This window comes from Symphodus melops (genome assembly GCF_947650265.1).
Source record: "Symphodus melops genome assembly, chromosome: 3".
Lineage (NCBI taxonomy): Eukaryota > Metazoa > Chordata > Actinopteri > Labriformes > Labridae > Symphodus > Symphodus melops.
The window spans coordinates 7,309,514-7,453,692 of NC_136693.1; the positions used below are offsets into that span (position 1 = coordinate 7,309,514).

Sequence of the window (144,179 nt, forward strand, 5' to 3'; positions counted from 1 at the left end):
TTCATGTTAATTAATTGTTTTAATTGTTTCCCCTTCAGAAACAGGAAATGATCAAAGTTAATGCAGCCGAGCTCTTGCCATGCTGTGTGTCTCTCTAATGGGAGAGAGAAAACAGTACGAGCCACTTCCCTACTCTGTGAATTATTCAGTCCCACCTCGGGCCATTGTCTATTGATGTTCCTACAGACTTCCCCAATGCACTGCTGACAATCCTGACACTCGCCACATCTAACAGCCCCCCTCAATCATCACTCTCTTATCATGTGTCTGCTTTAATATTCATACCAAACCAAAGACGGTTTTGCAGTGATAATTTGATATTCTGTCCCAGATGTTCCAGTGATTAGCAAACTGTGGATGGAACTAACAATCATTCTTCGGAGGATAATGCATCGGTGTTTCTCCATCACTGCACAGTAACAGATACGGCCACTGGCTAAACACATGTTCTATTTAAATATTCAAAAAGAAAAAGAGAGGCTGAGAAAATCTTTTAACATTTTAATGATGTGCTGCCCGTTCTTATTGCCCCAAAGCACTGACAGACAAACTACTGACACTCAGCTTTAGGTGTTTTTCCATTTGATTCCTAGAGCTTATTCACCAGCCCCTTTCACTTTGAATTTATGTGAGGGGATGTATGTGTACCCAAACAACAAAATTCACCCGGTTTTATTTTTGGAACTTTTTCCTGAAAGTAAAAATTCCTCAAGACGTTGGACAGATGTGAATTGTGAACGCAGCAGGAATTACCTTAGAAAATTCCTCTTGAGTGAGTACTCTTTTCTGCTCCATAGTATGCGCTTCTTCACTCAGTCACAAATAACAGGTATCATTGCTATGAAGCCAAATCCAGTCATTAGAATTCTCTCCAGATCGGTAACTGTGATTGGCTCTTCTACGAGGCCTGTTCAGAGCATTTGCTTAATGTTCACCAGCAGTCCAATGTGTCTGTGCTGCTTAGTACAAACATAACATTTGGCCTGTCATCTACTTCCCATTCCCTTCACAGCCTGCTAAACTAAACAGCTCACCAGCTCGAAATTGTCAAACACAAACTGGTTGGTTCTCCAGTTAAAAAGGCCAGACTGGGGCTAAGTCTGTGAGTGTGCGCGTTAGTCATACTGTTAGCATCTTTATTACCTAACAGGCCAGAGCCTCACTGAGGCTGAGCAGCTGTGTTTCAGGATGTCTCTCTGCAGGTGCAATGCCCACACACACCACGAACAGGAAATTACAGCTTCACCTGGGCCAGCACTCACCTGTGCTCCATCCTGACTCAGCCCATGCTGCCCTGTGGGAGGGAAACCCTCCACAACAGTTCTGGCACAAACACCTCTCCTTTCTCTCACTTTCCAGTTGTTCTCACTGTCTATTTTCCTGTTGGAGCTTTTCTTAGCATCCCTTTTTTTTTTCCCCACCGTTTAACCAACAGATCAAGGTCTCAACAGGCCTCCTTCCTTTGTCAGAGTCAGCACTTATAATGTTTGAACAAAAACACACCCTCACACACACTGCACACATAGCATTCAGGTATTTGTGGATGTGATATATAGATAACCTTGGAGCTGTGAGGAGTCCACACCTCTCAGTATGAAAGCAGAAGATGCCAACTTCTTTAGTCTGCCTTCTAAAGTTGACCTTTCAGTCTGCGAAAAAGAGAGACAAGATAAAGTTCCCAGAGGACAATAGACAACTTTAAGCCCAGCTAAATAAAATATCATTATTTTTTCTCAAAAAAGTGTGACTTCTTGCAACTTAGGACACTTAACAAAGTAGACGAGAATTTTTTTCCCCTCTGTATCCTATAATCTATATTATTCATATTCAAAATGTGATATCTTTATATACCTTTAATACATGTGCTGTTTTGCTGAATATCTGTAATTTTCTCTTTTTTTTTGTCACAGCTGTGCTTACATTTAGTACAACAACAGCAGGACCCTGAATGAGATAATGTTTTTTTTTTTTTTACAACAGTTCTCCAAGTGACACATTGTGCTAAACAGTGAAAAGCAACAGCAGTTTGTTTTTAAATGAATTATTCACATAGCTCTGCTAAAAAGTCAACAATATGAACCTCTTTGTGCATGTCTTTATTCAGACCAGTAACTTTGTATTTGGTACATTTATTTGTAGTTTTCCATTTACCCTGCGACAAGTAAAATAAGGGTCAGCTGACATGCTTAGATTTCCCTCGTGATTGATCAGTATTGAAAAAAAAAAAGCACACTTGCTGTAAAATAAAGAAAGGACCTTGAGAACACTAGAGTCACAGTGATATGTACAGTTAAAAGTCACAAGGCTGTTGCACTCTAGATTAGCACTCACTGAACAACTCCTCTCCAAGGAAGAGGAACCCTGATTGAGGTGTTCAAGCAACAGAAAAAAAGATAAAATCCAAGCTACAGACACTGGAGTCTAGATTGAACACAAAGCAAACTACTTGTGTTGTTCAAACAAAGCGCCGCCCTTCTCTTTGACATCAGGCAGTGCAGAAGGTTTTGTTCAGTAAAGTAGAAGTTGAAACAAACAAGATTTAGTTTTTATAATTCATAAAGCAGACACTTCTATCCAAAACAACATATATCAAAGAGTAAGTAAAGAGCACCAAGGATCTGGAAACGGAGGAGAAGAGTCTCGATAGAGGCTTAAGACCCTGTTAAGTTAAATAACTGGGTTAATCAGGGAGAACAAATACATTATTACCCTTTGAGGAGTTTAGTTTCCATTTAACACAAATAAAACAATTTGGTTGATAGTTCAAAGGTCAAGGGCCCTCAAGACACATTTTCAATCTTCAACACTAAGCCTTTTATTTCTATTTTGCATGAGCTTACATCAGGTAAACAATGGGCTTCATCCTGTCACCGTTTTACTTCTGTATGTTTGATAAGACTTGCCAATAAAGCAGCTAGACCTGAATGTTATCAGTAAGATGTTGCACTTTTGACCTAGATGCAAACTTGTAACTGAGGCAGGTATTCTGAGATGCCTAAGAGAGAAGATAAGAGCATCTTTTAAATCACTGGGGAGTTTAAACAGCTTTTTTTTCCAGAAATACATCCTTGCAGCTCCATATCTAAGGTTGAATAAGATTTTTTTTACATACACCACCTGCAGCTCCTTGGTTGGAGAAACTGCTCCAAGTGTATGGCTGTTCATGTTAATGACGTTTACTAATTAACTTGAGTGGGCCGTAACTGCACAGTGTCACTGAAAGTTTGCTTCTCTTTCAAGATTGGCCTTTTGTACTTTTATAGAACTGTATGAATGTTCACATTGCATGATCAAACAGTTAGCAGAAACACAAAGGGGTGGTACATACCATTGTGTTCCGCTTATTCACAATGTCAAAAAAAAAAAAAAAAAAGTCCAATAATCCATGGGGAAGGTTTATAGATAGAAGATGAAAGGAGGCATAAAGTCATTCAGAATACAGTCTGTGAGGGAGAAGAACTGTTCTTTTCTAACTTTTCTTCAAATCGGTGAACATAGTCTTTGAGAGAAGTTAAGTTCTTCTCTCCAAACCTTCACCTCAGAGGTTAGGTTTGTTTAAATGTAGCTTTCTCTCCATACAGAAAAAAACATGTTGTGTGACCTCAAGTTGCTAAGTAATAAAAGCTTATTTGTCTCCTTGGAAAAAGTCACTGTGGAGTAGACTTATTTTGCTTTTTATTGCTTCTTATTAATGCTTAAAATAATTTAAAATGTTGAGGTAATGATTAGTGCTTTCATACATTGGGTTTGTGGCAAAACCTTTGAAAATTCCAATGTAGCAGGAATGCTTAGCTGAATAATGAGACTTCTTTTTTTACCATAAACAAGGCAGACATGGCCAAGAAAAGTTACTACGCTATATTCATGATATGTACAGTATGTATGAGAGCTAACAGAATCACCTTTTTTTCTTCATAACACACACTCTTCACTGAGTGCGTTTAATGGATTGAGCTACAGTTCACGTCTGAAGGCTGCCAAGGATGAGCTCTAACAGTCTGTCAGCGACCTTTCTTGGCTTCACGTCTGATCAAAGCCTCTACTCAGCAGAGCTCGCTGCTGCAGGTCCCAACCCTCTGTCCCTCTCACTTGATGTGCAGGAGAACAAAGACAGGCTGGAGAAGGACAGACAGAGGAGAGGAGGAGGGAGAAGAAAGTGAGACGAGAGAGGGAGAGAACAGGGAGGAGGCCATGCTGAGAGGTCATGTTTGATGAGAACTCTGGATCTCCTGCAGATAGACAAAGAAAGAGAGAGAGAGAGGGCAGCTCGACTCAGCCAAAACAAAATCGTGATGGAGGTGTGTAGAGGACAAAAGAAGAGGCAGAAGTGTTTGGAAGACTGAGGAGGAGGAAGAAAAGGAGGAGGTAGGGAGGGAAAAGACAGGAGGAGCACCCGTCAGTCAGGAAGAGCAGCTCCAATTAAGATTGGCCGCCAGATAAACAGATGTGTGTTTGTGTGTGTGTGTTACTGTTTGATATTGAGTGAGGGATGAGTCATTGAAGGGGTCAACTTTGCAATGCGTGCATGTTTAGTACATGTGTATAATGTCTCTCTCATGTGGACATTTTTCAGAACCATCAACCCGTCTGTCACTTTCAGCCGATTTCTAACTGCTGCAAAACAAATTCACACAGCACCGTCCAGCTGACTGAAACAGCATCTGCTTCAACAGTCAAGTACCAAAAAGTGAAAGCTGTTTTTGCAATATTACCAACACTCTATGAAGGTTAATTATGTGTATAACTTTGCTATGTAACAGGTCAGTCCTGGAATATAAACTGTGTGTGTGTGTGCGTGTGTGTGTGTGTGTGTGTGTGTGTGTGTGTGTGTGTGTGTGTGTGTGTGTGTGTGCGTGTGTGTTTATCAGGCATGCTGTAATCCCATTCACTGCCAGCCACCCAGAATGTCCCATCAACCTTGGTTGCCATGATAGTCACCATGGCGGCAGTGTCAGATGGATCTGGTGAACATGGCAGATGTTAGTATACTCTACATCCACAGACAGAGTGGATGTAAAGCTGATCCACTGTTCATTTTAGGTCAGTGGGATGATGATGAAGCACTACGCCTGCATGTGAGTGAGTAGGAATGATAGAATGGGTTCAAAGAATGAAGAATTGTACTGCTTCTCCTCCTCTGTTGCCACTGGATACAGATAATCTTTCAGCCTCATGCAAGGACAGCGGGGCAGAGTGACAACACCCCCACTGTGGCTCCATCCCTCCCTCCATGTCTATTGTTGTCTCTGTCCTTGTCTGTCTTTGTCGGTCAGTCTGTCTGCTTTCCTGTCACTAAGAATAACCAGTAAACAACAGGTGACCTGCTTAGAACCGAGATAACGAGATAACAAGAATTATTTCTCAGAGATGATAAATAAGTCAATAAAAGAAACAAGACACTATATTTGGCCTGTATTTCAAATCACAAGTGTAGCACCGGAAAAATTGTACAATTAATGTGGTTTAGGAAAAACAGATTGAATCATTATAAGAGTATTAGTATTTTTTGTTTTGACCAGAGCAGCTACAAGCTTTTCTGTGACAAATCTGGCATCCTAAACCACATCTGCTCTTTGTCATAATTGTTTTTAAAGAAGGGGGAAATATACATTCAGTTGTCATGTTTTTAGGTCAACTGACACAGAAACACAAACCGTATGAGTCTATCGACATAATTAGCCACTGTATCATGGGTACATCTCGTAATAAGGTCAAGAAGTGGAGCTACGAATACACATTGTACTGTGTCTTAGTACAGTAAAGGCTCTATGTGTGCATTGTCCTGATCTTGCTAAGGGACAGGGATCTAATTGATGCCTCGATACGAGCTACAAAAGCAAACATGACCAACAGCAAGACGATTGATTATGAATATAAAGTTAATTTAATGTCTGTGAATGAATCTGTGGGATAGGTGTCAAATGAGGTGATTAACATAATGCAGACAAAATAGCACACACACAGTGAGTGATGTGTTTGACTGTTAAAAGACAGGTGGATAACCTCTTTCATCAGAAAACACTGCTAACAGATGAAGAGGACAAAATCAGCAGAGTGTACAACGTGATATGTACAACGCTGTCCACAGGGGGCGCCAACACACGCCAAAAGTTCCTCACAAGAGCTCTAAGGCAGAAAACTTCAAGGCAAAGAATCTACCAGGGGAAATACGAGTTTGTGTTTGACAACATGAAAAGGAAAGCGCTGCCACTGTTATGAGAACGTCCATCTGCGCTCAGTATGTTGTTCATTAAAAACTACTATCCCCACAGTGCCTTGAGAGCCTATTATTCATCGTGCATGACATTCTCAGAGGCAAAATCTTAAGACCAGCACATCTTGGGAAGTTGGCGTAGTAATAAAGCAGTAAATCACATCACATCCACCTGCTAAATGCAAGCAGATTGCACAAAGTCATCCTGATGCTTCAAACTATCTCTTCATTAATAAATAAATACTCTACATGTTCTTTGCCATGACAGTTTTAGCATCAGCGAACCCCCCTTTAGAAGACAAACAGGTTAAAGCTTTGACAGGAGACAGGTGTATGATGACCCCGTTCAAATTGTAACAACATTAATGGTAAAAAGGAGGTAAAGCTACAATTTAAACTGTTTTTTGAGCTGAGTCACCTTAAATTGGGTTATTTTATGAACAAAAACAAGGTTTAGGATTATTTGACTACATGAATGTACACATTGCTGTTAAATGCTACTGATGTGCTGTTTGTAGTTTCTACTTGTTATAGCTGCTATTTGTTTAGTAAAACTTCTAAAACATGTTTTGTCTTGGCCAGAGACTTCCATTAGATAAGAAGAGTATTTTGTATATTTTGTATGTTTTTGGGATATCTAAAATGCAAAGTGTTTCCTACACCAAATGCGTCTCAGCTTTTTCCAATATTTCTGACATATTGAAATATCTTTTTCCTCGTCTTCTTCAGCCATCATCAGCATGACAAGTCTCATTAGTGACTCAGCGTGTCACATTTCCTCCCCTCTGTGCTGGATTTCACACAGTCCGGATCATTTTAACTTTCCTCTCCTGCAACTTTACAGTAAATTCATCCTTCTTGTCCTCCATGCTTCTGTCTGCCCTCTTTCCATCTCTGGAGCTCTCAAAAAGGTCATTTTCTCAATTCTTCAAGGCTCATTGGTCCCAGAAAAGAATCTGTTCTCACTGCCCACCAGTCTGGGACCTCAAAGACCTGTGAGGATAGAGGCTTGTGTAACTTTATTCCCTTTTTATTGACTGGAGGAATGAAGAACAAAGACATGGATCAGACTTTCCTTCCTTGACTATTGTGGACAACAACTGAATGCAATATTAGGTTAAATATTTTTCACAGCGGGTTCCCTGCCTGCTGAAGTTTGTGCTATGAAAGATTAATGAGCATTAAAAATACACGCCATAACAGGGAAACCCGTCTGAAGCTCAACAGCATACTACGTTAATCATTTAGAAATAATAAATTATATGCAAGAGTTAATATGAATACAGATGTGTAAAGCAGAGCCCTAACAAAGCGCCCAGTTAATTGAATTAGCACCGACAGTCTCAGTGGAAACGTGCTGCGCCAGCATTAAGGTTCCACTGTTGCGGAGCAGAGCAGCAGTAAGAGTAAACAGTCAGCCCGTGGGGAGGAATATATCGTCATGTTCCTCCTTTTGGGAGGATGGAGCAGTAAGAAAAAGGGCTGGGCTGTGACTCCTCTCTGGGACAACATCCCATCGCTATTCATACTCTTAACAAGCACCTTTCCAGCAGAAACACTCGTCTCATCACACCCTTTATCTCACCCCACGTCTCTTTTTCCTATTGGGAGTTCCTGTTCCCGTCAACAAAAGCTACATTTCCACTGCTAGAACTTTTATCAGAGACAAGGGACCTTTACAGCAACTAAGTGCATTTCCAACATGTTGTAACATGGCTAGTACAGGTGGAGAATCTCGAGGCAGGTAGACATTAGCAGAAGTCCCAGGATAGCTTGTTAGCTTTGTTGACCATGCAAAGCCAGGTCTCTCCGCGGTACTATATGCAATGGTCATACATAATCAGGAAACAGAGATACCAACTTGTTTCTAAAGTCGAGAGTCCCATCCCGCTCTAACAGACATACAAGATAGCTGGCATACGCAAACTCTCTCTCACAAACTCAAAACATAACAGAGGCACCACCTTGTGGTACAACAACAATATTCTGACTGTTCCGATGCGGTAAGAGCACCACAAAACAAAGGCCGGCTGAGTGTTGGAACGTGGTGGTTGTCTCTGGCTGACTAATCAGATTGGTTAGTTTGAAACTAGCATCTGCAAAGTCATTGTCATTAAACATACTTTCTGACTCCACAAAACCTTTCCTAGCAAGGGAAACAAATGTGATTCAAATTTGCACTTCTCTCCAGTAAAGTTTAAGCAATTATTTTGAATGCACTGTGCTCCTCAGGATCTACTAATTAACCACTGCAAGTCACTACACACCCATTGGTTCATTACTATTCAATTGAAAGTGAAATGATGTCAGGAGCCATGTTTGCGTACACAGAAATGAAATCTTTTGTGGACGGGGCTCAACTGGTTGCAGAAAGTTAGCCAGCGATTTTAAATGAACTGGTGAAGGGGCTTTATGAAGACCCCTTGTTACCTATATAACATGTTTCTTTGCCGATTGCTTATCGATTGTAAGACTTCATCAATGCCTTTCGGCACATTAACATTACTCTCTCTGAGTGACGTGTTGACTGTTTTCAGATGAGAAAAGTCATTCTATAAGAGGACATCACAGTATACATATTATGATATGCAAATTCATGTTGAATAATTCATTTAAATCTTCAGGATTATTAATACGTATATGTAATAGAATACTTCATATCAGCTCATACTGACCTTAAGAGGCAGAAAAAGTCATAAATCTGTTTCTTATGGTTGTAATGCAGCTACAAAGTCCAATTACATTTTTGAAACCACCTCTAGTTAAAATGACACAGGAGCTAGAGACTTGTGTCAAAACTAAATCAGACACTAAAAGTCACTTAAGCACATTTGTGCCTGTAGCTGCACTGCAGACAGTCATAAAAATTATAAAAGTAAGGCTGTTCACAGAGGTTTCATCGAGGAGAAACAGTGTTTTTGTTGTTATTGTACAGCAGTGTTGCATAAATAGATGTTGTAAAGAAGTGGAGCAGATGAGGGAAAGCAGAGTAATGATGCCAGAGAGGCAGAATGCCAGTGTTTGAGCAGGTGGAAAAGTCCATTTTATTGTGAATGAAAGGCCAACATGTTGGCACTGGCACTTTCCAAGCCTCAGACCGCATCCTGCTTCACCGCTCCACCCTCCAACAGGCCATGCCTCTCTCACATCAGCTTCTGCTCACACCTCTCTCTCTCGGCTGTGTTAGCCATTCACACTTAGCCTGTGAAATCACACTCTCTTCACAGGGGCTCCCCAACATGCAACACTCTCTCCCTCTATCTCGCTGCTCCTCTGTCTCTTTGAATTGTAATTGAGCAATGAATCCATCATTATTTCTTTCGCCTGTAGCAAACAGATGGGGCACCGTCACTCTCTCCATTTTCATTGCCCTCATACATCTAACCCTGGCTCTGGCATTGCACCATCAATCTACCTGTAAGGCACGACCCCCCCCCCCCCCCCTTCCTTCACCTGATTTAACAAAGTCACATATCAAATGTTTTCATTGGGTCTATCCAATTCTTAAAGTCCATGACAGACCCTTTCTGTCTATCTTCTCACAAGCTGATCTCTCCCTTCCAACCTGAAAGGAAAAAACGCAACCATGATTGGGTTGATCCAAGTGTTTAATGAAGAGCAGGTCTGCTCCAAACAACACCACCCTGGTGAATTCAATCATCTAGAATACTGACACCCTTCAGTGGGCAAGCCACCTTTTTCTGTATACTCAAAGTTCGAAAGCACACGTAACAACATCTCTTCCATTGTTGTGGATCATGTAAAGTCTGCCCACAGAAACCCTTACAAGCTGCAGAGGCAGATATAGTGAGCTTAACCATATTTACTGCTGACTAATATATTTTTTTATGTCTTGCAGAGTTTATTGGATGTCATCGCTGTCATTGGTATTTGCATTGAAGTTTTAAAGTACAAACTAAAACACGGTGAAATGTAACTCGATTTCATAACAGTCTCTGCAGCTCTCAGAACATTCTGAATGTGAAAATAGAAAGATGACTGCTTTGATAACTGTGCGTGTGTGTGTGCGCGCACACGTGTTTGTGTACGTGTATGTGTGCACTTGTGTGTGGTTTGTGTTGTGACCTGTGATCTGTTTGTGTGACATTGGGACAGCCTGGAGTGATACATTGTGACAACAAACCTGAACGGGGTAAACCCTGGCTCATGCTACACTTTTCTATCAAGTCGTTTGACAATCAGGACAGTTGGTTTAAATCCTACACACACACACACACACACACACACACACACACACACACACACACACACACACACAAAACTTTATTGACAGCATGAAAAAAATGAAAATGCTGAACTACGACACTGGACTACGAACTTCCAACCATTAAATCAACAAGTACTCAATTTGAGTATTTGATGCAGAAACTGAGAAAACATTTGGGGAGAATATCTAATCAACCTCCTCCACACTTGGTACGGCAGTGTAGCCGGTGTCGCTGGGACTGAGGGGGTTGCTGTGCAGCACGGCGCTGTGTGGCACAGAGTTGTGTTGTGTTGTGCTGCGCTGTGAGGGATAATGATCCGTGGCTGTGTAAGCTATTAGTGAGTAAGTGGTTATGTTGGAGCCCCTGTATCCCTGACGCCTGCTGTCACTTTGATAAATATGCATCACACAGATGCCCTGCATGCAACAGCTCTCTGCTGCAGTTAGAGGTGCCATTTAGTTTATTATGTTCTTCAGAACTTATCTACCCAGCATAAATATTTTGTGTATTTGAAGTTTGAAATGTAACTCCAAAGTGAAACTAGTATCCCTTGGGTTTGTGTTTGTCTGCTCGATAGGCGCTTGTACATTGTGGTTACAGCTTGCAGTACGGGGAGTAGCAGGAGCAGGGCCCAGAAGGCAGCAAACCACGTGATTAAAAAGCCTCACAAAGTAAAAATGACGGCACTGGCTCTGACATGCACATCCGCTGACAGCAAGAGAAGCCCGGTTTGTGTGTGTTTTTCCCCTCAGTGTGCTGAATTCACCCGTGACTCCTTTCAAAAGCTGATTTGTTTGGGTCACCTCAGTAAACCTCCTCAGACATTCGTGGAAGGCTTGTTGCAACGCTGTCTTTTTAAAGTCTGCTTACTTTCACCTCATTTCACACCAGTATGAGATGGGCCACTATAAAAGAGCTCAGTTCATGCTCCACTGAGTAGCCTTTCTTAAAAAGAATACATTTATACATGCACTCTCCGATCTCCCTTTTATGTTGGCCGAGTAGCCAGTCCTCACAACCATATGCTGGCCTTTCCTCCTTCACAGTGTTTGTATGGAAGGACAATCGGGATCAAGCAAACATATATATTCATTCATGGTGAGTATTTGTTTTTACCCAGGGTGCCTCTGTCCCACGTGAAGACTCAAAGCTGTGATTCGCACATGGAGTGGAGATGCGTCAGCTCTTTGTCTGCGTGAAAGGTTTCAGAAAAAGAGGCTTTTTCATGGTCTGAGTCTGCTGTGAATTGAGCTTTTACATCCTGCTCAACTCTTTTGCAAGTGAATTAGATCCAGCTCCATTATTCCGTGAATTCCCTGGGGTCAGACAGACACGGACAATTGTATTTTCCATTTTCGCTGCTTTGCTTCTTCCTTTGCTTAACTATGAGCATTGGTTTGTTATTTGTAGCAGTCTTCTAAATATGTTTATGTAACGTCTAACAGTACGAGCTGAGCTCTTTTTTTAATCCTGTTGTCATTGAAGTGAGGGAAAGTAGGATATTCTGAAGAAAATCTAGTTGCTTCACCAGCAAAAATGTAATCTTTATAATTTGGTGTTGATTTGTTTTGATGATCACACTAAATTGTGCCCTCTAAGATTTGTGATTAGGCCATAAATTGTGCTCAAGTTTGGGTGCATTCTAGTGTGATTATTTGTGTGCTTGCTACCAGGCATATTTAGACAAGTGAAACAAAAGTAGACAAAACAATTGCAGCAGAGTCTTAAAGGAAAGGCCTGGAACTTCTTCAATTATGCTACTAGGTTAATCCTAAACCCAGCTCTAGTCTACATTACTGAACCCACGAGCAGGTTCCAAGGCACGGCTCACACTGGAAACAGTCTGGCATTAAGCCTTCCTGGCTCGCTGTGGCTCCCCCAGTTAGGCCTGCCTGTGCATCCAAGGGACTGTACTGAGAGAGACGAGATACCAGCTCTGTTTGCTGGACAGAGCCAAAAATCAGTGTTTTGTCTCTGTGCGAGTGTGAGCAGGAAGACGGGCCTCTTATTATTTTACTAATCTCAGGATTAGGAAAAGCAGCTTTGGGCCCTCTTCTCGTCCTCCCTAATCAGCTTCAGTGTGTTCAACAAATTTGATCTGTAACTGCTCTTTCCTCTTTTGCATCGCTGCAGACAAAATAACAGTCTTACTAAACAAGAGTTGAGATTTGAGAAAAATGTTCTCGACATACGACAGAGGTACATAGATTAAAACAACAAAGCAGTGTGGACACGTCTTTGATTGCATGACCTGTTTTGGAATCATCGTCATCACCTAAATGAGTATAATCACCAACCTCTTTGTTCAGTTAAGCTCATAATCACTTTCAATAGACCTGCAGCATCAAGGAGCTCATCTGGACTTGTGAGCAACAGGATTGGAAAAGACGAGGTCTGATCTCTGCCAAATCACTAAAATGTTCCTCATGAACTTTTATGTACCCTTGGCAGCATCAACCGTCTGAACACATTGACATCCCACACATTTATACTTCATGTTTTATCGATTTTTCTTCCAGCTGATCATAGAAGTCATAGAGGATCTGAATAATACAACATCTTAGATCCGTGCTGGCCAATATATCGTGTTTGCCTTGAGTGGTATTACTCACAGTCCTTAAAATCAGAGGACATATTTCTATGTGTTCAGAGTGTGCATGTGAGATATGCAGCAAGCTTTTCCTGCAGGCTTTGTTCAGCTCAGCATTGCCTCCTTTTCTTGGAAATAGGATTTTGATCTTTTGCATTCAGACTGATTATAGTTCACTTGGTGCTCACTCCCTGGCACCCAAACTTTGACAAGACGCAGCGAGAAGGTGTTGGAGAATGTGTACATATGCTTGTATGTGTGTGTGCCTACCACAGCCAGGATCCCTGGGGCTTGCAGATGGTAGTGAAACATGCCAGCAATACACACACGCACTCACACACCTCCGGAGCCAACCTGGAGTCGGGGCCCCATATCCTGGAGGTGCAGGCTGCCAGGTTACAGCTCTCTTGGACAGTGAGGTGTTCCAAGATGCCCGGCCTCCTTCCTGATCTCCATAGACCCTCTTCAAACTGAGATGAGGCTTTTTGTTTCTTTACAACGAAGGCAAATTACACACAAAGCATGCTAACTGAAAGTACCCTGAGAGAGACAGTGAGGTTGGACAACTTGCTGTTTTTAAACCACTTTTTTTTCCAGTAAATTAAAATTCAACCCTACACATTAAGATTTGTACTGTAAATGCTCCCTATTATCAATGATTATGAATTAAACCAGTTATTAGTATAATTAATGTATACTATGTTATGTTACAATGATATACAGAGGTTTTAAAAAGTTTACCATTGACTGAGTCTGTCCAATTTCTTTGGACAGCCATTTGCTACTTTAGGTAACAACATGCAAGAATTTTAGGTTTTTGTTATCACTTTCTCAACAAAATTATTTCAACCATCACCAAAAATGTAGTTGATGCCTAAAATATTTATGGTTAACTTTCAGTGACCCTCCAAAAATACTTTTACTTTTTTTTTTTTTCAACATCTAACTGTCGAGGATTTCACATCGATAGATATATGTTCTTATGTTGATGTACATCTCCAGGTGCATTACAAGCGTGAGATACATCGGACATATGACACTCTGTACATACACAACAATAAACACACACACAGACAGCTGTTAATTCCAGTTGGTAAGTGCTGTGTAAAATGAAGTAAGGGTCACTATGAAATATTTATTCCCAGAGGTGATGCAAAGGGGAAAAACAGTGCTGAAAAAATATTAATGGAAGCAGGGCGAGCACTCGAGTCCAGTGTGCTCATTGTCTGTGTGACAGACCTGACTTCTAACTGACCCCAGCGTCCTCCGCTCACCGCCATCAGGAGTGAAAAAGGCGGCACAGACTAACATGACTCCAGATTGACGCTAACAGGGCAACCTGCCTGCGAGAGAGAGACAGAATGCTTAACACTGCCAGCGATGACAGAGTGTTACACCTTGCCTGATGTGTGCATGCAAACAAGTAAACATTGGTAAATATACAGTAGACCGAGTTGTAATCACCCAATCAAACGCTGGCACACACTCAAACAAAAGCCAACGAACCCTGAAGATGCCCTCCAGCTGCTATTCCAAGCCTCACACAGTGAGGGATGTATGTGCCATTCTCAGGGTCACTGTGTTTTAGCTAAAGGACCGTCTTGGTGTATAGACGCTACAGGCCAACGGGACATTCTGGAAAGTCTTCACATTTGGATTGGAGGGTGACGATTGAGAGGTGAGAGGTTTGGAAATGCTAAGTAACATACAATTCATACTCAGGGCTAATTCATTAATTGGAGAATAAGCCAGTCTGCCGTATTTCTTGCTGAAAGTGATTCTGTAGTCTCAGCCGACTGGACTTATAAACTGATGTACGACAAACCAGGTACAGAGACTGACACTGGAAACATCTAACACGTTTCTCAAGTTTTAGTTTTAGTTGAAAAAAAAGAAATGTATGGGATGGATCAGCTTAATAAGCTTATAGCAAGCCACGTTATTTGTCCAATATTTTTATTTTATGTTTATAGCAACAACAACACAAATGTCACAACAGACATTTGAAAGCTTTGGAAGCTTCCACTTTTTTTTGTTACCAGTCTACATTTGCTGGGAAGTTTAATGTCGAGCCTAATAGGGGTTGCCTCACTGTTGAAGCAAGCCTCAGGTGGGCACTCAATGAACTGCTGTTTTTTTAACACTTCCACTTTGGGGCTTGTGTATTTCTGGCTCAGCAGTAAGCAGTCCCTAAGGCTGAAGGCTGAGTAGCCTACAGTACTGACACATCTCCTGGTTTGACCCTGCCTCCGCAACTAACAGAAGCAACAAGATGGAGGAGAGACTGGGAATAAAACTGGTTCAAGCATCACTGGTCAACAATGCGCTCTGAGAAGTTGTTCTTCTTCATTCATCCTCTCCATCTGTAATCCAACGTCTTTAACTCTTCCCCTGTTCACTCCCGTGACACTTCCTCTGTCCAGCTCTCTGCATTTTTGTTTTTTATGAGGAAAACAAAAGCGAATGAACTAGAAAAAAAAAAGTAGGGCGAAGCGCTAACCCAACTGCTTAGCCAGGCATTCCTTATTTCTTTGGCTTTTAATGCTGGCTGTTATAAAATATGCATGGCATGGCATGGAGGGGAGCTACTTAAGGTGGACTACTTTATGTGGCTACAGTTTGTATTGCTGTAGTGTGTGCATATGTGCGCGTGTGTTTGTGTGCGTGTGCTTGTGTGTGTGTGTCTGTGTGCGTGTGCTTGTGTGCGTGTGTGTGCGTGTGTGTAGCACAGAGTGCAGATAATGGAGTCCACTTAAATGAGCCAGAGAGCAGGACAATCTCCCTGGTGCCCTTGTGGACATCTTTTTGTCTCCATTTACATATTCTGCAGCAGACGAGAAGAGGAAGTGCAGCTCCCATAGGAAGCAGATCTGTGGTATTATGAGGTCACCTAGGATGCATAATACATGTAGAGTTATACAGTGTATCATGATTGTCCATTTGTTTGTGCATCAAATACATAAAATACACATTAGCTGATGTGTTCATGAGATCAAACCACAGTTTAAGTCACTACGACGCAGCACAACAATAAATTGAATGATAGTCTTCTTGACCGATGGTTTCAATAGACATGAGTTTACATGAGAAACTAATAACTCAACAAATTCTCTCATGTATCGAGTTCGACACAGAGTAAATATTAACTGTCAGATTTGATTGTTAAAGACGGTTTCTTCCATAGTTATTTTTGACTCGCTATGATAAACCTCAGACTCATATCAATCCTTTGAGACGCTGACAGACTTACCGAGCATTATGGTTTACTGCTGAGCTATGACAAACCATTATTTTCTTAATCCAGTCTAAGTCTTCTTCACATTCAAAGTTATCATCTCATCGGTTTTATAACATGGTGTATTGTATGACTCATCTCTTTTAAATTAAACTGCCCCGCACTCAAATCCTCTCACAAAGGTTCCAGTATTGTAATTAAAAGAGTTTTTATTTGCAGCGTTCGAGAGGTGACTGACATTTACTCAACAAAAGAATTGAACACATTACCATACCATAATGATCATCGTAAGAGCTGATTAATTTGTTTACTGGACACCCACCTTCTTGCAGAGGAGAGAAGAAAACTAGTATGACTGGCACGTCTACATCGGAAATATGAAGGGTTATGTACAGTGCTGTTTCTTGGCCAGTAAGTAGCTACCACAAATCATGTTATCTTTACAGTGAAAATTAACACATTCACAAACAATCTCAGAATCCAATCTTTTAAGCGATAAATATATCTGTGATAAAATTAGCCGATACTGATGGTCACTGGATTTGCTAATATCGACCGATGTTATCAGTTGTCGGATAAATCAGTCGGGCTCTACAGAGGTCTGGCAAGTTTTTTTTGCAGCTGCATGCAGAAACACAAACCCCTACATTTTTCACCTGGACTTTTCCTGCCAGCCCACTTTTAAAAGGTCCCTGTAAAGTTGGAGCAAGCCGATGTGAGACAATTTCCCATTAGACAGCAAGAGAGGCATCCACGTAATGATGCCGTTTTATTCTTTTTTCTGCTCCCCAGTGTCTTCTCTATCTTGAATTTGTTGTTTCTGGGAATACGTCCAATTACACGTAGCATAGATGGAAAGCTCGAGATTCAGGGCCCTGTTGAGAAGGTAGTAGCAGGCATCTTTCGTTGGCAGAGCATCGTAGGTGTTTTGTCATCCTTATAAACAGTTTGAAATTAACAAGAATAGCAGGGGGTAGAATGAACAAAAGGCTTCGATAAGCTTTTTCTCATTATCATTATTGTTATTATTATCATTATTATTCATTTTTAATTATTATGTCATCAGGGATACAATGACTGCTGAATTTAGGGCACTACAGGGAATGAAGATTTCAGTCAAAATCAGTCAAATCTTTAACGAATCAGTGGCATTATCAATTCAGTCACTCTCAAGACTTCAGAATGACACATCCAATTCTAAGCTGCTGCAATGATGCACTCTGTCTGCCATTTTAAGTTCACTCACTCGGCCCATCAAACCTAGTCGCACCTCAGTGGGGGAATTAATTGGGTACAGTGTAACACAAAGTTGGAGCTGTACTGTCCTGCCTTCAGCCAACCTGCTGCTTCACATATCAAAAGAAGCTAATCAAAAAGAGATTCCTCTTGTGTTTTAGAAACTGACTGAATTAATGTTTTCTACTCTCATCTTAAGCCCACTGCTGTTAATGGTCACACACACTCACTTATATATGCCGTCCAGTCATCTGTCTACCTGCTGGGCTGCTTTGTTATCCTCTGACTTACCTGTAATGTGTTCAGACATAGTACCAGAGGGAAGGTAGCCTAGGCCTGCATTACAATGAACTACAACTTTACCCCTGAGGTAATGCTGAAATGTGGAGTTGGGATGTGGGTGTGTGGATATGTGATGGTCTTAAAAAGATTTTATAGTATTAAGTGTTTCTTACTTGTGTCTTTGAGGTTTAAGCTCACATATTAGAAGACTGTATGATGATCAGACAAGAAAATCATGAAGAAAGTTTTCATTTCATCTGGAAAAAATGCTGTGATGTTCACTTTATATATTTTTGCTCTATTTAAATTTGGTAAATTCTGCAGGTTTGAAGAAACTAAAGACCTTCAGAGGTTTTTCAGGAACATATAATCAAAAGCTTGTACCGTTATGGCTGCATTCATCCTTTTATGTTCAATGCAAATCAAAGCAATGAGCCATTATTGCTGTTATTTGTCAGTAAAAACTAAACAGTTTCCTCATTTTAAAGTCAGCTGGAGATGCCTCTAGCCATGATAAGCATCTCATTGCTCCTGGCATATTGCAAATGACACATCTGCTTTTATTAAAGTTCTCAAATCTACTGGCGCTGCTAATAATGCCATGCCTTTCTTATGGCAATTCTTAGCTACATTAATTGAAAACCTGACCTTTAAGTTGTTGAATAAGCAAACGTTAAAGATAGACGGAGTAAAAATAAGTAGTTTGAGTTTCTCCGATTTGCCGTTTGGCGTCTGCAGCTCCACTGAGTGAAGCATGTCTGACAGGCACTTCCTGGCAGCTGGCTAATAGCGTCATCAGTGTCAATGTAAATGATCAGGCCATCTGAGGCAAAACCAGCTCTTTCAGCTGTGTACAGAATGACAACATCCCTCACTATGAGCCCCAGAGGACAGACGTAACCCTGATTACATTTCTGCTGTGGATACTGTATAACCGTAGAGCTGCAGGAAACAAACAGAATCATTCTCTTAACACTGCACTCAAATGAGCAGGTTTGTTTTCATGACCCTGTTCAAGAGATGCTTTAAATCTGAAACACAGTATGGTTAGGCGCATGTTTCTGCCAGACCCATATACACATGCTGCCAAAAATACAGATAGTCAGGCTTACACATCAAACCATGAACACACACAATCTCCCACACACCTACATGCCAACAGCCATGCGTTCTGGCAGGCTGATGTGAGCTAGTGGCAATGATTGAAACATGCCTTTTTAAGCTGGAGGCCTGCGATATGGCTCTATCTGCATGGTCTACACAGCCACACTCGGCTCACAACCCCCATTTTAATGAACCATACTCCCCGAACAAACACAGCTCCACTGAGCCACACACCCACCCCAGCATCCCGTGCACAAGTCAGACAGAATTCTTCTTCGCTCATCCAAACCTCTGTTGTCTTAACTCTCTCTGCCCCTGTCTCCCCTCCTCTCCAATCCTGTTCACCCTGCACACCCTTTTGGCCCCAGGAGCTCCCCATGGCTCCCACTGCACTAGAAATAGCCCCCGGCCTCAGATCCTGAGGGACGATTATTCTAAAAGAAAACAGCATCACCTCTCTGATCAGGCCTCCAGTATCTTCTACTCCTAGCCGCTCCGCTCCTTTATCTCTCACGCTGAAAATAAACAGATGCTGGCAAACCCCTAAGGGAAGAGCGCTGTGGTCACATAGAATGGAAATAAGCCCAGCAGAGGGAGTAGACGAGTCCAGTAGGTATTCACAAAGATGCTCTAAAGCTGTCAGGCCATAAAACAGACACACACACGTACTCTTCTTTGCTGATGACACCCTGCTATTGCTGTGTTGTCTGCTTCAAGGATCAATGGACAACGCTGCTTTCCAGAAATGTCTTTTCACTCACTGCTACATTTTCTGTCCTCTTTACAGTCACTTCCTCCACTTCACTTCTTTGCTTGTATAACATCGCAGAGTCACTAAGGGCATGTGTGTGAGAGATAAAGAACAAGCAGGAGTGTGGGACTGTCAGTCATGCTTTGAGAACCAATGGCAGGGTGGAAATGTTGTGACCTGCTCCTTTGAAAATAAAAACAGGCCAGAAGATGTAGGGATCTCCAGGGATAGAAACAGCTCTGACACAGAAGGTCCTGTGGGCTGTCACCAGTGTCACAAAGCAGAAAAGCAAACATACTAAGAGGTACGATGGGATGACAGTGTGAGGTGAAAGAAGACACGCTGAGGCACAACAGAACTCATAAATGTACATGACCTGGTCACACTGGGCAGGCAGGTAAATGTCCCTGTCATTGTCGATGCCCGCAGGGTTGCTAGCAAGAGGAAGATACAGAGAGGATAAGAAAATATACAGATCGGAGGGTAACAGGTCACGGTAATTGAGAAACACAAACAGGAAACGTCAGAAGAAAAATGCCATATTATTGCCTTGTCCACCCACACAACATAAATCCCCCTGTGACAAGATGTAAAACTTACAAGTTTAAAAGGGAATTTGATTGGCAGGTGAAATACTTCAAGCGAGGGAATTCATCAGTGGATTCTGCAAAGTGTGTCCATGAATGTGTGTGCGTGTGCGTGTGTGTGTGTGTGTGACAAGCAGCTGTTTGTCTGATAGAAAAATATGAAGAAAAGCTCATTTTTTTGCAGCATAAACAGTGGAATATAAATCACTACTGAGATACTGATGGAGTGGCTGAAATGAAGACTGAAACCCTGTGTGTGTGTGTGTGTGTGTGTGTGTGTGTGTGTGTGTGTGTGTGTCCTTTTGTTTGGGTGTGTGGTTGTCTAGGTAAGACAAGCTGTCAGTGTGCGTGCGTGTGTGTGATTGAAAAAAACAGCAGAGACTTGCAGTGAGACATGCTGAGACTGTGGTCTGAGAGAATAACTGCATCTCTTTATTTGTGTGTGTGTGTGTGTGTGTGTGTGTGTGTGTGTGTGTGTATGTGTGTGTGTGTGTGTGTTTTGTACTCTTCTTACCATCATCACTTTCATTCCCCACTCCTTCTCCTCGACAGCACATTGATCCACCAGCGTCCCTCTCGCCCCACTCCATCTAGTTATAAAGCAGACAATTGGGCATGAGGAGAAAGGGCAGACTGCTTGTTGTTCGAGGAGGGACACCGCTGGTACACCTGTGCTTTGACTGTTATTTTGATCAGTACAACTGTTATGTGCGCTGCAGCTTTGCAAACTTTTTTTAAGCCTCTGTGCTGATGGCTCCTCATTTTTAAAAACTTAACACAGAAAGCAAAGCTGTACTATAACTTTACACATGCTAATCAACTGCTTGAAATTCACACATAGACGTGAAATGTGTGCTCACAATTACAGGAGGAGGTACAGATGTATGGTGGGAGGAATAGAGGAGATAAGTCAGGGAGAGGACGCATGGAGACAAGAAAAAAACTACATTATTAAACTGTTAGTGCACAATATGTACATAAAAAATGTGTGTGATTACGTGACATTGAGCAGAATTTATCTCTTCAACCACTCAATCTGTTTTCATTTATTAACGTCAAATCTCCACAAAGTTATTTCAAGACACTGCGGTTGCACGATTCTTGATAAATCTTGACACACACACACACACACACACACACACAGGCTTGTCCTGTCCCACCATATGCTGTAGCTTTTTTGTGCATGTGTTTTTGACAATTTCAATTAGCAGTACGTTCCACTCGAAAAGTTCCACTCAGTATTCTGTTATCACATCAGGGGATCCACGTATGAGGAGTCTTAACGATAATGATGTGTTTAAAAAAAAAAGTAGCATGGAGGGAGAGTCATTATTATGGAAACAATTGCTCAAATAGCTCTGTATTAATTCTTGTCATGGTGAATAACCTTCATAGAATTGAAGCTGTAACCGAAGAACCTTTCACTTTTCACTTTTTCACCTTTTGGAGTCCTGTTGGTCAAGTCTCATCAAAATTGATTTAACAGAAAATCTGTAGCAAGTAATTAATTGTACACTTAAATGATAAGGTAAAAAAAAGAACCAGATAAATATCTTCTTTTGAATAACAGGGAGAAAATGGTTTTAAAAAAGACTTTCTATCAGATACTGAAGAGAACAAGAACCAATGTTCTCTATGAGCTAACAGTTTGACGGCCTGATATTGCTGCCATTGTTCAAACATTTACTTTTTTTGTGTATATTACATGATAAACAATTTTCTCTATAATGATAATTCAGTTGTGTTTGTGGGTGACAGAAAATGTGTTTTAATTTAAAAAAATTAATAAAAAAGAATCACAGACAAAAATGTGATGAGAAAAAAAAGAAGGATGAAATGATCCAGTTTAATACAAAAAGCTGTACTATTTAATCTCAGTACCTACACTTGATTTAGCAAATGGTTTGAAGTGCGAGCGCCCTGCATACCATCTGACAAGCTATACGCAAAGAGAGCAGGCCTGGGGAAACAAGGTAAAGTGTAAAAATGATTTGTTTCATCTTCTCATTTATAATTCCTTGAATCTGATTTATTTTACCGCTCTGTATCTCTTTCTATATGCATCTCTGTCTCTCATCTTCAGCACACGCTTACTTTTCTCCCTCCTCAGATCTACTCCTCTGCCTCAAACTATGTGAGAAAATGAAGAGAAAGTGGTCCAGGAAAAGACAGGAAACAGTCAAAGAGGGGCTGTGAAACAGACGAGGATAATTAAAGTAACCAGATGGCACTCCCCAACTAACAGTCCAAATTATCAGTAATAAGGGAGGTTTGGGATCAGAGCAGAGAGCAGCGAAATCTCACTCCAATAGCTATGCTCGCTGCAGGTAAGAAGCCTAACAGCTCCTGATTAGAGCAGAATTGGTTCTAACGAAGCAGGCAGCCATCTTTAACCAATCATGTGTCAGAGGTTAACGAGCCATATGTCACTGGAACCCAGACGAAGCCGTTCCAACGGTGTCAATAACATTAACCTCTCAGCTGTCTTTAACTCTGTCCGTCGCACACAGACGACGTTTCTCAGTGATTTGTAAGAAAACACTACTTCTGTAAGATAGCTATGGTTTAAGAGTCAAAACTCAAAACATCTTCGAGGTTTATCCTGTTACTCCTCGTCACTCTGACTGATTTTGTAGAGGAGAAAAGCTTTTTTTTTTTTTTTTCCCAGATAACAGACACATTTCTGTCTTTATGCAGTAACAAAACAAATGCCATTCTCCAACACTGTGTTTTATCAAAGTAAGCAAAGATGAATGAAAACTATCTGCAAGATGTCTTTCCTCTGGGGGGTAAACAAGACAATGTTGTTGTTTTTTTTATTTTTTTAATATTCAATCTTTTTTTATTAAAGACAAAAAGAGAGTGCAATGCTGCAGCATAAAGCACTTATTTTGCCTTCAAAACATTTTCAGTAAACGTTGACACTCTGGATTGATATAAAGTAAAGCATCACTGTCATCTCCTCTCTGCTGACTTAGCTCCTGTCCTTAAATTGTTTAACTTGAGCTGTGTGAGTATGATACTCCAGTTCAGGGGTCATCAACTGCATTTGTACCAGCTTTTATCTTTACAGACACTGTGGGGCCGGACTTTAAAATATGCATGGATATAAGCCTGACAGCTGTCAAGCCTGATGTGTGTCAGAGAGCACATGTCATTTCTCCCACTAAACTAATGCAAGTATTTTAACCTTGTGGTTTTCTTTGTATGTTTATTGCTTAATCACCTGAGATGATTTATATTCTGGGGGCCAGATGGGAAGTTATGAGGGGCCAGATGTGGCTCACTGTGAACAGTGGTCTAGATAAAGTTACATGGCTTTTTGGTAGAAACAAAAGGAAAGGAATACAACAATAAACACAGGGTATCCAAGCAAGAGGCAGGAGAAGAGTTCATCTCTGTCCGGTTTTTACCCGTTGACCAGAAATTGAGATGCACACCCAAACAATAGGGACGCTAAATCACAAAACAACAATTGTAGCATATAGTTGCTCACAAACCAACAATCAAGAACACATTTGTCCGTTTTCAAAGTTTAAAATCATCATTTCTTTCTGCCCCTGACCTCACTTTGCTGCACCTGCATGCCAGGTCAATAGATTGATTTTGACTGTATAATTCATGCATTGATGGAACAGCGATATCCGTGTGGAGACTCTCAGTGGTCGTAGGATTTCATTGTGGGCTGCCACACCTGGCACAAAGCCAGTGCTCAGAGACCCACACACGTGCAGGAGGACACAGATATTTGACGCTGCCTTACACTGGTTTCACGTCTAAAACATACCTCACCGCAGGAGATGACCAACGAGGTCTCACACAGAGAACAAGTGTATCATAGTTCATCCAGATGGAATAAATAAGAAACAGGAATCTAAATTCAAACGCCTTTCAACATCATGGAAGTTTACCACATTTCATATACTTTAAATCAGTTCACTACCTAAAACAATAAACAGTTTGGCAAAGTAGATGTGTCCAAACATTAGGTACTGATATCTATGTCAAATGTTTTTCCAACTTTCCAACAAAAGACCTGAGGGTTATCAACACAAAGAAATAAGCTGCTAGCACACTACACCTCAGCATGCATCTCGAAGATTAAAGAGGACATCATCGAATCCACCAACAGAGGAGTGCACCGCTTTTAGCAAGCAAAAGGTAATTCATGAGGCATTTTATAGTGGAGCCAAACAGAAAGCGAAAGTTTTGTTATTTTGCACTGTCGTGTGTTTAATTCTCAAAAGGCGCTGCTGTTGAATATGTATTCCAATTAACAAAGTTTCTCATCTTCTCTGTAACTTTGTTGTTTGGGTCAAACGCAGGCCTCGGTGACTCAGGGGGACAGGAGGGGCCGGGCCTGAGGTATCAAAGCAAAACAGAGCTATTGATGCTGCAATTCCCAATGATAGCCAACATTGAGTGATCGGTGTCACATCGCTCTAATGCAAACTTTAATTTAAAGTTCAGCTTTCATTTTTAATTCTTCTAATAGTTGTGTGTTCCTTTATCTCCACATGCTGTTTTGCTCACATTTTAACGGTGCACTGTACAGCCAAAAGAGGATCTCCAAATGTAATTGAAGACATTTTCAAAAAACTGAGCAAAAATACAGAAAAGACACAGAATGATGGAGCCTTGGGGCGCTGATAGCTGAGTGGTTGATTCGCCCGCCCATGTATGGAGGCCATAGTCCGCAGAGCAGACGCCTAGGTTTGAATCTAACCTCTTTCCCTGATTTCTGACTGTATCCACTGTCAGCTCTACAGTAAAGGCAAAAAAAGGCCGGAAATAAATCTTTTTAAAAAAAAGCAGGATGGAGACTTAAATCAATGTCCCTTTCTTCATTTAACCTGGAAAGACACTTGTCGAGATTAAAAATCTCTTTTTCAAGAATGTGATGGCCAAGACATGCAGCAGCACAATCAACAGAGTTTCACACAAACTTCTAATCTAACACCACCATTTGTAGATCTGCTCATGTTGTCATCTGAATAACATCAAAAGTAATTATCAACTGTATAAACAAACCTGCTGTGCCACGATTGTAACCACACAAACCTATTAAATGACAAATACATCAATTACTTAATGAGTACGTCAAAATGTAATATCCATGTTGCCAATGTTTCTTTGACTATTTGTTTTTCCTCCTCCTACCCACAGAGCACTACCCATTTATAGCAGCTAAAGAATAGTAAGAAGTTCTGAGATCTCATTAGAAATTATATCCACTTTGCTAATAGCATCAGGGCATTGACCTTGAAGTAACATTACCATTTCCATTAACATTATGCAACATTATTCTGCAACTGGAATGTAAATCCATTATCTATATTTATCTTGTTTTTCCTCTTTTTTATTGAACAAAATGCAAATGTATGTTGCCTGTTTGACAGATTCCCCCTGTGGTTAATGCAGAATAACTCTCTCCAGCTGTTTCTATATCAGGGAGACACCGGTACCAGTTAAATCAACTGCTTTAAATTCTCTGTGTCTCAGGCAATTAATGTTAGAGTTCTGCACAGAGCAGCTGTTCCTCAGTGCTGTAAGCCATCTTGCTATTTGTGTATGTTGATGTACAGTTCCATAATGAAGAGAAAAGTAAAAGTAGAACAGCAGCAATTGCCACACAATGCACTGCACAGGAATGACAGTGTGAGTTCATTCACCTTTGCTTTGTCTTTGTCACTGAATTCACCTCTGCTGTGTTGACATGACAAGTATATACTTCTACATAGAAGTATATACTTGACCGTTCATGTGACTATGTAGACTGACTTCATCGATTTTTTTTTTCGACCATTTTTTTGCTCCTCTTACTGACTGCTGACATTGATAACCAGCATTTATCTACACAGTGCACGCTCTCCTTATGGGATACACACTTCCATGCACAACTCTACATGTGCGCACCAGGACATACACACACGCTGGACTTGGCAGATTGCCATGTAGGCTAATTGTGTGGCATCTGACAAGGTCTCAAACCATTGAGCTTTAATCATGATGAAATGATGTTTGCCCCAGCAACTGGAGGTAAAGCTGCTTTTCCCCCACAGATCCGTCCATAGTGCTGATTCAGCAGACCTGGACGGACGGTTAATTGGGGGATTGACTGCGGCTGTTTCGAATAAAGGGTATTTTGAATCTGAGCTGTACTGCCACAGATTTTGAGGTCAGCGATTGGCTCAATTTAACCGTGCAATTAACGATGTACCTTCACACAGTTTGTAATAACGTCCTTGCCCACATTTGGTTTGTAATGATGCAATTTATTTTAATGGAAAGGGGACATAACTGCAAAGCCAACAGGTTTTCCACATGGGCAGCCGGATGAGCAAAGGCTTGAGTACTTATTCCCTGGAAACATGATAATTATCTGGGTGCTTTTCAATAATTAAGCTTAGCCACCAAGCCTTAAAACATTTGGTTTGTCTTAGTTTGTCATCTGGAAGAAACATTTATGAGGGACAAATTTAATATTTTATAATGTTATATCCTTTATATGATTTTTGTTAATGTAGCTTAATTCTTAAAACTAATGTTAAATGTTGAAGTGTTTCTGCCAACCTCAATAGCTTAGGTTAGCATTCTAGCATGCTACAATAGCTAATTTGACCAAAACAAAATATACTGCTGAGGACGAATAGTTCAGTTTTGCAGATATTATGTCAATGCAAAAGTAACTAGAAATGGACACATTCATATTTTGATCTGGACATGTCCTGCCAAGTCGATCGAGCATTTCTTACTCAAACTCAAATGCATCGTGTTGTGCAATCAAGGAGAAGTAATGGACCCATGAATGTTCGAAGAGTTATTTTCTACAGATGAAAATGTTAAATGTTAAAAAAGGGAAATCCTTCACTTACTTTATGGTAAAGACACAGGTTTTGTGCACAACATTTTTTCTTGCTAAACATCACTTGCCCTAGAGCAACCAATGACGAGCCGTTGAAGTGGACCAAATTCTTCTCTTCCAGACATTTGACTTTTCTATCACCCAGCCAGACTGTGTGTGCTTTTCCACATTTAACTGCTGCAAGTGAGGCACTTCTGACACGACATGCAGCTCCCCAAAAGTGATGCCAAAAACCTTTAGGGAGCGCTGGATTTGAAATGCAGCACATTTATTTTCCATGGGGAAGCATGCTAAAACATCACTATAGCTGTTGACTGTGTTTATTTAATTTTGGGCAGCCAAAAGCATGATCAGGATTCATTTTTGAACAATGTGTTTAACATTGAGGACTCATTATTGTTACTGAACATATTTATAATTTGGGGTTAAATATCTTGCACAAGGCCACTTAAACATGGAGAGCTGAAGAAGATGAACTAGCAGACGACTGCTCTACTGTACATCCTGCTACATTATCAGAATAAGCTCAGCATCATTAAGTTATAACAAGTCAGTTTAGTGAAACAAGACAAACCAGTACCTCCTTAAATCAAGTCAAGTGAAACCTATACTTCATGTTTCTTGCATATCAAGTGAAATACCCTCTTGGTCTTAATCTAAATCATTACATAAAATGTGTGTATTTTCAAGATAATGTAAATACTTCCTAATGTAATGCAACTTTCTCAGAGCAGTGAGAAATGAGTCCCCTTCTGTTGTATCACAAAAAATCCCATTGGTGTTCTCTGTATTTTAAAGATTCTTTTTTCGGTGCTGATGAAGATGAAGAGAACCCAACAGACAGACGACATTTCTGCAGCAGAGAGCGAGGACGAGTGGCCTTTACCGGACTCCAATTGTCTAGCCTGGAACACATGAAAACCTTGTAAATGTCAGGAGTTTTTGAAGAACGTCAGAAGCTACATTTCACTCCTCTTTATTCCACTATTTTCCTCCACTCTTTGCTTTCATCGCCTCCCTCTCCTCCGATGCCTGTCTCTCCTAGATAATGTCAGTGCCTGCAGGGTAAGTAGCATGGTATGATCCCACCCCCCTCAATCTATGCCTGCACACTTTCTTTCTTCTTCATTTCTCTCCTCTACACCTTGTTCCTCTGATCTGCTCCCTCTCTCCCCCAGTCTCTCTCTTCCCCTCTCTCTCTCTGTCAGAATTTAGAGGGGGATAAAAATCACTAAGCTCTGAATTATCTGGCTCTGCTAAAGGTCGCAGTCCTAATCATCCTGGATGATTGTGAACGGAACCAGCAGCAGTCATTAGCAGCACTCTGTCTGGAAGGGAACCAAAAAAAGGATGACAAGAACATAGTTTGAGCTTCAGATCAAATAGACAGCTAGACAGACTGATGAACAGGCGAGAATAGGAAATACAAAATTTTAACTACACTTAAAAAGATGTATCGTAATGCAGTGTACAGTTGTCTAATCTCTATTTGTCTTGTAAATAGTAGCTACAGAGGAGACGGTTGGCATAGACTCATGATGAGCAATGAAACACAGTGCTATATCACCACAATAAAAAACATGGAGGGGGGAGATGTCGTCAATAAAACAATGTGTGGGACACAATAACCCAAAGGGCGTCAAAAACATCTCACCGCTTTCAACAAACATACAAAACAACAATAAAAAAACATGACAAGCAAAGACATGACTGCAAGGATAACACAAAATGAATTACAGCCCATACCCGCCTGGTGAAAAATACTCTAACAACAACAGGATGTATAAAATATCAGGGGAAATACAATACCGTTCAACAGAACTAACACTGTGAAGAAAAGAAGAGATGATGTGTTGTAACATAGGTTGTGTTTGTCTGTATGAGAGAGAAAGATAAGAGTCTACAAAATAGTCCCTGTGCAAATGTTTTGTACACCCATTAAAGACTTAACAAGACGACTGATGAAGGAGGGGTCACAGCAAGCACACAGCCCGGTGTGGCAGTCAGGGGAAGTTGGATGCCAAGAAAAATAGCAATAGTGGAAAGCGCCGACAAGAATACATGAAACAAATGTAAACAGAAAGAGGCTTGAATTTCCCTGGTGTGTGGCTCAGTCGTTTAAATATATCTGTGTTCCTACAAAACATCAGAATAACTATGGCTGGGTCAAGGGATTAAGAGCGAGGTGAGACTGACCAATCAACTTCAAGGTAAGCGTTGGGTTTTTGGATGGATAACAAAATGAAAATGAACCGGTTTAAAAACTCACTCCGGGTGTTGCTGAAACAGCACTTTCACATGAATCCAATGGAAGTAGACTTTGACCTCATAAAGTGAATCAGTTCATCTTTGAGGCTGAGTCGACACATAGTTGCCAAACTTGAAAACATTCCCTGAAGTCATTCCTTTGGCTTTGAAAAGAAAGGAATGAAATAATGGCAAGAAATGGTTTTACGTTGTTAATACCAATCAATTAGTCCTTCCAGACATTGTGTGAGAATGAGACTTAGGAGCCATTCACAAGTAACAGAGACATTTTTCTACGTTTTGGCTTCTCGTTCACATGAAAACGCAGATTAACGGCATCAAAAACGAAGCTTCTGAAAACCTCCGACCAAAGTGAAGATTTGCAAATTCTCTGTTTATGCGTTTGCATGTGGACGTCAATAGCCGGGGGTTTGCGTTTCGAAACGTAACTGCCTGCGACAAAATATGTTCTTACGTCACATATGCGACCTGTGTTTACATTCGGAAACAGTATGGATGCCCTTACGACGGTTTTGGCGCTTTTTTTGTCCAGGTGCTTTTTTCTTGTTTGTTTTTACAAGCCCAGATACTGCTCCATGTTCGAGAACACAGGCAAAGGACGACGTTAAGGACGATTTTTTAAAATTTGTTTTGTGGAAGTGACGTCGAGAGACGGAAGCTTACTCTGATTGGATAGGGTTTGGGGAACTACTGCCACCTAAAAGTCTGGCATGCTTATGAATGTGCTTAAAGAAGCACTTCTTTGGTTACGTGTGGATGTTGTTTTTTCTAAAAACAAGGTCATGTGTACGTATGTATTTTTTCCAGACAGAGGGGGCAGGATATTCGTTTATACAAAAACCTGGTTATGTGTGGACAAAGCTTTATTTCGCACAAGCTCTTGAGTTGTAGCCAAAACACTCTCTGAGAGGTCACTATAGTCTTGAAATGTTGACCATCATCAGTGTGTCAGTGTGATATTTTTAAAGAAAATACGTCTACATTTTAACAAGACGATAAAGGACAAAGACAGATTTGTAAGTCCACAATTGACAAAAATGCCATCAAGTTTTAACAACTAAGATATCACCATGACGAACAACAAAACTGAATCCGTAAAGAGCTAACAATGGAAAGGTGACATTTGCTGTCAAAGATTTGTGAGGGTTTTATAAGAAAAAAATGCATTCAATATATTCAGGCCTACAGGATACACACAGTTCATTTTTTTTCTCTTAGAAATAGTACCTATAAACAAACCTGTGTTTGCTTACAGGACAACTCCACAGGGTACATTTAAGTTTCATGTCCTACATACTACAGCAGCACCTCAGAGAGAGGACTGACTTTGCAAACACAAAGTGCAGACCACAAACAGAAGGCATCAAAGTGGTCTACAAAAAGCCCTGAACCATTTTAGAGGAGACAGTAGTTCATACCTAACCAGCAGAGCTTTTTGCTCAGCGCTGACTGACTTCCCATCAGCTCAGTGGCAGATGATCCCACTTTCACCGGTCTATCATTCAGTCAGCTCTCCATCGCCTCTTTGCTCCCACTCTCTTCCTGATAGCTCTCTGTCAACCCTCTGATGTTATCTATTGCTCCAGCTAGCTATCATGCCATCAGCCTTGCAGCATATCTTCCACCTACTCCTCCCCCCGCACCTCTCTCTCTCTCTCTCTCTCTCTCTCTCTCTCTCTCTCTCTCTCTCTCTCTCTCTCTCTCTCTCTCTCTCTCTCTCTCTCTCTCTCTCTCTCTCTCTCTCTCTCTCTCTCTCTCTCTCTCTCTCTCTCTCTCTCTCTCTCTCTCTCTCTCCTGTTGTATGTGGATCGATGAGTTACTGCTGTGTGAATGTCAGGCTGTCTGACAGAGGACACACTGGCTACAGGAGAGACGCCAGGGGACAAGTGCTGACTACATGTCCCCTACAACATCAGCACGATGGTGGTGGTGTTGAGTGCGCACGGAGGTATCTTTTCTGTGTACGTGTGTGTCTGATGAGAGGAGACCATTGATTCCCAGCAGTCACTTTCACTCTGCAGGTGGAGCGAGGCAGGTAAAGGTCACGGGAGAGTCAGCACAGATACAGCATTTATGTGAGGCAACAAAGGCCATTCACAGCAGAAACAATGAAGCAGACACTCTGCAAATCACCTCACAAGAAGACATTGAATCGTATTGCTCTCTCAAGGTGTCTCTTAGTGTGTGTGTGTGTGTGTGTGTGTGTGTGTGCTGTAAATGCTCACAGGAGCACCATGTACAGCACAGTTACACACTAAAATCACCCTGTAGAGAAACTGGTTTCCCATTTGTGTCTCTTTACCCCACTATCTGTGCCCCCCTCCATATCAGCAAGCACAGAATAATGAACATCCCAGTTCTATCACCTCTACTGACTCAAACACACAGACTCCATCACCTGAGTGCCGAAGAGCCACTGCAAGAGGAGAAATGTCATTTCGACTTTCTGTGCGTGTAATCCAAGCTGAAATACCATTAACTCTTCTCAGAATCACCCTCACATCCTTTACTGTGTTTATGGAGGGCAAAGGAGATAGTTAAACATAAATAGGTTAGGTTCAGCATGGATTTCCAATGTTTATTCCCATAAAAATAAATAGGAAGGTAAATATTAGTGATATTATAGGCACTGCAAACATGAAAGATGCACACATACGGTACTTAAAAGTGAAGGCTTTCCTCTAAAAGTCACCAACCTCAATTATCAGTTAAACATCCGACTTGCATTTTAACGGACAAATTACCTTAGTTTTTTTTTTTTTTTTAGTTTTTTTTTTAGCTCTGTGTCAATTGTTACACAGCAGGAAACTCTTTCTGACAATTCGTCAGTGGTAAGGCTGTCATGTAGGCTGCTGTTTGCTTGTGTTCTGCTCTTTGGCCTGTTTTATCCCTCTGTGCAAGATCTTTACCACAAAAACTGACATGGTGATTATAACTTGTAAAATCTAGTTTAGTTTAGTTAAGATCTTTTTTTTTTTTTTTTTAAAGGAGACAGAAAAAAAAGTAGGCTCATATGAATAAGCAATGATTGACATCATACAAAAGAAGCTCTCAAATAGTTTTTTATACAAAAAAGAAGTGGGAAGAAGTAAAAACATATGTAATCTCACCCTTCTCCATTAATTCACATCTTTTTGTTATTAATGTAAGACTGTGTCATAAAAAGCTTTCTTCCTCCAAGGCTCATAGACATTTCAGGGACTGCGGGCGAGCTGAAGCTAACTTTAGCTAAATAGCTAAGGGTATAGCCAATGCTAAAGTTAAACTCAAACATGATAGACAAGAGTTTTACCTGACACCATTTTTTTTATATAAAAACACAAGAAACTTGTGCCCTGGTGAAAGGAAAAGATAAGCGCTCAGTGAAGAAAGTGCGTATCCCAATTATGCCCACACCGATGTTACATAACTTCCCTCGTCGCATTAGTTTGCCACCAAAAAACAAAAGAGCCTCTTTTTCTGTGAGCTGTAGTGACAATTCATCTGATTAAATTCCTAATTAAGTAAGACCCTATCTACAGGACATCTGTGACTATAACAGAAGATTACAACGATATTACATAAAATGTCTACAAATTATCGGTGTATTTTTTGTAGTCTTTGCATTTGTTTAAAGGTGAACCAAAAAAATTGTCATAAGAAAAAGACATGCAACGTGTTTGTGAAGATTGCATTTTACTCCTTTTGCTTTTGCATTTGAGTGCTGACATCCCTGTGTCTCGTTGCCTTCTCCCTTTTTCTCTCCACCTTTACTTTAATCAACACACACACTCACACAACTTGAAGTCACCAAAGGTCAGTCTCTTTAATCTCTCCTGACACAACCGTTATTGGATTCTCCTCTGCACTTCTAATGAATATGGATACACAAACACACATAAGCGAGTTTGTGTACATGTAGATACACAAATAACACACACACACACCCACACACACACACACACACATTAGCTCACCTCCTATTTTTATCTGTTGACACCACCCACAGTTCATGCAGATGTCTCTTGTTCCTATTACCCATAGGACTTGCAGGCCATCAAAGCAGAAAAATGTGTCCTCCCTGATACTGTAATTCTGCAGCTGAAATGTTTTATCAAGAGAAATAGCTTTCTCAGTCAGATGTGAGGTCGTGATAGCTTTAATTTCACACATGTGTGGGCTCAACGGATGGGAGCGTGGTGGTGTGCACCACCGAGAATATCTAATGTATTTGTTTCATCCCTAAGAGCAGAGTGGATCCCTCATAGTCTCTCCAATGAGTCACCACGGTCACAATGTCGACATCATGGGAAACTCTGAGTAAGCTGAGTCCTGTTGTTTAAAATGCTTCCTTTTTTGTGTTGACACGCAAGTGTACACAATGTTGTGAGGATACACAACGGTAATGGTTTGAAAGCTTGTTTGTTTACATTTTTCTGAGAAATGAACTTTTTTTGGTTATGCAAACAATGACTGTTTACCGTGCTTTAGATAACAGGAATGAAAATATGACCGTTTTTATACCATCACAGCAAATCTACAGCAGGAGTTTTTATCTGGATGATTTGACGTACAAACCAAAGACTCCAGTTTGAAGCCCACCTCCATCCAACAGTCAGCATTAGTTATTTATAAAGCTGAGGTATTATCTTCCCTTAACCTATCAGGATTAGTCAGTAATGGCCCAAAATTTACCATAACAAGTAAACAGGCTGTGACGCCATCAGCCTGGTTAGCAGCTTCGTCATGTTGTAGTAAAGTACAGAGGTGCTTTGAGCAGAATGCTTCCAATGTTGGCATGCTGACATGACCATAATGACAATGGCAGCATGCTTATATTAGCAGGTGTGTTTACCATGTTCACCTTTCTAATTTAGCATGTCAAATATGATCCAGTGCATACAGCTCTGTGGTATCCGCATTTGCCTGCAGAGCTGTCAATCATCGCCTTTTATACTGTTTTATGTCATTAAATAACTAATTCTAAAAAATCGCTGACAAAGGGATGAACACAAAATAACGTAATTGTAACTTGATTTGATTTTATAGTCTGATGCATGTTCTTTGAGCAAATAGGAGGCAGGGTTTATGTGGTATACTGCAGCCAGTCAGCAGGGGGAGCTCTAAATCTATTTTCTTTAATTGAGGTAAAGTATTCTTTATACCACAGGTGTCAAACTCCAGTCCTCGAGGGCCGGCTTCCTCAGACTTTTAGATGTCTCCTTGCTCTAACACACCTGCTTTAAAACAATGTGTTGTCATCAAGCTCTTCAGAAGCCTGATAACGAGTCACTCATTGGATTCAGCTTCAGCAGGGAGACATCTAACAGTCTGAGGAAGCCGGCACTCCAGGACTGGAGTTTGACACCCCTGTTTTATACAGTCTACGGTTGGAAGCGTCAATATCTGTGATACATTTTCATACAGTCTGTCCTGTACCTCTTTAAATACTCCAGTCTGGGCCAAAATGTCCCCAAAGACAGACTTTAATGAATGAATAACATGAGTCCCTTTGGAAGTTACTTCAACAACCTGTACTTTCATTGTGTCACAGGACTGTAAAACAAAAGGTACTTTAAGTTTAAAATATAAACTACAGAGATTCAACGTGCAGAAAACAGTTTCTCTTCTTTGAGGCCAGAATTAATTATTCTTGGATGTTCTCCAACACTGCAAGCTTACAGACAACACAAGGTTGTTCTGGGGGATGCAACATTAAAAACCCAAGCTGGCAGTCTTCAACTGTCCTCAAGCTATAATGGCATGATGAAACACCAGCCAATGCCAACCAGTGAGACAGTTACTTCATAATTTAATATCCTGCAGGAAGTAGCCAGCCATCTATATTGAACTGCTGTCCAAATAATGGATATCATATGAGATTTGAATAAGGTGTTCCAAGATGGTGCCCCATTCATACCATTGGATAATAATGTCGAGAGCCATAATGCATTCACATTAGCACCACTCTCAGGCTGACTGCCAGAAAGAATGAGAAACGCAGAAAAAAATATGTTCATAACCCCAGTTCTGCGAGAGCCAATCATTCTAAATTGTATGTGATACACAGTTTGTTTTACAGATTTTTCTTTTGTAAAGGGTATGTCAGACAAATATCTGAGCCACATGATATGCAGTTACAGTGTGGATAGTGTGTTACAGTGTGGATAACTCGTTGCACAGACCACTCTCATGGAGAGGACAAAATTAGTAAAGATAAAAGGTATACAGCTTAGTCCACAGGGGTCACATAAATCAACACCAAATGTTCCTCCCAGGATCTTTAGATTTCCTATAAACAATGTTACTGGATTACAGTATAATAATTAATGCCATTATACCCCGATTTTGTAAGTTACAATGTGTCAGCACCTGAAACCAAATCTTGATGACCATCAGAGTGCTATGTCCTCAATCTCAGAGCACATTGTAAAGTGAAGCTGCCCAAAATAACATTTTAATTTGCTCTCAAAGGGCGCCATTGATTGCAGCAGCAGGTACAACTGGAAAATTATAGGATGGTACCAATTATATTTTTCTTTCTGCCTCTGAGGCTCTTTCTTTCCACAGTGAGTCATGATGGTGTTTCCTAATGAGGTTTGGCTATTTAGAAACCTCCCATTTACCCTGTAAATTATAGCGAGCTAAAATTAAACCTCTGCTTCGTCAGCCCCATTTTCAGACATCCAGGCGGATAAATGATTTAGTTTGCTGCTTATGCCATATCATGTGTTATTTATGAACTAATAAGAAGGCCTTTTTATAGTGTTCCACTGACCACACAGAATCACATTGCCTACAGCTTTGTTAACATGTTTAACAACTCAAACGAGTTTACAAAGCAGAGGCTAACGATACATGTTTGTATGCATTCAAGTAAAAAAGAAAGGGAGATAAAGAGCTATCATGCCCTGTGCTCCAAAGTAGCTGACCCCAGACGTGCCTGTGCGTATACAATGTTTGAATATTTGAGAAGGATAACTCATATGTTCCACTTGGGCAGCTGTTGAGACGCAGAAGAAAAGAAAGGAAAGAGTGTGATTTCTCTATTTCTTTCGTTCTTCCCTTTAGTGCATCTACATGGGGACGTGCATGGCTACACACAAGTGGGAGTAAATACGACGATCTAGGCAACAGAAGAAAGAGGCCTGTCTCTGTCTAAGATTACCAGGATAAAAAAAAACTAATACATATAAAGTCTGTGTCAAAACAAATCTCTGTTTGATAACTTAAACTGCATTTTTATGGGAATATTCCAAAACAAAATCTCTTTTGGAAAAAAGTTTTTTTTGTTGTTTTTTTCTGCCTTGTAAAAGCTCGTCCCAGATGTAGTGGCAAGAAATTACATTTTGGCAAAAACTGCAGTCTGATAGTTTGCAATTGAATATGACTGAATTTGAATTGCTGAGTGTGAGTAAAGGATAATAATATATAAGTTCAACTTCTCCATACTGTGTACACCACATGAAACATTAACAGTGATGTTCAGTTGATATTTCCGTCTGTATTTTCTCTGCCTATTTTAACTATTTCTGATGATATCGTTCCTGCTGCTGTCTGTTATACTCCTCACACACCAGGCCCTTTTTGTCTCCAACTTCTGACTACGTCAGATTTTAAACTTCTGCTGGGTCGCTGTTTTTTTTAGCGAGGGCCGGAAGGGGTCGCAGGTCAACAGAAAATGTGTTGAAGTAACTAATTGGAGTGTGTGTGAGCATGTGTGTTGGGAGCCTGTGAAATCAAAAGGTTAGAAGGGAAAATAATTGAGGTGATGGCAGAGGTGACAGCAGGCTCCGTTACATTCTGGGTTTTCTCACCGAGCACATCATTTGTTTAAACCAAGACATTCATGATAATAAACTGCTGTTAAATAAACCCGGACCAATCTCAAGACATAGTGTAATAAATGAAACGACTTTGACCTGACCCGGACTTATTAAAGAGTATAGTGACCTCCTCCAGTTTATCTTTGAGTCTCCTTGAAAAGTGGCTCGATTTTATGTTGCATTTTGGTAACGTGTGCCAGTATAAAGAGAGCACTTTCAAAGGTTTAATTCTGTAATGCAGGTTTGTCTCACTCAACTTATTTAAACAATTGACGAAATAAAAGTACAACAAAAAACAATCATAACATTCGCAATAATCAAACAATCATAAGAATAAAACGTTTTTCATTTTAAGATACTTTAACGCTGAAAGGATGTAACAATACCTTTCCAAACATGCGGCGTACATTCGTGTTTGGGTCTCACGTGACTGATAGCTTTGAATTATTGACTAAATTCTGTCTTTTAAATAGCTTTCTGTGTTTCAATGCCAGAAACACACGCTGGATTATTTAGACATGTTCCATTCTATAAGATATTATCAGTGTCACTTTATATTATGAATATCATTTATAAGAAATGATTCTAAATGTTATAGCATCAATAGCCGTGTTAAATGCAGAGACTGTGCTTGTAGAGAAAATTACAACCTTGGATTATTGCTGTGTAATGTCTGGACAACATCTGCTATTTCTATTAACAGTCTCCAACTTGTAAATGGTTTACATTCTAATGTTGGTTTCAATTCTTACAATTTTTCTAAGAGGCTGATTTTTGGGCGCTGTGACCCTGACTTACTCTGTTCGAGCAGATAAGAAATCAGCTACCACAAAAACGGACTGTTTCCTAACCTTTGAATATCCTGCAGTCATCATTTATCTAGCAGGCAGCAGCTCATGGTGTATTTAAGCATGTCTAATGCACAAAGTTGTAAATTCTCTACAAGGCACTCTGCTCTGCTGCCAGCACTAGTCTTTAAAATTACCAGATGGTTTAGATAAGGGGGAAAACACAATAAAACACTTCACCGACACTTGGCTGATAGCCTCCTGCAAGGTGAACGTGTGTGTGTGTGTGTGTGTGTGTGTGTTTGAATATACTCTCACACTAAGTGCATGAATTCACAGGTGAGTGTGGTTATGTTGGGATAACAGATAAAGAGGAACAAGAGAACAGATAGTAAGGTAGGAAAAGGAGCAGGTAGGATTTTGTCTTTAGACGTCTCACACACACACACACACACACACACACACACACACACACACACACACACACACACACACACACACACACACACACACACACACACACACACACACACACACACACACACACACACACACACACACACACACTTTATTAAAACGCATTTTGTGCTTAAAAACAAAACGGCTAATGCCAAATCCTTTTAAATCTGGATTAGTCAGTGCTTTGTTTCCAGCACCATGGTAAGCCACAGATGACACAGGTTGTGTCCATTAGGTTAAAAAAAAAAAACAGGAATTTGCTGAAATCGAGCAACTTATTGTCCATTAAACGAAATATTTCAGCATTGATGTATAAGCAATCTGACAGTGAGAGTTAATCTATATCCATTTTGTTTCAGTGTTACAGCACTGATATTGCATGTTGAAGCAGGTTTTTGTTCCAGACTTTAATGTTTTACTCACTTTGGCATGTCAAGGTCAAAACAAAAAAAGTGCTTAAAATGCTCAATTGAAGATGTCACAAATGTTAAAACCTAAAGAAACCAACTAAAAAGAAAATGTTCTTTCTTCCTCGATAAATGCAAAAAACAGCAATGACAGCAAAGTGAGAGCTGACATCACATTTAAACATCAATTGCTCTTGAGGCGAGAAAGATGAACTTATCTTAACTTTTAGCACTTATGGTTACCTTGACCAAATTTGCTCGACTCATGAGTGTCTGAGGTGAGTTTGTTTTTTCTCAAAGTGAAAAATTCACCGTGTAAAGAAGATTTTGAAAAGAGCTCATACAAACCTGGAGGCTTTAAATGCTTAATATTGATTACAAACGCTCAATTTCATGCATAATTTACAAGCTGTGTGGGTGTTTATGAAAACAAAAGGGAACATTTGAGATTTTGCACTGCAGCAAGTGTAATTGATGTTTTCGATTTCTTCTGACAAAAGCAACCATGAAACAACAGCTCCATCAATTCAAACCATTTGAAATTTGCATAACTTACTTTGCCAAAAGGGCAGACCCCCAGAATTTACTGACTTGGGAGTAAATAGCCCAAAAAGGCTTCTTTTTCCTTTTTGTTTTTCACTCCTCTTCATGATCAAAAACAAACTGCCATTGCTGCTGCCCACTCATTTAGCATTTAGCCATGGGAATTTACAGGTCATCGATAAAAAATCACAAAATGTCAACTATGAGATACGTAGCTTCAGGATAAGTGGAAATTAACTCAAATCAGCAAAAGGTCTTTCTGATAGGAAAATTTATTTTAAAAAGAATCTTCCGTGAATGTCAAGACCCTAAGGCTGTCATTTGACATGATCAAAATTATCAGAAATATCAAACAGCACACACATCCGAACAGCTAAGTACTGCTGGACAAAAATGTATATCCAAAGACTGAGAAAGACAAAGTACGTCAGTGAAGTTTAAATGCCCCATATTCTGCCCCTTTTGGGGTTCATATATCTAATTTATGTGCCTGCTAAAGTACGTTCACAATTGCTAATATTTAAAAAGAAAAGTCTGTTGTCATGTACTGCCGCTCCATGGAGGCTCTCTCATCTGCCTGTATTTTTAACACTCAAAATCCCCCATGAAGAACCCCTTTTACCATATTGGGAATGCTATAGCCAGTCCGAGAGGAGCTTGTGCTTGCTACAACTAGCCAATGGGCTTGGGTCAGTGGCGTCTTTGTCTCGTGACATCACAACACAAATTTTCAATGAGGGTGCGGCTACTGCTACTGCTAACAGGAGGACGTATAGGAAAAGTCGTGTTTCCGCAGACTTTTAATGTTTGCAAATACAAGTGCCTAAAAATGCACAAGACACCTGGACAACACACTAAAGAGTATAAAACCAGAAAAAGCATAATATGGGACCTTTAAGAGCTTCTGGTAATAGAGTGAAAACTCCAAACTAGTTGTCCCGTATTACATCATTATATTCTCTTGGCTGCAATCACAGCTGCAATAATAAATTGTTTTACCCCTTTGTTCTTTCACAAAAACACAATGACATGGCAGCAACGGTACATGCAGAAACCAGCTGATGTTTTTGGTTTTGACTCCTATTGGAGGCTTAAGGATGCTCAGGCACCGGATGTTAAGGAGGCACCTCTCAGGCCCTTCTCGTCTAATCACAAACATAACAGGAAACCTTCGGTTTCACCTCAAGCTGTCAGTCTGGCACTCCAAGCCCCAATTGAGTCTCCTTTATTTCGAAGAGAGAGCTACTACCCATCCTTTCCAAAGCAATTTCCACTGTGTCCATTTTATAGGAAACCTTGCTAACATGCCTGTCATGTCATGCTGTTCCAGCAGGCCTGCTTTGAATGCTGCACTCTCAAAGCCATGGTCAGGATCGACTGCTCTTAACCCTGAGTTAATATTCCATGAGGGGAAAAAATCTGACTCAAGCTGGGTGCTCCCAAAGCACACTAACCTTGCTCAGGTGCAGGACTCATAGAGAATTATTTAGGATGTGAATAGAAAGGGCGAACAGTGAGTGAGTGAGTGAGTGAGGGAGGAGGAGCAGAGATAGTACCTCTGCTCTTTGTTGTGCTTTTATTGCCAAGCTGTGGTCAGATATTGCATCATGTGTTTTCTCTGGAGTGTAATCATTTTATATTAAGTTCAGCCAGTGTCAACGGAAGAGCGTTAAACTTTGGGACTAATTTGGTTCTCGTATACAGCGTATATTGTACAATCCCCTTAGGACCTTATATACTGGTGGTTTATCGACAATCAGCTTACTCTGTTTTATTCATTGTCTGAGGAAATGCTTGTTTTGTTGGATGGTCTAGGTAATTTCCAGTACTGCTCCCCTTGAATGAAACATAGCATGGTGATGATAAGGCTGCAAAAAACACGCTGATGTCCTCTACATTCCCCCAGCTCTCCCACAACATCATTTCATCTCCTTATCACACACAATTAGTGCACAATATAAGCACAGGAATATACAGTAAGTTCATACACACAGAACCACACACACACACACACACACAACACTGCTCAAACATCAAATCAATAAAGCCCATCTGTGGATGATTAACAGTGCAAGAAAGCACATTTGTTTTTCGCCTGGTTGGCCTTTTTTTTTTTTTATCTGGATGTGTTCCTCTGGTCCACACAGACCTCACTGACTTTCATGAAAAGTAATTCCTGCGTGCCAAATGCTGTTATACACAGATGTATGAGTATCAGATCGAGGCTGTCACCCTCAGGAGAAAAGCGAGCTGTCCGGCATATTGAAACAAGGATTTGTTTCAGCTTTCAAGGCTCATCTGTTTTTTTTGCAGTTTACAGAGATGAGTTTGAGTATGAATCAATACACATTTGCATTTTAGATGCCTTTCCACACTGACAGCGAGGAGACAATCATCTTTTTTTCCCCCTCATTGACCCTCTGTTATTCTGTGCTGTAACATCATACTGTCATGTTTCATATCAAAGCCTGTAAACAAGTAGGCACAGAATATTGAAAAAACATTCTGAGTTGGACATGACTGATGAAGCCCAACATCAAATCCCTGTGTGAAGCTGTTTTATGATGCTCTATGGTGCTGGTTATGGTTTATATTTACTTCTGGGTATAGCCAAGGCCCTAATGTATGTCTTTTTAATGTATTTCTATAAAACAAGTGTTTTTCTATGGATTCAAGACACAGCTTACTCCCAGACTTGGACTTTTAATGTAACTATATGACATGACTTATTTTTAAAAGGTCTTAAATTATCATATACAGTGTAAAGACTGTCAGCTTTAAGCAAAGACTTTACTATTATAATCTAATGCATAAACCTTAAATTTTGATTTAGTGTTCCAGGCACAGATTCACTTAAAGCAGCTCTGTACTATTACTGTTAAAGGTAACACAGTCATTTATGCTGCTCCGTTATTTCAGTTTCAGAATTTTGTATATTTATTTGAGAGATTACAGATTGATTATCACATATTCCACATTTGTTTCTGTCCTTGAGACCTTTGAGGATGAGGAATAGTCCACACACTCTGCTCACAGTGCATGTAGGTGATTCCTCATGTGAGCAGACAGGTGTTCACATTCTACTTCTTCTTCATCTGTTATGCACTTGGCCATAGGGAAACTAGACCTCTTAGACAGAAGAGTTTGTATTGGCTTCTGTTGCGAGAAGGGAAAGTAACAGTATCTTACTGGTCATTTTGATGGCAACACATCTACGATTTAAAATATACAAATTTTAAAAAAATCAGGTTTCTATTTGATGGAAGGATCAGTATTGCAGCTGAGCTCAATGAAACCTAAGGGCCTTCACAGCATTTCACCAGAAATAGTCATAAGCTGCTGTTTCTTAAAAAAAAAAAAAGAAGTAAGCTGCTCTTATTTTTTTTATAAATATATTTCCAGTTATGGGGGTGGATCTTGGATATAAAACGAAAAGGCCAGGATGGATATTTTGCATTTCATTTAAAAAAATGCTGTCAAATATTATGACAATATTGATACATAAAGAGTATAACAATCACATTAAAGGACTCTTATGGTGCACAAAAAATAAACTTCTTGCATGTCAATGTGTACAGCTTCATGCCCTTATGTTTAACCTATAAAAAACTACTACTAGACTACTATAAACTACAAATTCAATATACAACCTCTGTCCTACGTTTAGGCTTGCTAGATTGACAATTACAAACAATAACATTACGATGTAAAATGTCTAAGAATAAAAAGCTGTGGACAACTCAGCAGGTTCAACGAACAATACGAGCTGCTTAATTCACAGTAGAATAAAGCAACACGACAGCTGCCAACATTAAGGCGTTTATACAATGGAAACAGACATTGCAGCCAACAAACAACACACAACAGCAGGGAGCTTGAACGCGCGTGCACGGACGCTGTTTTGTGGACAATGCAGTGACTGATCTGGAAACAGCAATGAAGCATAGGCCTACCGTTTACTCACATTTTGTACCCTCCGTCATTCTGCCATCTTTCCGCGAAGTCCTCAATCACTGTCAAAGTGTATGCGCCTTCATGCTCGACACAAACATGTCCACGCGACCTCTTTCAGCGTGCTTCTTCAAAATATTGACACCGCTGATGAAGGTCTTGTGCGTCCCTTGTGTTGTTTCTGCTGCTGCTTTCTCGGAGAAAGAAACCTAAAATGCCATGTGTTTGCAGACTCATCTGTTTTCTTTTTCAAATGATTGACCACTTCTTCTGAGTTGAAGGTCTACGTCACTGTCACTCAGAAACAGCAGGCAGGCCTCACACACCTCTATCAAAGTATACGTTTCCAAATCCCTGTGAAAATCCCAGATTGAATGTTCACAAGTAGCATTTTTGCTTCCATAGACCCAGAATGCACACCTGGGGGTGTGTTTGATTTATGTATTTGACTGTATGATGAGTTGTAGGTTAAATCCTTAAAGAGAAACCATGGTTTAAAAAAAACAAAAACAAAAAAAAACATTTTCCTGAATCAGATCCAAATCTGTTACTGAATTGTATTATAACGTTCTGCATTTAAAGGCCTTATTAGAAATATGAAATGTAATGTAGGCATAAATGTAGAACTCTATAAACATAAGTTGTTGCTGTCATTCACTCATCCTGTCACTACAATTCTGCCTGGGATTCCTTTAACATTACATTTCAGTGTCAGCCTGAGCATCACAGACAGAGATTGAGTCTCACAACTCATACAAGCCCAACTTGAGGCTTAGGACATAGGCCTACCTGGAGTAGACATTCAACAAGTTTGTGTACAAAGCCATGAGAGTTGCCTGACAGATCATGTTTTTATTGTCCACTTGAAACTACAGTACATAGCATCACTGGTGTGGTTGGCTGGGTTCAGAGCTCTTGCAGCAGGGATATCATAGTTTTACTGACACACTGAAGACATTTTTAATGTCATTTTGGCCTCAATGTGAAATTATAATGTTAAGTGGGAGGGGAGTCTCCTATTATCTCTCCAGCCAACTTCACAATGTTACTCCTGAAAATATAGATCATTACTGGTAGGCGGCCCCTGAGATCTTCATGAGAGAAGTTATTCACACCTTACTGCAGGAATATATTCCTGTATGACAGGAGGGAGGAACTTGCGGATGAGGCAACAAAGTCTGACGCTATATGATGAATGACAGTATTGTGTTATTATATTCATTCTAGGTGAAATTTGACATATTCATATATTCAATCATAGAAGAGAAGAGCATACCGGTGGACAGAAAACATAATAAAACATATTCAGTATGTATGATTTAGAGTCTGTGGTTGCGCGCCCACTTGCTCGCAATCAATTTTCCTTGATATTTTTACTTCTGCATTTTCTAGTCAGCTCACCCTGATGTCACTTCAAAAATGTTCAAGGGGAATTCCAGTAAAACACTCAGCTAGCCTTCACACATGCAACTCACCCTGAAAATGTCAGGTGGTTTCCAGGAGTTCTGCGCATGTGTAAAAGCACCATGACTGCCTGAGAATTAGAGTTTCAATGTGTAATTTCTCTGTGTCCAATTTAGCACCTCTCAGCTAATTTTGTTGGTTTTTATTTGCTCGTCACATATGAAGCGGATTCTTGCAAATCTATGAACTGTACTTGTGTGTATATATTCAAAACGTTGCTGGACTAATGACAGTTATCTATCATTGGGATTGGTTAAGCTAGAATTAGAGGTGTCTTCTTTGCAACAGGGATGTCGTTGAGTACACTGAAGAACATTTATACAGGATGTGACAACTATTGCAGGATTCAAAAGCAATATTTACCTTCACTAATCTCCAGCCAACTTTAACCTGAACATAAACAATCTTGTGCCAAACGCTCTGCTTTGCAAATGTTAGGATGTTGGCAGCTTGTGTCAAGATGCAAAAGTAACCATGAATGTCAAGGGGATTAACCTTGTACTGTAGCTTCATCATTATATTTATTAATGGTATGAAAACAGGATTCTTGAAGCTTTAGATTTCACATATACAAATTTAGTTGACAAAATAAAAGGCAATGCGGTACAGTCACTCTGTGATATCTTTGTTAAGGTTTCCCCTTAAAGAATGTAAATCTGTGATTCCTTTTGGTCGAACTCAATTATCCTCTCAGAAAGACATATAGACGTCCTCTGCAAAACTTTTTCAATGAAGTTTTAGCATGAAAGATGAGTCCAATAAAAAGCAATAACACCAGCACATCCTCATTAAAAAGTGCTATGTCATATTTCAACTCCAAAGGCAGTTTGGGACCAGAAGACTTTTATTAACCCATTAGCATGCTAATTACTGCAGAAGAAAGGCAACAAAAGGAGCGATGTCTGTTGCTCAGGCCCGCCAGGTCACTTTAGCTGCAAGGAATGTGTTGCCAAATAGTTGAGACATATTTTCATAGCACATTCTTCATTGAGACAAATTGCAGGAAATGTGCACAACTCACGGCTGAAAAATTATGTTGTCATTGTAATGAGGGAGACAATAAGCAATCCTGGCTTTACTGTTTGCAAACAAGCATCCTTCATGATCAATATCCACAGCTATGAAAGGCGATCCTCAAAGCTTTTCTCAGAACCTCAATTGATTTTGCCTTTCAGAATCAGAAATACTTTATTAATCACAGGTACAGACGTAAAGAACAATAGTTTAGACTAAAATGAAATTGAGATACTAAAATAAGCAATAAGTACCAGGTAGAATAATAAGCTATCTACAAGTGCAAAAGACTTAAAGTATGGAACATAAAACGATATTTACAGTGACTGGTATATACAATGGTTATTAATATTGCACGTAGCATTTATAGGGTTCAATATGAACAGATTGCACATTGTTAAATCAATAGTCCAGTGTCTGAGTGTCTGACTCTCAAAGGGAGGAGTTGTAGCGATAGCCACATGTAGGGAGGACCTCCTGCGGCGCTCTGTTGTGCTACATGATGTGCCTGACCAGCAGGTCATGTAGTGGGTGAGAGACATTGTCCAAGAAGCCACGCAGCTTTGAGAGCATTATCTTCTTCGACACTGTCTCCAGAGAGTCCTGCTCCGCCCCTACTTCGTCGCTTTCCTTGCCAATCAGTTTATTAAGTTTTGTTGGAGTCTGCTACCCTCTATCTGCTGCCCCAGCATGCAACAGCAAACAAGATGGCACTGGCCACCACAGACTCGTAAAACATCTTCAGCATCGTCCTGCAGATGTTGAAGGACCTCAGCTTCCTTAGGAAGCGCAGGCGGCTCATTAGAAAACTTCTGAAGGTGGCAAGGCTTGGTGTTCAAGTCTGTGGTGTAGCGGTTGAAGGGAAACGGAGACATGATTGTCCCCTGTGGGACCCCAGTGTTGCTGACCAATCTGTCTGACACAGTGTGTAAGGCGTACATACTGTGATCGCTCAGTCAGGTAGTCAACAATCAAGGACACAAGAGGGGCATCCACCTGCATTGTTGTCATCTTCTCATCCAACGGATATTGTCAAAAGCACTGGAGAACCTCCCAGTGCTGTCCCACTTGTCCAAGTGAGTGTATAGATGCAGTAGAGCAGGAACACGATGGCATCCTCTCCTCCCAGTCGGGTCTGGTAGGTGAACTGGTGGGACAGTTGGACAAAAATAACATGTGTTACTGTAATGTCACAGCAACAAAAACGTGCAATGCAACCGTTCAGAGAATAATCTTGAAACATAGATGGATCAGATTCTTAACTCCCTTATGTTACATTGCACAGCCAGACACAGGCCTTCACTTGTAGTTTGCCTTATAAGCACTCTTAGCAAGATGAGAAGGATTCTCTAGTGGGGACTTGATTTGATGTTTTAAATAAAAGAAAAACTACAATAGGGCTGTTTTTTTCATATTCTTGGCCAGGATGTTGTCATTTACATGGCAATGATACCAAGTAAGCCGTCTTTTGCAAAATCCTGGTCAAGCCAGCCGCCGCTTGAAATATGGGCATCTATACATGGATTTACAGTGCGGGTGCTTGGGAGCCCAAAAAGGAGGAATATGGTCACGTTTTTTGAAAACTTGTTATTAAAGTGTAAATTAAAAAAAAAATTTAAGCCAGTTTTAATTTAAGCTTTTGACCATACCTCCCTAATTTACACATAGGCATACTCCGTGCAAACAATAGCCTATCGCTTTATCGGGATAACACTGAAACTGCAGTTACTTTGGCTTTATATCAACCTCCCTGACCCATGTTTTAATGTTGCTATTTTTAAGATAAAGATTGTTCCAAAGAGGAAAAAAATCGTAAGTCCCTGGTGACTCACCTCTGTCAGCTTCGGGACAAGAAATACAACTGCATACAACTTACAATATGCCTTTTAGAAGGTTTGTCTTTAATAAAAAAAAAATCAATTTTACGTTACAAGTATAAAAGAGATTCAATCAAATATCTGATATCACCAGCAAGAAAACAATTGCCTTTAAATTGCTACCCAGGGACAAATAAAGTATTGAATGACTGAAGTATTGATTAAAGTGACCATTTGAAATCATCGAAGGTCGTCTCTGTCTGTGGATGTCAAAGGAGTTTTATGAATGATAAAGTTTTACATTGGGAGTAAGAAAGATGATAGAAAGATGACGAATACACACTTTTCCAACTCAGCATAATGTCTAACCTTATAAAGCAAACATAAGTAAAATAAAATGTCTTTATATTTGGATAAATATTTCAATAAATATTTTAAAAGGATTCCTTTTTCCTATAAACCAGGAGAGAAAGATCCCCACCACCCTCTGATCGAGTGAGGTCGGGAGATCACGGTCGAGGGAGGAGACGCATGGACCATGGTAACTGACTCAGAGCTTCTTAAAGTTTGAAAACTTTAACACAACATTTTCATAGACTTGAATTAAAAATAAAATGTTGTGTTATCATGACTTTTTGCTTTTACAGTATACAACTGTGATGGGTTATCCTTTGAAGCTAAGTGGACTTCTGGTCATGTACGGGAATACACCACATACCCTTATGGAGTTGTAGGTGTGTGGTGTGTGTAAGGCAGAGACAGAAAGACAAAGAGGGGCAGTTTAATGGAGTATCCCAGGGCGAGGTTCCGTTGTTCCCCCTCATCAAGCACGCTGGCAGTGCTTTAGCCCTGTAATGGCTACCGTGTGCCCTGAACCACTACATGCTCCACAGTTTCCTCTCACTCATTGCTCATTGTTATTGGCCAGTTGCAAACACATTGCAAAGTGGGAGCGGGAAGGTGAGAGGATGCAACATTAACAGACAAGGGGCAAATGGGTGTGGGGAAGAGAAGAGATGCAAGGGCTAAAAGGTGAAGAGGGGGAGGGATGGTTATAAAGGGAATTACATGCCAACACAGTGGAATCCCAAAAACAAATGGCTGCCAGTTGCTGATTACTCTTCTCAACGTGCACATTAAGAATTACACACTTTCAAACACAAGGAATTCATATCACATACATTAGCACTTAAGACCAGCTCTGACAACAGCCGTTTAGAGCAGAAGAAGAGATATTTGGCTGAGTGGAGAATAGTCCTGGGTAGCTGAATCCCTCTCTCATTTATCACTGGCAGAAACCATTACAGACAATCATAACAGTGTCATTCAATGCACAAGAGGAGGTCATAAACACGAAGCTGAAGCTGCTGCCAGCCTATTCTGTCTGACACAGCCGGTCTGCTCCATTGTTTCTGTTTTGTGGTCATTTTCTAGAACCAATTCTTGGTTGCTTTATAAGTTGATAGCATTTGATTTAATAGTTCAATAAAATTGCAGTAACATGTTATATCTGTATTGATGACATCAATTGTTTCACGAGATTTCAGGGAGGCCTATAGGAATAAATAATGACAAGAAAATGATGCTTACAGGTATTCTCAGCTGAGCTTTTTTCTTGGTCTCTACTGCCCCCTAGTGGTAATTAATGGTAATAGTCTGATAACAGTAACTGTCAACCGGAACGCAAGATTGTCAATATAACCCGCTATATACGGCAATGAGTTGTTTAGAAAAATATGTACAGAAGTAATAGTAGTAGATGTAAATTGTAAATAGTTCATAGAATAGTTTAATCTAACAGGGAATATAATAGTGAGAGCTTACATGAAGCTTCTTTCTACCCATAAACCCCATTACATTAGGAAATATAGCACTGAAAATAAGAAAAAGGAAGTGCTTGTACAATGTTTGAGAATGCGACTAACACTTATCAGCGCTCACATGTGACTTGTGAGTCAGCAGAACGACAGGATGTGGAGCTTTGTGCTTGCTGAGTGTCTTCAGTTTATGTCACTTGTGCACCATCAGGGGAAATTATCCGACAAAGCCGAGTGTTTTCAAACTTATCAGCCATACTAATCACAGAGTGTCATGCAAAGAGAATAAGGAGATAATAAAGGATGACTGACATGACAGTGATATTCAAAGCTCTTAACCTTTAGCCTTCCTGTTTTCACATCTTCATTATACTGATCTTCTATAATGAAATATTAATGAGTCTATTTTAGGAGAACTGAATCTTGTTTGTCACCTACAAATTACTCTCTAAATATCACCCCACCAACTCTGAGAACGTCTCTGTCAACATATTAATTGACTGACATTTACCTGTTAACGAATGTTGTTGAAATTTTATAAAGTCTGATAGCTTCTTTTCTTCTTATTTTCTTTTCTTTTTTATTAAGTCAATATTCACATTTACATAGAGCACACAGGCAACATAACCAAGACAATAGAAACACTATGTGGGGGCACAGTAGTCTAAAGTCCATTATTCTCCAAAGAGTCAGAAGAAAGTTGCATCCTCCTCCTCTGCAAAGAAAGAAAGTCTATTTCTCCCACATCTTTGCAAAGCTTGCTCCATAAAAAATTAAGTCTTCTTTTACATGACAAAGATTTCTTTAACTATTTCCACCCATTCCCCAAAGACTGGGGGATAAGATTTACACCATTTCTGAACAATTGTACTTTTTTTGTGAACTTTATAAAACACAGATACCAGACTTTTATCTAAATAAATGTATTGCCTCTTGTACAACCAAGATACAAGGCCCTAATATCATTAGGGATTCCATAACCATAAATCTTTCTCATTAGTGATGTGACTGAGATTGCAGATTTCTAATGTGTGATATTCCAGCCAAATTCTCATCCTTTTTTAATTTCTTATTTGTTTGTTTTTTTTCTGTTATTTTCTGTCCATGTAATGTTGTGATGTTTTATGTTTCCATGCCTTATTTAGAATGCAGAAGATGTTTGCACTTTAGGATTTTTATGTTGTGACTCAACCAAAATGTTAACTAGCTTCAGATCCAAGTTTTCACCGTTAAGGAAAGAAACGCTTGGAAAATGAACTACCTACCTCTGCACACCTTTCCCATGTCACTGCCTCAGCTTAACAGTTAAGGTAAGGACTGGTGTTTTTTCCCATTTCTCCACCTCATAGACCTTTATTTGCACCTCTCTCTTCACAGACTTCATTGTATTCTCTGCTCCGATAAGAAGTCTATTATGAGCTTCCTTTAAAATTTAAGTGCTGCTGTATGACCATCATCAAACTCAAGGTCTTCTCAAGTGCTACAGCTTTACACGCTTCCTTTCTCTCTCTATCCCTCTCTCTCTCTCTCACACACACACACACACACTCGCACAAGCATTTTTGTGGGCAGGCCCGGCCCCCTATGGCCCGCCGATAGCAACGTGTGTGTAAGAAACACACGTTGCTATCGGCGGGCCATAGGGGGCCGGGCCTGCCCACAAAAATGCTTGTGCCCCCCCCACTTGAGGCGTAGAGCTTTAAAATAAATAAATATATATATATATATATATATATATATATTATCATAGATGCAAATGATGTTACATTGATGTTGCATTCATTATCAGTAAACCATCAAAAATATAAACAAACAACGGTGTGATTGTGTTTGATGGGAATTTACACTTCAACAGCCTATCGAACCGACTGACCTGTATGAAGTCCCATTCAGAGTCAGAGGGTTTCTTCAGTAGCATGGCTGCAGGAGACTTCTTCTGGACAATAGTATCTGTCTTCTTGGAAAACCTTTGAACCAAATAAACAAGACATGTTAGTTCAGATACAACAGCCACAGTGGTCTAACTACACCTTGAGAGGACAAGGATGACACTTGTTGAGTGTTTGTAAAACTCCAACAGCAATCTAGCAAAACAGTTAAAATTTAAATAAAGTATATTTTTATACATTCTCATATGCCACTATTGAGACACAGTTATTAAAATAGAAGTGTCTAGGGTTTTGTGCTTGTTTTAAAAAACAAAAAAAATATTTATATGTACCGTATACATATATACATTTTTCGCGCGACCTCACTTGAGTCCCATCTGCCTCCTATTCCCACCGTCAGAGAGCAGGGAGGGATGCGAGAGGTTGCTGTGAAACATAGTTAAAATTTTAATTCAGTGTATTTGTATACATTCTCCTGTGTAACTATTGCGACACAGTAACGCAGACACATTTGAGGGAAATTGTAATTGTTTGAATTAAAAAAAATTTAAAAAATTAAAATAATTACATTGTGTGTGTACACAGACAAAGAAACTGATAATGGCAAAACAAGAGTTTTAATGAAGACAGTTTCATGAAGGATAGTTTCAGGGGACTGTCTTCTGCTATCTGGGCAGTGGACTAAAACAGAGAGGTACAACTGCTGATTGTTGTGCATAAACAGGGGATGGAGGGGTACACAGTGCTGACTGTTTTGCAAAAACAGGAGAAGCAGTGACCTAGAGCAACTAGAACCAAGAGCAGCTGGTGAGAAATATATGAGCAGTACACTAATAAAATGTGAATTTGTGTGATTCTGTTTTATATGTATTAAATCGAACTTTTTTTTTTTTTGCATTTAGAAAGAACACAAAACAGGATATGCAGGTGTTTATAACTTAAAGGCCACGTATTATGTAAAATACACACTACCATCATTTTCTTACTTTAATACGTGTTCCTTGTCGGTCAACAAACCCCCAGTTGTTTTTAAAATATTTATACAAATATCAAAATTTAAAGAAATTATGACTTTACTTGTTTTAACAGTGTAGTTGCTTTATAAGGCTAGATATTACACACAGTTAGAAAAGTGTGTATTCATCCGTGCTTGTTAACAGTCCCATAGTAGCTCTTCAATGTTAGTGGGATCAAAATGTTTGATGAAACACTGAATATTCCAGAAATGTTTTTTGTATTTTTTGTTTATTGTGACACATGTATAAGAGTCTTGCACACCATCAATTATCACAGATGCAATTATCAACCAACCCACGTCATTAGAAAAGTCCATCCTCTCCGTCTTCTGTTTACTAAGTCTGTGAAAAAGAGAAGACAAAATAATAATTAAAAAAATGTTAAATGGAAAAAAGAGAAATGCATCCAAATAAAAGTAAGTACCTGTTCTTCTGCAAAGCCTCTCTGAAGCAACACCTCCGCTATTCTGAAGTCTCAGCTCTCCTCCAGCAACACACCTCCAAAACCCTATCCACTCACATTCACACAAAGATCAATACATTTGAACACGCTGTAATCAAGCACCATTTAGAGCAGGTGGTTGAAAAAAATGTCCTTTGATTGAATAGCAAAATGCCATGGTATGCATTGTAAGCAGGTTAATGTTAGCACACTGTTAACTGATAGCTTCACATTAAACATAAATTGACACAGAATGATCGATATCTAAACACACTTACATAACATCTGAATAAGCAGTAAGTACGTTATTCTTATCTTGACTTCCTTGACTAAAACTGTCATACACATTATTTTGGCTTACATATGTTAATTTGAGGAAAATATAATTAGTATATAATATTATTTTTTATTATTAATCCACACGCTAGCCTTGTGCTTCCTCCTATTCTTTAGTTATGCTCAAAATTAGCTACAACTGTCACTACCGAAAGATATGGTAGCATTCAGCACTGACATGATCAGTTTAAATAGCGACAAAGTGGAAAGGTGAGTTAAATCCCATCATTTTGAAATAAATGTGTTTGAAATCATGAATCTTAAAGAAACTTACTGAGTTTATGACTTTAAATCATCTATTTATAGCAAATAAGCAATTGAGTAATATTTGTACATAAATGATCATGGATTAACAGTTGTTCTTCAAAAATAATTTATTTTATTGACCAAAAAGCACATCTGTTTGTAATATTCCTAACATCAGCCATGTTCTGAGTTAATAATAAGCAATACGGTTGAGTGAATATGATAAAACACTATAAAGAAGACACCGAAACCTTGAGTGTTTTTTAGAATTTATAAATATATTGAGTTATCAACTAAAATGTTAGGGTACCGATTGCTGAACTGTGTGTTCGATCTCATAAATCGTTAACTCTGAAATCAGTCTGATCAGTGTCATCCATTTTAGAAAGAAGATTGCACATCGATTTTGAAGGATTGTATATATTGAAATTTGTTAAAAAATTCATGTATTGATTTTGTGAAAACCTTCAATAAAAAATTGTGAAATTAATGTTAACACACGGAAAGTAAACATTAACATAATATTTGTTTCTAATAGTTTAATACTAGGTTTTGTTAGTGACAGACTTGGGGAGAGGAAAAACAGTCTGAAAATACAATAATACAATTTGTTTCCATAGTCTGTGTGTCCACTGCGTGTTAGTGAAGGAGCATCCCCTAGACGCCATTCATTATCGTAACACTGTCGAGACACAGGAGTAAGTTTAACGAAAAGATGGAGTTTTATTTTATCTAAAAATAGAAAAACAAATTATAAGAACTAGGCATATAAAAGATGTCCATTTAATATAACTTTAAATCAAGATGATGAAATGAATTAGGGTACCTGAAATCAATGCAGAACCTTATGCCTCCATCCTTTGGTATGGGTAGAACTGGGTTACAACACTCGCTCGTTAAAACCTCGAACCCCAGGGACAGCATCAGGTCAATCTACCTCCTCAGTGAGGCCAGCAGCCGCTCAGGGATCCTGTAACTTCATTTTTACACCTTCTCTCACAACAATGTAATGTGCAAATAGGCCCCAAACTTCGTGTCCATACAAAAGAAGAGAAACCAGTGGAGGACTGTGGTACTTACCTGCATGCAAAGAGGTAGAGCAACCATTGATTCCAGTCTGTACCAGTGTTGTGTACAAACTTGGTCTGGTTAAAGTACCTTAGCCTATCTGTTTAAGGATGATCTGGTGTGAGCCTGAGTCTCCTGATACCAAGTAACTGGTACACCTGTGTCAGCAGAGTAGACATAAAGTTAGTTCCCTAATTAGTTAATATTTCACAAAGGAAACACATATTTGAAAAGACTTGTATGAAATAGAAGCAACCGATTTTGCCTTTATGGATTTTAGTGGAAAGACTTCTGGATACTTGGTAGAATAGTCTGTAATAACTAACATATAATGGTTTCCTGTTTTGCTCTAGTTTCCTCTCTACGGGACCAACTACCGTATGTCCATCCCAAGGCGCTAAAATGGGGTGACAATAATGGGTAGTGGTTAAAGTGGAGCTCTTGGGTTGTTTAAGTAGATGTGATTTGGCACTGAGGTCAACTTTTACAAAACTGAGCAACATCTCTAAGCAGGCCAGTGGAAATGTTTTTTTAAATACAAGCCTTGCTTGTGTTTGCCCAGATGACCCAAAGGCAGGCATGGTGTTTCCAACTGCTTGGGCAACCACTAGCTGCAACACTGACTCTTGTTGACCATAGATGATGCAATTTGTAAGGTGCACTTGTCACATATGATTTCCAACTCAGCTTCCTGCTCCTTTGCTTCCTGGAAAAGAGACACAAACTTCCTGTATACTAGCGTTTAAACACTCCCAGGGTCCAACAAGGCCCTAAGCATGGTTCCATTAACTTCAATGTATTTCATTTTAATAGAACAGTCATTTTTAATGCGAGGACAAGTTAAAAATAAACAAATAAAGTTGATAATAATAAAAAGCACATTAATGCAAGGCTAGTTTTTTTGTAAAGCACATTTCAACAACAAGGCAATTCAGAGTGCTTTACAAAACACCAAAAGCAGCATAACGAAACAAGAAATATTAAAATAGAAAATTGAAGTCACTAAAACAATTCACAATCACAGAAGAACCACTTGGACATGTGGGTACATGTATTTAGTATGGCCTTAAAGTTCATACAGATAAGTTAACTTTTTGTTAGAGGGTTTTCTGTTAGCTGATGGGCCCTCCCTTTTCCGTGCCGCCACAAAGACATCAGAAGCTTAAGCATAAAAGCCCTGTGTTGAATTAACTACCACAGAGTTGATTTCAACACTTTTTCAGGGTTTATATAGCTCTTTCTTTCACAATTTCTTTATATCTTGTGACCAGACGATAGCTGCTGAATTCATAAGCAGAAAAAAGGCGCAAAATAACATGAAGTGCTCGTCAACTAAAAACTGGCTAATTCTATTGAATTGGATTCATTAAAAAATCTCTTAATTTAGAATTACATAAACATAAAGATTATATTTAATGCAACCAAAATAATCAGATACTATCTTAAACATTTTTGTTTGAAAGTTACTTAAATAATTGCCACACAATCAAGGACACATTTATATTGAATACATTTTATCAGATATATTAAGTTAAATGTACATGACTACAGAATCATGTATTAGTGTACTGGGTCTATGTTTAACGTGATTATTGCATGCTGCGCGAATACATTATAGGATTATTAAATTTACGTACTGGCTGATAATAATTGTGCCCCCCCCCATGCATTTCATATGCCTCCCTTAAAACTAAGGTCTAGCAACAGGTCTGACACACACACACACACACACACACACACACACACACACACACACACACACAGACATACCTATCGGTCTTAGAGTGATCTTTTAGTTTGTTCCCCTCCCCCTTGAGAACCATCTTATCAGCTCTGATGGTTCAGATTAATGATCAGCCAGAACACAAAGACACACACAACAGATGCATTTATAAGGGTCCACTTTTAAATCAGGCTCTACTCAAAAACACCATTTATTCTCCTAGAGCTTTTCTACAACATCTAATCTCAATGGACAAATAACGCCGTTTCAAAAAACTCAATACAATTCAACCCCAACGTCGTCTCTGTTAAATACTGTTGTCCACACAATGTGGACAGTTGTATAACTACAGAGTGGGCATGAAAAAGACCCAATCTGTGTCATTTTTTTCCTTTTGTGGTTTAGTTCAGGCAGACGATGCTCATATTTATTAAGACAAATCAAAAAAAGTGCAACTTTGAAATGCATTCTACTTGAAAGAAAGGCAGCATTGTTCATTCAGGGGTGTTATGGTTTTCTTAATCCTGAACTGATGAGCAAATATTTCCCGTTGTGGGTTTACTTTTCTAATCTTACTATCTGTTTGTCTTTTCATCTTTTATTAACCACATTGGTGTGAGTCCTGGAATGATCTTGATATTCTCACTGCAGGTCGTTAAGCCAACAGATCTGACTGTTAACTGGGGGAGGGGAGGGGCAGAGCTGACCGGCAGCAGCAGTGGCACCCTCTGGTATAATAATTTCCTTCTGCTCTATAGTCATCTACATTCCTGGGGTTTACCCGTCTGCCTATGCCAGAGACACGTATGTGATTCCAAACTGCATGAATGAGAAAAACCGTCAAGCGGATGCACATCACATGTACAGACTCACACAGTTAATAAAGCCACACACACACACACACACACACACACACACACACAGCTGTGCGCTATATGCAGATTTTGAGCATGTTAGTAACAATACATTTCACACTATCACACAGACACATTTCCCTTTCTATGACTTCTGCTCCTGATATATCCTACAGATAATACCCACAAAGCCAGATAAGACTTGAAACTCACAGTCTTTGTACATTTTTGTTCATACACCAAAAGTCACGGAGCAGGCCCCTACCAGCCTTGTCCGCATCTCGTTTACTGCTCTTTTCGTTGCAGTCCCTGTGGTAAGTTTTCCACCAGTCAACAGTGCCCTCTTCTGGCTGATTTCTTACATTACCACGTCGGCAGATTATTTTTTGTACAATTTGCTGCAGCAACCAAAAACAGCTTCTATAAACATCACATTCCTTAAACTTTGTATGATGTCTACACATTTGAAATGTTATTGAAACAACAACATTTATGCTTGAAAAGTAAAAGTAAAGGCGATTGAATCATATTTTAATATACAGACTCATTATTATGTTGCTGGTGCCCAGTGGTCACACTTCATACGGAGACTTTAGTCCTCAAAGCGGTCTGCCCGAGGACAACTCCTTTCTGAATGTCTCTCCCCAATTTGATACAGAATACACTGTCCTTTCAAATAAATAATGTAAAGCTCCTCAATACATCTCAAAAACGTACGTTCATAAGTAACTATATCTCTAACATTTTAAGGATGTATGATGGTATACATATGTCTGACTTAAACATGGTCATAGTAAAATAATTCAGGCTATATAAGGGATTTAAGCATATTACAGAATAGTTGCGCTGTCCCCATCTTTTACATCACCTAACCGGAACATTCATGGCATTAACAAAAGAAAACACCAAACTGACTTAGATGGTAGATGCAGAGGTCTCACTGGGTTTGAGGTCTGCTCCAAGTTGTTTTGGTACAAGGGGTTTGCCATTACAAGAAAAAAGGAAACGGCACCAAACAATACATGGAACTTAATCACTGAGCATCAATTCAGGGACATGTGAAATAGTCATCTCCAAAAACAGCACAATGTGGTTTCTACTTGACAGAAGTAAAACAGTGCAGCCATCAGACTATATGGGAGGCAATATCTTTTCTGTTTAAGAACATAAAACAAATATTATCTATTTACATGCCTTTTTTATTTAAATACAACTCTTTAAAGCTTTTATTTTTGTCATGTTTCTCTGGCAGACAGCTGTTAGGGTCAGAGTAGCAGGATATATGGAGGGTGAAAAGCGGGTATTGACGCTGGACAAAGGTCCTTTGTCACATTCATTCTGAGACTTTGCTGCACCTTTGATCTCACCTTAACAAGGGACCTCATGTGAGACATTTTTATTGACTCCCAGAAAAAAACAAGGAGAAAGATAAGCATGCAGTTTATATTGTGAGAAGGAACAGTCAGAGGGAAGTGAGAAGAGAAGCCCTGTTTATGTATGCTGTTTACTGTTGTACTAAAACAGTAATTTGCCTTGAATTTCCCTCGGGATCAATAAAGTATCTATCTATCTATCTATCTATCTATCTATCTATCTATCTATCTATCTATCTATCTATCTATCTATCTATCTATCTATCTATCTATCTATCTATCTATCTATCTATCTATCTATCTATCTATCTATCTATCTATCTATCTATCTATCTATCTATCTAAAACAAAAGTGAAGATCCCTCTCCTGACCTCTAGTGGATGACTGCAGAAGTAGTTGAGATGAGACTGCTTTTCTCTGTCAACATGTTTTTGTTTTTAGTCCAGGTTTGAGTTTTACAGGTGAAGTCCCTAATGTTGTACTTCTACTTTGTCACAGCATTGTTTCATAAAAGGGTTATTTTCATTAGCTTCACAAAGAAATGTGTTTGTATTGTTCAATGACAATAGCTCCTGAAAGAGAGCACACTGGCAGACAAGCGGCCAAACTTTGTACTGGAGGCCTCAGTCTGACTCCATCCTGTGACCCTGCAATGCAAACTCAAGGTGCCTGTCAATGTGGGATCTCACAGTCTCTTTGTTTTTGTAATAAAGGCAAGGCATTTTAGGGGATTGACGAGTGTGCTCCTTTATATTTCTTTAAAAGTCTGGCCAGTCTTGTATACATCCAGGCATTTTCTCATATGCAAAATGGCATACCATGATTTCAGTACCTACAACATACTAAATGCTTAATTATATTAAGAAATAGTAAGAAAACATGCCAATTCAGACACAACTTATGTTTTGCTTTCTTTAAGTATTTTATTTAATCTAGCTATGAACCTCTCTCACTGAAAATGTTTCAAAATTTAGAGAAAAAAATATTAAATCCAAATTAGCACATTTGTCTGCCAACGTAGCCATCAAAGGTGTGCATGTATCTAAAGCCTTTCAGTGTTAGAAACAAAAAGACCACACAACTCATTATTTGTGTAACTGCCCTCTCTTTTTCTCTCTCTTTTTTGTCAGAATCTCATCACTGTCTGTCACAGTTATTCAGTAACCTGTTGCATCTCAGCTGGGATTATAAGCTTTACCGGTCTGTTTGTGTGTCGTGCATGTATGTTTGTGTGCCAAGCCCTTGATCTTCTCTTCACACTTCAGAGCTGCTGCAGAAATCTGCTCCCGCCCCCCCATCTGCTCCTCTATCATACTCTGTAGTTTGCATAGAAGAACTCATATTTGGGACTGACTAATTATATATGGAGCACAAGAGTATATCACTCACGTGCCCAGGTACTTGATAAAAAAAAAGAAGAAGATACATGCACACATACACTGTCAGCACAGGCACATGCCAGGAACAGAACAGCATGTGGTCCAAATGTGAATGAGCCAGAGAAACGCAATAAAGCTTGATAATGTGGAGATGAAAAACAGATAATCCTGTTACAGCACAAAAGAAACAGAGGAAACTTAGCAGCACAATTGCACTCTTGAGAGAAAACCCACACACATTCATACAGAATATAATTACATTACTGCGCACAGGGAAAAACCTGAATAGCTCTCTGAACCCCTGAATAGGAAAAGAAATAATTCACACACACATCCGCACTGGCAGTAAATAATCCCTGAAACAACTGCCTGTGAGAGAGGGATTCATCAGCTTGCCCAAGGCTGGGTGGACAGGAAAGCCACAGAGACAGATGGACTGGTTAAAGCACAGTAAGCGAGTCTGACCTTCCTCAGAGCTGGAAGAAGCAGGGGAAAGCGACAGGAGAGTGCAGAGAGGGAAGGGGCGTTGTCAAAGACAACGACGACACTCTGGAATAGCTGTCATCAATCTTTAGTATCTCTGCTGACAGAAATCTGTGAGAGTGTGAGCGGGATTGCAGCGTGTGCGAGACAGAGATAGAGGAGGAGAAGGAGAGAGAGAGAGAGAGAGAGAGAGAGAGAGAGAGAAAGAGAGAACTGATGAGACTGTATGAGAGGGAAAAACATCAACATCAAATACTGTAATGTAAAGGAATAAATAACACTCCTCACCCCCCTCCACAGATGGAGGGGGTGAGGAGTGGTAATTACAGTGAAGCCCTGCAAGAATACCTGCTGATAAAAGACCAAATAAACCTGTTATGAGAATCACAAATTGTTAGCGGCCGCAATTCTTCCTCGAGGAAAGAAAAATGATGAACATCCATCCATTCACAAGCCCCTGCTGCCATCCAGGGATACTGTTACCAAATATTAAAGCTTCGGTTATTTCAAGCTTTCTTAGATACTTTAGGAGTTGATATTTTATTTTAACGAAATATTACGAATAAGAAAATCTTTTTCACAAGGGAGCCCTGGACAAAACAGCAGTTTCACATAAGAGAAATAAAAAAGGTTTGTTGTCAAAGATCGTTTCCTTTGGCATCTTTCATTTTGCAGCACCTGAGGGAGAAAAAAAGAGGAAATACAGCATAGAGTCAAACATGTTACGGTGTACTAGCTAGTCAGGAGTCCAACTATGGACATTAAGCCTACATGGTATACAGGATTAACCATAATTCCAATAGGGTTGCACCTGGTTGGTTTGAACAGTTAATGACAGCTAATGCAACATTAAGACTGAAATGGAGACTACAATGGAAAACTTAATGACCTGTGGAGTCACAGTTGAGATCTTACTGGAAGAATTGGATGTTTTTTTTACTCTCAGGTGCATGCTGCTCCTGTTGTTTAAAGACATTTTTTTTCCTGCAGTGAGTGAGCAATGAAAGGTGGACAAAAGTGTCCAGCGAGGAATAAAATGACATGACATCTTAAGAAGGAGAGCAAATTTATCCATAGTTTGGATTTGTTTTTACAAGTATGCGTTAATCTAACACATATAACAATATATCTTAAAATGTGCCATCTAAGAGTAACTACTGTCCCATTGATGTGAAGCTACGTGTTTTATATTCTGTAAAATAAACAAAAAAAACACTAAGCTTCCTAGTTTAGACAATGTCCAGAAATTCTTTTAACACCTCGGAGGTGCCTTACTCCCTGACCACAGCTTTCATCCTGCATCTCCACTATACAAAGTGCTTAAGTGTCATTACTAGCTATAAAAAGGTCTGACCTTTCATCAAAGTTTAAGAGCAGTCTCTGCACCTCAATGAAAGATTTATTGAGGATGTTATGAAATGTGTTACTGTCATGTAGCCTGCTCCATTTACCATGATGTCTTAAGGACAAGTGATGTGTTTTTGATGTATTTATCAACTGCTTGATTGGAAAAATATATATTTTTACCCTTTGTGGGTGTACTTATATTGTTAAAAAAAAACCTTTAGCATCAACACTTTAATAACTTACATGTGATGGTGTTAGCCCATGATAGAACTGTATGAATGTTAGATTATGTCAAACAGTATTATCAGGGTCAGCTGCTTTTAATTCTGTCAGTTCAATTCTTCTTGATGTCTCTTCTTCGATGTCATGAGACTGATGAAAATGGGTCAGGTGTTCATTGTTTGTTTCAGTTATTCAGTTAAACTGAAACAGTCTGCTTTGTGAAACTTTATGGTAAGAGGAAAAATCTGGGGACACAGAGAATGCATTCAGCATGATCTGAGGCTGGAGGCATGGAGTACACATCTGTTCATGAAAAGGGATGGGGGGGGATTGATGAACACTTGAGTGGCCTTTTCTAACCCTGCTTCCTCACATGAGTGGATGGATGAAAGTGGCCCAATCCTGCACAAGAGTCTTGCAGCTTTGCTTATCCAGCGCTACAGAAGGATACATTCCATCTTCTCTCTGAGCAGATAATAAAAAATGATTAAACCACTAGTCAAATTAAAGTATGTGTCGTGGGTGGGAAAAAGTGACGTCCTGGTGTACTAGTCATGCTAGTGGTACGCAGATTTAATTTCCAAGCTTTGAACTGTTCTAATGTGCAAATGTAACCTGATTAAATCACCTGGGTCCATACAAAGCAATTGAAATATTTGATCTTTTTTTTCTCTGACTCGTAGCTGCTGTCTTTTTGTTGGGCAGAGAGCTAATAGATGGATTTAATAGCAGTACTCAGAGCTATTTTGCTTTCTTCTTGCATTCTCTCTACATATTACGTTTCAAAGCAACAATAATCAACATAATGGATATTCTGTGTTGCTGTTCTGGGCCCCATTAGCAGTGTGTGCAAACACCACAATGTGCATCTCGTCATTAACAAGACCCTACTGAAAATGACCATATTTCCAGAATGAATTATAATGATCTTTTTTTTTTTTTAATTTGAAACAGTGACAATGGAATTGGACGAGCCAGTAATCACAAATAAACAGAACACACACAGAGCAGCAGAATGTTTTTAAAGCCATTCCTTCAGAAAACATGATTTTGTTTTGAATAATATAAAACACTTCCCCATCTCAACTGAAGACACTTTGTGTTTAAGCTGTTGCTTATGTCTGTATACATGCCCTCCTATATGACAGAAAACTAAGGTCCTCACACAGTCAATAATGTTTCTGTATGACAGCAGCATCTAAATAGTATGCATTGATTAAATTATTTAGGTTTGTGAAGAAGCTCCATTACATTTTTGTCCGAAGGCGCGCAATGTCTCCTACAGTACCTCAGGGCCTGACCGGAGCTCCCTTCAGCCAGCAGCCATCCATGAAATGAGAAAATCTATAATGCATTTAATTCTGTTCTCTGTAGATCAGGGCTGTGTCTCACAATGGCACCACGGGGACCACAAACATTGCAGCAGCCTTACTCCAAACCTGCTGCAATATCCACACATACAGTAACTACTACTCACAGTGTCCATTGTCTCTTCTGTCTTTTTCTTACCCATGCACACACCTGCTGTACGCACACTTGCAGGAGTCTCTAAATACTCTCTTCCTTAACAGCTTCTGTTGCACTATATTTCTCTGTTGGCTGTGTTCTTGCTGCAATGATCTCAGCACTCTTGGCCAGCACAATACCCAGAGTACTTAGTCTTAATAATCTAAAGTGGATGCGGTCCATCCTATCAACAATAATCAGTTTGGAAATGGACACATATATTTGTAGCAAATCAAAATAAACGTTTATATGTGTTGTTTTTCTCTTTGATGGAAAGGTGATATTGTCTAAATGAAACACATGGGCTGTGTGTGTTTTTTTTTTAAATGCTTCACAGTAGATGGTTGTCTATGTTACATAACACTATAGAGTCATGCAGGGATTGCGCTGTTGATTTACAATGACTTAAAAACTGTGTATACACAGGCACTGGTCGGATTTTTTTGATTGCAATTATAAAGTCTAATCTGACCTTCAAGTTTTCCATGTAAATATTGTTTAATCCCCCTCTGCCCACAGCTTGTAAGTCTGTCCTTTAAACACACTTTTATCAGATCATTCCTGATTTTTCTTGATGCTTTTGGTATTTCATATTGTTTAACAAATCGGTTTCGTTTGAAACCTGATATTTGTATGACTGGTGCATTGGATTTAGCTGCCTTTATACAGTATTTTTCTTTAAGAATTGAAAGATCTTTAAATAAAATACAGAATCAGAATCTGGTTTATTCCCAAGTAGGTTGAGACATGCAAGGGATTTGTCCGAGTAGTCTGGTCCAAACAAAAATGAACACAGATGTCTAATCAAAAGGTCAACTGCACTACTCCTACTGTATATGAACAAACTTAATTACACCTGTATAAGGGACTACTGTATATCAAAATGTGTCTGCTTATAAAGTGCACTGGACAAGCTGCACTGTTGTAAGGACAGGCATCATCAGCCATTCTGTCCATATGATGACAGAAAAGTCTGATGCTCATGGCTTAAAAAAATGGAAGACACCAAATGCTAAATGGAAGCACACAGGATTACACATGCTACAAGATGAATGTTCCTTGTCGTTGTTTTTGACACTGTTTATGTATATGTGTCACATTCTCTCTGGACTTCTGCCTCACAGTTTCTCTGTTGTCCTGTGTGTCATGGTGGCTGAAGGCAGGCCGGCCCTGACTGATGAGGTCACTGTGGCTAAAATAAGTAGGTCAATACTATGATGGTTAGTTGTGTTACTTGTGTATCCCCACCATGGATCCCTGCAGTCAGTCTGCTCATCATTTATGTAGAGACACTGAAGGACAGTGTGCGAGAGGGGGAACAAAAGGGAAGGGGATAAACAGTATAATGGTGATTTGCTCCATTAAATCTCATCAGTGAGATGAATGAGAGTAGATAAGGAGCTGAGGGACAGTTTCAGCTGTAGTCAACCTCGGGGTGTAACGCATGCACTCTCTGTTCTCTGTAAAATACCACTCAGTAATGAACACTATTCTAACAAGCATTTAATGTCATTAATGGGTGTAGCTGAGACATTAGGGATGCATGACATTACACTTTTATAATAAATAAATTACCACATTATTTAAAAAAAACCCAATCTAATTTCAACTATGGCAACAGGAAATTGAGAAAAATAGGAGTTTTCCCAAGGTGACACCTTTAAATGTCTTGTCTGTTCTGGTATTTCAAATCTACGAGAGTTTTTATTTCTTCCAATGAAGAACAACAACAGGAGAAAAAAAAGACTGATTATTGATTGATTCTATCAGGTAATTTAATTATTAAATATTCACTTTCTTCAATGGGTGCAGTGCATGTAATAGGGAAACAGGAAGCCTATGTTTTAACTTATGTGCTTTGTCAATGGTGAAGCATTTTGTCTTATTAGTCTTGATTATTAAATGGAGATTGCAACTACTAAAAAACACATACATGCCTGTATGACAAAACTACACTTCTGCATATTCTGGGAGATCTGCTGCATTTTTCCACAGTTTTTTTTCTTATTTACGGTCACATGCAGAATTACTACCCCATCATTTTTGTCTATGGTTTATCCCGAAACCTTTACATTTATGATCAATGAACTGAAATAGTCGAAAGAAGGCTGCTGGCTCTACAAACTGGAGCGCCGTAAACATAGAAAAGGAATGCTAGAACGGCTGTACAGTGCCCCAGAAAAAAATCCCGGATAAACACTGAAATTGGTTTTCGAGTCATTTTGAGTAATAGAAACGGCAGTGTAAATATCTTTCACTACACTCAGGAGTAATCAAGAATATATAATTACTCTAGTTGGGAGTTTATGTAGTCCTCTCTACATTACACGTATCTATGGCCATTCGGTCGTGCCTCGACAACGACGTGAACGCGCATGTCAGGATCGCTGCAGAGATCCCACTGCCTCGGCTCTCTCTCACGATTAAACGTAGGGATGTTACTGACAGCGAGGGGAGACGGACGGCCAATATTACACGTTTGAATGGATCACCGGGCCAGGTGAAATCCCCACCTCCACGGGTGGAACAACCAATTCTCCGAAAACACGACTTGTTTTTCGGAAAGAGGACGACGCTTGCCCGGTCGAGGACAACGTTAACATGAACTGATGGAATTCCCAGTCGATGCTAGATGGAGAAACCGAAAGGGTGGACACGTTATTAATAATTAAAAAAAAAAAAAAAAAAAAAACCCTCCCCATCTGCTGCTAAAATAGAAGGAAAATGCATCTGCACCAGGTGCTGACGGGAGCAGTAAACCCTGGAGATTGCTGCTATTCAGTCGGGAGCGTGAATGACATTCCCTTCACGGTGAGCTTTTATTTTGATATTTAGGTGCTCAGGATGACACCCATTGAAGCTAAAGACTGACTAGCCAGCTGGATAGTTAGCTGGGCTTGCTAGCATGAGCTGAATACTGGCTGGCTTGCGAGCTAAAGCTTTGGCTAACCGGGGTAGTAAGCTAGCCAGACTGCCGCACTGACAAGATGAACAAACAGAGAGTACACGGGGCGTCCTCATCACAAGCCCCCTCTTCTTTTCATTCACAGTAACAGTCCGTCATCTTGACACGCTTAATACCTCACGTAAAGTTTGCCTCTCATTGGCCACCTTAATGTCTGCTTCTATTCCACGTTATATTATTTATTGCCGTAAGACATATAATGCTAGCCACTCAAATGACCTTTAGCAGCATCTAGTAACAGTAGAATTACTGCAAGGGAATCCCTACTGCGCACCCATTACACATTATTTGCAATGGGACACGCTCAGGTGATAATTTGCAGCGCATATGCTGCTACAGGTAAACTACACACGGGGAACGACACAATTGTTCCCCCCCATAGTCAGGGTATTTAAAAAAAACTGTGTTTATAAGTGCAGTTGCAGAAGTAGCTAAGCTTGCTACCATTTGGCGTTAAATCCTCCTCGCGGATCATTAGCTCGCTGTCATCCTCGCATCAGCTGCGCCAGTCATGACGTAGAGAGCCATATATGGACACATGAGCTCGAGGACTGAGAGGCAGTGTGTGTGTGTGTGTGTGTGTGTGTGTTTTTTGTTGTTGGTTGAAAAATAATGCTCAAAAACGTGGTGCCATCTGTCTCCTTTTGAGATAAGTGAAATAGACTACTCTTTAGATGTATTTAAATGATATGCACTGACCCATAATCAGCTCACTTGGGAGTGTGTCAGTCATAAACGTGTTGTGTATTTGTACGCCTGCTGATCAAACACAGTTGAAGTAAAGCTTGTGTTTGTTATTTATTGACCTCTTTGGGCTATATATATATATACACATGCATTGTCTGTCTGAGGTCTGGCAGAGTCCCAACATTTCTCTTTGTGACTCAAGTTGACAGGACCAAGCAGCCCAGTCAATATCCCATTTAGTGCAGTGAAGCATGGGAAGAGCCTAATATTATATTACAGCCTCTGTTGTTAGAGCAAATGGAAAAATCGTGCACAATAGTTCATAACGCCAAAAAAAAAAAAAAAAATGTCGCAACATTTTTCTCCACAATGGATCGCTCCAGGTAGATGTTAGGATGTAGAAGAGAGCAAGAGTGTTTGTTTCCTGCGTCAGCTCTTTTGAAGATGAAGGATAAGTTTATTGGAAGCTGGAGCCACTGTCAATAGATTAATGAAATAAAAGGATAATCCAATAACATGTTCTGTGTTATCATCCTTAAAAAAAAGTCTTCGGTCATTGAAGATCCTAGTTTATAACAAAGGTTTGTGTCCCGTTATATTTGATTCTGAAATGACAGATACAAAGTCTCTAAATAGTTTTTAGGATGAACATACATGATCTCACAACAAAGACAAGTTGTGACTACTTTGTCATAGCCTCATATAAACAGATCTTCATGATTTGTTTAACATGGGTAATTATTTGATGGTTTTCTTCCTCAACGATCACTACATTGATTCGAGCTGTTTTTACAATAAACAGATAGCTGCAGCTCTCTTATCGCGGGCAGCCTGACTGCATTAGTCAAATTCTGCCAATGCACTCTCACATTCAATTCTTGAGCAGCTATGTTGCACGCTACCACTCCCTCAAACTGAGATCACTGCCTAATGGCTGCCAAATGTGGACTTGGTGTGTTCCTGCTGCCTATTAGTGAGGTGGTGCTTTGTTGTTTTATTTATATATTTCCGTACTCTTTGAAACACACACACACACCCTCGCATACTGTACATCCTCTTTGATTCCTCTTTGAATAGTCAACCATTTCTTGTTCCCTCTCTTCCCTCTGTTCCCTGACCCCAGTTCAAGGCTGTAAATGCAGGCAGGCTTCATAAGCAGGGTCATATCTGCTCAACAACATGGGACAGAGCAGGGTTCGGGGCGAAAGTGTTCCACGTTGCCACAGGGCCTGAGTGTCTATGCCTGGTGTTCTCTCTCTGTGTCTGAGAGGATATTTGAAGAACACTAGACATCACGTCCAATGCAGTTACACTCACATTGACCCCTTGGGCTCCTAGGCCCGACCCTCACACACACACACATGCACACGCACACACACGCACACCTAACCTACAGCTACTACGAGTGTAACAGCTCAAATTAGCCGACATGAGCTTCATTGTTTCTGGAATCTTTCCATCGCTATGCTAGTTGTGTTTGTGCTCGACAATGAAAAGATGAAATGATGGAGAATACATCCTAGTCTCCCTGTCATCAGCAGCTGTGTGTGTGTGTGTGTGTGTGTGTGTGTGTGTGTGTGTGTGTGTGTGTGTGTGTGTGTGTGTGTGTGTGTGTGTGTGTGTGTGTGTGTGTGTGTGTGTGTGTGTGTGTGTGTGTGTGTGTGTGTGTGTGTGTGTGTGTGTGTGTGATGCTGAAAGCTTACTGTCAGAATACAGAAAACTGAGGAGGAGTATGAAGGAAGTGGAACTACATGGAAACAATAGAAGGCATCTTTTTATTATTTAGGGAGAAGAAAATGGTGTTCCTCCCCTTTGAAAAAATAATGTTGGTTGAAAATTCAGTTCTGCAATCATCATTACATAAACTGCTGTTTTAAATCACTGGAAGTACAAATGGTTCTGCCGTCAGTGAAGTGATAGCAATGACACCCAACGCTGTAGTGTGACGTTTGTGTGTCACATTTAAAAAAAAGAAAAGAAAAGAAAAGTGAAACCGTGATCATTTGATGACACTGTTCTGTTGAGAGCTTGTGTGTAAATCTCTGTTTGAGATTCTGTTAGTGAGTTCTTTTTTTCACCTGTGCTTGATGTATGATGGAGATTTAAAAAAAAAAAAAAAAAAAAAAAACCCTGGCGGTAGGTTTGATATGCAGAGCTGCAGATGTGTGATCCACTAAAAATAGAATACACGTGTAATCTACAAAGCACACAGAGAGAGTGCAGACGCCCACCAGGGTTACGTCTTCCTCTCAATTTTGTTCTTATTCTGCATCTTGATCTTGATCTGTGTTGGAACCAAAGACGCTGCCACATATTACACAAGTGAAGATGGGGTCTAACAATAACACACTTTTGCTGTTGTACAAGTATATGATATAAATGATCCCAGGTTTGTGACGAACAGCTCTTTAAATGTAACACATCGTTAGGCAGAGTGTCATCTAATAGAGTGAAACTGCTGTTAGTAGATGATCCAGTCACACCCATTGAATGTTTTCAATGAAATCAGGAATGACAAAGATTCTCTGATGAAATCACTTCACGACCCAACATCAAACCAACAGGAAGCTCAGGAGTGAAGGCCTAACAGTCCTATACGCGTGTGTGCTGTTCAAGAAAGAAGCTGACGTGTTGTTAGACTGTTGATAAGGTTTGATTGTTGTGCTTCAGATCAGGGAAATGGTTCTCTTAACCCATTCATTGTGCAAACGTCTGCCTAACTAAAACAACAACATCCCTGAAGCTGCAGCAAAATAGTTCAGAATTCAGTTGTAATTTATTTATTTTCTTCATTTTTTTATTTTTTTTTATGTTCCTTCTCAATGTCAAATTATTCCGAATCACTCAAATCTATCAGTAAATGAAATACCAACCTTGGTGAATTTGTAGCCGGTTGCTTTGAGTGGCTTAATGAGACTGAAGAGTTGGAGGTCATTGGGGACTCATCATCCAGCCAAACACAGAGAAGTCGAAACCCAGTTGAGAAGTCATGGGACTTGGGCGAAGGTCACTGATTTCCTGACGCTAGTGTTTTAAAGTACACATTATAAGGGTTATTTTCAGATGTAAAGATTTTCCTGCTGAATCAACACAAGTATCTTTTGTTTGCCATATAGCTCCTGCAGTCAGTGCTGGGAAATTAAACCAGTTTTAATTTCAGTGTCGTCTCTCCGTGGTCATGTGAAGCAGAGAGTCGAGATGAAAACACTGTGTTCAGCTTGTTTGGTTCAAAGTGTTTGTCGTTCTGTTTTTGCCACAAGAGTTCATCACCACTACATCCAACACTTAGTTAATGTAAGTGTATGTATTATTCATTATAATCATGTATGGTTTTTTTTTGTGTGTGTTGTTGTAGTTCCAGAAGTAAATGCGATGCAGATGTTGTAAATCAATCAGAGTAACAGGGTTTAATAAATGGATTATGATTGAGCAGCTCTACCTGTGGTTATCAGGAGGCAATAGAAGAATCCCACCAGCTCTTTTTCAAGGTTACCACGGTGATGCTACCCTCTCTGCTGTTGACATAATAAATACATCGTCCCTTCAGCCCTTTAGTGCAGCCGGTCCAAATGAAAAATCAGGTTTGGGTCCACCAACTGGAGATGGGTTTAGGTTCGCTTGGTGATATTTGGTTGTTAATTCCTGATGCTTCACTGCAGTCATGCTAAATAAACAAAAAACAACAAGGTCCATATGATCTGAGTCAAGACAGTGGGATCGCATTACAGGGCTGAGCTGTAGGATAATGTCTTCACACAGACTGACGGAGACATCAAACAGGCCAGAGTAGATCCATTCATGCTTTTCAGTATTTAAAGCGAAAGCTTTAAACTGCGACTTAAAGCCATCATGCTAACTTAAACATCGGTGCACATGCTGGCAGCTGTGGCTCGTGCCCCGGGGATTGTGTTCGGCATGAGAAAGAGGGGCATCAGACGAAAAGGCAGAAGTGATCCCTTTCTCACTTCCTCTTATCTACTTTCATTACCACAACACATGATTTACTCTTTTCTTCTTAAAGAAATAAACCCTGAAAAGCAGTTTTCCACCCGCCTCAATGTGTGTGCGTGTGTGTGCATGCGTGTGCGTGCAATATACAGACTGTTGGGAGAGAGAAAAGGGAAAGATTGGTAAATCAGTAAGGGATGATTTCGATCCATCGAAGAGTTTAAAAAAAAAAGAAGAAAAAAAAGAAGTTGAACCAATAATATCCTTTTTCCATACAAACTGTGTCTCTGCCTTGTTTATGTAACCGGTCACATCACTACGCCAGAAAGTTGTCGAGTAAATATAGTCCACTCTCCATGCAACCCAGTTAAATTGTTACTGCGGCCACTGTGTAAGTGTAACTGCCTTGTCAATGTTAATGTGTTACAGAGAGGTGAAACGTATCCACAGCAGCCACAGTCTCCATGTAAGCAGCTTTCAGGACTGACGGGGAGGAAGTCTTGCTGCTTCAGGCCTGCGCTCATTAAGTCAGCAGCTTTATAAGCTTCAGAAACTTGGAAGTTTATCTGAGTACATTCAAACACAGAATCAGTGGCTCCTTAATGCTGTGTTTTGCTGAGTCAAATACATATTATCTATCTCCTGCTCTCTGACTGCTAACTAAACATCATATTGATTTAAAAGGAGCATCCAGCAGACCTTCAGGCTTTCATCTTACTTGCTTGAGGGGCTTCTTTTTTCTTTTTTTGCTCATCTCTTATTTAACTTTCTTTTTAAAAACCTCAGACTGTATCGGCAGTATTTTGCCTCTTCGTAGATGAAAGCAGCTGGAGCGTACTTTTTTTCTGTCAACATGTTCAAAATACTGGTGACTGGAGATTTCATATCCCGGTAATGACTGTTGAATACCCAATTCTCTTTTAGGAGACTTCCCAAAACAAACCTATTTCAGGCACTAAGGGGAGGGGGGAGGGGGGGGTGGGGGGGGGGGGGGGGGGGGGGGGGGGGGGGGGGGTGGGCGAGAGACCAAGTGTTACATGCAGTCCAATCGAGAAGAGAGCAACAACGATGTTCATTCCTGTGTAAGGCTGGATGAACTCTCCTGCTCAACAGCCTGAAACAAGGTCCAGCCAAGGGTCAAATTATTACCTTGCTGACAACGAGTGGGCCGACACATTCTCTAAAGTGTGTGAAAGAGAGAGAGAGAGGGACGTACAGAGCCGTCCTAGACGGTGCGTGACGGTGACCGCTTTTTAATTCCAGCTGTAATGTGTGCAGGAGGCAGCGAGTGCTGCAGTGATAGCGCAGCACCTCGTCTCCTTCCCCTTTCTCTTTCCTACAACGTTGAAATATGCCGAGTATAATCTTATCACAATCTTCACTGTATCCTCCACCCCTGACTGTCACTTCATATTACACCGCTGGTTGTAATGTTGTCCTGTTTACTGACCCAGTGGTTCCCAGCCTCTCCTCCTGTTCTCCTGAATAATAAAAGACGCACGCCGTCATCCTGGCTGCTCTGCTGCTTTGAGGCCAGCTCGCCTGTCTCCCAGGTGCTGCTGCTGTTCTGCACGTGGCTCCAAACTGGCAGAGGCAACCACTGTATCAGTTTACCCTCGCTGTCCATAATCCAAATCTTAACGTGGTCATGATCATCCAGCATCTGAAAGTCTGCTTTATCCTATTATGGTACACTTTGCACCATTCTGTGATGCTTTTTAAAGCAATGATCCAAAAAAAACAAACAAACAGCATCTTCTGATGTATTTTAGTGTTGTGTTACAAGGTTTCTGTGCTCGTCTTTCCAACGCAACCTGCCAGTAACATGGTGGTTTAAGATAACTTGCATGCAGTGCTAATCCTCTTGTAATATCTCACCCTGCTAATGCAATATTCATGTAAGTGCCTTTGAGTCCTATGATGGTCTGCTATTAGTCATTTATACGACATTATATTTTATTTAAAGCGAGAAAATAGAAATTCAAAGCAGTGAATACTCGGTGGGCAGAGCCGTAAAGCAGCAGAATGCATGAAATATAGTTTTTCATTAAAGTCTGCTCAGATCTTAGTTGAATTTTTCTCGACATGTTTAAAATGTGGGAGTGTTCTGCAGTTATGTTTTCCAATTTCCGGGGAATTGTCTTTGTCGCTGGATCTGATTGTTCTCCCTCCGTCCTGTGCGTCTTCTTTCAGGCTTACGGCTCAGGGTGTGATGTGGTGATCTTGGCGAGCGATTTTGACAGTGTACAGATAATCCCCGGAGCTCAGAATGGGAACATACAGGTGGGCTGTGTGGAGTGCTCCCACCAGCTTGGCAGGGTAAGTGTTCACTGCACAGTCGACACACTCCCACATGCAGTTTGTTCATTTTTCCATCAAGCCAGAAAGACCTTATAAATTAGTGTGAGCGTTCAGAAGCTCGTTCAGCTCTGTGTTCGCTGCCGTCTTACTGCCCATCCTACCCTCTCATTGCGATCCTCGCTCGCCTGCACCACTCCCCACCTACCCCTCTCCTCGGGGAAATGGCTGAAGCACTGATGCTGGTGAGTAATGTTTTTGATGATGAACACAGCTCTTTATTTTAGATTGCTGCGTCCTATGGAAACACAGTCTGCATCTTTGAACCTCTTTCTACCAACCCAAACAAACGCCACAAGGTAAGCACAACTGTCCCACATGTTCTGTCACTGCAAATCGAAGTCTGTCAGTCTAGAAGTGCGAACGCACGTGTATGCCAATAACATCCCATTGCTGCGTGTTGATTTTCTGTCGCTAACAGCAGCTTAACTATCAGTGGCAAAAAGACAGGACAGTTCTTCCTGGATGCCATCACCTACAACCTGGCCTGGGACCCACAAGGTACACATGTGCTCTCAGTATTTAACAGATTCACTCACTGTGCTACACACTAACTCCCTAATACTTACATATCCTTTTACACTCCCCCCCCCCCCCCCCCCCCCCCCCCACACACACACACACACACACACACACCCCCAACTGTGTGTCTGCAACCAAAGAGCATTATGTAAGAGTCACAGTGTTCTGTTGTAGTCAACGTGGGACGAGAGGTGTGTAACATTGTACTTTTGGTGTCTTCAGGGAACCGTATCCTAGCAGCAACCGAGCGGCTCCAGCTGTGGGCTCCTCCGCTTACAGATGCCCTGATAGAAGAGGAGGATGGGCAGCTGACAGAGGACAAGCCCCACCCTGTCCTCAATGACTGGAAACTGTGTCTGGCAGTGCAAGTACGTTTTTTTTTGCTGTTGTGCAAACTGTAAAAACATCCGCATGATTAATCGGCAAAAACAATAATCATTGCATCTTCAAGGTTATGTACATGAGGTGAGCAGCAGAAATACAAACCGACTGCTTCCTTGATAAAGAGTCGAGATGCTTTATTCAAGGAAGCAGTTGGTTTGAAGTCAATTGCTTCATCGAGCAAATACAGATTTCCTCATCCTGTCCACTCTCAACCCTTTGTTCTCTTATCTTGTACATGTCGATTCATTTCAAGTAAAAAAAAAAAAACAAACCTCTGCTTGTCTGTGAAAATACCAAAGTTTAAGGTCAAATTTCTCTTTAAAGACCGTGGTTGAATTTGACACATGCGCACATTTTTTTCCTGTATTTGTACATTAAAGACAAACACGGGAGCAAAATGTTTCCGACTCTTTCCATCAGCTGATGTTTACTTTTCTCTGACACATTGAAGGGAGTCCTGAATTATTAACTTAAGTGCCTTTGAAGGTTCTATAATTACTCTCTCTTTGCTAATAAAAACCTATAGCGCTGTTACTGATTTCCCAAAGCCTGTCTCCCATGAAAGGCGTTTATGTACTGTTGTAAGCCATTCTATTGAGTGTGTGCCATGTGCCTAAAGCTGTGTAAACACACACAGACGTATAATACCATATTAGAAATTGCCGTCTGATGACACGTATGCATGTCCAGGGAATTGACAATAAAGAGGAAGTGTAATCTCTGAAATGACTCATGAACCTTGTGTACACAAACATACTGACAGCTGACTTTGTGCAGGAGAACTTCCAGTGGAGAAGTGAATTCAGCTGATACCGTTGTTTCTGCTTGTGTCTCTCTCAGGACTGCTGCATCTGTTCACGTTGCCAAGTGGTCACCTGACGGGGAGTACTTTGCAACAGTCGGGAAGGTACATGACTCCTGTCAACACACGGAGGTTTTTGTCAGTGAAAGGTCTGCGGTGATGATCGTGAATAATGCTTTATTTTTGCATTTGTTTGAAAACACAGGATGACTGTTTACTCAAGGTGTGGTATCCCACCACGGGCTGGCGTTCTGCAGTGGTGGTCCAGGACCCTTATGATAAAAAGTCTCCCCTCGTCCACTTCTCCTTTGTGTATCTGGCTCACCCTCGCTCGGTCACTGGCATGTCCTGGAGGAAGACCAGCAAGTTCATGCCAAAGTATGAAATCATCCACACAATGCCACAATCACTGTTGACAGAACATGTTTGTTTTCTTCACAGGTCAGACACATTTCTTTAAGTAGCTTATTGTCTCCTGTTCTCTAAAGGTTCACTTTTAATACTCTTGTTTTTCATGATGTGAGTTTTGACTCTTCCACACCTGTGTGGATTTGTCCTGAAATAGCCGTTGATGCTAATGTCCGTTGTAAAGTCTCTGTGTGCATTGGACTTTTCTGTAGCTTTTAGAAAAAAAAAAAAAAAACACAATAATTTATTTCTACGTTGGAAGCAGCCAGTGAGAAGGTGTGCTCTGTTGACTGTTCCAAGAGACTGATTTCTTTAATTGAATGCAGTCTCTCCTCATATTTCACTTTTGCCTTTGCTTTCTCCAAAAGAAAATGATTTCATGCTGAGCAAAGAGTATAATGCAGCTTCTGTTTCAGTTGTGATCAAATCTATTACATACAAACACTTCCGAGCCTTCAACAAGACCCTATAAATGTTTGTTGGTTTTGTGTATCACTGTGAAATGTTTTATGGATTTAGGCAGAAGGACTACTCTGCTTATTTCCTCTCATGCAGCGAAATCTCCAGATATGAAATTTGATTCCTCCCACTTGCATGCCCACTATCTTGTCTTTTTTTCAATAGTATAATGAATCATGTCCAAGGTGGGTGTTGTTTGATGCATTGGGTTTTTCAGAAAATAAAATGAGTTTAGAGGTTATGAAGCTACATACTCCTTCTGATGCCGTCATGCATTGATATGCACAACTCTGTTTTGTCTGGACGCTGAATTGATCCATAATATTCTGCATGGAAATAAAGGAGAAAGCCCTTGGACGCACTGATCCAGAGTCAAGTCGTTTCAGATTGTGTAACATTGTCCTCTTCTTGTCTAGGGGTTCAGTGTGCAATGTGCTGCTCACGTCCTGTGAGGATGGTGTGTGTAGGCTGTGGTCTGAGACCCTGCTACCAGAAGACAGCCAGCTTGGGGGACAGATATCTGAGAACACACACTCCTTCAGCTCCAGCCTGCCAGGCCTGGCAGGAAACAAGGACAAGATCCAGCATGCTTTGGAGGTACACTCACTTAAATTGTCAGATCTGCCAAGGAAGAATCTTAAAAGAGTATAAAAGATGACTTCTTCTTTCTCTGTCTAACTCCCGTGCCTTTTTCTGATCAGTCAATCCACCACCTGAAGCATCTGCGTCGTGGCCGTCGACGGTCCTCTGCTCTGGTGGCTCACAGTGAGCTGCTGCCCTCCCAGCTTGGCACACAGGACACACACACTCACCGCCACATCGCACATCATGCCAACGCCCTGTGTCACTTCCATATCTCGGCCAGTATTAACCCCAACACAGGTAGAGTGAATTCGGTTGGACTGACTCACAAACGTTCTGTATTTCATCACTGTAGAATTTGTTGAATTTAATAAAACTGAGTTGCTGCAAACTGTCTGCAAAGACGCAGAGGCTTGGTTACAGCTGTTTCCTTGTTCAGCAACTGAGCAAGTTAATAAAATATGTTTTAAAAATGTATGGCAGCTATGCAATGCAGCTGAGTTGTGCAATGGAGTGATACAGCAGAAATGTCTGGTGACTGGAAAACAAATGAATCACATCAACGAGCATGACATTTACTGCAGCTGTGAGCCTACTCTGAGCTTGAGTAATATTTTATTTAACCTTTTCCTCAGTTCTTTCATCCATATATGTCTTTCTACTTCGTTTTTTCCTTCTCAGATATCCCATCAATTCTGGCTGATTCTGCAGTGTTCAACCCAGACGATGGCTCTGGAGGTGGAGGCTTTGTGGTGCACTGGCTCAACAACAAAGACCTCAGTTTCACTTCCTCCATGGACCTCTTCATGCTGCAGCTCCGTAAGTTCTCTGAACAGCAGCTGGACCAGACAACTGAGGACCCCCTGGACCCCGAGGGATCACAGATGAAGTTTGACTTTGGTAAGACCCCCAACAGTGCAACACCCAGCACGTCTGCTTCAAAGCTGCATCATTTTGTAACAGCGTGTTGGTTGTTTTTTTTTCCTCCTTCCAGACCTGGACGAGATGTCTGACAAAGCGTCCTCAGAGCAGGGGGAAGAGGGCGACCCAGGGGAGCAGGGAAGCACCAAGGCGTCCTCACCTGGGTCCAGCTCCAGCATGCCTCTGCCCTCCATGCTGCTGGAGAGAAAGATGGAGACCCTGACCACAGAGTGGAACAAGAGCCCTGACATGCTGTTCACAATCCACCCTGCTGATGGATCCTTCCTGGTGTGGCATGTAAAGTACCTGGACGAATTCAACCAGGGAATCTTTAGACAGGTTCAGGTGAGCAGAACATAAAAGAACTGATCCTGCTCTTATTTTCTGACCACTCGATTTACAAACTTTTAATGTTGTTCTTACAATCTGATTGTGAAACTTTTTCTCTCTCACACACACACACACACACACACTCACACACACATGCAAAAGCAGCTGGGTGGCTGTAGTTAAACTTTGAGGGAGTGATGAGTCACTTTGCATTTGACACAGTGTTATGTAAGATTCCTCGTATTTTATTCTGTTGGAGGAGGTGCACTCCTCTGTGCATGTGGGCCGTTCAGACTGTTGTGTCATGGTTCATAAAACTATTTTAACTCCTTATCGGGATATTCAAGTGGCTCACAGTATGAATGGTAGCTGCTAACACCTGTGATGGCCTGTTCTAATTTGTCACTCAAACCAGTGAAGGTGTAGACTAGCACCTGTTGAAAGTAGCTCTGTTTCGAAGAAGACAAGATAAATGACCCTGTAGGAGTCTAAGTTCAGTGGATCAATCTGTTTTTCCAGCCTCAGTCAGAAATTAGAGTCACTCTCTGGTGCCCCCAAAATTCACATTTTCACGTTCACATACTCTCGGTTTCACCATGACATACAGCGAGATGCTCACCCTGCAGCAAGCTGCCTTAGAGGAGTGCAGCTCTGCAGCACAAGCAGACGTGAGAAGAACAAAACACATGGTCACAGTGCTGCTACTATGTGGCTGATGCTGATCCTTTAAAATATGCTCGGATTGGCCCAGATAAGATCTGCTGCGGGTAATTTAACAACACAACTCAGGCAGAGTTTCAAATGTCTTTACTCCGTTGTGATTACTAGTGCATCGACTGCAGCTACATGTACACAGAACCTTGTTTGATTCACATACACAATGATCTCTGATTTTATTACGAGATTAAAATAAAACAACAAACTTTTTTTGCCATCTGAAATAAGAACTTGAAGGGCTATGTACATAATTAATGTGCATATTCAGGTGTACTGTGAATAATGTAATAATATGATTAATAGGATGGCATTTCTGGTGAACTATAGAGCTGACATCACATGCTATGAATTAATAATTAGGTCTCTATAGAGCTGAGGAACCACAGAGGATATTTACCTCTGATAATGTTTTCATTTTTATTTTCCAGGTGTCCTTCTCCTCCCGTATTCCTGTTGCTTTTCCTACCGGCGATGCCAACTCTCTGAGTAAGAACATCCTGATGTACGCCTGCACTTTGACTGACAGTGAGAGTTCGAGCTCAGGGGAGCAGGGAAGGACAGTCGCACGCGTCTCCCACTCTGCTTCGCTCTCAGTAGGCCTGGGTTCACCCGCCCTAACCTTGTCTCCCAGCCCTCACCCTGGCATCAGCCCTGCTGTCATGATGGTCTCCAAGCATGTCGATGGATCTCTCAACCAGGTATGGAAGAGTCGTTTATGCATGTTTTCATTAATAGCCACTGCAGAAGTTGTTCCTTCCACCCACCTTTATACCTTTTTCTTTCACAATGAATTCAATTATATTTTAACCTCTCTGTGTTGTCAGATTTTTAAGTCCTCACTATTATTTTGCTCCCTCTGTCTGCAGTGGGCGGTGACATTTGCTGAACGTTCTGCCTTCTCAAATGTTCTGACCGTGTCTCACAAGTTCCGGTACTGTGGCCACCGCTTCCATCTGAACGACCAAGCCTGTCACACAGTGCTGCCTCTGCTGCTAACGTCCTCTCACCATAATGCCCTGCTCACCCCGCCGTCAGCCCCAGGCAGCCTGGAAGGAGAGCAGCCTCAAACCTTTCCCCTACCAAAAGGTCTACCAAGGTATAACATACAGGGACAGTGGGGAAAGGGAGAAGGGAGTCAATAATCATATATAACATGATTATACAACAAAAAGACAGGGGTAGGAGCGCATGGTTTGAAATGCCACAGATGCTGCTTAGTGTAATACATCGTGACGTGCTTTCATAACTGATGGTCTCATTCTGCTCTGCGTGAAACATCAGTTCTAACACAACATTCCTTTTCCATTAGCAGAAAGCAGCTCCGTAATGCAGCTACAAGGACCTTCCATGATCCCAATGCTATCTACAGTGAGCTCATCTTGTGGAGGGTGGACCACATCGGGCCCCTGTCCTGCACTGGAGGGGTCTCTGAACTGGCCCGTATCAATTCTCTGCACACCTCTGCCTTCAGCAATGTTGCTTGGCTGCCGACGCTCATCCCCAGCTCCGTGCTTGGTAAACGCTCAGCGCATTTTAACTCAGGCCATAAATGACATTGCAGAATCATCCTTGTGATGCGTGAATAATGATCAAGAACTTTAAGGTCATAGTGCATAATCTGACCATCTGCTATTGCTCACAGAGTCGTTTAATCATGGGTTCACTTGTCAGGACAAAACCGTTCTAAATGAAAGGACGTTATATAATGTCATTGCGTTCCTCTGATGATGATGATGATGTTTGCTCTCCAGTCTTAACCAACTTTGAGTTCTGTCCATCAGGAACTTACTGTAACAGTGCCAGCGCCTGCTTCGTGGCATCAGATGGCAAAAACCTGCGTCTCTATCAAGCTGTGGTGGACGCCAGAAAGCTGCTGGATGAGCTGTCAGATCCTGAAACGTCTGTGAGTGGACAAACGCAATCATCACTGCACACTGAAAACAATACGGTTATTGGGGTTTGATAATCTCTGTTTGAAGACCCTGTTCAGGGATCTTGGTCTATGTTTTTCATTGAGTTTTTGTCAGTGTGGACCAGGCACAGAGTCTTGCCGGTTCTTGTCAACATACAGGTCTCTACATTTTTTTGAAACGTAGCTTCAGTTCCTTTTTTGGAATTGACTTTTTTCTATCAAGCCAACATTTTCTTTAATTCCAATCCTCACTTCCGTTATTTCTACAGCATGCAGTGCACTAAATGGATGGTTTACCATTTGTATGTGTGTGTCTGTGTTCAGAAACTAGTGGGCGAAGTGTTCAACATCGTCAGCCAGCAGTCCACTGCCAGACCTGGATGTATCATAGAGTTGGACGTCATTACAAACCAGGTTAGGAGCTCCTCTGTGTTTTTTTACACCCACTACAAGTCAGTGAGCTTCAGTGCCTGACATTCTGAAAGGTTCTAATCAATAGACATACAGTAGTAACTGTTTGACCTTATCTCCATATGCATCCAGTGTGGCGCCAACACCCAGCTGCTGCACGTCTTCCAAGAGGACTTTATTGTTGGCTACAAGCCTCACAATGAACCAGAAGCGTACACTCCAGCCTTCCCAAGTGGTGAAGGTAAAGCACATTGTCTTTGTTTTTTACCGTACCATTTCATACTTTTTCAAACCTACTTGTTTTGAGAAGACAATAATTATGATATGATTTCACTATGTCCAGATATCCAGCCTGCCCCATTCTCTGAGAAGTTCTTCCTGGTGGTGATAGAAAAGGATCTCAACAGGAACTCTGTCCTACAAATGTGGCATCTGCACCTAAAATCTGTGCAGGCTTGTGTTGGTAAGTGTAGAGTTCACATCACCTGATTTGCATAAATGGAAATTTTCCGGATATTTAAAAGCATGCAAGCATGAATTTTTAATGTGAAGCCTACCACTTTATCTACATCAAAGTGCCTCCACCAAGCTAAAATATTCCTGTGTCTCTGTTCCCAGATGAGCCCAGCCCAGATTTTAGCTTCCAGAGCCAGCTCATGGTTCCAAATCAGGCTGTGAATCCTGACTCGTCTCCAGAGACGTCACCGGTCAGACCCCTGCCACGGTCAGCCTCCACAGCCAACCTACAATCAGCCAGCAAACTCATCCTTAGCTCCAAGCTGGTGTACAGCAAGCGTCTAGACCTGCCCCACGGGGTGGAGGTTACCAGGGCAACCCCTTCTGCAGGTTCGGATTGGATCACAGTTTTCACACATTTAACTCATGTAATCTTGTTCTTGTCAAAATAATATTTATAGCCCCCCATGAGTGACTTTTAAATTAGTATATTTGTACTTGGTTAAGAAACAAATTTGGAAATGTCATTCTATTTTACTTTCGTTTTCGTCTTTAAAACAATACAGGAAAGTAAGCCTTTAAAAACATGTGGACATGTTCTGAAACAACCTGGCTGAAATGTTTTCCTTCTGCATTCTCTTCCTGCTAGGTCACCTGAGTTCCTCCTCTATCTACCCCGTGTGCCTGGCTCCATACCTGATTGTTACTACCTGCTCTGACTCTCGCGTGCGGTTCTGGCGCTGTGCTGTGGAAGGCGATGAAGGCTTTAGCGAGGATGACAGAGACAACCGCGCGTACCGCTGGGAGCCATGGGTGCTGATGAATGAGGAGGAGGACAACAACAGCGCTGTTTGCGTCTCAGGCCGGCCTGTTGCCGTTTCCTGCTCCTACATCGGCAGGCTCGCTGTGGCCTTTAAAAAGCCACGACAAGGACAGGTAGGATGCTCGGTTTAGTATTCATAGTGGTGTCTTATGTGTCGCGTATCAAATCTATAGCAATTTGAAAATTTATTTTCACTGGTGCTATGACCTTGTGATGGAATATACAATGAAAATGTAAATCCAGTGAATAAGTCTTTTTCACTCCAGAGTCTCAGTCCTCCAAGAATAGATAACAACACCATACATCTGCATATGAATACATACTGATGGGAAGTGGCGAATGGCAAGGAAGGAACTCGAAGCATTACATGATGCAGTGCATTTAAATGTGTACTGACAATCACTAACTAATAGTTTTTGTTGTGTATTTTAAAGAATTCTTTTGAGCCCTTTTGCCCTTAGTGAAGAGAGGACAGTGCCTGCAGATTAGGAAAGCAAGATGAAAGAGTCGGGGAATGACAATCACTGAGTGTAGGAGTTGCACCAGGACTAACCCGCTTCAAGGACTTCGGCCTCTCTATGCAGGGCATGTGATGTAACTACCTTGGAAAATATTCTAATTGCTAAATAGACGTGTAAAAATAAAACCTGAAAGAGAATGTCAACTTTACAAGCAAAGCTATCCGTCTGGGAACATGTGACCCAAATGACCCACAGACACACAGGGAGTGTTAACTGTAGGTTAGCTAACAACTCTCATTTGAGTGTTCCTTGATCATTAGCATGCTAATGATCCACAGAGGCTGACATTTGTAGCTCTGTGAAACACCTTCAATACGTCTTCGGATCAAGCTTCAAACTACAAGCTAGCTAGTCTTCTTATAAGCTTGCTAACAACTAGAACAAGTGCTCAGATCTCTGCAATAAACAGCATTCTCTTAAGACAGTGATAATCACTATTGAGCCACAGTGGCAGGACATTACAAGATACTAAAAGCCACCCGAACCATTAAGCATTTCTGCCTAATTATTTGTCATTCCCAATCCTACAATTTTTCAATGCAGCAGATACAGTCCTAATTCAAAACAGGTTTACCTCAATACTGAGATGAGTGGCAGCAGGAATACAATTCCTTGTTGTTGCTATCTCTGTCAGGTGTTCAATAATGCATTGATGGGCCAGTTTCTCTTTTTTCCTCTTGATAGTGTTACGGTTAGAAATTTGACATGTGTCTCTGTTCAGACATCACGTTTTATAAAAGTGATTTTAAAGAAGGAACAACTGCTTCACATACCAAACTCCAGAAGTGACTTTATGAATGTTGTTATTTTTCTGTCCAGAGCAGCCATTCTATGGACAGTGCTGTTGGGTAGCTAAAGTAAGAAAGGGTACAGCCACGTGGAAGGGGTTTTCAGTAAAGTTGAAAATCTTTTGTTTTTTTTATTGAGAAAACCTGCCGTTGTCTCCCTCGCTCGTTCTCCCGTGTTTTCCTTTGCTGTATGCTTTGAGTCTTTATTTTCCTCATACATTACACCAATTGTGTCCGTCCATCTGGTTTGTGCCTTTATCTGATTAGAAATCGATTGATTTTTAGTGCCTGTGCACATCCTACTATCTTGCATTTGATGAAAAGCAAAGCTAACGTTTCTGTGCAAGTGTTGCCAGGTTGGTGTCAGGTTCCTCCCTTTTAAAGAGCATCGTAAAGTATGCTGTGTACATAAACTAACTCATTTAATTTAGTGATTGGCAGCATTATCATACAATTATAATCTACCATGTGAGCCACCAACCATTAGCTTAGCGAGCCCCTCAGTGAGTACCACCGTCGAAAGACCACAGACTGAGAGTAAAGCTGAATGTTCCACTTTTAAGACGAATGTGTGCAGAGGTGTTCAGGAAACTCACCATTCATGAACTCCAAATGGATTCTATTCACGACCTCTGCCAGCTGTCTGCTTTGGAGAAGAGCCAACAACAATCCTTCCTCATGCGTGTGATCATGTTTTGACTCAGAGTGTGCACAGAGAAAAGGGCTGTTCACAGATGGGTCCGTGCTCTTTGTGTTTGTGAGAGAGAACGGGGCCAGAGACGGCCTGAGTGAATCAATGTGCTGCGTGCAGCTATACAATGAAACAAGATTGTACCCATTTCAAATGGCAAAAAAAAGAAGAAGCATAAAATCAATATGTGGCATCAATGCTGATATTGTGGTAGGCTGCCACAAACAAATCAATGAATGGGAAACACTGGGTTCAAAGTGCCTACAGCTTTTTTTGCAAGGTTTGTTTTCTTGTTTTCTCAGCTGCTGGGCTCTGGAGAGGATTTCTCCATGCATGTCTCCATCTACGAGTGTGAGTCTACTGGTGGATCGGAGTGGGTTTTAGAGCAAACTCTCCATCTAGATGACTTCACCAGACCCACTTCAACTCTGGATCCCAGAGTCAGTGTGGACTCCAACCTCTTTGTCTACAGCAGGTCAGGAGGCTCGCCTTGTGTGTTTGTATCATCTCAGCAAATGTGTTTTTAAAAGTATGACTGTGTCATTCGCGATCCTTTTCTACTCGTCAGGTCTGATCTGTACATGACCAGAGACCACAGCTCCCCCAACATTAAGCACTACGTCCACCTAGACTGGCTGTCCAAAGAGGACGGCTCTCACATCCTCACTGTGGGAGTGGGATCCAACATTCTCATGTACGGCCGTATCTCGGGCATGGTCAATGAGCAGACGAGCAGCAAAGAGGGAGTGGCTGTCATCACCCTGCCTCTAGGGGGCAGCATCAAACAGGGCATCCGCTCACGCTGGATCCTGCTGCGGTCCGTGGACCTCCTGTCCTCTGTGGATGGCACGCCATCTCTGCCTGTCTCCCTCTCCTGGGTGAGGGATGGCATCCTGGTGGTGGGCATGGACTGTGAGATGCACGTGTACGCTCAGTGGCATCAGGACAAGAAACCCGGAGAGGGAGATGAGGGCAACTTATCATGCGGGGACATTGCTGGTGGACAAACAGCAGGTTCGTCTTCAGTCTTTGAGGGGAGGGCGAGGTCCAAGAGTGTGTTTGAAGGGAATACTGCAGTGGATGAGGCCCTTCGAGCCCCAACAGGACTACAGGAAGGGGGACTGTTTGAGGCAGCTCATTCCCTGTCGCCCACTCTTCCCCAGTACCATCCCACCCAGCTGCTGGAACTCATGGACCTGGGAAAGGTCCGCCGGGCCAAGGTGAGTCTCTGCTTTATCCAACTACTCCAAAATATGCACATTTATATTCAAATAGATGAACAGGTTTATGCTGACATCTAGCTACTCCAAGGTCAAGCTCAAGGTCAAGGTTTCTTTGTTTGTCTCCCTGGGGAGGAATTGGTCTTGGATATGGGCAACAAATTGCTACAGACAATACAAGGAATAAATAACAACAATTAATACAGTTGTGCAAAATACAATGTGCAAAACATCAGCTTATCCTGCTACCATTTTTTCACAAACTTACCCACTACAATCGCAACACATCCTGCTTTATATACATACATACATACATACATACATACATGCATGCATGCATACATACAGTGCATGACTTCAGTTGTAGGTACCATGGGAGCTTCCTGTTTTTTCCTTCGTCCTCTGTTATTTGCTTATTAATGAGCTTAATGTCTTTAACCGATTTTGCTTTTCCATTCATCAGGCCATCCTAGCTCACCTGGTGAAGTGCATTGCTGGCGAAGTTGCAGTGGTGAGAGATGTGGAGGCAGGTGAGGGCGGTGCCAGGAGGCATCTGTCCAGGACCATCAGCGTGACTGGAAGCACAGCGAAAGACACCATCGTAGCAGGCCGAGACGGAGGCAGAGACTACACAGAGATAAACTCTATCCCTCCCCTGCCGCTCTATTCTCTCATGTTGGCTGACCTGGACACCTCATATAAGGGAGCAGAGGAGGGGGGCAAGGGAGGAAAGGTGTCTGATGGTGATGGAGCCCATAAGTCTGGAGACGACCAGTATTCTGATCTTTTCCAGGTTGGTACAATTCGAGAGCTTGTTTTAGTAACTGAGGATGTAATCCACTGACACTGTTTACTCATTTCCTTTTTTTTGTTTGTTTGTTAAAGGTGCCAACGGTTACCACCGATGACTTTGTGAACTTTGCCACTGACAAACCAGAGAAGAAGTCTCGAGTTATCAACCTCTCTCAATATGGACCCACCTACTTTGGACCTGAGCATGCTCAGGTATGGTGGAATATTGGAGAATGGGATCTTTTATAAACACAGGGACATTTTTCATCTTTCGATTTAGAAAAAGTTATGCTAAAATCCAAAATAACTGAAGAGGTAATATATCATTAATACAAGATTAATGGCGTGTTTATAGTGATAACAACACAATAACCATGTGTCTTTCTTTCACAACCCAAAACTGTGACACTGAGTTGACTTCATACTAACGACAACAAACACATTATGTTGTTCTGGTTCCCTCTTGCTCGTGTTAATTTTTTTTTATGTTTTAGTTTAACCTCTATTTAACCAAGTTATTAACCCATTGAGATCAAGATCTCTTTCACAGTTGTGGCCTGAGAGGAGACAACAGTTACTATGTGCAAATCGGGTCGCAGATAAAGTGCAGAGTCATGATCATAGATGACAATTCAAGAGCAAAGGCACATGTTGTTGTTTTTTTGTCTTTAAAGATCGAGCGAAATGTTTCAAGTAAAATTAGAAATTAGATCTGCCGGTTTCGAGTCATTATGGAGAAAGTTCCACACAGAAGGAGCAGCAAAACTAAACACCATTCATTGGCTCATTTTTGTCTTTTTTTGTTTGTTTTTTTTGCCCAGGTTTTATCCAGTCACCTCATGCACTCCAGCCTGCCAGGACTGACCAGACTCGAGCAGATGTTCTTGGTGGCCTTGGCTGATACAGTAGCAACCACCAGTGCTGAGGTCGCCAGCTCCACTGATCAAAAGTACACAGGTCAGCATACATGCATGCTCAGATAAACTGGTATCATAATTGTGATATGTACAGAGGTATGATACGTTTTTCATGAGATAACCAAACAAAGTGCCTCTTTGATTCTTCCAGACTTCATTTAGATACTTTCTGCCCTCTGTGAGTGTTGTTTGTGTGCGCAGGTCCATGTGGCTGTCACCTGTGCAATCCAAGCTCTTCTGTTTGAAATAGTAACCTTGATTATTCAAGTTCAAGTGAAAGGCACGATCTGATTGAAGAGCTCTTGAGCCAAGACCGACTAGCACCATGGTCTTTATTTCTACTCTGTGCCTACACTGTGATCAGTCAGGGGGGAAGGTCAAGTGAAAAGAGAAGTCATGTCATATTTAGATGTGCTCACCTTTTTTGTAAACCCATGATGGACACACATACATACCTGTTAAAAGACTTGTGTAGTTATTTGGCGTATCAGCTCGCCTCACTGTCGAGCAGTCAGCTAACTGTTACCCTTGCTAAGAGATAGTCTCGTATTGAAGTCGACTAAAGGTTGTAGACATTAAAGCTACGAATCATTTTTCATGATTGTGTGTTCCTGGATGTGTATCTCCAGCCATCAAATCTTAACATAAACAACAGGGATTCAACTCTTCTCTTATAACTCGACATAAACAAACACTGCACTTATTCTATTATCTTTATATTTTCCTTCAAATGTCCATCATATTTATTTAGTCTTTTGAAAAGGAGGACATTAGCAGGTTGTTCCAGGGCAAAGTAAGCACAGGGACGTTAAGCAGGTTCAGGGACAGAGATACGCTCTCTGTCTTCATCGCATGAACTCGAGTGATACTTGAGTTTTAAATGGCTTTGCTCTCTGTCAAAGGGCGGCCATATTAATAAAGTTGTCATTGGAATAACTGCGACAAAGCTGACGGCTCCCTGCTGTTGTGTTTGTTTAGGTGCCGAGGCGCTCGATGAGTGTGGATTGAGGTATCTTCTGGCCATGCGGCTTCACACCTGCCTGCTCACCTCTCTGCCGCCCCTCTACCGCATGCAGCTGCTCCATCAGGGTAAAGCACGCTGTACACTGTGCTGCTGCTTTGACACATATTAAAACTAGCACTGTATTATCAGGATTTGTGCTTATGAAACATATTCTCCTGCCTTAAATCTTGGGAATAAACTCTTTGACACTTTGCTACATCATTCCCCCTCTCCCTCCCTCTCTCTTATGGCAGGTCTATCAACATGCCACTTTGCTTGGGCCTTCCATTCGGAGGCAGAAGAAGAGCTGCTCAACATGATCCCCGCCATGCAGAGAGGCGACCCGCAGTGGTCTGAGCTCAGAGCTGTGGGAGTGGGATGGTGGATACGTAACATCAACACTTTGCGGAAGATTGTTGAAAAGGTACCAGGAACTAATCCAGAGAACAAAATACACGAATGATAAGAACTTTTTTTTTTTTTTTTTTTTTTTTTAATCTTTAGCCCCCACTTAGGCAAGTATAATAATGAAATGAATAATGTCGATGCATATTTCTTTTTCTCAGACACACTGCGATATTTTGTGTGAGTTGGAGAAGTCGCATGGGTGATTATTCTAAACCCACATACAAAGAATTACTGTAATCCAGCCTAGAAGTGTTGAAGGCGTGGATCACTTTCTCAAAGTCATTTTGACTGAGATCGGGCTTAACTTTAGCCGACATTCTCAACTGGAAAAATCTGGTTTTGACTGCTTAGATGATCTGCTGGAAGGGTCATTCACACTTTGTAGACGCTTTGCACATTAAAACCAACTTATGTTAGCTACCTTCGATGAATATCTTATCATTTTGGATCATTTGTCAATGAAAGAAACACATTAATGACATATTAAAATGAAGAACTTTGTTCTGTTGTAAAGCGATAACACCTTAACTTAGACCAGCCAGTGATGTTATTCTCTGTTCTAACCAGCTGGAATGCATTTCCTCCAGCGAGGATTCATATAAACCAATGAGCAGTCAGAGAATCTAAATAAAGTGTAACCTGTTACAAGCATGTATGTATTTACTTAAAGTTTTGAAATGTGGATTCTTGTGTTGTCTTTAAAGTTTCCTTAATAATGGAAACTGTTATTTAGTAACTTGAACATTTTGTGTCATCAGATCGGAAAAGCTGCGTTTCAAAGAAACAACGACCCGTTAGACGCTGCTCTGTTCTTTTTAGCCATGAAGAAGAAAGCTGTCTTGTGGGGCCTCTTCAGGTGAAGCACGATTCCTGAACACATGATCATTTCATAATGATGAACTGTTACATTTTTCATTCTGTGTCACATAAAATCACTTTATGGGACACTAAGCTTTGTGTTATTCTGCTCTCAGGTCTCAGCACGATGAGAAGATGACTCAGTTCTTTAAGAATAACTTCAGTGAGGACCGCTGGAGGAAGGCAGCTCTGAAAAATGCTTTCTCCCTGCTGGGGAAGCAACGCTTTGAACAGTCGGCCGCTTTCTTCCTGCTGGCTGGATCGCTCAAAGACGCCATAGAGGTGTGAACGTCACACACTCAACAACACAGAGACAACACAGACATGGCTTATTACTGTTGACTCTGTTCCAACACTTTATTTTCATTTTTCCTCGCTGTGGAAACTTGGCACAGGCTGGTTTTATGGAAATACGACCTAGTGCGAAGATGTCGCTGTACAGGAGTGAAATGACTCCATCCTCAACAGTGTGCAGATGAGAGGCCTGAATATTCTACAGCCTTTAAATCACATGAGAGAAGTCTAAATTAAACTGATAAGATTCATAAAACGCCTGCTCAGTTTCCCTTGGCCTGTGTTTCCATACAGCACAGTCATAATAAACAGATAGCCTTAAAAGGCATAGAAACACATGCTTTATTACCTCAGCTCCACATACTGTGTTTTTTAATAGAAACTCAATGCAATGTCCCGACGTCTGCATTTTTATTGACTCTGTTTTCTTTTCTGTTTGAAGCCAATCTCACCTGTCCTCTGCTGTTCTGTCTTGTGCAGGTGTTAATGGAGAAGATGGAGGATCTCCAGCTCGCCATGATAGTGGCCCGGCTGTATGAAGCTGACTTTGAGAACTCTTCCACCTGCCAAGGCCTCCTTTATGAGAAGGTCCTCGGCTGTAACAGGGATGGAAGTGGTTACCACTGCTCAAGACTGCACCCTGACCCTTTCCTCCGCAGCATATCGTACTGGATCATGAAGGATTACACCCAAGCCCTCGACACGCTGTTGGAGCGAATCCCCAAAGAGGATGATGAGAAACCTGGTCAGTTGTTTGCAGGAGGTTTCAAGAAAGCATCTTTTACCTTCTTACAGTATCTATGATTAAAGGCCCTTTTTTTCCCCCTTTCCCTTGTTTTCTCTCCATCCTTCTGTGATAGATGTGATGGTGAAATCTTGCAACCCTGTGGTGTTTAGTTTCTATAACTACCTGAGGACACACCCTCTGATCATCCGTCGCCACTTTGCAAATCCAGAGGGCACAGCCACTACAGTGGGCCTCACTGCTGAGAAGAGCAGTGCAGACGAGATCAACCTTATAGAGCGCAAATTGTTTTTCACCACTGCTAATGCACATTTCAAGGTGTGTTCATCAGTATTACTCTCTTTTGCACAATACACATCTTCTGATGTAACACTCTCCTACGAGAATTGTCTTGACGTGTGTTCAAATGTGAATGTAATAGACACTGTGATGTTTGGACGTTGCATTAAGAGTATCTGGATCTTGTGTAGGTGGGCTGTCCTGTTCTAGCTCTGGAAGTACTCTCCAAAATTCCCAAAGTGACCAAGAAATCCAGCTCGTCACCTACCAGTAAAGCTTCATCAAAGGCAAACTTAAACTCCAGCCAACCTGTGGAAAATGGCACTCAGGGAAGTGTGGACTGGGGCTTCCCATCAGCCCCTGCGCCCGCATGGGGAGGGAATGACAGCGCAGGAGGGTTGGACTGGAGCCAGCCTTTGGTCAAGGTGGGAGATGATGAGCTGAAACTGGACTGGGAGGATGACAAAAATGAGGAGTCGGAGGAGGATGACGATGGTGGGCTGACCATGAAGAAACCTGAAGAGGCTGAGACCAAAGATGGAGGCACAGAGAGCGGGGACAACAAACTGCAGATAGAGAACTCACAGGTCGGATTAGATGGCTCGACTCACTTGTCACATAAAAGCCTTAGATAACAACCGGATTGCTACAGCACTGCAATGTAGAAAACACAACCCTATTTACATTGCAGGTCTGTATCAGTGTTGTGAAAAAGCCCTGCTTTCACAACTCCTTTTATTACACTGAATCTGCAACGATTATGTTTGTCCCAATGTGTGACCCTTTAATCCATGTTGGAGTATTTTTCTAAATGGCTTTTTATTCTCTAGATAAAATCACAATGCAATTTTGCAAGAAAATAACTAAGCCTGTATTATTTTGTTATCTTAAAGAAAGTATCTTTAGGTGAAGTCTAAACCCAGTTCAGACTCTTTGGAAGTCAGCAGAATGTCTGCTCGAGACAGACAAGGAAATGCTGCTTAAAGGTCAGGGAGACTGCAAAGCGGGACCCTTTTTTCTTTTAACTCAGTCTTCTGTATTTCAGTGCGAGTCAGAGGTGGACGTGATAGCAGAGCAGCTGAAGTTCCGCGCCTGTCTGAAGATCCTGATGACAGAGCTGCGTACGCTGGCTACAGGCTTCGAGGTGGATGGAGGGAAGCTCCGCTTTCAACTCTACAGTTGGCTGGAGAAGGAGATAGCAGCCATGCATACCATCTGCAATTATACGGTACACTTTAGTTATAGTTGATCATTTGGTCTCTCTTGTGTTTTTCCACAATATTAGGTTTAAGTGTATTGAGTTGGAGTCATTTATCATACATTTTCTGAACTCCAAGGTTGAGGGCAAAGAGGAAGATTCAGAGATGGAGCGTTGGAGGGAGCGTACTGCATCAGTTGAAATATCAGATGACGCCTTTGAGCGTACAGACGCCGGGGCCTACGAGCGTCACCAGATGGAGCGACGCCGTCTGCAGGCCAAGCAGCAGCACTCTGAGAGGCGTAAGGCGTGGCTGAGGAAGAACCAGGCCCTGCTCAGGGTGTTTCTGTCCTACTGCAGCCTTCATGGAGCCAAGGGAGGAGGAGTCACCTCTGTCCGGATGGAGCTGCTGTTCCTTCTGCAGGAGAGCCAGCAGGTAGCTGATCACAACGTTCATGTGTGACACACATTTCTACATGATAAATGCTAAACATCATTTACTAAAAGCAAAGATAAATCTCTCTTTCATGTCCTGTAGGAGACCACAGTGAAGCAGCTGCAGTCTCCTCTTCCTCTGCCCACGACACTGCCTCTGCTATCAGCTTGCATTGCCACCACCAAGACAGTCATAGCCAATCCTGTCCTCCACCTCAGCAACCACATTCACGACATCCTCCACACCGTCATGCTCATGGAGGCTCCCCCACATCCCGACCTCATGGATGATCGGGTTAGAATCTTCACTTTTCATGGACTAAGTATAGAGCCTCTGGGCTGTCTCACCGTCATCTGCAGCCTTTCATTTTGCTGTTGAATAATTGAAAGGTTTCTGTCTTTCATGCCCAGGTGAATACTCTGCACACACTAGCAGCATCTCTATCTGCTTGTGTCTATCAAGCACTGTGTGACAGCCACAGCTACAGGTAACCCTGCCTTCGCGGTGAAGTGCTGAAGGTCTAAATATTCATTTGTTTGGAGTTTGTGTTCATGTCTCTATTTATTCCCAAAAGTACACTCCCACTGCTGGGGGGGTTTTTTCCCCCTCCAACACTGCATCATTCTGAGTCAGAGCAGTTGTTAAACATGTTAGAGACATATTTTGAAAAGCAATTAAAAATGTTGAACATTCATGTGTTGCATGGTTTGGACTCACAGTTTGTTTGTATGCTCATGGCGTGCAGCAGCCAGACAGAGGCCAACCAGTTTACAGGGATGGTGTACCAGGGCCTCCTGCTCAGTGAACGAAAACGACTCCGTACAGAAAGCATCGAAGAACATATCACTCCCAACTCTGCTCCAGCACAGTGGCCAGGTAATAAAATAAATACTTGGTTTGTTTGTTTGTTTTTTTCAGATTAAATTAGACGTCATACTTCTTAGTTATTTATCAGAGGCCAGTTCTTTATGAACGTCACGTCATGGTACTCCTTAAATAGTTTCAAAAAGATTGAAACCTTAACTGGATCACGATCCAGAATCCTTACATAAAGCATGCAAAAGGTAAGGGGCATATGTGTGAGCATCACAGACGTGGTTGAGCGAGAAAATGAAGAGCAGAGGGGAGAGAAAGAGTGGAGCAAAGCAGGCAGTGTGTGTTTATAGAGAGAGGCAGATGGTGTTCTATAATAGGAGCTTCATGGCCTCTGGGAAGGAAACAGAGAGACAGAGACTGATCACGCTATCATAAAAATGTTTCATAAATCTATTCTGCATGAAGAAGAATGTGTTGTTTTGTTTTGTAATGGACGTTTTTATTGTTGTACATTAACCCTCAGACTCGTGCGTACATATCATGTTGTTAATGTGTGGGTGTCCTCTCCCTGCAGGTGTGTCATCCCTGATTTCTCTGTTGACGTCTGCAAGAGAGGAGGACCAGCCAAGGCTCAACGTGTTGCTGTGTGAAGCAGTCGTGGCTGTTTACCTTGCACTGCTGATCCACGGCCTGGGCACTCACAGCTGCAATGAACTCTTCCGGCTGGCAGCACATCCCCTCAACAACCGCGTGTGGGCCGCTGTCTTTGGGGGAGGGGCCAAAGTCATAATCAAGCCAAAGAGGCCCGAGGCCCCACCAGGTAGAATGATGTGATTTTTTTTAGCATAATTACTCTACCTTCATTTCCATTAACATCATCATCTTCATTCTCAGTGTCTCAAGCCTTCCTCACGTGTCTTGCTAATATGTCGCTGTCTCTCTTTGCTATATTCATGTGGTCCTTATCACTCCATCTGTTGACTTCTTTCAACATGATCTCAGGCAACTGATAATATTTCACACTGCAGCCAATTTCCACTGACATCACACGCAGGTTAGGAAGCCTGTGGCTTAGCTTAAAGGACACATTGTCTGCATTTCACTGCTTTCACGTTAATAAGAAGCTGGAGAACAACAGATATTAACAATCCAATAACAGCTGATGTTAGCATGCCAGTGCTACACCAAACTGGAGGACAGGTGTGAATTACAGTATATTTGTAGAGTTGGCGATAGTGCTCACATTCTGAACTCAAACAGAGGGACAGGTACAGACTCGGGTAAAAGAAGAAAGGATTGAAGTGAAACATAAAAATGCTCTAAAGAAGATTTGTACCTGCTTTTTCTGTAATAACACTCTGAACCTTATTGATGTCCATTAGTTTACTGTTAAATAGTATTTCTGGTGTAAATCTACAGTTTTATAGTCTTTTCCATCTTTGCTGTGTACCACGTCTGTTCAAAAATAACGAAACGCTAGTCACGGTATTTGAATTAAAATGTTGGTAATGAAATTAAGAAGTAAAAGCTTAACTTTAGTAGAGGCTCAGTATTTAAAAGAAATGCAACAAAAATACGTTAGAGTTGACAGAAAACATGTGTAAACACAGCAGCCTTACTAACATCCAGATCTGTTCATCAGTCTCTACCTCATTTTGTTTGTCATAACGCTTCAAGAACTAAGAGGACAAAATCTGTACTTTTCAAAACTTGTCTTTTTTAACAGCTTATCTTTTTAGGAGCAAGATAGAGATTCATTCCTTTCAACCACTGGGAAACTCCACAGATTGTTTGCCAACTCCATGAGCAGGCAATGCATCGTTTACAGAAATGACACAATCATCCGGGCAGATATTAAGTATACTTCGTTTTAAGTAGCGATACCTGAAAACCCCATTAACTCTGTTGGAATGCACCACGATCATGCAAGATCATTACAAATAAAGTTCCAGTTCTCTCTCCTTACACCTGTCTACATAGCTACATACACATTCAAAACATCCAGCCGAGTCGTGTTGTTGCTCCTAAGATGCTGCTGTGTGGTGTCTTGTGTGAGTGTACCCTCTGCCCTGTGTCTCAGTGCCAGCTGATTTTGAAGCAGCCAGGCCAGAGGAGTCTCAGGACACAGGAAGACCTGAGCAGAGCAGCCTCACCCAAAACCCCACCCCCATCCCCACTGAAACCCAACGCCCCAAACGACCCCCTCCTCCCATTTCAAGGGGAGAGGGGTCTGGCACTGTGGCCCAAGCAACTCAGGCCAGCTGTGAGTAACTGGGCTGGTGGATTGCAGTGCTGGTTTGCAGGATTGCGGTGCATGGTAACTGTGCAGGTTTGCATTGTTGCAGATGCTTGACTTGACTCCTCTTTCTCTATCGTGCAGCTACCACTGAATGCCCATACCAAACAAAACAAAGCTAACTGGTGCTATCTGTGTACAGTGTTATGATAACCAAAAGCTGTATGAGCGTGTGTGTGTGCGCGCGTGTGTGTGTGGGATCTGCATTGCATGTATCTGTTGTAACGTCCTTACTGCTCATCTCATTCTATCATCTCTGCTGTGCCTCTGAAGCAACAGCTGGGCCTACTAAGGAGGGTTCAGACGCCAAGACTGAGACTATATCTGAACCTGAGAACAAACCAGGTACTCTGAGAGGTTATAAGGATTCATGAAATACTTTCTGTACGTAGACCTGGAAGTGTATAGCTAGTTTGTAGTAGAAGTAGAGCTCCGTCAGACTGTAACTCTATCAGCTCCCTTACAACATGATTCAGTCGTTTGTTTGCATCCAAATTACCGATTTGTGGAAATTAAACCGTTTCCTGAGTAGCTGTGCCGCGTAATTCCGTTGACAGAACTCGACACGGTTCATCCATAATCATAAGACCAAAGTAATCTCTGCTCACATTGTATTTGTGGGGGAGGAAGATATGGGCTGGCATTTCAGCTCCATATCTCTGTAGAGCCTGATAAAGCTCTCAGTGAAGTCACGAGCCTTTTCAAGAGCTGCTTAGGAAGATCTCAAATGCCAGCCTTTAGATAGGAACCACTTTGTAAAATGTTAGACCCTTTCGCCCTTTTTGAGCGCCGCTGCAAACGAACTAGCATGTCACATACACTGCGCCACATTCAAATGTTAAGTGATGACTGATGCCTCCCCGTCATCTTCTCAGGAGCAAAGTGACAAATCTCATTGTTTGCCTCCCTATAGTGCCTTCAAATAATAATAAAACACATCGCTGCACAAAACCCACCATCTTTGTCCGACGTGTTTTCTGTGCGTTTTCTTTGCCATGTACTCCCTCAAATATTGACTTTGTTAATTGGCCTGTGTAGTATATGTGTGTCTAACCGCACTGTCTACTCTGGTTTGTGTCTTGTCTTGTTTTGTCTGGTGCGTTGCCAGAGATAGTCGCCCAGGATAATGGGGCAGGTTTGTGCACAACCTTGTGTGTCTTTCCCTTGTGCCTCCATCCTAAATGTTTGTATCCGTGTCTCCCTTTTCTACCCATTCCCTCTGTGTGCTACGGTATGACTCGTCAAAGTGATTGAACCCAATTTATGTACAGAAGACAAGCACATTTTACAAAACTCTCTGGTTTGGATGTCAAACGTTTGCTGTGCACTGTGTAGGTGTGTGGATGCAGTTTGCTTCTTCTTCCTCCTGCTCTGTTTCTTGACCTTCTTCTTGCTTTAAAATGACGCTGAGTCCCTGCTCATCTTCATCATGTGAACAAAGCTGCGGCACACTGCAGCCTGCTACAAACTGGCCTTATCAGAGTTCATTATATTTGAAAGATCCTGTCTACTCTCCCCCCCCCTTCCCAACAGTTGCCCCCCCTCAGCCTGCAGCAGAGGATTCAGACCGATACAGACGAAGGTTTAACATGAGGATGTTGGTTCCGGGACGCCCTGTTAAGGAGACGCCAGCCGCGCCGCCTCCTGTTCCAGTCGAGAGACCTGCATACAGAGAGAAATTCATCCCCCCAGAACTGAGCATGTGGGACTACTTTGTGGCCAAAGTAAGGCTTTGAATTACACATGACGGGAATGGTCTAATGAGATCAGCGAGTCATAGCCTTCAGGTTATTAAAAAGTTATCGCTCAATCTTTTTCATGCGCTTGTTTTCCTCTGTCATTATTTCCTCCCTCTCAGCCCTTCCTGCCTCTGTCAGACAGCAGCGCTCTGTATGACTCAGACGAGAGCGGCACAGAGGAAGATGAAGACGATGACGACGCCTTCCTTTCGGATACACAGATAACGGAGCACCTTGATCCCAACTCCTACAGGTAGGGCAGACTCCTGCTGTGTTTGTGCATGTGGAGCCTGATGCAGATTCGAAAACATCTTTTATGTCTGTTTATGCCTCATGCAGCTGGGCTCTGATCCGCCTGGTGATGGTGAAACTGGCTCATCACAACGTCAAGAACTTCCTCCCTCTCACTGGCCTTGATTTCACAGGTACACACACACACATATAATAAAGTGGTGAAATGCACCAAAATGTTTCATCATAATTCAAATATACCCAAAAATACACTTTTCAACTGTGTTGTTGTTGTTGTTGTTGTTGTTGTTGTTGTTGTTGTTGTTGTTTGTGTCACAGACCTGCCAGTCACCTCCCCTCTCTGCAACGCCGTGTTGAAGACTTTAGAGAACTGGGAGCAGCGTCTGCTTGAGCGAATGAACAAGTTTGATGGCCCGCCTCCCAACTACATCAACACTTACCCCACTGACCTCAGCTCAGGAGGCGGGCCTGCTATACTCCGACACAAAGCCATGCTGGAGCCAGACAACACACCCTTCAAGTGAGTACGAAACCATCTGCAGGTCACGAAAACACAATCTTACTCTCCACACCTGGAGAATTAGACACATGTTATACAAAAAAAAAACATGTAACACTGCCACTGCAACACTGTTCAAATATTTCAAATATACAGGCGTTATTCTCATGGATTTATTACAGAAAGAGTCATAGAAGAGAATTTACTCAAAAACTAAACGAATCAAAGAATTTGAACCAGCTCCTTCTAAATGATGGTTTACATCCATAGATCAGAGAAATCGTGTCTCAGTCTTGTCTGACGAGCTCTATCATATGTAAACCCGAGCAGTATTTGATTTAGACTTTGGGACTCTTATCTTTACCATACGACCTGTTGGCGCAGAGAGATCGAGCACTTATGTATTTTTATTTTCTTCTTCTTCTTCTTCTTCTTCTTTTTTCTTTTAGGACAAAGAACCATCAGTCCTTCCCAGCTCGACGTCTCTGGCATTTCCTGGTCAAACAGGAAGTTCTTCAGGAGACTTTGATCCGTTACATCTTTACTAAGAAGAGGAAGCAGAGTGAGGTCAGCAGAAAACTTCTAATATTTGACTCCATCTTTATATTTCTCCAGCTAAGTGTTCAAAGTCAGTATGTGAATTTTTCATTTTTTCTGTTGTTCACTTCCCCTACCGTATTGACACTGTCAGCCATGATACACCAGATACGTCATGGGTATAAATAGTTATCTCACATTACCTTTTTTTGGCGTTAAAGACATCTGGCTTGAGTTACTGCCTCTTCATCACATGGACCGATGAACAGACGTTTTGGCTGTGTTGAAAAAGTAGCTTAAAGTAGGCCACATGTCACCCACAATGATGGAGACTGATGGGATTCGTTGTAGTCATCAAACAACTGTCAAGCAGCCAATGAGCGCAGTGTCAAGATGTCATGTTAGACGACAGCCGAAGCCTTAAAATAGAAGTCTGCGTAAATCTGCCTTCTTCTAAGAACTGACTCAAAGAAGAAAGAAAGTGATGTGTGCTGTAGAAGTGTTTGTTTCACTTTGACGTTGCACCACGTCATTTTGTGCAGCCTTCAGTCAGGGATATTATTGGGGCCAAATAACGGTAATTTAACTTTGTTTACATTTGAATAACCTGTGAAAATGTTCAACTCAATCCAGCTAGTATCCAGATCGTGCTTTGTGTTGTGAGACTTGAAGCTTCTTGTGATTAAACTCTGTCGTGGATGTTCTTCATGTTATCGTTATCACTGCTTTGACTCTTCAGACATCTTTAATCTAGTTAGTTTACAGTGCTGCTACTGAGGCTGCCAGTCCAAAACCAGAAAGATCTCATACCCTGAGTTTCTTCATATTACAGCATGAATATCAGTCCTGAACTGGAATAACTTCAAATGAATCGTTATCTGTCGTGTCGTCTCCATTCGTGACCTCAGCTCCATGCTAATGTTTATTTATCACATTACGTATCAAAGATCCTCTCAACCTTATTCATTTTCTTTTCATTCCATGTTTTGCGTTCCTGTGTTTGTGCATGTGTTTTTGTTGTGCCGTGTTTGTTGTGTTGTGTGTCTATATTGCCTGTGTGTGTTGTGTAGTCTGTAGAGAACCATATGGACCATATAAACCCAAACTGCATAGCTGGAGCTAGCAGTCCTAATAAGGTAGTATTATTTACTGTACCAGCTCAGGCCCTGGCTCTATCTTATCTGTCTGTCTGTGTGTCTGTGAGGGGAAGTCACTGCAAAGCCAAGCTTGGAGGAGCAAGTCCCTTCAGTTAAAAACAAAAACAAAGTGCACCCCTGCACAGCACAGGGTTTTGGTTTGCATCTTTTATATACTCCAAACAGGGTGATGCTCTTGCTGGTACTGCTCCAGTCTGGCCTGACAGTGACTTCTCTGGCAACTTTTACTGGAATAAATTCTCCTCAAGGCTCTGAGGCTTAGATCGAACGTTTAATCCTGCCTTTTCATTGGAACATCCACTCACATAACCTCACCTCCGATCCCTTCCAGAAACACTTCTCCTCATGTTTCTCACTCCTTTCTCCTCTCTAGCTGGACTGAATCTGCTGGACTCAAACCCCCCCCCCCCACACACCATTCAGTAGACTTACTAACTGCATGCTCACTTTCAGGGCTGTGTGAGGCTTGCTAATCATGCAGGGTGTTGTCACCAGGGAATCCCAAATCAACAGTCAAAGCTGTCAGTAACCTGTCTGAATGTACATGTGATAATATCTTATGATCCTCCTCGTCGCCTTTTAAATGTGGCTGTAATTCGTGCTTCTTTCACATGCAGTGGGAATATTTTTCGCAACTTGATAGAACAAAGCGGGGGAATCTGACATTAACTGGCTTCTGTACATTCATCTCTTACATTTTACTTACCTCAGTGTATGCTAAACCCAGATGTAACACTCGTCTTTGCTTGTGTTCAGGTGGAGGCAGATCTGGGCTACCCAGGAGGAAAGGCTAAAATCATCCATAAAGAGTCTGATATCATCATGGCGTTTGCCATCAACAGGGTAAGTGGAGTGTGTTTGTGAGAGAGAGATCAAATGACTGGAAGCACTTTCCCTTCGTTTCATAGACTATTATTTCATACTGACAGTATCTACTAGAACATTTCCTGGATGTCTCACTGTGGTACAATGTAAAGGCTGAATCCAGGAACCTTCGTCCTTCGTTTATTTTACAAATAAACATCATAATAGTAGGAGGAAACTGCCCCGCGGTCCCCTTTTAATATATATATATATATTTTTTTTTTTGTTAACCTTGTTTTTCTCTTCGCATGTTTCCGATCTATCAGGCCAACTCCAATGAGATCGTTTTGGCCTCCACTCATGATGTGCAGGAGGTGGATGTGTCCAGTCTGGTGGCTGTCCAGCCTTACACCTGGATCGGGGACGACTTTGATAAGGAGTCGCGCAGGTGAGATCATGAAAAAGAGTTCACACCAACAAGCAGAAGACTGTTAAAGGGGAACACATTTTACCTCACTCTTTGTTTAGTTAGCTCCATCAAACATATATCACTACCAGGTTGTTCACTCATTTTTTCATGACTTTTTTGGCAGACCTTGATCAACTTAAATTCATTAATTATAGTTAAGGCAAGGCAAGTTTATTTATACAGCGCTGTTCAGACACAAGGCAATTCACAGTGTTTTACAGGTATAAAAACAGAAAAAACATTCAAACAGAGCTTAAGGAAAGAATGCAACAGAAATGAAAAAAAAATAAAAATAACATAAAATAAATAAATTAAAAATAAAAAAAGTTAACATTTGAAATGTGTGCTGTTTTTAGTTATTTTTAAACTATAACTATAATGAGAAAGTATAATATAGAGCTTGGGAGTTTGAAAAGAAATATGAGATAACGATGAATAACTGTGGCGTCGTATCTTCCTCCTCTTCGCTAGTATTCTATTGTGCTGCATGTTTTTATAAAGCTCTTTGTCTCTGTAGGAACTCTGTCAGAAAGTGACTGTCTTGAATGATTCTTGATCGATTGGATGATTTGTTTGTTCGTTGTACAGCTCGGACGACATAGACCATCGCTCCTCTCAGACCAACATCGCCCAGGCGAGCTCCGCCCCCTTTGCACCACCACAGATGCAGGTCTCTGCGTCCATGCCTTGGCTCGGCAGCGGGCAAACCAGCATGGGAGCGAGTGTGGTAAGAAGCTGTGTTGTACAGAAACTCAGATCAAAACAGACATGGCAAAACCAGTGTTTATGCAGTTCTTGTTAAACACCAGCAGAGGGAATCTAAGTTTTGTTTTGGCGCTTGCAGACACTATTTAACATGACATTGTGTATTTATTACGCTTCATTAAAACTTTTGCTGGTAAAATAAACATATTTGTACATTTTTCTGTTTTCTTGAGTCAGTTAGAGTAAGAAAACATTCACTTTGATTCAGTTCTGCAGTCTACGGCCCGTGCACACTTTTAGAAGTTTGTATATTTAATCTTTATCAATGCCGAGCCAAAGTGAACCCTGTCGACTAAACAGCTGTTCTGCTGAGTCTATGTAGGCTGATACAAAGAGGGTGTGTGTTCGCAGAGGTGGGCGCATATAAACACAGATAGCAGCAGCTCTCACAGACGGATAGCCAAGGGTACAGACTTGCGTCACACCTAAACACAGCCAGGGTTCTCCATGTACCAGCCATGTTGATAAATGTTGAGCGAGACAGGACAGAGGGTTTGGACAGGTTCAGGCTGTTCGTTCAGATTGGAGCATTTTACTTGGATCCCCAGAGTCAGCAGCACATCAGATGACAGAAAATCAGTGGGCAGAAATCTCTGAAAGCAAAGTGAAAAGTAAAGATGTTTACTTTTCAATTATTAAAAACTTTTTTTTGTGTGTGTGTGTTTTTTGCTTAATTATATTTTTCAGATTATGAAGAGGAATCTGAACAACGTGAAGAGGATGACATCCCATCCCATATATCAGTATTGTAAGTGTTGAAACGGAGGTTATCACCAGATTACATTTTAAATCTTTTATCTCTCCATTAATATATCGACAACTCCCATCATCTGCTTTGTATCTTTCCCACCTCCCCTATTCCTCTCTTTCTTTGCTTGTGTGTGTGTGTGTGTTCATCAGACATGACAGGCGCTCAGGACGGCAGTGTGAGAATGTTTGAATGGAACAGACCTCAGCAGCTCATTTGCTTCAGACAAGCAGGCAACGCCAGAGTAACCCGGCTCTATTTCAACTCCCAAGGCAATAAGGTACACACACACACACACACACACACACACACACACACACACACACACACAGAGCATACATGCTCTGTTTAGTCTATCTGGTAGGATTCTTCTGATTGCATGTACTCTTCTTGTAGTGTGGGGTTGCTGACGGCGAGGGCTTCCTCAGTCTCTGGCAGGTCAACCAGACATCCTCCAACCCCAAACCTTACCTGGTGAGCTCACCATGCACCTCCATCTCCTCTTAAATCTCCACCTCAACATGAGTCATTAAAATGAACACACGCGTCTTGTTTTCCTCGCCTTGCTTGTGTCGACAGAGCTGGCAGTGCCACACTAAGACCTGCGGTGACTTTGCCTTCGTCACCTCCTCCAGCCTCATCGCCACAGCCGGACAGTCCAACGACAACAGGTCAGCCTCTGCACCCAGGAGTGACAGATAGAAGTATATATGCTTACATGCTGGTCTCTCTCCGTTGTTATGGACTCTCTCATTGTATTGTTTTGTTTTTTCACAGAAACGTTTGCCTGTGGGACACTCTGATTTCACCCAGCAATACCATGGTTCACGGTAAGAAACCTCAGAAGCATCACATGACTTGTCCTCACTTATCATCTTTCTTCTGTGATCATATTTCACATCTCCTCTCGCCCAGCATTCCCCTGCCATGAGAACGGGGCCACTGTGCTGCAGTACGCTCCCAAACAGCAGCTGCTGATCACTGGAGGCAGGAAGGGCTTTGTGTGCCTGTTTGACATCCGCCAGAGGCAGCTGCTGCACACTTTCCAGGCCCATGACTCAGCCATCAAAGCCCTCGCGCTGGATGCCTTCGAGGACTTCTTCGTCACCGGCTCTGCGGAGGGCAACATGAAGGTGAGTGACGCTCCATCACTCTCTCACCGACCTGCCACAACACACTGACTCCGCCTGTCACTCTGCCATTGTGTTCTCAGGATTAATGTCTCATTGTTGGTACGAAGGAGGCTTGATAAAATCAGGAAATCCTCCCTCATATCTACAGATAATCCAGCAGTGACAGGCTCATCTCTCTGGAGTCCCATTTGACTTCATTAAAGTCCCAACAGAGGAGACAAGTTGAACAGCCTGCTCTCACACTTATTGATTTCTTTTTTAGATTTGTTGTGAGGAAAACTGGTCTTGTCAGTAGTATAGTAAATTACAGTTTAAAAGCAGTTATAACCGAGAATATAAATGAGCAGAGTACAGTCTACCTCTCTGATTGGTGGTGAGGTCAGTGTGTGTCTTTTGTAGCAGGCAGGTGTCATTTACACGTCCTGTATGTTTATTCAAGGGAGGACAAAGGAAATGGCCATGTACAGATGAAGCCACGTAAAACGTCCTCTATTTTCCGTGGTTGGACCTCAACTGTACCGTACTGGGTCCGTGTGGAGTCTGTGACAGTAATGAGATCCAGCACGGTGACATAGTCGATGGCGTAGTCTTCTAACTGTAAACTGTGTAAACTGTATCACAGCTTGAAGCTTTCAAACAGAGATTGTACATTTGTCAAGAACTGCTTTTCCTGCCTTGTATTGGTTGATTTAAAGGGGATAAAACAAACTGTAAACAAAGCAGCTGTGGAGAACAGACCTATAAGAATCAGTCTCATTAATTTACAGATCAGTGCAGACCACACGTCTTAAACACACTCAGTGTCTTTACTGAGGAGGATTTCAGTGCGTCTTAAAGCTCCTGACTGTCTTCTTGATTTTGGTTCCCCTCTGTTCCACCTCTCTCTGCTCGTCTTATCCTGTACATGTGCAGGTACAGTAAATGTCTTTAAGCAGTCAAACACATCACTCGTCAAACGTTGGGCTTTTCTGTTTCAGGGACTAAAATAACTTCAGAGAAATAACCTTCTTTTCTGATGACCCTCCTTGTAGAGACACCAGTATTAAAACAAAACTCTTTTAGGCCTGTCGTAAGAGACCTCACCTTATTTCAGTGAATGGTAACGGTTGATATTTCTCCTCTTTTTTTTTTTTATAATATCCATGCAGCAAGAGTCAAGGGGTCAATTTTCTCCGGCATCGTGTTCTCAGCACAAATTCTTACTGTAGTCATATTGTCCAGCCTCTGCTCATGGTGCCATGCAGGTTATTGGGAAATATTTAAATATGCGTCAGCTTGATGAGCAGTTAATTAAACAAAGTGACCCGCAAAGTGTCACAGCACTTAAATCTAAATCTAATTTAGCACTTGACTTTGCAGCGGCGGGCTCCCCTCAAACATTTTTTTTAACTGTGTACTTAACAGTTTCTTCTTCCTCTCCTCCTCTGTTTCGTTTGTTTCCAGGTGTGGAAGCTCGCTGGACACGGGCTCATGCACTCTTTTAGCACCGAGCATGCCAAGCAGTCCATCTTCCGCAATATTGGCGCGGGTGTCATGCAGGTGGAGACGCGACCCGGGAACCGCATTTTCACCTGCGGAGCAGACGGCACACTGAAGATGAGAGTCCTCCCCGACCGCTACAACATCCCAAGCAGCTTGGTCGACGTTCTGTAACGCCTATTTCCAAAGAAACAGACGGAAAGAAAACACATCAAATGCTCATGTAACACTCGCGAGGCATTTCTAGTTTAACTGATGGGGGAAGGGTTAATCAAAAGACCGCCGTGCTTTGGGCGTCTTTCAGAGTGTGCAGTGTTAGCGGGTTTACTGTTGACGTAAATCATATCAAGAATGAAAAAACTGAGCTGCAAATCTTTTTTTTCCCAAAGGCTGAAAGTGAAGTTACAAGCAAAAGGTATCATACTTGATTTTAAAGCTAGATTTATTGTAATTTTATTGAAGAATCTCTACTCTTAGAGTGTGTCCATAGGGAAGCTATGCATGTCCTGTTCTCGTTCCGCGGTGCAATCACAGGTCTATTGATAGTGCTCTGTAAAAGTGCTCAAGCAAAAATTTTAAAAAGTGTGTAACTGTCGTCATTTTGTGCCCACTGCAGAAATCTCTTAGCATCTACTGTAACCAGCACTGTGGTTTGTTCTTAAGTCAGTGGTTTCCGGTGTGAATCAAAGTTGTTGGAATCTGCATTTTGTTTCAATGGTTTTGCCCCGATCCCGGCTTTTTCTCCCCCCTAATGGAAGAGTTGATGGTGCATTGCCCCTGTAGTGAAACCCCTCCCAAAGCCCCCCTCTCACTGGCTGCCCGTCACTCACTCCAGCCTCTCCTGGTTCGGGCTCGACCCAGCCCGGTTCTGGTCTTGGAGTGCGTGCTCACTCTGCTGTGTCTGCCATCCGTACGCCTGCCCGCCCGGCTGCCCTCAAATGCCTGTTTGTGCGGCAGACACACTGCTAGAACATTCCTGTTTGGAAGATGACGTGTTTTATTCCTGTGGCTGTGATTTCAGTGTTTCCATCCGTCTGGTCCGAACCCGAACACCCACCCACCCACCCAGAGCAGAAACACAAAGGTCCACTTCTGGTTTTGCACAAGATACCGTTGAATTTGTGTTTTTTTTTTTTTTTAAGATTGATTTTATTATTTATTTGTTTTGTGTTTGTTTGGTTGACCATTCCTTTGTAAAACTATTTAACGTATTGCCTTTTATTTTTAGGAATGTAAGGGGTTTTACTGTATCTGATTGGGAGATGTGCAACACAGTCTACTGTATGTACGTGTGTGTTACCTCGCTAGTCATTTTTACTGTTTCATCCATAAGGAGTAGATATTTGCACTCAAATTCTGGAGACACTAAAAGTTTATTTCAAATAAATAGGATATCGAAGAAGAAACTGTTCTATACAAATGAATGTCTGGCTTTATTTGGCCTAGTAGTAAAACGTTTGAAATAGTTTTAATATATAAATGATATAAATATATATATATATGAAATACCACAACAGCTTGTACAAACATTAAAGCGTTTCTTTATTTTTGGTTTGTATCATACCAGCTGGATTAGTTGTAACTTTTGTTAGGTGTATGTATGGTATTTATTAAAGAGATTTGTGTTTCTCGCCCTCTTTCTGCCCACTACTGTACGTGTATTGTATGTAACTTAAGTGTTTTGCCGATGGTCCTACTGGTGTCTGGTGCGTATGTGTGTGTGCATGTAATAATGCAAAAGAAGCCAATATCATGGGTAGACGCTTCCTTGGGCACTTGAGCCTGGAGGTGTGTGAGAGAACAGGTCATGGTCAGAGTTTTACCTTTGTAAAGTGAATAAATTCTTTTTATTTCATCAGCTGGATTTGGCACTGTTGTTTTTTTTTTTTCTGTTTCTGTCAGGAAGACTGAGCAACGAAAGGACCATGCTGCTGCACTAAAAAAGTCAGGTGGACGGTCTATGTACAAAATAATTAGGAGAACAACATGTACATCTATATAAAAAAATACATAAACGAATGTCATGCAAATACACTTGATAATGTGAAAACTTGGAACTCAGGCATATAAATTCAAATCACTTTGATACAAAATTGTTAGAGGTTTAAACACTATTAGAAACTGAAATCAACCATGAACATTTCAAAAAGAATATACATACAGCAAATTTATTTTTGACTAGATGTAAGAATTTTTGAAGAGAAAAAAAAAGACTGAATAGTGAATTCATCAACAGAATACACTGAGGCTGAACAATCTGCAGGCTGGTATAGATGAGACTAAAAATGTGTAATTACCCTCAGAGACATTTGACTGCATATTTTACTGTATGGTGTTATTGTATTCTTTACTCATCAGAGATAAAGTGGACCACGTACAGCCTGACGTAGCCGTTGTCCCACACGTACAGGTGTCTGTCCTTCGGGCTGTAGGAGAGCATGGCCAGCACTCCAACCGGAGGCCTCAGGTCAAAGGTCATATTCACCGGCTTCCCTTTCAGCAGGTCAAACGCGAAAGAGATTCTGGTGTCTTTGGTATCAGTGACGTACAGGACTCCGCAGGCGATGAAGGCGTTGCCCGCTTTGGTGCGGGGATATGTGGTGTTTATGTAAGACGTGACGGAGAAGGTCTTTTGGTCCAGCTGGGCCACCATGATGCTTTCGTCCAGGCTGGAGGCAAAAATCAGCCACAAGCCGTTCTCATCTGCTGCCAGTTTGAAGTAAGTTTTGGAGTTGTGGAGCAGGTATGCCAGACTGTGGTACAGAGCGTTTTCTATTGTCAAAGTGTGGAGCTTCTTAGTGTGGAAGTCAAACCTGAGAAGAAAGAAGCAAAAAAGAGATTAACCAAAAGGAACACAACAAATAAAAAATGAGGCAATCAAATGTTTTTGTTCTTACCTGCCGATGCTGGAGGTACCAGCGATATGATAATAGAAGGAACCGTTGTGAACAGTGTGGCCGCAGCCTTGGTAAAACTTCCTCAAATCTACAACATTGCTGCTGCTGTTCTGGAAAGAGGCTATGCTCTGATACTCCTTCACCACACGACCTGAAGAAGAACAAGCAACAGAAGAATTATGGCATACAGCCCAAAAAGTTTGTAGAGTTGTTGTTTTTTTAGGATTTTTTTTTTAGCCATTTCGACTTGATAGCTGAAGTGAGAGAGGAAACATTGGGAGAAAGCGTTCGTTATAACAAACAACCAAGGACCAATGGCTGTAGTCGAGCTTCAGGCTGTTACATTGAGGACAGCAGCTTCTGTATATGGGACCATGCTTTGATCGCTAAGCTTTCCGGATATCGTCACTTTTTCAAACGCTATAGGATCAGACATGCACCTTAAAAACTTGACACAAAGATTCATATCCCTTCAATCATTATCAACCTACCAGAGAAGTGTTCTGCCACCCATATTCGCTCGTCGTTCAGTCGAGCCGTGTCTCTCATCCATGTTCCAAACGTGCTCTCCATCTTTGCCACATTCCTGGGATTGATCAGAGACTTGATCAGGCAGTCTGGAGGAGAAACAAAGTGACAACATGCTCGATGTTTTCACATCTTCAACAACACAAATGTTGATTTTGAAGGGAAACTTGAGGAAACACACCGTTCTTTTTAGCAGGTTTCTCGTGCTGTTTCAAAGCGTCCTTAACAGGTGAGGTATCGTCGTTAGGAACTGCGTGTAGAAGTCCTGTTAGAAATAATCACAGTTTAGGCCTCTCCATGCACCTTGTTAGTTGTAAACGTCATGGTGTAGTCTTAAATGAGTGCATGGTGTCCCTTTTCTCCAGCTTTAAATCTCCCTTTCTTCCTCCACATGAGGAGTTTCTTTCTGGACTTCTGAATTCTTCTTTAAAAAAAGACCTCAAAGTGCTCAGAATAATTTTGATTTAAACGTCTGCAATCCCATTTATTTATTTATTTATTTGAACAGGGGCAGCGTACAATATACATTAACCTTAGAAAGGAGAGATGCATTGTACCAGGTTGTAGCACTTGTGCTAATTTCCACCTGCAGTCCCTGGGCAGGCTGTTGTTAACCTACAGAGTATGTACACTACAAAGGATTACATTGCATTTAAAACTATCACATACACACTAAAAACATAATGGATAAAAAGACATAACAACTGGTCGAACTCTGTCTGAGGATCAAGTGATATGACTGAAACCTTCAAAACAAACTCTACATGAACTTTTCAAATTTCAAAGTCAAGAGTAGACTTCGATTTTCGAGGGTAAAACACGTGTGCCCTATGGGGGATCACAGCTGTTTACCCAGGGTCTGAGCAGCCTGAAGGTTGGCTCTCTGGTGCCTGATTCTGGGCGGTGCCTGAGGGCCCGGAGGTCCTGGAGGACCCATGGGACCAGGAGGACCTGGAGGACCTGGAGGACCTATATGACAAAGGAAGGACAGCATAATAAACCTCTGAATGTTTTCAGAAAATAACATTTTATCTGAAGATGTCCCACATTTGGGCATTTAAGGAGACATCATTTTAATATAATGATTGACATGCTCCTCTTGCCTTCAATGATGACGTCATTGGATGGTTGTCCCTTCTCTCCAGGAGGACCAGGCTCTCCTGGCTCTCCTTCTTTACCTGGTTCTCCTTTCTCACCTGGTGGCCCTTTAAAGAAAATCATGGAAAATGTCTCTCAGTCTGCATTCATCAAGTCACAATACTTTGCCCTATTGCTAAAAAAAAAAAAACATGAATTACTCCATTGATTTGCTTTGCTGATTCATCCCGTCCACTTTGAGGCAAGAGGCATCCGCTACAACCTCTTCAACCAAATATGAGCTACAGGAAAATCCCATGAATAGAGTCTGATGTCATCGTTGTTTTGAGTTTGTATCTTTTTGTGTTGATGTCTTTATGAGCGTGATATAAATTGATGTGCATGCTGCATATTTTGGTATTTTACCCCCAGGTTACACTCAACCCTTTGACTGTTACATTGTCCCAGCAGCTCAGCACTAAAAAGGCCAGCATCGCCTCAGGTAAGAATAAAAAAGGATGGTGAGTAAATAAGAATAAAGCCTCCTTACCTTTTTTCCCTCTTTTACCATCAGCCCCGGGCACTCCATTCAGTCCTGGGATGCCATCGGTCCCATTGTATCCGGGCATACCGTCTGCGCCGGGTAAACCTACAGTGACACAAATAAGTCTTCACGATGGGCTGATTAAGAAATACTTTCACGCAAGAATGGGTCACTGAACCACAAAAAAAAAGATGTACAATAGTGCTTCTCTTACCAGGCGGTCCTGGAGGTCCTGCAACAGAAGATTTGACATGTCAGAAGATGAGCATCTACTTTGTGTACTTGTTTAAGAACTGATGAAAAAGACATACCGGCTATGCAGACTCCCTTGGTGCTGTTGCAAATGTCAATTAACAATTTGATCTGGTGAAAAGAAGAAAATTAACATGTCATTCATATAAATGTTTTGGATGTATATTATTAATGCAACAGGGCTGGAACAACAAAGACATAAGCCATGGGCTCCTATTGGCCCCCACTGACCATTGGCCTTTAAAATGTATAGATTAAACCTTAATCAAATTCGGAAGTGTCTTATGATTAAAAATGTATTTTAGGATTGTTTTTCTCAAATAGCACAATCATCACCAACATTTTAAAAATATAGATTGCAATGTATTAACCCATTACAACAAATAGTTTGAAGTTTTACCTGCAAAATGTATTTATAGTATAACATATAAAATATACTTGTGCAATGGGATTCTACATTTCATATGAAAAGATTATTGTTTTTTAAGAAACCTTGTTGCCGGTCAGGCTTATTCACCAACTTGAAATGCTTTTTGTGACAGCTGTCATAATGTCTACTGATTATGTTCTGTCTGTAGAGTCTTCCTCTGGAGAGTAACTTCCACTTGTCCATGTAAAGTAAAGTCATTTAAATGTAATGTAGAATTAACAGTAAAGGGATCGGTTTTCCTCTGAATTGTGGTGGAAGTACCCCAAAAAAAGAAGCTCTTGATCTACATGTGTCTTAAAATATCTGTTCTCACTGGTCGACTGTAAAGGTTAGAAAATAAAGGCCACTTTTATTTTAGTTCATAGTGTTCCGATTGTGCACACCAGTTATTAATGATAATAAATAACTTGACACCTGAAACTGTAACTTTACATGACCCTGTACAGGCCTCAAGACCCCTGCCTGTTTTAACTGGCCTGTAATTCATTGTTAGTCACTCAGGACCAAACAGTAAGAGTGTCTGAAGACTTAGTTCAGTCTTACATCTGTTAGCATGCACACCCTCACTCTGTATCCATCAGCTGGTGTTTTATCTCACCGGCACCATGGAGTAGGTCATCATCATCATCATGTCATCCTGCACGTGAGCCTTGTGGTAGCTCTGGCTGTGATGGTGCTTATGTTTCACTTCATTCTTCTTCTTCTTCTTCATCTCTGCTTCCTCTCCCACCTCCTGGCTGACCTCCTGCTCCAGAACCTCCTCATGGAGAAGCTCCTGCTGTAGGTCCTTCTCCTTCTCCAGCTCCTCACTCCTCTTATTCCTGGAGAACTGGTACTGGTACTGAGGTTGGTCCCCGACGCTTGCCCTCAACCCTGCTGCTCCTCTGGGAACCTCCTGGATGAACTCCACCACCGAGCTCTGCTGCACCTCCGTCAGCTTCTCCCCTGTTTGTTCTAGCCACACACGCTGCTGGTTTTGCTGGACGAGGAGCACCAAGAGGCCCACAGAGTTCATCAGAGCCACCAAACACGTCCCGTACAGCACCACCCGCTGAGGGAGAGTCATGCTTGGGGTTGGAATCCACATGGTTACTACTTCACCTCCTCGCTTCTGAGGGCCACCCACCAACATCAGCATTCACAAGGGAATAAAGTTCCAGTTCAGGTGTGTATACTGAAAGAAAAAAGACAAAAAAAGACGCTGAAATCCAAGAGTAAAAAATTCCAGTCTAGATGACTTGACAGCTCCAAATAGAGGCCAGTCAGCTTCAAAGTCTGTACTCCAGCAGAGTGGTCTATCTGAAGGCTGACTGGTAAATGTCCTGCTTGTTGTGCGGAGAAGTGGTTGAGTGTGTGTGTGCATGTGTTTGTGTGTGTGTGTGTGTGTGCGTGTGTGTGTGCGCGCGTGTGCACATGCAAACCAGTAGTGTAGGAGTGGGCATTACACAATCTACTGAGCTTGTCTGGGAAGAAACCCCCGCCTGTTCAGTCACCTGATTTATATTCAGCACGACCCATTCTACTTCACTGCCGTGGGCAGACTGACATCACACACACACACACACACACACACACACAGGCACAGGCACATATGTGATGCACGCACAAGAGCACTCACGTAAACAAGAAATGAAAGCATGCATAAAATCCAACAACCTTACAATTCATTGACATTATTTTGCACAGTTAAATGAATGTTAATAATATGACAAAATAACTAAAGTTGGATTAAAAGAAAAATGACAACTTCACATTTCATTAACATCAATTCAGTTTCCATTGAGTTGCTTCATACCCTCTCTTCCCCCCATCATTTCCTCCACTACGTCCGTCTTGCAGTTTTTATCCACCGAATGAAACTTTGACCCAGTTCAGCTCCTTTGATTTAGGCTTCTAAAGGGACATTTAAAAAAGACTGCAGATCAGCATGAAAAATCACCTGGTATTTCACACATTCTCTACAGATAGAGCGAGCTGATGCCGCCTTGCCAACACAACATAGTTCAATTATTATTTTAATCTTCCAAACGTTTTTATATAAATATATCTCACTGATTCCCTTTTGTTTAACCTACTACCCTTTTTATAGCACTGATATTTTGATTGATTTGACCATTTCATTATGTGTGTATTATCTTGTGTAAGTCTTCAGGTGTGATTTTCATACAAGTTATTTACAGGTTTCTTGAACTCCCTGTTCAAAAAAAAAAAAAAAGCAAAATAATAATGAAAAAAATACTGTTAATTGGTCTTTCTGATGAAATGCATCTGGCCGATCATACAAGCTCTGCAGCCCTGTTATGCCCCATATTACTTCTCTGCATGCACAATAACAGACACAGGGCGAGGCACACGCGTGGTGCTGTTGAGTGGGTTCCTCCCTGAGGCTGTGGGTCACTCATTGACAATTAGTTGTTGTACAGCTTGGATTGCCGCAGCAGATGTTCAGAAAGAGGTCTGAGATCATTTCTTTGTTGTCTCTTATTCTCCGCACTCCATGTCAGGATCCACTGACATGAACAGTTTGGTGAAAATATGTCAACACGCAAAACTTTTCAGGTGTCAAATTGACCTCCTCAGTTTCATTTGGCTTTATTGCCAGGTGCAGCTGCAGGGAAGGCAGGATTCTCTTTCTTCTTCATGCATAAGGCTGAGAGGTTCAAGGACAGCCACATGACTGGAATGGGTTTCCTAAATGTTTCATCCTCCCATGGATCTCATCTCTATTTCAAAGGACCGGAAGTCTTAGGATTAGATTATTTTCCCTCTTTTTTGGCTCCACAATTTGGAAGGTCTTTGGGTATAAAATAACAGAATACTTGAAATATAGAAAAAAAAAGGAGAATGATAACTATGAAACTGAACTCTCATAACATCCTGAATTTGACTTTTATTGTGTGAGAAAAAATACGGAGAGTCTCAAATATTCAGTTATCTTTTTTAAATGTATGGGAAGTTATAGAAGTGTAGTGATGGAACAAATAATCGAAACTCTTCATGGTATTTAATTTAGGTGTTTTGTGAAAGAGACAGAAAGTTAAGCTGTGTCTGTGTGTTGATGCCCAATCTGGTTTACCATCTTATATCTGAATTTTGTGATCAATTCTTTAAGGTTTCCCATCAGCTCACTGACTGTCAAATATATTGTTTGATCCTTTGCCTGTCAAAACTATTCTCAACTATTTCTGCTACCATTATTCCGAGCAATATCCAATTAACAAAAGGATATATTTACAGGCACTAATGTAGAATTAAAGTGTAAAAACAAAACTCAGGGAATTCTGTACAGACATCTTGCGTGTTTTGACATTTAACAAATCCTCTTTATCTTTCTGCTATCATTTGGAGACAAAGATGTGGTTGACCACAGCGCAGAGCTCAGAGACGAGGTTACATTAACTTCTGTTTTCGGGGAGAAACAGTGGGGGTGGGGGGTGGGGGGTCTCTGCTTAATCATGCAGAACAATCTAGGTCTGAGGCATCATACAGGGCAGCGTTATCCGGGCAAGGCCGTAGCACACAGTCGGCTGTTTGAGCGATGCACATTCTTAGACTCCAGTGTAGGCGTAGGGTGAATTCACAGAGTCCTTTATACAGAAAGAGCGAATGGAACAAAGACAGAGATATGGACGCACAGCGTTGGCTTTGTCACAGATGCAGAATAACATGAAATACAGAACGTAATAAGGAGTTTAGAGACAGGAGGTTTGCGTCAGCTCTCTCGACTACTGCTTGTCTCATATGGAGGAATACGAATATTTAAAAATACTTGATTTCTTAAACATGATTTCAAATGACCATGCAAAAACAAAGTGAACTTCATCAGACTGTTTGCAGAGGTGCCGTGTATTTTATAAAATAATATATTTCATGGCCGAATTACATTTCAGTTTGTGCTTGTATTTCCTTCTTTAACAGAGAGAGGAAGGAAAGCCGATTTATGAATTCTCCTTCAAAAGGCTGAAAATGTAATAAAGAGGGACAGGCCCAGCTGCACACGTAAAAACAATAATAACACACGTTCTCTTTTATTCTCACAGGCTTTTCGTGCTCTTTTGAAGGATTTCCAGACAGATTCTTTTGATGTTCAAAGACCAAGAAACACTAGTTTCCTATCACTGAAATGTCAAACACAACCTGGGATTGTGTCCACTCAAGGGCACAGACTGGCACAGATCCAACGCCTCAAGGTTCATACTGTGTTGTTTACACTTCTCCTCCTGTGTTGTGACTTTGCATCGCCCTGACGTGACTCGTCACCAGCTCACATCACATATAAAGACAGACACACGACTCATGAAGCAGCTTTCATCTCTGAGGGCTATAAATTTGCCTCCTCATGGATCTGATCGCTGCTTGTGAACGGGCCATGAGTCCTGTTGGTTTGGATGCCGAAGTAGCCAACCTGGTCTACATGTCCCTGAATGCAACTGTAGTGGGATCACAGGGAATCTCAATGGCAACCAGAACCTTGATACTGCTCGTCTGTGTGCTGCTTGCAGCCTGGAGCCACACGGACAAGAAATCTGTACCAGGTAGGTTCCTTCTTCATTTTAAACCCAATGAACTGGATCTGGAAGAAGTTGAAATTTATTGATTGTCATCTACTCCGACAGGTCCTTCTTTCTGTCTTGGTTTTGGGCCTTTTCTGTCATACATGAGATTCATTTGGACTGGTATTGGGACAGCAAGTCACTACTACAATAAGAAGTATGGAGACATTGTCAGAGTCTGGATCAATGGAGAGGAGACGCTCATACTCAGCAGGTTAGTTTTCTTGGTAAAAGCTGATATATTTGATTTTCAGTTTTTTTAGGCATAAATTGTAAATATTCTTGTATTTATTTCTTTTTTCTTTACCACAAGGGCGTCAGCTGTTCATCATGTCCTGAAAAACAGTCATTACACTTCACGTTTTGGGAGCAAGCCGGGCCTCAGCTGCATAGGCATGAATGAAAGAGGGATCATATTTAACAACAATGTCACCCTGTGGAAAAAAATACGCACATATTTCACCAAAGGTAGCATTTTATCTCTCAGTTAGCTTTGCAGCATTTCTCCTTTCAGTCGTTTTTCAGAACTTCCAAAAACAAACCAAGGTGTTCTGTGTCAGCGCTGACAGGTCCGGGCCTGCAGCAGACCGTGGAGGTTTGCCTCTCATCCACTCAGAGTCACCTGGACGAGCTGGACAGTTTGGATCAGGTGGACGTGATCAGTTTGCTGCGCTGCACTGTAGTCGACATCTCTAACCGACTCTTCTTGAATGTTCCTGTGAATGGTGAGCAGGCATGCCTAAGTCTATTTCTTTCTTTGCCTTAATGAAAGACGTAAATGAATGAACCTGTGTGAGGATTAAACACATGGCAACTGTTTAACCTTTGTTTTCATCATGTGCAGAGAAAGAGCTGCTGCTGAAGATTCAGAAGTATTTTGACACGTGGCAGACTGTGCTTATCAAACCAGACATATACTTCAAGTTTGACTTTATTCACAAGAAACACAAAGCAGCAGCGTGAGTCACTCCAGCTCTCTCTCATGTCATGTTGAGTGTCTTTAAACAAAAGCACACTTCAAGGTTTTGTTTTGGTGCAACACAGTGTAATATGGATCTGTTCTTTTACAGCCAGGAGCTGCAAGATGCCATAGAGGACCTTGTGGAGTGGAAAAGAAAAGAAATAGAGCAGGCAGATAAACTGGACATCAACTTTACTGCAGAGCTCATATTCGCTCAGGTAAGATTCAGAATGTATAATTCATGAATTTGTTTTTAAAGAACAGCCCTGTTCCCTCTTCCCTCCTATGAGTCGTTTACAGCACTTTCGTCAACCCATCTGTCAGAAATCCATTTTTTTCTAAATCCAAATAACAGAATTGTATGTGTGTGTGTGTGTGTGTGTGTGTGTGTGTGTGTGTGTGTGTGTGTGTGTGTGTGTGTGTTTAGAACTATGGTGAGCTGTCTGCAGAGAATGTGAGGCAGTGTGTGTTGGAGATGGTAATTGCAGCACCTGACACTCTGTCCATCAGCCTCTTCTTCATGCTGCTGCTCCTCAAGCAGCATCCAGATGTGGAGCTGCAGCTGCTGCAGGAGATTGACACTGTTGTAGGCAAGTAGCTGCAAGAACCATTGCATTTCATATACAGGCAAATTCAGCTACCATCTGATTCTACAACCAATGAATATGCTTACAAAGAAAACATATTGGGGGAAAAAAGTGCTGAGAATTGTTTAAAACTAATTGTGTGCATCAAAGCAAATTAAAATTATCTTTAATTGTATTTTCATTACACATATAAAATATAAATGTCTTCCATCAGCTGTCCTTTAGTGAATCTGATTATCTGCAAGTTTTGTTCAAGGAGTTTAAAAGAGGACTAGCTGTAATGATATCTCATTCTGTAGGTGAGAGACAACTTCAGAATGGGGATCTTCAGAAGTTGCCGTTGTTAGAGAGCTTCATCAATGAATGCTTACGCTTCCACCCTGTGGTGGACTTCACCATGCGTCGGGCCTTGTCTGATGACATCATAGAAGGCTACAGGGTGCCTAAGGGGACAAATATTATTCTTAACACAGGTCAAATGCACCGCACAGAGTTTTTCATCAGACCAAATGAATTCAGTCTGGAGAACTTTCAGAAAAATGTAAGTAGAATAATTTAATTTGCTAACTTATTATTTCTTAGTAACCAAGACTATGACCAATGAGACCTAAAATTCATAACACATTTGGAACTTTTCACTTGGTTTTAATGACAAATGATGTAAAATATTGGAATGCAATCATTGGGATTTAATTTGATGTAACTGTCAATCACACAAAAACAGTCTCATCAAAGCAGAACTTTACAAATGAAAATCATAAATAGTATACAATTTAACAAAATAATATAAGAGCATAGACTATAGGTACACATAGTATTTTCTGTTTTTCTCTATATTTGTGAAAGTTTGTCTTAGACAACATTTTTCAGTTGCCATAGTTAACTTACTAACCTGTCTTCGTCCTCCTCCAGACTCCTCGCCGATTCTTCCAGCCGTTTGGTTCGGGTCCCCGCGCCTGCGTTGGAAAGCACATCGCCATGGTGATGATGAAATCCATCCTGGTGACGTTGCTCTCCCGGTACTCTGTTTGCCCCCATGAGGGTTTGACCCTGGAATGCCTCCCACAGACCAACAACCTGTCCCAGCAGCCTATGGAGCATCATCAGGAGAGCGAGCAGCTCAGCATGAGATTCTTACCGAGACAAAGAGGAAGCTGGAAAACTCTCCCCTGACCTGTATCATTCACAGTTTGTATCTATGCGTGTATATCATTACTTTATTGTTATTGTTTTAACACTGTAAAAAGCTGAGTTTAATATTTTATGATTTATTAATTGTATTTTTAGTAATCCCATAATGCATTGTGTGACATATATTTTATTATAAGCTTATGGTTATTGTACATATTTGTAACATTTCTGTGTTGTTATGTATCTTGAGGTGTTACCTCATGTTTCACTTCTTCCCATCATATTTACTAAACTTTGACACACACATTAGTGTGTTGAACTTTTTTTGATTAAGCCTTCTCTCTTTCATCAAATTTATAAACATTTTACATTCTGATTAAGTGGTGAGCTAATTTGGTTCTTCATTTAAGAGTACTTGCGGCATCATGTTTTAATTCTCAGAACATTATTATTGGTGTTGCTTACATGCTTTCATTCTCACATTGGGTTGTGGTCTACAGATGGCTTATTGTTTGCTTACAGTATCTTGTTGTGTTTATTTATTTTTGTTGTATTTTCTAAATTATATTACCTGGTTTTTGTTTTTTTTGTTCCTTCAGTTTATAGTATGTCCCTCTGATATTCACATGGCTGTTGACCTTTCCCAACACATCTCTAATCTTTGCAATTACCAGGTTATGCAGTTTAATTTGTGCACAAATCAATAAAAGATGTGGTTTTTTTGATGAGTAGTTTTGAACTGCTGTGCTTCAATTATGAACACCAACTTTGTGAAATTGCAGATAAAAGAGGAGGTGAGAACAAGGTTTTTATTTTTTATTTTTGTATCTGTAAACATTGTCCAGGAGAGGGCAGTGTTACACAAAGATGTGGCGTTCATGGGCCAAATTGCTCATTATGTTTAATAACAGCCTCTGGGGAAACGAGAAAAAATATATTTCACACACAGATGTCAGATTGTTTTTATTCCCCAGGATACATAATGCTGAAAGCTAAATAAGAAATTGCCTACAAAGATGCTTGTTTTTTATATTGAGGAGGAAGCAAAGAGAAAAAAAACATGTTGATTAGGTTTTTCGGCTGTGTGGTGCACTTCCTCCTGAGCTGTCACCTATCAGCTGTCTGTAAGTGATGCAACAGCATGAAACACCTAAAATAAGAGTCTCAGTCTCCATTTCACTGACAGACAGTCACCTGGGAGCTGCGTGTGCAGATGACAGTGAGAGAAAACACATCCAAATGCTTGGTATGCTAATCAATATCTGTATATTTTCAACAGATAGTTTCACCATTTCAGCAATGCGTGACCTCAAAAAGTGTGCACTCTGTCTACATGTCTCTATTAAGACTGAATTGTGGTTATTTATACTCCTATGACACATTTATATATGCATATATGTGTCAATGTTGCACTTTTTTTGGACTCCTTTCATTATTCTTGCAGTTGGCAGGAAACAGGAATGATTCACTGCATCTCGTTAACCTCATTGACCTCAGTCTCATTCCTGCTCTTCAAAAGGGAAATCATCTGATATAGCTTAAAGTGGCTCAGACTGCACTTTGTTAAATGTACAGTATGTCATAAATTCACTCTGAAAACAAGTTAAGTTTTGAAGCCGGTGTTGGAGGCCGGTGTTTGGTGGTCTCATGAGTTGGATGTCACAATACTTATTACAGCCAAACGAGAAGGGACAGTCGTATCAAGCTCACATAACATTTTCGGCTCTATGTAGAGCTTCACTGCTACAAAATGTGGAAAGCTCCAGTCTACAGGGCAAACACTGAGCTAATGTAATTCCTCTGGCTCCAAAGTGTGGGATATCGAACATCTGCTAAGAAGATCTGCGGTCAATTTTACTTCAAGCCTACTACTTGGGACTACAGTGTGTGTGTGTGTGTGTGTGTGTGTGTGTGTGTGTGTGTGTGTGTGTGTGTGTGTGTGTCTGTGTGGGTATAGGAAATATTCTTGAAGTAGAATTGAAAGATACTTGTGGTTTTAAACTGTGTAACCCTGTCTGTCTTTTAGCAGAGAGGTGGCCCATGTCTGTCACTGATGCCGTATCTTTCTTCCAGAGTCTTTTGAAGTGACAGTTTAAGCACTTTGAAATACTTGCTAAGGTGGAGCTCCGTTCATATTTCCAATCTACAAATCAGAACTACAAGAACATTTTAAAGGTTGAAACATTCCCGAAAGGTTTCAAGGAATCACGACAGCCTGCCTTGCAGAATCTGATTCACTTTGGAAAAGCCCAGTCTGTTCTTCCTGTTAAGAAAGTCGATGGTTCTTCATTTGTGGCTTCTGTTCGTCTCATGATATACATTTTCCTTTTTTATTCCATTTATTGCTACTGCTGCATGACAGATTTACAGAGGCAGGATGCCAGACAGCTTTTAAAATAACTCAGACATTAGAGTCTCGCAGCAAAAAAAATTACACCATCCTTCCGCATGCTCTGATTGACAATCTGATTGATTACATGCTGTTATCCACCCACAAAAAACACACATTTTGTTGCGCTAAAATTCTCAAATGCCAGTGGCCATATTGTCTCTCTGTTTCAGTCCCCTGCTGGATTACTGCTTCATTAAAACAGAGACTTGGTCGCTATGGAAACATCCAACAGAAAGGGTCAACATGGAAATATACAGTTCTCTGCACATTGTTTGCAATTTTAACTCCTACGGTGGGCAACAACACTCATGTTTGTTTGAATATCAGACTTTCAGGTACTGTTCTTAAAAAAACGGAATATTTCAGTGTTGATAACCTTAAGATAAACAAGTATGCAGCATAACACAAACGAAAACAGAGGGAGGCTATCCTTGAAACAGGAGTAAATCATCATCATCAGAATCACAGACAAACTCTTACTACATGGACTTCTAATTCAACACTTTGCAGAGTTAGCTCAAATAGTTGCCTAATTCCTCTTTTAAAATAAACTGCCCTTAAGTGGCAGAAACCAACTACACTGAAGCACAGTTAAAGACGTTATACTTCAACAGTCCATACGTTTTATTTTAAATAAAAATACTGCTTTGTATTTCTTGTCATTCATACTTTATTAGAAAAGCATTTTTAGTTAGCTGTCCACACTGACTTATGCGCTAAATAAAAAGAAGAAGTGAACTCACATTCCTCACAAAATAAAACTTCTTAAACATTAAAGTGCAAACACAGACCTTTATCCCCCTTCACAAGTTCTTCATATAAAATTTGCAGTGAAAGAGTATCAATTCCTCAAACACTCACGCTTGTTGCTATTTCAAACCACATGTTGTTTCTATTTCACATTTCAGAGGAAGATATTGATCTTTCACTCAACTTTATACATCTGAGTTATAATAATACATTATGTAGGAACATGTCTAATAAATATTTTATGGATTAAAGTGCTGAAGGGGGCTGTCTCCATGGTGAGTGATGTCCACTGCTGTTTTTAACTTCGAATGGTTGTCTGTAGCCTGTCACCTCATTGACTTGTTGAGAGTGTAGCCTGCCTCCAGCCCAGTGTGAGCTCAGATACTCTCCTGACCCTGGCGACCCTGCAAGATATAAATATAGACAGATAAAACTACCCTACAAAAGATGATGCACTTTATTTTGCCACATCCTAAAACATCAGCGACATTAAAATCTTGGCTACCATTTTATCAAACACAACAGAAATCCTGTCCTAAATCTAAAACTATGACACGTACTGTTACAACAGTATGTCCTTCTGCACATTGAGTATTTTACATGTTAGAATGAAATGTTTCGTAAATAATACTCCTAATCTGAATGCTAATACACATGCGTGAATTAACATTTCTGAAAGGTCTAAATTTGTACATTGAAAAAACAGATTTGAATTGTTCTCTGTCTTTTGTTCATTATCTCTCATCACTGTATTGTGTTAACTTTGTTCTATCACATAGTCACTGTAGATTTGTTGTTAGTACAAGCAAAACGAATGTATAAAGTAAAAATAGCCCCTCTTTACTGAGCTTGTAGAGATGTCCACACTTATTTCAAAAACTGAATAACTAAGGCTAAGAGCTCATTAGCAGAGGCTAGAGGAACTCAGTTGAGTTTTATTGTTCACATAGTTTTTCTGGTATCTTAAAAAAAAAAGAAGAAGTAATCTTTAATACAAAAGAGAGATACTGGAGATTTTGCTTTTCTAAATCTATGTTCCAATTTATGCCGCCTGCTCACACTCACCTCTCAGGTTAAAGAGATCCACAGCTTCATTGTTGGTATGAAGTGGCTCAGCTTGTTTGTGATAACTGACGTATCTTTTTGTCAGTGTAATATTGCAGAGGAGAGTACACACAAACACCCACACAAATAATCCACAGTGTGGATGATAAGTGAGCCTCGGGCAGTGAGCAGGCAGGCTAATGCCATCTGGAGCCCAGTGTTCACGCTGAGCGACAGTCAGCTCCACACCTGGGAGATCTATCGCCTGCAACCGTTGTCTGACCACCAACAGCTCGCCCACCTGCCCCCCACTCCTCAGAGAAAAGGTCATTTAAGTTGATTAAGAGAATCGCTCCCTGAGATGCAAGTTTTTACGTCATCTGTCTTTGATGTTGAAAATATTTTGTAATTAAGCATAAAATAGTTCCCAGAACTCCTGTATGTGTTTCCTGTGTTCAGCCGTGGGAGAAAGAGTTAGATGATTTTGTTGTTTACTGTAACTCAAAACGCAATCTCTTGCTGCATTGAGTGGGCGGAGAAACTCTGTATATCTTTAAGTCTAGAGTAAACTTCTCTGTGCATGATTGCTGTTTATTGTGTGAAGAAGTAGGTGGTCAAAACAGAAGCTGCTGTTGTTTGGTTCATCTTTATAACCCTGCAATGTTTTATGCAACTGTCAAGTCATTCATGAGAGTAATTGAAGTCAATACGTTTTATATAACTAAACTGTATTTATTTACCACAGATTTCTTTTCCACATGGGGGCAGTAGAAGTACCTGCAAGCAAATCAACACATTTTTTTTTATGTTGTCAGGTGAAGGTGTTGGAAAACGTTATCGTTTAATCACATCTTACAAATACAATGTAGCATTAACTTTAATTAGGAGTCGTATTTTTGGATGACCCACCAATCTTAAGTCTCCTGAGGGAAGTTTACTGCTCGTTATTTCTTAAACGCTCCCCTGTGTTCAGTCATTAACTTTCTCTGTCAGCCATGTGGTGCATGTGGTTAGCAAACATTGGATTAATCAGAGTTTTCACTTTCAGTCTGGTTACTGCTGCTGGATATTGAGTAGATAAGGAAAACCAAAACAATGAGCTGAAAGTTGCTAAAATGTTTTGCCAGCTACAGCAGTATTAAGATATTAATGTTAAGATGTTAATTAATGAATTTAGAGACCATAATGGTGGCGTGCACAGACGCTGCGGTTGGAGCTTTCCTGCCACAGTATTTCGTTGTACTTGTACAGTGAAAATAAAGATATCTTATCTTGAGAACAGTTTTGTAGAATACCAACGTTTTTCGAAGTTTCAAAAAACATTTTTAAATGCGATGAGTCTCTGACCCCAAGTCCATGACTTAACTTACTTATAAGAATGGTTGTTTCTTACCCTTTTGATATTTTGAGTCTCTGACTATTTTTAGTCTATAGGTAAGTATCTGTTTGTGTGCCTGTAAAGCACCTCAGTCAGCTGAAGCTGTCTGTAAATGGGCTATATAAATTTGATTTGACTTGACTTCTGCTTGGATGATTCATCTCTCTTCTTTTGGTGTTGAAAGGCCGAAACACCCCCGATTCAAAGGTACACCATTAATGATATGTCCCATGATTTGCATCTTTCCCACGTTTGAGATAAAGCTCTCACGCCATGAACTCTCAAAATCAAGGCAAACCTCATGTGTTTACCACCCATTGGCACAACACGCCCATTTCCATCACGTCCTGTGTTTCATGATTCTAAAGCAAAGAAGAAATGTAAAGTTTGCTATATGGTTGAATATTTATTTCTAGGTTTATACACGTTTAATTCTTTAGGGAAAATAATGACTTATGTTATGTAATACTTGACTTTTCTTAAACTATGACACTAGACAAACTTGTGTATGACCCAAAGCATACAGAGTCATGTAAATAGTAAAACATTAATCTGTAGCATGACACCTTGTGACCACAATAGACCTTTACTGACTGATTTTATAACAGTAACAAGGGGTCATGGGATTTTTACTGCTGGAGATGAATTTCAAGTTGCCATGAATGAGACTCTCTCACTTCTCTGCTAAAACACAGGCTGCTCTCTTACCCAGAGACAGAGAGAGGGAGGGAGAGAGGAAGAGAGAGAGAGGGGAAGAGACAGCACTTACAGCATACAGAAAGAGGTAGAGAAAGAATTTGAGAGGAGAGAGCGTGAAGAGGCTGAGTGTGACAGCGCCGAATGAGAGGAGGAGGAGGAGGAGGAGGAGGAGGGACCGAGTGGAAGGGACATGGGAGGGAGAAACAGAGAGGGGGACGGGCCGAAAGTGAGCGAGGGGAGGGAAAGTAAATGAGAGGGAGATGGAAAGAGGGGAACTGAGAGAGTCAGGAGAGGAGAAGGGAGCTAAAGGAAAAGGAGGACAGCTCAGCAAGTCAGCCTAGTAGCATTCCTCTCACAGCTGCAGTGATTCAGGCTGGGAGGGGAAGTTTACCTTAGCCAACAGGAGGAAGAAAAAAAAACCCCATTGCATTAATTCTTTTTTTTTTTCTCTGGGATAAGAAGTCAGAAGAATCCCTGAAGAGGGAAGGGAAGAAAGAGAAAGAGGAATAAGACAGAGCGTCTGAAGCCTCTGAGCGTCCTGCAGGAGAAGATGGATTCAGACTCCGGAGAGCAGAGCGACGGAGACCTCTCTCCAGGTAAGACTCAAAATGAACACAACTATGACTAAAACATCGTTTTTGGATATATTTTGGATAAAAAAGCGTAACGCACAACAGTGCAGTATTTTTAGTTTATTCCAAGGATCAGTGAGTTCTTGCTTTCTTTTTTAAGAACTTTTATAATTCCACAGACACATCCTTTATCGACAGCAATTATCTAACTGCACATTTCTTGCACTGATCTGTAGTTTGCATAAATCTCATAATATTAGAAATACTGAGAGACTCAACTGATTTCCAACTTTAAGAGTCACTTTATCCAGTATCTATCTGTGGGTGATCACTTCTGAGATGCAGCAAAGACACGTACTGTGATGCATGTACACTCTGATGCTGGTGACTGGTGGAACCTCGCTGTGAGTGCGGATGAAAGCCGACTCAGTCACCACCAGGAACAGACAAGCTCCGACACGTGCAGACAGTTAGTTCATCAACACATCCAGCATGAACACAGAGACAGAACAGTCTCTGCAAATGTGCAAACTCCTCTTCTTTTTTCTCATCAAACACTCAGGCATGAACATGAGAATGTTTGGATTTAGTGGGCTTGAAGTTCTGCTGTTTCTTAAATCAGTTCTGCTGGAGATGTTTTATGGTGTCAGAGTACAGGGCAAAAATTTCTTGGAATGACGAGGGTGAACAGTTGGACTCTTGCAGAAACACTCACCCTCTTGAAGTTCTCTTTGGGATTTTTTTCATGCATTCCTCTCATGTGGGCGATTTATTGAACTGTGATCCTGTGGATAATGCAAGCTAGGAGATGAGACAACCGTCTGTAGATAGAGTTGAGACCAAAGATCATGAATCAAATGTGTCTTCGGGAGGCTTTTCATAACCTGCTGCAGCAAACCAACTTTGGGTACATTAGATAGGCTTCAAAGTTTTTCTTTTTGTTTTTTCTATGTTACTTTATCCTCTTTTAGAAACCTATGAGTTCCCCCTGAATAAATTCCCATCTGTCACATATATGGTTGGGATTCACTTCTGTCCACTTCTTCTCTGTATGTAACTCTCTTTATAAGCCTGTAAGATATCGTAAGCAGTGACGCAGTGATGCAAATTGGCAGGGAAATTGGCAGAGCAGCTATCATTTGTTTAATCAAAAATAAAAATATTTTGCCTCTGCAATTCCTTCAATGATTATACGGGCCAAGATAATGATATACTAGATGTTCTTTCCCACACCTTTTGTAAATATTTAGTAAATGTATGCATCTGTAAACTGCTTTAGGTGTCAAATAATGGAGGCTATATTTAATGAGTCTATTGTTGCCCTAGTTGGAGAGGGTCCCATGTTTGTGATGGTGCGGCTGTGTTTTTGTTTATTTGAAGTTGTAGAGCCTAGCATGTTAATGATGCTCTGATGATCTCCAACCATCTGTCTGTCCATCTGGTCCATTGTCTGTCTGTCTTTTGGTCCATTTGCAAAGGGAGAGGAACCTTAATAGAAGAGCCAAAAAGCTTTAAATGCATCCTCAGTGGACTATGACATATCTGCAGCCACTGCTGATTTCAGACAGGCACTGTGAGGTTAAGACTTCATTTCTTATGTGGGCATCTAACCACAGTAAGAACTTGTGGTGCACTTCTAACCTGCCCAGAAGCACTGATGAGAGATCAGCCTCTGTAATAGCGTTGAATGTACTGACCAATCAGTTCTCTGGGTGGGTGGTGCACTTTGAAAAGGGAGGAGGAAAGAGACAAGCAGGAATACTTTGATTTTGAATTTGAGAAGTATTCATTGTGCTTCTTGCTGAAATTATCATAAATGATAAATAAAAGCACTTTGCCATGCAGTTGTTGTATGAATAAGATATGACAGGGAGCTTACTTGTCAGAAATGTGTAGGGAATTAATTGTTGTCACTCAGAATTAATAGTCAGTTAAACGCACTACTGTTGGCCTTCAAAGTTAACAAATGTATGTCGAAGCGGAAATAAAGTCACCGCCATTACTTGGCGCTGTAGCACCAGCTAATAGGCCTTCTCTACAAACTCCAATCCCCAGATAGCATCTTGTAGGAGCAGTGCATCTAGTATTATTTTGTTTGTTTGTTGACACTGGAGCTAAAAATGCATGTATCCGAGGGTTATTAACCTACAAGGAGAAACGAAGGCTGCCGATGCTTGTACTGCTAACATTAGCCACACTCGACAAACCAAGCTGCTAACCGGCAGACAATTATAAATTATACTTTTTGCTTAATTTGGTCTGTTTTATGAGTGTTTCTTAGCTTTTTGACTAGTCACTCAAACAGATCTTTATAAGGCATTGAATTGACTTATCTAGAATCATCACTACAGCTTCAAATTTTGATTTTAAATCAATATATCTGACACCGGCCGAGTTGAAGCTTTAAAAATGCTTCTAGACTTTCATATTCAGTAAAAATACATCTAACAAAGTTAAGTTAATTTAGTTAAACAACTGAATTTAATCAAAGAAAAGTATTTATAACCTTTTGATGGAGCTTAACAACTTTACCCGTCTGTTTTCTCTACAGAGTTCACCTACAGATCCAAAAACAAACATCATATGACTGCCTTGTGCAATCACTTTAGTTATGGTTCGTGAACCAGATAACAGAAAGATCTTGGTATGCTGAACTCACTTGGGTCTTTTTTTTTTAAGAAGACATGGTTGGTTGACCTAGCCAACCTGCAGAGACAGAGGCTTTAAACATTACGTGCATGTGAGGGGATGCACAATGTTTTCCATGGAGGGGGCCTGAGAAGAATCCTGGAAACAATATTTATTTTAACGTTGATGCTGTGGTCCGTCAAAGCTCTCAGCAATGTTCAGTTTATAGTCCAAGAGGGATTAACTCTGTCAAACTTGTATTTTTTTAAGCCAAATTATTATGTGGCACCTCCTGAAACGTAAGGGTGATGTGAGGAGAGAAGCAGAATCACACTCAAAATGCATCATGCTTTGTGTCAGTGCTGCAGTGTTACTGTGAAAAAAGAGGTATGGCTCCCTGAATGAGGGCAACTGTCTTAACAAGTACCGTAAGTAGTACACACATAGACTCGCATTGTAAGTATTTTCAAAGTGTTACTGTACACAAACATGACCCTTATCTCTAGATTTGTAGATGAGGGATTGTTGATTGATTGTTCTCTGGCACAAAACTTGAGCAGTGTAAACATTGTGGTGTTTTGTTTCTCGAGGCTTTGACCCTTCAGTCTTCTCCTCTGCCCTTGAGCTGTTAGTGGTTTGAGTTATATATATATATATATGAAGAGCTCTATGTTCTCTTAAACATAGAGCTCCAACCTCAGCTGCTCTCTTTATTATTAATTAATGATCTTTGGTTCATTCCTGAACCTCCCTCGCTGTTGTTTTGTTCTTTAATTCTACTCTTCCCACATTGCTTTCTGAAACCCCCCAGGGATCATTCCTGACCTCGGCCCATTCAGCCGCAGGCGACGCTGTCTTTAAGTCAAACTCGTGAGGTTGAGTTTTCAACATGAAAAGCCAAGAAAACGCATAATGTGTTGAAATGGTTTTATTTATGAGAATATTGTTGCTAGGATACTGAAATTACATAGAGAGGTGCACTGCTTTACTATATACCCTCAGGAGAAAGTTCTTTGATCTTTAATGCATGGATGTACATGAAAAGGATAATATGTGTTTTGTTGTCATTAAAGGAACCGTCAAGAACAATGCACACATTCAAAGCAGTATGTATTCATTTAAGTCATCTTGTTGGGCTCCAACATCAGCATTTCATTAAATGAACTTTGAGAAATTTCACCTTTAAAATAAAGCTTGAACATCAAGTGTGTCTTGAGTTCTCTGTTTTTTTTGTTTTTTTGTTTTTTTGATTAATCTTTTTTGGTTGGGAATACAATAGTGAATACAGAAGATATTACACTTATTACCCTTTTTTTTTTTCTCCTCGTAACAGCAAAAATAAACAGGGCCCTCAGGAGAGGGCGAGTTCTCTGTTTTTTAAGGTTGTTTTCCTTCCTGCAGATTTTTTTTTGGTAAGTGTAGATAGTTCTTCAGATTTTACAGTTTAGCTGTGGAACTGTTGCACTTTCATTTTTAGAGCTGACATCAAAATATGATCACTGCTGCTGCTGAAGTGCCTGAAATGAAAGTTTTGCTACTTACACTTTTGGACTGCGGTGGGAATTATTCAGTGTGACTTCACATTTATTTGGCTTTTTCACAATAAGAATGCAAGAACATTTACACAAAATTGTACTTTTAAGTTTTTTTTAACAGGTTATTATTGATAGAAAGAACTGTGACTGTGGAGTGCAAGAGTTCCTTTCTCTTCTCCACCTTTTCCTGTCTTTATTTGTAAGGAAACAAGTGCTCGCCACAGTACTCATAAGTGTAGTTCAAGTGAAAGAAACACCCTGTAGATTTTACACAGAAGACATACATGTGTCCCCATAATTATCCAGTCATGCAGTGAACATGCCACTGACAATACCTCCAAGCTGATTCATCCAGCAGCCCTGAGTTTCCTTCCTGTGGAGCACAGAAGCTGAATGAACCAAAGTCAGTCAAAGTGAAGCTGACTGTCAACATACCTGCTTTTCTTCAGTAATGGAAGAGTCCATGTTGCACTTAACAAAGACTATATACAGATATTTCTCTGAATATTGAACGGTGATTTCAAAAAAGATTTTGAAATGGTCTGACATTATGTTGGTGAATTATCAGCCCACAGTCTACTTTTGGCTGATTCATCATGGCAATGAGACTCACTTTAACACCAAAAGCCGATCTGCCATCTGTAAAGCTATTTCCAGCCGTTCGTGGCTCCTTCAGCCTTTCTATGGAAAGCAGAAACTGTGTTGCTGTTGTAATAACAGCCATAAGGATCATGAGTGCACAAGGGGCTGTCGCTGTGGTTCCATTACAAACAAACAAAAAAACTGCAGATGTTTGATGACAAAACTGAAATGTAATCTTCAGCCAGGTCATCAATTTCTGTATTCAAACTAACAAGAACTTCAGTTAATCGCCATTTTTCAACACTTCCACAAACACTTGATCTTTGATAAAAATGGCTGCTGAATGAGGCCAACCCAGGAGTACCCGGCAATCAGAGGAGAGCTTCTGCCTCATGATTGCTATGCTGGCAGACAGACCACATGCCTCACACATGAGAGACAGGCAGAGTGTAACACTCCCATCTACAGATGCACACACGCTGAAAAGTACCCGCACTCTTCTGGCTCCTTCTTGTGCTCTCCGAACACATGCATCCCTGAATTATTTTTCCTCCTCCGCCTTTAATCTGGCTCACAGATGGAAAATGTGCACCAGCCATCTACACTCACACACACACACACACACACACACACACACACACACACACACAGACACACACTAGGAGCTGGTTCTGGAAAACTGTAACAGGAACTTAGAAAAAAAAAGTCAGGAGTGAAGCAGTAAGTGGAAAAGACGACTCAGGAGAAAGCCTTTTTCCTTCTAGCTGCAGCTTTAAACTAAAACTCCAGGTTACTGACCACTGTGCGAGTGTGTATTACCCTTGTACGCACATGCATGTGCTAACACAATAATTCTGTGGCATTTCATAGTGTTTGTGGGACATTTGGAAAGGGAATTGTTTCCCCACGACTGAGCCATTACTGAAACATGGAATTAGACCACAGAGGCATTTCGACGAGGCCTCGTAGACACACGCAGGAGGAGGAGGAGGAGGCTGTGGTTTTGCTGGAGGGCCAGTCGGAGAAAAGCAAACAGTCACCAGTGGCGCCTGGAGTGAGAGGAGAGGGGCTGTCTGAGGGAGGGCAGTGTGTCTTAAGAGAAGGCTATAGTGGCGTCAGTGGAGCGTTGAGCGTGTTCAGGTATATAGAAACTGAAGAGCTATGACGCAGGCCTTTGAATGTTTGTTGGTTTTTTTTAAATCTGTGTGGACATTTTTAGGAAAGTATCAGTTTTCTTAGGTATTGTTTCCTTTTTCATCTCAGTCCAAGTCTGACGTATTTATGGAGGCCGCTGCAGTCTGCGCTTGTCTTGCCAACTTCCTCCTAATATAACCTTAAATGCAGATTAAATCAAGTTAAATGGAGACTTTTCCTCTTCCACTTGCCTATTACGGCTGCAAAAAAGTTACCAGCAAGTGAGGTCGAGTAGGAGGCAATTACACACAAAGCATTTCACACTTAACTCTGGCACAACTCATCTGAACAGTGCTGATAATAGCATTATCAAGGTTGGGGTAGGAAAATGCACAACACCTCCAGCATAATACAGTATATGACAATAACTAATGTAGCAGTAAAAATCAAAGTGAGGGCCTTTTATTGTTCCTTTAAAGCTTTTTGCTCCTCGGAGGTACGAGACAGCAAAAGCAGAAGGAGAACATTACGCAATTACTTTTGTGGATTTAAGTCTTTTATTGGTACAAATGGCAGCAGAGAGAGACAAAACCTTGGCACACACATCCTTAAAGGCTGGGATTTTAATTAACTCATGGAAGGATTAGATTTAGTGGAGAGGGTTAGGTTAAGAGAAGGAATGCAGACACTGAAAGTCAGAACCAAATCTACCAATGTGTGAGGGAACCACAGTTATTTCCTGGTCATTAGTTAGTGGTGGGTTGGCAGCGAAGAGAGCAGCAGCACTCTGGCTTCCACTTCAGGGTGTCATACAGAGTGAAGGCCTTTCAGGGCCAAAGTTCAAAGTTGATCCATTTTTAACACTTCAATCAAAAAAAAAAGCGACCTTTTAATTGACATCTTAAACTCCGCCCCTTTTCCGGGTCAGCCATCGTACCCCCAAACATTTATAACTCCCTGTTATTTACTCACTGTGGGTTTATGTCTGCTTGTGTCTTCAAAGCTGTAACATCTGCTACTTTACTTACAGCTTAAATGAAAACACCTCGCCATGTATAATTAAAACAACAACTTATGAGACTTGCGATTAGGACATTATGTTTGCCTAATCTCTGGAGGAATCAGAGTTATGTATAATGAATGACTGATCCGACTGCAAGTGAAAGCTTTGTAAGTGTTTGCCAAGAGTAGTTTTAAACTTAAAGTAGGTTTCAGACAGCACTGCCAATATGGCGGCTGCCGTCATTGGGCACTAAAACTCCCCTTTAGTAATGAATGGGTGACATCACTGAGACTATGACCATTTTTAAACTAGTCTATGGTTTCAACCCAAAAGGTCAGAACTGTATGAATTGCTAACAAATAATTGTCTCATTAGTACAACCCTCATGAGATTCATGAAAGGAAATAGTTTCAGCCTCTATGACCCTTAATGAGAAGGTCCATTGAGTTTTGGATGCTCGGCTAGGGAGTCAGTATGAACATTAACAGGCTATACTTCTGGTCATTTGTAGCTCGAAGTTTCTCTTTTTAACATGAACCCAGTTAAAGCGGGTGAGCGTGTAAACAAACCAGGAGGCCAAAGTGATGGGGAAAGCTGGCAAGACCCAGAAGATCGTGCACGTGTGTTCGGGGGTTTGTGTGTGTATGCGGGCATGTTTGCGAGTCTTTGTAAACGATGCCACCGCATGCTGAGACTTGGCAGAGGTCTATGAGTGGAGCCACTCACCCCAGGCCGGAAAACCCTTGCTTCCTTGCCACTCACGCTCGGCTCAGTGTTGTAGATCTGGTGAGAAATGGACAGAGAAGAAAAGAAAAGACGAGATTCATGTTTGATAAAGAAACAATAGAGCAGGTTCCTCATACAGCTGCGGATGATATAAAAAGATTTGATGGTGGGAAGATGTTTTCCATGCTGTGTGGGTCTCCGTCTGATGCAAAGAGACTTTGACAGGAGCGTCACCATCAGAATGTGGACACATCTATCTTTCTTTAACACCCCCACCTACTGCTTCCCTCCTTCCATCACTCATCCATGCTTCTTTTAAGCAAAGTGGCACATCTGTAGACTTCCAATACGACTGGAACATGTTTGTGTATTCATTTCAAACAAAGAAAAAGACAGCTCTCCTTTATAAACTTTCAGGCACTTTTCAAGCAAAGAGTCCATCTTTCATACCAGTGTTCTTGCTCACTTGACTGAATAGTGTGAAATGAAAATGTACACACTGCAGCTCCATTGCCTTCCATCTTTCATTCTCATTAAAAAGCTTTTTTTTTTACAGCTTTATTTCTTTTGGGAATAAAAACGTAATAAAACCTTCAAGTGTGGTGCAGGCCTGATAAAGTAAGCAAAGAGGCCACAATATTTTATCCTTCTCTGTTTTCTATTAGGCCTCAGTCTGACAGTCTATCATTATAGTCTGCACATAAACACACAGACTCAAATTGTACCTAGCCTTCTAAAAAAGAAATGCCACTATATAATGAATAAAAAGACTCTTTGGGGTAGTTATCTACAGGATCTTTTTTTTCTAAGCTGCATCTCTCACTGCTCACATCAATCAAAGTGCATTTTTGTTGCTTTCTCACATTCCTGTGCAGCTTACAGTAAGTGTGTGAAGACTGATGGAAGCTGACACTGGTGTTTAAAAAGTCACTATGGTTATTGGTGAACTTTCATTATTAAGTTTTTTTCCTCAGTGTATTACAGATAAACAGAAGGTAGCTGTGCAAATTAAACAAGGACCCAGTGAGGAGAAAGACAAGGTGTTAAAGGATGATGCTTCCTTAACGGCAGTATAAATCATGTATTTATACAATGAAAATGTCAGTGCATGTAGAGCCAGGCAGAGAGCAAGCAACACCCCCCATCTGTTGTAGTAATATTCTCCATGTTAGGAACGCCTATCTGAATAAATTCAATTAAATTCAAGGAATTTTCCAGAGACAAAAATCTCACCCTCGTTCACAATACTGTTAAGTATGAAGTACAGTAGCATCATGTATGTTGTTTGATGAAGAGCAAGAGCCCAAAGTGTTGAATTAATTCCCGTTAAATGTTCATGGAGCAGCTTCGAGGGAGCAGACTTCACGTTTCTTGTCTTTGAAAAATATTTTTTTGTCCAGCACCACAGCCTACCTTAAGTCTGATTCTCCACACGGTTAATCACTGACAAGCAAAAGGTTTTAGAGAAATAACTATGAAGGTGAAATGTTCATATTTGTTCAGCGACATCTTTGATCGAATGATGAAAATCCAGATAAGTGGTAGGAGACCATCAATTTCAGACTAAATGTGTAGATTGCTGATCAGCTTTATTGCAGCCTTAATTCAACAATAAAATATGAATTAAATAATGATAACTTTACAATTTTCAGCATTCACAGTAGTCTGCAAAAGTTTGAGCTTTTTATTGTATTATATGGATTTGTGTCAGTCCTCTTGATTGTGAGATCTTCTAAACGTGTCCCATGTGTTTGCATAATTGAGGTTCACAAATGTACTTTTTTAACTTTTACCAGATTGTGACTGTGTCATCTTCCCACGAACAGAGACAGCTCAGGAATGTCTCTGTACATGTCACACCTTGATATAGTTTGAATCCTTAATGGGTTGAATACATGCAATAGTAACACATTAATAACACATTTGTTGTCCTGTAGAAATACAGTATTTTTCAACCAACACCAACCTGACAGGATTTGTATGTTGGTGATCGTTATTTAGTAGTTTTCCAGAGAAGCTCCCAGAAGGATTTAGAGAGAGGAAACAGCCTCCAGCTAGTTCCCATGCCCATTTAACCAGCTCACTGTGACCTGGCTCCTCACCAGCTAAACAACAGTAGACCACAGCTGGTGAAGACATTTGCTTTACAGCAGAGGAGAGGTTAGAGGTTAGGGATCTCACAGGGCCTTACAGTTCACACTGCAACCTAACAGGATGTCCTGGATACCACTTCTTGTCCTCTAAGGACCAGTCCTGACTCTGGTCTTCATAACGAGGAGTCATCATAATGAAAGTCAAGAGCAGGGTTAAAGGTGGAGGTCAAATCCCTGACATCTCTCCCTCTCTCTCCTACTTTTCCACCCTCTCGTTACGTGTGACAGGCGATCAAACCAGTGAAACATAACTCAATCAGACAATTCCTGCCACTGCTTCAATTTTCCTCGTCTCTCTTGTTCGTCTCTATAGGGACACGTCCATTTAAACTAAGAGTCAGAGTAGAGACAAAGAATGAGACGAGGCACAGGGCATTAAATAAAGCTGTGCGTAGGCCAAACTCAATCTGTTCCCGTGTCCCTCCTGACTCAGAGAGCTTTCTAAGTGCCTCTCTGTGGACTGTTAGCCACAGCAGAGACACTTAGACCAGAGTCCCAGGATAAATACACTTCAGGATTAAACAAGCTGTACATCAGACCTCTTCATTACAGCAACATTAGCATGAATCATTCTACTATTAATGAGAAACAGTCCTACCTAGTTCTCTTAAAGTGATTTATATCCATTATCCATTTTCCAGTAATGTAGATTCAACCAATCAAAGAAAAGCAACTAAATTCTGACCATGCAGAGAATACCAATAAGTCTAGTGATGGCCAACTTGCCTTTTTCTATCTTCATCAGGTGAGTGTTTTTTTGTGGGCCATTCCCTTTAGATTCATTTTTCTTTCACTTACAAGCCCACTAGACGGATAGATGTTAGAGGGTTTATTTTAGGTTTTAAAGATCATAAATCATAATGGTTAGATCTTATCCAGGACCAAATCTATCCAAATAAGTACATTATGTTTTTATTAGCTATCCTACAACCAACATGTTGAAAACTAGCAGTCTATCTCTTCTGGTGTAAGTACGCTCATAAAATGAGTCATACATGTCCTACTGTGTTTACAGACAGACCAGGTCATGGAGAGGTCTGAGACGTGATAACTGTTCAGATATGGGAATGAGGGTGCACATTGTTGCATTAGTCACAGGGCATTCATAGTTCTGCTCCCCATTGTTCACATGCGTACTGCTAAAAGTTTTTATACACCTGGAAAGAAGGGATCAAATATTACCTAACCAAACTCTGAAAATGTTTCAGAAGCTCGTAAACTATCCAGCACGCACGATTTATACATATAGACAAATATATACATGCACCAAACAGTTTTACAGCAAAGTCAGCTTACAATCTTATCTTTTTTTACCTTTATCAGGAAGAGAAACTCATTGAGATAAAAATCTCTTTTTCAAGAGCGTCCTGGACAAAACTTCTTAATCGACCTTGTTGAGAAACGTTAATGGCTTTTATTTTTAGCATACAGGAATCACAACATCCTTACATGCAGCCATTGGGATGATCTGCTGGTTTGGTTACCTCGACATCACAAACAAAAGCAGGCTGGGAAATATTCTTAAACTTTGCCAACAATTGTGTTGGCATTGACTTGAATGATCTCGGCCATATTTTTTAAGTAAGAGGCAGTCGGAAGGCAGAGGCCATCTTGGAAGACCCTCAGCACCCCCTGCATGCCGAGTTTAGACTTCTGCCGACAGGGAGGAGGTTCACTCATGTTAGGAGGTCGAAATCTAACAGATACTTACTGTTGGTCTCTGTCTCCCTCATCTCACTCACGTCCATCATGGTAATATCCATGGTAGTTAAAATCTATGTATGTGTGACAATAAAATGTTTCGAAATTCAAAGCCATTTAACCATGTTCTTTGTAAAGCTATCCACCAATGAGAGCTCAGCTATTGTTTTAATTGTAGCATAAACACACCAAAAGTTATTATTTTCATGAACTCCTATGCTGAACAGGACATTATCACAGATAAAACACACATATCTGCGCTTATTTGTTAGATGAAATGAAAAAAAAATCTCAATTATTAACATACTTATAAGCATATCTTTGGCATTTATCTGTTTATATCTTCTGTTTATTGGCAGAAGTACAAGTGATACAAATGTATCTGCCATGAGCAAATATTGGCAGTGAAATCAGACCAACAGATTTATCAAGTCAAGTACAAATCTGTTGCTTTCTATTGGCCAGACTTCAAATGAAGACATTTGGATCAAATGCACACTGTCCTCCCACAAACAGAGCCTTAAAAGGAAATTTACAGGACTGAGCCTAAACATAATAGTGTAGTTATAAGAGCAACTTTAACGAGATACATGATCAACATAAGTATTACTTGCACATTAATTATTTTGCTTATTTGAAATGTTCTCTGTCTTATTGCCCACAAGTGTTCTTCATCGAATGCAGGGATTTGTGCCTCACCCCTGTAAAAGAGAAACACCAATTAGTTTTAAGCAGGGACAGGAAACAAACTTCAACACAGCAAACTAAATGAAAAAGCAACAAAAATAATCACTGATTTGCATCATGGTCTATGAAATCTTGCTGACATGACAAGATTCCTGTAAGATTTTAAAACCTGCATTTCCCTCCTTTACCTTCTTCCAGTTCAGCTCGAGTAAGCTGTAAGCAGTCTACTTTCAGCCAGACATATTAAATGATCCTCCTCTACAAAAGAGGATGAACTTCACGCTCTTTAGCCCCACTTCACACAAATGAGAGTCATTACAGTATTAAAATGGAGTTATTTATTAACCCTAAAGGTCTGTGTGCCGCTCTACATCCTGAGCAGCTGGTAATGGCACGGTGAATGACCCCTTTTAACGCCACAGCGCCCTTTGGAAACTGGCTCGGAGTCCGTTTTAGTTGTCATGAATAATGCACAACATGCACTACTCTGAACTCTGTCACTGTCCTCGAATAGAAACCACATCTTTCTCAATCTTTATTACTTTCAGCTAGATCCAAAAACACACAGTAGAAGAGAGTATGAGCAGGGGAGGTATGTTTGAGTCATTGTCCGATCAGAGTTGTGGGAGTCCAAATCTGCAGCATGGAGCCTGTGCAGATCAATACTCTCCATGTTTATAACTGCCTGGATGCTTCTGCGGCTCTTTTTTTTTTGTGAAGAACAGTATGGTGACAATTATCAGCACACTCTGTTTACTATATGTCTGTGTGCATGTGTGTGGGGGCCTAGAGATAAACACAAAACCTAGATATATCCTTCCTCTATCTCCGCCTGTCAAGCTCTGGTACCAGCTGGCACACAACACCATCCCCTGCTCCCCACTCCAGTCCACTGGCCTCTCTCTTGCTAAACACAAATCCTGCAGGCTATTAAAAACCCCTCTTACTATTGCTGGAGGACCCACTCCATTGTTGTTCTTTAGTCTTATGAGGCAGCCAGAGAGAGTCTGCAGTGACTCCTTATTAGAAACCCAAAGCACAAGAGCCACAGTAAAGAGAAGAGGAAGTCAAGCTGTCGCTTCTGTTTGGCAGAAACACTTTTTTTTTTTTTTCCATTTTACAGAGTTTTCGCTCTGTAAAATGGCAGTGCTGATGAGTGAAAGATTTTATTATGAAGGACTTTTCTTTGGGAGTTTTTGCCAATAAAGTTGCACGATTTAGCGTCTATCTTGTATGAGCAGTAGACCTTTTAATGTCCAGCTTTACAGTACACATGAGGCCAAGGGGATTTACACTGTTACTGTTCCCCTTGTAAAAAGAATATATGTGAAAAGGAAAATGTGTTTTTGCATTTACAGGGTGCAAAGAATGACTTGGCCTGTTTTGGCTATTCAGTTATATCATGGAAAATAGCTTGCACATGGAAATAAAAGAAAGTAGAGAAAGTGTGGTAGAAATCAGCAACAAGGAAGCCGTCACACATCAATCTCACTCCTCATCTTTCCCACCTTTCTGTATCTCTGAGCTCGTTTGTACGTCAGCAACTTTTACTGTTTGAAGTGATAATGTTTAGAGGGAGGGTGGCATGAGCGATGCAGTATGCAGATGTGTGTGTGTGTGTGTGTGTGTGTGTGTGTGTGTGTGTGTGTTCTTCCCCCTCTTTTTCTCTCACACATTCACCAGATGTAACCCTGATGTCTAAACACCTGTGTGTGTGTTGTGTATGCGCCTGTGATGAACATGTAATCTGAGTCTCTCAGGAAATAAAACAAAACACACCCATGCACCTGTTCAGGGAGTGTGACCTGGTGTGTCCACGCTAAACATGCAGCATGTTGTCAGTAGCAACCTCCCACAGGGACCAACTGGTCAGACATTGTGTTTCTCATGTATGTGTTAGTGTGTGTTTGTGTCTGCCTGAGTTAGGACCAATAGTTTTTCAAAAGCTCTGAATTGTAAAATAAATAAAGAAATAAATAAACATTTTCACCATCTCACAGCTTTCAGGGAGGAAATCAGAGAACATGATGTGAGACATCACAATTTTTTTCAGGCTCTTTTGGCTTTGCATGCTGATTATTTTTTTTTTATCTATAGCTGTATTTATTTTTTAAATTTTATTTATTGAAAAGGGACAATGCACATTAATTTGCCAAGAGCAACAACGTCACACATGTAAAAATGCCAGATTTAGCCATGCAGGCTAATTTTCCTTTCATGTGCTGGAGTTTTGAGTGTCGTACATTATTTATGATTTTCACAATTCAATTTTACATACATATCCATTCAGTTATACACATTGAAGTTTCCAAATCAGCAACCTATTGTCTGAGCATTCAGCTTGACGTATTTAATGTGGTAGTACCATTGTTGTCTGTCATCTTACCTTGCCTGTTTTGTACACAGATCTATTCAGTTATCACCATCAATAGAAGGGATTATTGTTGTAAACAAGCTTGCCTCTAAATTGTTTTGATGACTAATCTAAACGTTTTTTATTCTATCAAGACCAGAATAACAAACCAAAAAAAAAAAACCCTGAAGGACGCTCTCCCCATGCGTGTGTTCTGCAGCATTCCGGTTGAGGGGAACACAACTGCCTCCAGCATTGACTCAGTATAGGCCAGTCGAACCTCGTCAGTGTTAGCTGCTGGTCCTGCTAATGGTTCATTCCTCTGGTTACTTTGGAACGGGACCAAAACAAACCTCAGGACCCGTCTCACATCCCAGCGGCCCCTCACTTTGAAGAAAATGACCAGATTAGAAAGTCATTAAGTGTTAAATTTACTTGTATAAAGGTTGTGGATATATTGCCTTAAAGGTTTTGTTTATAAGACTGTGGACTATCTGCCTTTTCTGGTTAGAAGAGCTGGTATGTTTGCATGGGTGAGTCAGAGATAAAGGTCTATGTTGTTAATCTAAGCTAATAATCTCTTCTCTGAAGCCTTATATTAGATAGGGAGCCTAATGTTGTTGCGTTGTATTCCAGAGCTGTGTGTCATTTCAGAGGTAAAATTCCTTCTAAGGACAAAGTCTTCATAGCCTGCATAGACTACTCAGGCTAACAAGAACTGGTCAGCCTTTACAGGATTTCCTATACTGCTCACCAGCGTCCCCACCCTTTACCTTCCATTTCTAGGCATCACCCCTGTTGCCTAGGAACTTCAACAGCTGTACCAGAACTGGCTTACATAACTCACATCAAGTAGCCTAGTTCTGCCGGCTTGTTTTACTTGGTGCACCATGAATCTTGGGATATGTTTGCCGGTTAGGATTCAACAGACAGTTCCTTTGTTGGCCAGAGAAAAAAATGTGTTATTTCACCAAACAAATATATTGATGACTGATCCCCAGACAAAATACATTTTAATCCATCAACATGTTGTGTTTACTGTTCATCTTTCTTTTATTGGCTGCACCAAAAACAGCTCATGAAAGCTACTGTCAAAGTTGTCATTACTGAACTTTTGGTGCATCTTGGTGCCAAACTACCGTAAATTCCGGACTATAAGCCGCTACTTTTTTCTCACACTTCGAGCACTGCGGCTTCTACTCCGGTGCGACTAATGCATGGATTTTTTATGGGGGACAATGAGCTTCTGCCGCAAAAACATTTGACTTCGTCACGTCGGATCTTAATATCAGTCATTTTGCGCTTCATGCACGCACCCTCATGATGGAAAACACACGGAGAAATACATATGATGCAGCTTTCAAGTTAAAGGCGATCGACCTGGCTGTCAAAGAAGCTAACAGAGCTGCTGCACGTTAAGATGACACTGACAGCGACAACAGAGACTGAGGAAGTGAGTAATGAAGTCATTCTGAGGCAGTGAATGGATGGACTTTTTCTTGTGAAATATATTACGGTCATCTTTTTCATCAGCCGTGTTACAGACACCGTCGGCTAGGCTTCGTATTGTAACGGTTCATGTTGTAAAGTCAGTAGTTGATAATGTGTTCATAATTCCGATTATGTGGAGAGTCAGTGAATGCACCAGCGAGAACGTGTTGAGTGGCTGTATGAGAGAACGCTGGGGGAGAGAGTTGGATTGTTACGGCAAGTTATGTGTTGCTCTCTGCTGTAAACGGCGTGGTCACGGCCGACAGTGATCGGGTTATTAAGTTATTATTTGAACGCTCTCGTCGTCCTTTAACGTCCGTACGGACGCTACAGTATTTGCGGATGTTACCGGTAGCCTACGTCTGTGTAAATAGCTCTTGTTATAGCGTGGACACCTGCGGCTTATAATCAAGTGCGGCTTATATATGTACAAATACATTTATTTACTTATTTTTAGCCGGTGCGGCTTATATCCAGGTGCGCTCAATAGTACGGAATTTACGGTATATGGTCATATGTGCACAGCTGTTACAACACACAGCACAGTCAATGTTGGGCAGGAAGATAAGATGCTGTTATTGTGTATGCAAATGCTAATATGCCATAAATATCCACTGGGAAGAACATAAGCATATTAACCTAAATGTCCTTCCCTTCATACAAGTGTCTCTGAGTGAAAGGAAAGAAAATCGGTCCAGATGTTTGTTTTTTTGCAGACCGCCACCTTTAGCAGAGCAGGTTTGGCTTCTCTCCATGTTCCACACTGGATGTATGTTCTGATGCGGCGCAGCAGAAACTGTTGACTCAGCACTCTAAAAACATCAGCCGGAACAAAGAGAGACTGTCTGGTCAACAGCCACTGCCAGAGAGCAGCAAGCACCTTACTAATCCTGATGTTAAAAGTAAACTTCACCAACTCCCAAAAACACTCTGCTTATGTAACCCAACTGATGGGCCAATGGCTTTGGCCATGTGGGAATAGGTTTTCAGTAACCTCATCCTACTCACAGTAGAGAATACCCACTTTATTTTGTGAAAGCTTCACACTTGAGGACAAGTGATGAAGTGAAAATAATGAGCAGGCAGGAGAGACAGTGTGAAAACAAGAGAGGGATAAGTAACAGTATTCTGGCCAGCACTGCCCTGACAGCTTTGACTCTTCTCTAACTCAATATGACACCCTGGTTCATGCATGTCACTCATCTCAGCCTCTGGGCGACGGCTCTATGTAACAGAGCTCAGACTTTTTAAAGCCCATGCACACACTCATAACCATCTACCCTCACTTACTGTATGTGCTAAATTCTCCAGCCAGCCTCTGAATCAGCCTCCTCCTCCCAGCACTCTGACTCACACCTCAAACAGCCTCATGTCCATTCTTCACAGTATTTTTTTAACCCCCACACTCCGGCATTTTTGCTTACATTTCTCACCACTCTGAAATGTGCAAACAGACTTGAGACAGGGGTCAAGGCAAGTGAGGCGATAGCCACCTGCTGGTCCTCAGAAACAGGCTCCAGGCTGTGTGGAGGGGGGGGAGAGGCGGTGGAAGAATAATTAGTCCACTTTTAGCTCTGCATTAAAAAAGATTAAACCGGTTGCTTTCATGCTAAACTCTTTTCACTCACACGTCAAACTCTTCTTAAAATGCAGATCTCTGTTCATTTGCTTGTAATCCATTTAAAAAGTGATTACTGATTTTCCCCCCGTATGGGTAGGGTCCAAATCCAAGTAGAGTGCCCAACCACTGGTCTGACAAGGCCGGCTTTATGGAGGAATCTGTCACCTTTATCAGTGTGCCAGGGTTTCAGAAATCTATCCAGACGGGTTTTTGAATATCAGAGGCTCCCTGGGACAAAGAGCTGCTTCAGAGAAACAGGAAATAACAGTGACAAAGAGAGCCTGTTTATGAAAGACACTGATCTGGCTAATGAGAGCCACAGTTATGTGTTGCTTTTCATATATCAGGGAAACCAGCATGTTGCTGCCTTTATTCAGGTTGTCACCTCAGGCCGTATGAGTTTCATTTCATGTCTTTTAGAGCAGCCTCTGAAGAGCAGCCTACAAGGATGAGACACTCATTTCTGTCAGAGTGATGGTGACTGGAGATTGTCTTGGAGTCTGCTAGATGTTGCAGAAAGTTTACTTACGGTGTACTATAAACAGGTTAATCTGATTCTTTTCCTAACTCAGTTGAAGTTAAATACTTGTCAACTAGTGAGTGATTAACTCAAAGAAACGGAACTATTTATCTTCTATTCATTGTACACATGCTAGTCAAGGTTTGCAGACATTAATTCAACTGGAAAATTTAGATTTTGATAAGTTTAACTCTGCAGGATGCCTCAGCTGAGAGCATTTTGGATTTAAAAGGAACTGGTTACTGAGCGTGTTAATGTGGATGCAAATATTTGTCAATGAAGCTACTTTTACATACTTAGTTATAAAACTCATCTTACTTCAGTTCACTCATTTAAAACTGAGTCATCATTTGTTCAGAGGTGCTTTTTTTTTTAAATGATGAATGACCTGTTCGTTCTTATCTTCTCCACTTAAATAGACAACATCCCCACTTTGTAAAGCTGTGCATGAGCAGTGCATCAGACCTAATGTTATTGGGACATAAATGTCATGGCAGGCTAAGTACATGTGCACGAAATGTCATTCAGCTTTAGACCAACATGAAATGTCACTTCAGCACACTCGCATGAAATGCCAGGGATAAGATTTCCCACTACTATCTGCGACTTTCCACCTCTTGTGTAACCGGAAATAAAGCTTATATAAACTCACACAGATGATGTGGTAAAGGTGTGAAGTCTGTGTGGTTACGTCGATGTCTGCTTCAATAGAATTCTAATAAAAACAGCAGGTGATTTGCTGTAAATTTGGGCTCATGTGCTGTTTTTTTTTTTTTTGGGCATGACGCCCCCATCCTCTCGCTCTGTGTGTCTCTCCCTCTTTCTGTCTCTCTCTCTCTCTGTGGAGGAGGAGGAGGCTGACAGTGTGCCCAGGAAAAAGTGAGGAGTCCTTCCTGAGCTTTAATCATAAAAGGAGTTATCTGGTGTGTAATTTGTAGCTGGGTGGCACCTAAATAAAAACCTTTTTTCTGTCCTCCCACTCCTCACATTCAGACATACAAATGTTAAACTGCTGTCATGGCTGTATAAGGAGGCGGGCAGCCTTTGATAAACCTCCTCTATGATAAATTGTGACAACAGTGGGACACAGCTTTGAACTGCTATCAGTCTGGACCTTTTACATTAACAGCGCACTGAGACAGAGTGCAGAGAGGTTCCTATCGTTGAACAGCTGTTTGATGTTATCCAGCAGATTGTCATTCCTCCCATAGTCAGCCAACCACAGCACAGGCAGCTCCAGGAAGGACGCCGCCCTGCTCTGAATGCGGCTTTACCGCTTTTCATGTACTCCCCGGCGTAAGCTTGCTCTGACTGTGATCTCTGTTAAGCTACTTCTGTTACTATTTAAAACTTACGTTACTATTATAAAAAACCATAAAAAAAACTCTCTTAAGGTAAAGTCTTTCTAAT

General features: G+C 41.0%; 4 protein-coding genes across 4 annotated transcripts in view; 3 read left to right on the forward strand and 1 right to left on the reverse strand.

The window, feature by feature from the left end:
- Positions 1 to 65,647: 65,647 nt before the first annotated feature.
- On the forward strand, positions 65,648 to 106,698 carry dmxl2 (Dmx-like 2). The gene is given in 58 exon segments (XM_079339752.1): positions 65,648 to 66,122; positions 73,105 to 73,230; positions 73,497 to 73,568; positions 73,691 to 73,711; positions 73,713 to 73,770; positions 74,014 to 74,144; positions 74,146 to 74,159; positions 75,016 to 75,082; positions 75,183 to 75,355; positions 76,261 to 76,441; positions 76,546 to 76,726; positions 77,108 to 77,326; positions 77,421 to 77,692; positions 78,823 to 79,092; positions 79,261 to 79,490; positions 79,707 to 79,909; positions 80,176 to 80,297; positions 80,631 to 80,720; positions 80,850 to 80,958; positions 81,061 to 81,180; positions 81,336 to 81,563; positions 81,823 to 82,109; positions 84,299 to 84,471; positions 84,565 to 85,216; positions 85,680 to 86,009; positions 86,102 to 86,221; positions 86,830 to 86,965; positions 87,904 to 88,014; positions 88,183 to 88,352; positions 89,095 to 89,192; positions 89,311 to 89,476; positions 89,969 to 90,233; positions 90,349 to 90,551; positions 90,704 to 91,099; positions 91,558 to 91,740; positions 91,850 to 92,146; positions 92,249 to 92,440; positions 92,557 to 92,633; positions 92,892 to 93,022; positions 93,537 to 93,782; positions 95,043 to 95,225; positions 95,532 to 95,603; positions 96,792 to 96,982; positions 97,117 to 97,250; positions 97,337 to 97,422; positions 97,568 to 97,769; positions 98,198 to 98,315; positions 99,356 to 99,421; positions 100,199 to 100,285; positions 100,573 to 100,694; positions 101,304 to 101,442; positions 102,168 to 102,228; positions 102,381 to 102,508; positions 102,625 to 102,702; positions 102,808 to 102,899; positions 103,006 to 103,058; positions 103,144 to 103,361; positions 104,805 to 106,698. Coding segments are annotated over 58 exon segments (9,447 nt in total). The 5' UTR covers positions 65,648 to 66,035; the 3' UTR covers positions 105,015 to 106,698.
- A 130-nt stretch (positions 106,699 to 106,828) lies between these two features.
- gldn (gliomedin) lies at positions 106,829 to 111,970 on the reverse strand. Its single transcript, XM_079339753.1, has 10 exons — positions 111,167 to 111,970; positions 110,198 to 110,249; positions 110,101 to 110,118; positions 109,893 to 109,991; positions 109,369 to 109,470; positions 109,118 to 109,234; positions 108,447 to 108,530; positions 108,229 to 108,354; positions 107,738 to 107,888; positions 106,829 to 107,653 (listed from the first exon to the last, which is right to left on the reverse strand). Exons 1-10 carry the CDS (start codon positions 111,704 to 111,706, stop codon positions 107,188 to 107,190), a joined length of 1,755 nt encoding a protein of 584 aa, XP_079195879.1. The 5' UTR covers positions 111,707 to 111,970; the 3' UTR covers positions 106,829 to 107,187.
- A 2,892-nt stretch (positions 111,971 to 114,862) lies between these two features.
- On the forward strand, positions 114,863 to 118,521 carry cyp19a1a (cytochrome P450, family 19, subfamily A, polypeptide 1a). Its single transcript, XM_079339599.1, has 9 exons — positions 114,863 to 115,103; positions 115,185 to 115,335; positions 115,435 to 115,589; positions 115,682 to 115,846; positions 115,966 to 116,080; positions 116,192 to 116,300; positions 116,510 to 116,672; positions 116,969 to 117,210; positions 117,582 to 118,521. Exons 1-9 carry the CDS (start codon positions 114,908 to 114,910, stop codon positions 117,840 to 117,842), a joined length of 1,557 nt encoding a protein of 518 aa, XP_079195725.1. The 5' UTR covers positions 114,863 to 114,907; the 3' UTR covers positions 117,843 to 118,521.
- A 5,679-nt stretch (positions 118,522 to 124,200) lies between these two features.
- tnfaip8l3 (tumor necrosis factor, alpha-induced protein 8-like 3) overlaps positions 124,201 to 144,179 on the forward strand; it is a 21,975-nt gene continuing 1,996 nt past the window's right edge. The window contains exon 1 of the mRNA XM_079340198.1: positions 124,201 to 124,659. Within this exon, the coding sequence (XP_079196324.1) occupies positions 124,614 to 124,659 (46 nt within the window). The 5' untranslated portion in view covers positions 124,201 to 124,613. The remainder of the gene's footprint in view (positions 124,660 to 144,179) is intronic.

Bases quoted from the DNA above. Each gene is read 5' to 3' on its own strand.
- cyp19a1a (XM_079339599.1), top strand. From the start codon at position 114,908: ATGGATCTGATCGCTGCTTGTGAACGGGCCATGAGTCCTGTTGGTTTG. The intron at 115,590-115,681 runs GTAGCATTTTAT...GTTCTGTGTCAG, and splicing joins ACGCACATATTTCACCAAAG to CGCTGACAGGTCCGGGCCTG. The intron at 116,673-116,968 runs GCAAGTAGCTGC...CTCATTCTGTAG, and splicing joins GGAGATTGACACTGTTGTAG to GTGAGAGACAACTTCAGAAT.
- gldn (XM_079339753.1), bottom strand. From the start codon at position 111,706: ATGCTGATGTTGGTGGGTGGCCCTCAGAAGCGAGGAGGTGAAGTAGTA. The intron at 109,471-109,892 runs GTAAGGAGGCTT...TTTTCTTTAAAG, and splicing joins TGGTAAAAGAGGGAAAAAAG to GGCCACCAGGTGAGAAAGGA. The intron at 107,889-108,228 runs GTAGGTTGATAA...GTTCTTCTTCAG, and splicing joins GGTGGCAGAACACTTCTCTG to GTCGTGTGGTGAAGGAGTAT.